This window comes from Equus caballus, chromosome 1 (assembly GCF_041296265.1).
Source record: "Equus caballus isolate H_3958 breed thoroughbred chromosome 1, TB-T2T, whole genome shotgun sequence".
NCBI lineage: Eukaryota > Metazoa > Chordata > Mammalia > Perissodactyla > Equidae > Equus > Equus caballus.
Genome location: NC_091684.1, coordinates 15,035,525 through 15,174,529, shown reverse-complemented (window position 1 = coordinate 15,174,529; position 139,005 = coordinate 15,035,525). Strand labels below are relative to the sequence as shown.

Genomic DNA, 139,005 nt, shown 5'->3' with positions numbered 1-139,005 from the left:
AGAGAACTGTGTAGAAGTGTAGAAAAAGTGCCTCAATGGTATGGCAAATATGTTAAATATATCAGAACAATAAGCATACTACCTTGTAATATGCAAAATGTATACCTGTGAAAGATTTTTTTAAAACAAGAAGTTAGCTCTCTTGAGATGGTAGAGCTGTGGGGCTATATTTTTAATTAGAAAAAAAAGTACTTCTTTAAAGACCACTCCTCCCTTGGCCTCCGCATCTGCACTGGCAGGGAGCTGCTGCCAGAGCCCGCCCCTCCTCCCACGCCAGCATCACAGCCTGGCCACCACTGTCTGCCCTGGAGCCTTCAGGATTAGTCTCCCTGGCCCTTTTGACCTGCTTGCTCATTTGCCACAGGAGCCCAGACTCCCAGGTTTCCCTTTACCACCTAGAACCTCATCTTGCTGGTCCGGCACCTGCCTTGACTGACTTCATCTCCCTGCCGCCCCTCCCCACGCCCCTACTCTTCTGTTGTGCCCCCAGAACTCGCAGTCCGCCATCCTCAGCATCCCTCTGCATCCTCGACGTCTCCCTGAGCACCCTCCACTTTCTTGTTCTGACTGCAACCGGCTCACCCTGAGGACCTGCTCCTCCTGCAGCCTCTCAAATAGAGGCTCCTTCCTCTCCACAACCTACAGACCAGCGGGCCCCAAAACAGCTAGGCGGCAGATGAGTGGTGAGGGTGGGGAAAATTCTCTTCCGATCGCTCCTCTTTTCTCAGCAGGTGAAAGTGAAGAGGGAGGAGCGTGTGTTGGAGGTTTGAGGAGAGGAGAATGTCAGGAGAGGTGTAGATCTCCCCAAATAAACACTCCTTCTGCATACGCATACACATGCCTGGGTACACGCACACGCACACAGAGTTTTGCACAATTTCAGGAAATCCGCGAAGCCCTGATATTCAGGGGTCTCTGAGAACTAAGATTAAGAAGCCCTGACCAGAGGAAAAAACATCAGCTAAGAGAGTTCACATAGCACAAGTTGGAGCAAAAAGAAGCTTCGTGGAAGAAAAACCAAGCACAAACAGGGTGATGGAGGCATCTGATGGTGCAACTCAGATCAGCACGAGTGAGTGTGTTTAGCTTCTGTACGAAAGATAAAGCCTCTGATTTGATTTAAAAAACCTGAATCCAGTTCTCTCCCTTTATGACACATATGCCATCATTTCTCCTCCCCCCGAAAAAACTAAGTATGTTTAAAAATAAAAATAGGAGCAAAAACGTAAGTAGAAGTAAATATAAAATAAAATAAAGCAAGGGTAGAAATTTTAGACTTAGACAAAGTACAATTCAAACCAATAAAGTTAAAGGAGTCAAAAGCGGTCATTCTCTGTCGGCAAAAGTCACGATCCTCAATATGACTTCTGAATTCTATTTTTTTTTCTCCAGACAAGTTTCCTTTACTAGATAGATAAGAAAAATAATATTTCAAAAATAATTTTCAAAATACCTTTGCATTTTGTAAAATGTCTTGAAGGTTTTTTAAAGCTACAGTCCACAATAAAGGTATATCAGTGGTATACCTTTAAATGTTAAAAATTAAAATATAGAGGACAACCTATTAAAAATATAAGAAACTTATAGACTAATTTTTAGATTGGGCGTTTTTAACATGTCACTCTTGGTCCTTGCTAAAGTACATTGAAAATCACTAAATAGAGTGTTTGAATAACGAATAAAGTTGAATCTACAGTTATAAATCTTGTTCCTTAAACATAGAATTTAGTATAATAAAATTTAATTCCAAATATATGCTATTTATGCATAGAAAAAGTGCTGAGAAAATGTACAGCAAAATGTAATAGTTATCATTTCTGAGTAATGTGACTACTGGAGGAAGCATTTTTTAAATTATTTTCTGTGTTTTTCAAGTCTTTTTACAAGTTTTAGGTAACTTTTACAACCAGAAATAAAAACTAAATTAAAAAAAAACAGTTCTAGAGGACATTCTTTAATATCCCTCTTTTCAGTTCAGGAGCCCTCAGTATAAACATTTTTTCTTTCAGCACCAGGAATCATGTGAAAGTTGTATGGAAATTTTTGCCAACACACCTGCACTGGTGGGCTTAAGTTGTTTTCCACTTTGTGGCATGTCCAGTTGTGTTTGCAAAATTCTTCACTTTCGTCTGATGCAGAAATTATTAAAAGATGCCAATTTCATGGGACAGCTCTCTCTTTCTATATCCCGGACAGAATTTTTCAAAACGGTAAACAGCCATCCCAAAGAGGAACACTGTTGTTGAATCATCAAGCAGTTTGCAGGTGGATGCTGAGCTCCAAGTCTGGGGAAAATTCCTGCGGGTGAAGGAGTTCTGCAGGATATCATATGGCATAACCAATAGTGTAAGAAAATTCCAGAGACTGAGGAAATGGTAAGTAGGGGAAAGAACTGAGAATTCTCCTTCTCATACTTGGTTCCTTTGTGGCCAGTCTTTATCAGAAGAAAAGAACAGGTGCAGGGGGAGTGTCCCCTTCGAATATGCTGGTTGTATTCAACCAGCACCAATGAAAGGAACTGGATGCAGGGTGAATTCAAAAGGGGAAAGAAAATAACACGATAGAATATTTCTCAAAAGATTTAAGAACAAAGATCCTCCCGCCACCCTCCTCCCAAGCAGGAACCGTAAATTACAGGTGGATATTCAGAAAGTAATAACTTCTTAATTCAAATTAATTTTTACCAGGTTGGCAAAAAAAATTTAGGAATATTAGTTATTTATCTACAACTGACTTCAGCTAAAAGATACAAAGAAATGTTTCATATTTCTTCACAATCAAGAGTTTTAGTGCCTCTATTGCATTTCGGTTTGAAAGGCAACTCTATACTTAGGTAGATTCTGGAAGAACTGGGAGAACGTGATCAATGAAACGCCCACGTTAATTTCTATGGTGGCAGCAGTACTATGTGGTACAAAGGTGGAGTGCGCATCTCAGTGGACCCCTTCAATACTTGTGAAACATTCGTCTCAGCATCATCAGCTGTAACTGATTCAGGAAATAATTACTTCAGTGGTTCCCAAGCTTCTCAAACACAAAAACACCTCTTTTTTTTTTACTTCAAAAGCATTTTTCAGTATAATATTAGTTATAACTTTAATACAAGTTCTTTGAAAAGAAACATATCAAGAGTAAAAGCCACTATGAGCTCGATAATATTTTGAAATTCAGTACAAACACATCTGTAGCTATTTCAGATAGAATTGCATTTGTGCAATATATAATAATTTGGGGGTCTGTAGACAGTGCTTTTAGCCAGCGTGGATTCATGGACCCCTTGCAGTATTGCTGTGGGCCTGTAGAAATTTGTGGCCTCAGGGAAACTCTGGACTCAATCCTTGCTATTTCCCAAAAACATCTGATTCTCTTCCTCCTGGGTACAGGGTAGGATTGCAACTCCCCAACCTTTGGAGTCATGTAGATCCATGACTTGCTTTGGCCAATCAAACACGAGTGGACGTGATGTGTAATTTCCTAGCAGAAGCCTTTACCGGACAGTATGTGGTTTGCCCCTCCTCTTTTCTTCTGACACTTACTGGCAAAGCTCTGGATGGTAGAGGTTCCATCAACCAGCTTCGGACTGAGAACAACACGGAGAAAAGCCCCCAACTACTCTGGCCAAACTGAGATAATTATGGAGCATTCATTAGAAATAAACCTGTGGTTTTAGAAGTCCTTGAGATGCTGAAGCTGTTTGTTACTGCAGCATAACCTGCCTGATCCTGACTTGCACAGTCTGTTAGATTGGTAAGTTATTTGTCCTTTATGGGTAGATCCTCTAACTCAGTAGCTCAACTACTTATTCCAAAGTAGTGTGTATTATCAGCTGGTCTAAGATCTTCCTTGTAACTTTCTATGGGCTTATAGAAGACTCCCAAATGTATTTCAAGACACAGAACTACCATCTCGTATGGTTCAGGATTTTTTTCCCTTTCGAAATCTTCTATCTTAGGCAGAAAGGCTTTCAGCTGCCAACTTAAGTAAATTTTTCTAGTGGACAGAAAGGATGTGGAGAAGAAATAATTAACAACAGTAATAAAACATGCTGGAGAGGAAAAGAAGAAGAGAATACTCACACAGCTCAGATGAGATGCAGGCAGGATTGAGGGGAGTAGCTTGCTCTCTCAAGACTTTATCAAGAAGGATCTGAGTAACACCAGTCCTTCAAGTTCAGTCAACAGGCCCGTGCAGGGTTATGTTGCTTTTCACTAACTCAGAAAACTGATGTGGAACTTTAATTACATCTAGTAATTCTCTTCACCTTTGCCATCTTCTATGGACTAGAAGCAAGTCATGGGTCCCACCCACACTCAGTGGGAAGGGATTACAGAGGGGCTGGCTCACTGGGGGTCATTTTAGCATGTGTATGCCACATCACTTTTGGAAGTCAATATAATTTTTGCATATTTTCTCAATATAGTGATGGCTCAAACTAGACACTATCATCATCAACATCATCATCACAATCATCATCTTCATCCTTGTCCAAACCATCCTCTGAACAACACAGAAAGTACTATGAAGATAGATTAGTCCCTCCTTCCTGCCACTGGTCTAGTTCCTAGCCCCTTGCATTGGGTTTATGGTCAACAGCTGTACCTTTCTGGCTCATTTTCAGTCTGTTCTCAATTATGACTCCCACCACCCCCCAGTCTTCTGAAAGTTCATATTTAAGATCCATGTGCAAGAATCAAAGTTGTTTCCTCCAACTAAGAAGAACTCGCTTGCCTGATGAGACCCTTATGGACTCCCACATCCAATCAATGTTAGAAATCAGTCTAACTTAAATAACACAGATCCTAAAATGATATTATCTCCTAAAACAACAAAAGGGTGGTGGTAACTACTAGGCAAAGAAGATATTAGTAATTTGCTGTGGGAGGGCCATGGATGAAGATCAGGAAAGATCTCAATGGACAGATTTTAGACCCTGAGCCGTAAGAGGGACATTCTGCCTGATTTCTCTACAGTCCAAGTTTTCCAACTGTTTTCCCACAAAATATAAAGCGAAGGGGCGAAATACGAGATACCGATTATTTATTTGACGCTGCAGTAACAATCATGAAATAGATTGCAGCCACTTCTATGTCCAGTAAATGAGCAGGGAGAGTGAAAATAAAGATGGAGCAGCATGAGAGAGAGATTAGACAGTATGCTAAAAATATTAACACCCGGGGGAATTTTTTTTATAAGTTTCTACTTTTCTGAGATTCAACATTGATATGTTTTTCTCATTTCGGTTCACTAAGTAATGTTTATTATTAATTCAAATTCTCAATATTGAAAGGGAGATATTTCCCATATGGTTGACATGCTGCTCTCTAGGTTCATAAATTTGGAGGAGTTTTGATTAATACTGACAGAAAACTCTTTGAAAACATATGGCTGTATATACATCATGTCATTTCTAATAAGGTGACACATCTTTCTTCTCTTTTCCCTAATAAGATGAGTTCAGTTGTATTGAAGAAATATGATAACACTTTGTTGATTTTCCTTTATGGGAGAGACAAAGTGAGTAAAAATAAACTATTTGTTGTTGCAGCAGACACTGAAAGCAGTGCAGATAGTTTGTGGGAATTTTAAAAAGTGCTATCTCCAAGTACTTTTTATAGACTCAATTAGCATGTTGTAAACTTGGAGTGTTTTTCGACACTCACATTTCCTTGTTTGTGACTCTGGTCCTGCATTCCACCCAGAGGAACTGGGGACCCCTCTTATTCTCACCAGCTTTCGAACTGCTCCCGCAGTCTTTGCTCATCACAGCTTTCGTACCATTTTGGCTCCAAAAACATTCTCATTCTTAGTGGCTTACATTTTCAGATGAACAATTATTTGGACTGATTTGTTTCCATTTCTTCTGAAACCCATGGTAATAAATTCATCTTGAGAACTCTGACATGAGCTATTTGAAGAATATTTTGAAATATAACAAATATGGAAAGCAAATTGGCAACTTGCACCAAGAATCTTAAGGAAAAAAAAGTCTACGCCTTTTGACCCAGTAATTTCCCTTGTAGAAATCCACCATAAGGAAGTAATTTAATATGTGAAGACAAAGTTATTATCAAGGATGTTCATAATAGTATTATTTATTATAACAAAAAATTCAGGAAAAATTTAAATGGCCCCAAAATGGAAGATGGTTAAATAAATGTTGAAGATGCATTACAAATCATTTACAGGATGCAGGAATAATGGAAAATTAAAGCTGAATTGCTGGAGCATATCCGACCCCAGTGCCTAGTGAGATGGACGCAATTAGTTTTTATAAAAGGCTAAAAATTCGTCAACAGCAACTAAACAAGGAAAAGGGTGTAAATTTATGTCATAAGCTACTAGTGGTGGCAGCTAAAGAAGGAAACAAGTGCTTCTGCTGTCCCGGGATCAACCATGCCCCCGCCCAGCACTGAAGAGAGTGAATGAGTGCAATGCTGAGACATCTCTTTAACACCTTTCAAGTTGGAGAGAAGACTGACGGAGGGAGTAGGTGACCTGGAGAAGACCCTAGGAAAACTCTTTTCAAATTCAATCCCCTACACTCCACATGGATGTCAGCAGAGGAGGGAGGGGGTTGTCAAGGCCTACCATTCCCACTGTGTCAATTTGGAAAACAAGCTAGCATATAGGATACTTAACAGGACCTCAGAAGAAAGAGCAGAGCTAAGTTACCCTTAAGAAGAGCTTTCTGCATCTCTTCATTCCACTCCATACTGTTAGGCTAAGAAAAAGAAACACCAGATAGGAATACCCTCAAACTCAGAGGAGAACACAAAGGGGCCCCAGAGAAGCTGGGAAGGCCATAAAGGAGAAATTTCCCCCATCATACTGTGCAAAGAAAGGTCTGGGCAAGTGTGCAAATGTCTTTAAAAAAGAGAAGGTACCAACTTTCAGCTATAGGATGAATAAGGTCTGAGGATCTAATTTAAAACAAGGGACTGTGGTTGATAACACAGCATTATAGAATTGAAATTTGTTAAGAGATTCGAACTTAAACGTTCTCACCAAAAAAAGATAAATATGTGAGATGATGGATGTGTTAATTATTTAGATGGTGGGAATCCTTTTACACTAAAAAAAAAAAAAAGGAAAAGTGAGACAGAGAATGAAACAGAACATAGATGAAAATCCAGTCTGGAAGAAAAACAACCTAAAGAACAAAAGAAATCATTCCAAATGGTTAAGTATTTCCTGCTACAGAAGAACTTCATAAAAAGTCAATGAAACCAAAGAGCAAAATGAGAATAATAAAATAACGGAGTGAGAAGAAAAAGAAGGTTGGAGCGATAATCAAAGCATTGAGAACCAAAACAAAAACATTACAGTAAATTAGAATTAGCGAGAAAAATAACAGATGTAAATAAAAATTAAATTGCTAGAATGGAGAAAATCTTGAGATAATCATAGTGAACACAGAGGAGAAAGCAAAGAGAGTAAAGCAATTCGAAAGAAGATGGAGGCGGAAGATAATCCAACACTAAGATAACTGTCACCCCTGAGGTGACACTTCTAAAGAAGGGGAAAGTTCTCTTGAGACGTAGTAGCGAAAACCAAAAATCTTTGAAAGGAAGAACTCGAACTTATTGAAAGAGCGCACTGTGTTCCAGAACAAACTGACAGATGAGTTCACGTGGAGATGAGTCTTGGGTAAAATAGCAAACTCAAGAATAAAGAATTCCTCAGGCTCTCAGGGAGTGAAAGTCAGCCACCAGCAAAAGGAAACTAGGAGGTTGGTTTCAGACATTAGCTATGAATTTTCAATGCCAAGAGCTGATGGGGAATTTTTACAAGATTCTAAGGAAAAGGAAATGATTTTCTAAAATGTTAAACCAAGACAATCTATTGTTTGAATATAAAGTCCCAGAAAGATATTCTCAAACATAAAAAAAAAATAGTGAAATGTAACATCCATACCCATTTTTTTAAAGATTGGCACCTGAGCTAACAACTCTTGCCAATCTTCTTCTTTTTTTGTTCCTGCTTTTTTCTCTCCAAATCACCCCAGTACATAGTTGTATATTCTAGTTGTGGGTCCCTCTAATTGTGGGATGTGGGACGCCGCCTCAACATGTCCTAACGAGCGGTGCCATGTCCGTGCCCAGGATCCCAACCCCTGGCCGCCAAAGCGGAGTGTGTGAACTTAACCACTTGGCCATAGGGCCGGGCTCCCATACCCGTTTTTTTAAAAGAATTTTCCAACAGAGTTTACCAGTCAAGCAAGAGATGAATCAAATATAGAATTTAGGCATAAAGAAGTTGCAGTTAAAAAAGACTGATGACAAATGATGAATCCAACTAAATACAGTCTAAGATCCAAAGTGAGAATTTAATTGCAGAATAGAACGTGCATATTATCAACCTGGAAGAAGTCTATGAGGCAATATAACCAATGAAATTGGGAGAATTGGGGCGAGAAGGGGGAATTAAAGATCAAAGAAGGATTAAGATTAAAAGAACTAAATTATCTTCACAGTAGATGAATAAAATGTGTAATCAGAAAACATCATGACTCCAATCTCTTAATGTTTTTCATAATATTTATTTTAAAATTTAGAGTGACCAATTATGAAACAATATCTCTTATGGTAAAGAAACATTAATATGTGATTTAGCATCACTGTGTGTTTATTCAATTTCTCTTTCTGTTAAAAATAAGTAAAATTCATCTATGGTATGCTAAATGCAATATGGTATCCTGGATTGGACCACAGAATGTAAAAAAGTACAGTGGTGGGAAAATTAGTAAAATGCAAAGAAAATCTGGAGTTCAGTTAACGGTAGTGTACCAATGTTGATTTCTTAGATGTGACATATGTACCATGGTAACACAAAATGTTAATATTAAGGGGTATACTAGGGTGAGGGCTAGATGGGAACTTTCTATGCTATCTTTGCAACTTTTCAGTAAATCTAAAATAGTTCCAATATAAAATGTTTCTTAAAATTGTTATGCATCACATCCATATATCCTTTTATCTACATCTTTGTGAAGAATAAAGTCTACGATATTGTTTATCAAAATTTAACACTGGCTATTTCTATGAACGTTGGCTTCAGGGAGATTTCTTGCTTTTGTTTTTCTACTTTTGGAATTGTTGGAAGTTAACAATAGACAAATGTTATTTTTTATTACAAATGATAGTATTATTCCAAATTTTTGAAATAAATAAATAAAATTGTATTATAGGTGAATATTAACACGAGGAATGCTTATGATACAGTATTTCATGGAAAAAGCAGAAGACCAAGAATAAATATAATAGTCATGATTTTATTTTTTGAAGTATATTTATGAAAAAACGACTAGAAGGAACTACATTAAATCATGGCCAGTGTTTGCCTCCGGATTAGTAATTTCTATTTTCTTCCTTATACATTTTCTATTTTTATAATGGTTTAAACAATGAATATACATTTATAATAACTGAAAAATAAACATTACAGTTTTACTGTTATCCAGTGAAGCTGGAACTGGCAGTTGGCGAGTCAACTGGAAAAGTTAATTAAAGCAGTGAATCATAAAATGTGATACATACATACCTTAAAGATTTAATTTTAACCTAAAACATATGGATGTTCATTCACTTGCCACTCTTTTGATGTTGCGCCAAGGCCCTTTCTTTGTGTCGGGGTCTGCTGATCTGAGTTCCAAGCAGGCTTTCTTGCAAAACCACCCATAATGCATCATCCAGAAGCTTCAGTTTGGGTTTCTTTAAGGCAGAATGAGACTTTTAAGACACTTATAAAGCAATTTTTCTATGTTTTTACTCTTCTCCCAGTCTTTTATGTTTGTTTTACATACACGTTGTTTGACTGCAATTTATTGTAGCAGCTTGGCATTATCAAATCTTTCATCAGTTCACATAATACTTATATAAATAATAAGCATATAATATTTGCATGAACAGTTGCTAGCACAACTAGAATAAATAGGTTTGGGAACACACATGGCTGACTCTTGGTCATCACAACTGGTGAGAATAGAATTGCGGGACCTTAATGGAGAGCAGCCTGAGCTGTAAGCTCTCTATGTGCTGTGGGCATCAATCCAATGTTCTACCACAGTGGCCTTCTTTATTGGTACTGATTAAATCAGGGTGTGAAAGTGCACAAAAAAGTACTTTAAAAGTTGTCATTTACATTGTTAATGCAGAACAGCTTTGCTCTCATAATATCTGGTATCTCCTTATTTTTCTAAGTCTTAAAATCATCAGCTATACAGAAATCTATGTGAGTGCTATGCCACATACTTCTGTCCTATATATTTAGAATATTTCATCTCCATCTTTCTATTTGGGGCCTGTCCCATGGGAATCCTATTCTCTTTAGGACTAGCCACAATCCAGATGTCCTTAATTTCACAAGCATTATCTGTGGTTCCAACTTACATTCTCAGACTGAAGATGTTCAAGGGCAGTACTTGACCTCTTTGTTAAACACCCTATCAGCTACACAAGATTTTCCTAGATTTGCAGCTCTGATCTCTTCTGCATCACAAGTTTCATCCCTTTACTCTCTTATCAGCTTGTAGAGATTTTCATAGATTTCTTTCTCAACATTATTTCTCCACATTAGTCTTCCTGTTACAGCTGAGGTCCTCCAAGGAGTTGTCTAAATTTGATCTCTATTCCCTCATTTCATCTTCTCTCATTTCTGGCATTTAAAATCACCAATGGCTGCCATTTTCCCCAATCCAATACTTTTCTGTTCTCATCTTGACCTCTTGGGAGCAAGCAGTTGACACATTTGACCACTCCTTCCTTCTTGAAATGCTGTCTTCTCTACAGTTCCAAGGCATCACATTTTCCAGGCTTTCCTCCCACCTCACTGAACCCTGTTTCTCTCTCCTGGTTTGTCTTCTTCTCAGCCTCCAGATGTTGAAGGACTCCAAGGTTCTGTTCTACATCCTAATTTGACCTCAACCAGTCCCCTGGCTTTAAATACTATCTCTATTCTGATGACTTGTGCATTTACTCCTTCCACCCTTTCTTTTCCCCTGAGCTCTAGATAGATATGTCCATCATCCTACTGGGTATCTCCACTTGAGTGTGTAACAGGCATCTCAAATGTAGCATATGCAAAATGAACTCTTGATTACTCCCAGTCAGAATCTACTCACCATACCATGTCTTGCTCAGTGGGTAGATAACATTACAATCCACAAGTTGCTCAAGCAAAAAATCTAGATGACATCCTTGATTTCCCTCTTTTCCTCACCCGCAATCACATTAGTTCATCAGCAAGTTCTATCAGCTCCACCTCTAAAACGTCAACCAAATCCCTGCCTCACCCCATAGCCAGACCTCTCTCTCCAGGGTTCGTCCGGATCATTCTCTCCTCACCTGATGTGGTGTAATGCCTAAAGGTGAGACCCAATATTGTGGGCTGCCTTGACATCTGGTGAAACTAGGAGGGCCTCAGATGGCGTAACAGCAAGTTCCCCTCTCAGCTCTGCTCCTACAGATAAAATCTGTCCAAAAACTTTCCTTATCGACGGGACCAGGAAGTTCCTGTTTATCTCTGAGCAGCAGGTTTCAGTTCCCTGCCAGCCTGTGGAATTATTCAAACAAGCCAATTACATCCTTCTGCAGGAACCAGGGGTCACCCCACCCTCTTGGTACTACAAAGCCTGCCTTCTGTAGCCCCTCGTTGTTTCCTCTGTTCCGAAGTGCAACTTCCACGCAGCCCTGCATGGCATGTGATGTCCTCCTCTCCCGGGTTGTGAGTATACGTGACTATTAAACTTCTATCTCATCTGTCCAGTGTTGGGTATCATATGTCTGGTTATCTTTATAATTCTAGGGTGGGAATCCCTCCCTTGCCAATGGTATAAGGAGGAGGTGATTAAAAAAAACCAGGCTGTCACTGAAATCTCAGTTCAGATGTTTTCTTCTCTGAGGGCTCTCTCTTGACCACTCTCTATCTCATTATCCTCTCTCATTTTCTAGATGGCTCTTGTCACTGTCTGAATTATCTTATTTATTTATTTATTTAGCACATGTTTAGTCTCTGGCACATTCCACTAGAATGTGAGGTCTACATGCAACAGCAGCAAATCCATCAGATCCACTTCTAAATATAGTAGGTACTTCTTCCCACCAACCCGCCTTCATCCGAGCCCAAGCCAGCACCATCTTTCACCTGGACCAGTGCACTCACATCCTCATTGCTCTCCCTGCTTCCATGCTTGCCCCCTACTCTCCTCCCAGTATCTAGAGGGACATTTTAAAAGTATGAGTTAGCACATGTCACTTCTCTGCCCATCAGCTTCTCCCCACTGCCTCATGGCTTCCACCTCGCTCAGAGTCAGTACGTGAGCCCTTGTAACACGCCCGAGGTCTGCTAAGTCCAGCCCTCATGGCCTGCCTGACCTCATCTCCCGCCATTTACCCTTTATCTCTGCGCTCCCAGCACCCTGGTCTGCTTGCTCTCTAGAGCTTTGTACTGTGCTTGTCCTGATCCCCCACCTAGTAAACTCTTCCCCCGATACCCACATGGCAGCTCCCCGGCTTCCTTCTGCTCAAACGTTACCACCTCAGGGAAGCCTACAGTTCCTATTCCCTTCACTCTCTATCCTGTTACCCTACTCTCTCCTTCTGGGCTTTATCACGTGTATTTTTGCTGATTCGTTTCCTCTCTGTCTACCCTGTTGGATTCCAGTAGGGGCTCTCTCCAGCTCACTTTTGCATCCCAAGAGTCTAGGGGCTGGAAGTTAGGGTTAGGGGTTTGAAATATATTGGTTGAATTAATAAGCTTATGTCTTGTTTACCACTGTATCCCCAGAGCCTCAAACAGCATGCAGCACCAGGAACAATAATACCAAAAATAATTTTAAAATTAAAGGCTAAAACTTACGTAGCACTTGCTACGTGCCAGACGCTGTTCTCAGCTCTCGACGCATGCCATGGTTTAGCCGCACAGCAAGTCTGCAGGGTAGGTGCCATTATTATCCCTATTCACACGTCAGGAAAGGGAAGCACAGGGAGGCTGAGTAACTTACTGCAAGGCACGTATATAGTACGTAGAACCATCGGGATTCGAAAACAGCTTTTTCTGACTTCAGAGCATGTGCTATTAGCCGCTATAAATAAATGAATGACTTATAAAATGGTCGGCAACAATCTCTCCTTGCGACAGCATCCTTAGGCCCATCAGTACACAAGGATAAGACAGCTGTTCCTTTGCTCTATTTACTGGTAGAGAGCGGTAGATAACAGTAGGGGAAGGCATTAACCAACATTACATTGTATTAAAGTACTACCTAAAACATCAATAAATATCATGCTAGGACTTGAGAAAAAAATTTAAATAAAGATTATATATTTTAGTTGCTTACTTAACCCTCAGAAGGGTTAAAGCTGCTGATTTTCAAAAAGGAAACTTCTGTGTCCTAATTTATGCCTATCTATCTATCAACTGTCAGTAGGAATGCAGAAGGTCAGCTCCGACTGCACCAATAGGTGTTTCATAAGCTAAATGGTGATAAACAGTTAGATCAGCCAAAAAGCCAACCTAGAATGGAAATGAATATGCACTTTCAGCAGCCGTTGCTCACAGGATATAAATTATAACCACTCCAAGATCTAGTAGGTGTCCACTCAAGTTTCTCGGTGGGTTTTCATAGCCCTTAGACTGTTACGTTTGAAGTAAAAGTTAATAAAAGTCCAGAAACAAATTTGAAAAGGTATTGGTACCAAGAGATTAATTCAAGAGTCTTTAGAGAAAGAACCCTCCACCTTGAATGACTTTGGAATGAGAGCAGAGCGTCATTGCACATGTGGCCTTCGGGAAGACCGTGATGCAGAGCGAAAGCCTCGGCACTCCCAGCCTCACCACCGTCCCCCACAGGGGAAAGAAAGGCTGCGCTCCGTTATTGGCTCACGGCAGCAGGCAAAACACAGCTTAAGTGCCCCTGACACCACCAATGAGGCTCTGCGACCCGCGGTCCATCTGGAAAACCTATTTTTCAAACACAGTCAGGCCTACAAAGGTAAGAGGCAGAAAGCAACTATTTTCACCTAAAGGCCTTAAGAATATCAGCAGGTTTTGTCAACAGAGACCAAATGCAGTGAGGAGTTGGGACAATTGCCAAGATCGCTCCAGCCCAAGACAACAATCCTCCCTGAATCCTGATCAACAACTCCCCCTTCCCCCAAAACAGAAACTTACTTTTGAAGAAAAAAAAAGCACTGACCAGCATAATGGACACTATGGACATCAGTTGACTTCCCCAGAAAATCTAGGGAATAACAGCCTCAGGGACTCCTGGTCCAGGGACCTAAAGGTTACTGGAACGGCAGCGCTGAGTGGTTGGGATAAACCTGGTACAGGCGGCTGAGGCCCCACAGGGAACTTCACTGTGAATAAGGCTGACATTCAAATTGAACCAGGCCCAAAGAGCCACGGTATACCTTGGAGCCAGGCAGGTGACCCCAACTAACAAATGAAGCTTCACGAGAGGCAAAACCCAGCAATTTTCACTTCATTCTTTTCCAACATATAACAAATGTTCCAACCCGATATGACATTTAAACCTTACAGTACAATGTGATGGGAACACAAATGCAGCACAGCAAGGATTTGTCAAAGGGGGCAGCTATGAGGTGGACTTTGGAGTTTTGGAGTCAAGTTGGTTCATACTTACCTAATTATAGAAAGAGCCCCAATGGCAATTCTTTGAGCCCCAAACTTGGCTAGATTCAAGTTGGAGGGAATTCACTGAAGCTCTCAAGGAGCCTAGTGGACAACTAGTAAAGGTCTGTGGAATTTTGCTCACATTTAAAATAGAGTAAAACAAATCCAGAACTCAGTTTATGGGGTGATCTTAAATTTAAAATCTGGGTGACATTCTGCAATTATTACACAAGGGCTCAGAATTTAGATTCTGCTCTAATGAACTTCTGTGAATACCAGCGAGAGGGGGCCTGGCTCAGCTGGCCTTCCCACTGATCCTGAGATCTCTTCCCACCAGGTGTGGTGTGACGGGAGCCACTGCACTGCCATGTGGGCCCTGAGACTGGAGCCAACACTGAGGAAAGCCCAGCTTAGCGGAGGTTTGCGATGAGTTACACCACGTCTCCTCAGCCCACCGGTTTCTAGTGCAGCTGTGGTGGACACTCACACGCCTGTTGCAGTGTCCCAGGTCAAGCGTGCCCTGCAAGGCCACCCAGGCACAAGCAGGCACCATCCAGAAGTATGGGGGACCTAATGTCCCTGGGGAGCAACCCTCAACCAATGGAAGACATGGATGTGTGGATAAATGTCCCAGCCTCCCCTGTCCTCCATTTTGGAAAATGATGTAGAAATTCTGAATTCTATTTGGTTCTGCAGAGGGGTCCCAAGAGGACTGAGGCCTAATTGCCCAGAATTCAGCAGTTAGCTCATTACTGCAATACATGTTGGCTTCTCTCCTTTCTCTGTCTCATTTCCCTCTCTCTCACTTTTACATCCCGGGGTCCGCCCCACAAATAAACTACTTGCACCTCAGTCCTCGTCTCAGGTTCTGCTCTCACGGGAACCCAAATAGGCTATCCACCAAAAGAGGGAAAGCAGGAAAACACACACGCACACGCATGCGTGTGCATACCAGTCCCTGGACCCAGCAGCGTCTCTCCCTGAACATTTCTGTCCTTTGAGCTAACAAATCCTCCTCCCTTTTTCTGTTTTACTTAAGGCAGTTGGCATTAGGTTTTTCATTACTTACGGTCCTGAATGAAACAAGCCCTTGGACATCTCAAACAAATAATGACAACGACACTGTCCCACTAACTCTTCAGTTACATCTTCATGTATCTAGCACTTGGTTAGCACGATGCCTGGCAGACAGTAGGCTCAAAAAGCAGGCATTAAATAAATGAATTGCTTTGGGTGTTTTTACTTCCCTTGTCGAGAAGAGGCAAGAGGAGGGCTTGGTATTTGCATATGTCATTTGGTGAGGGCTCAAGTTTAACTGGCACACTGCTATGGCCATGGTGTAAATAGCCACACCCTTGAGCCCCCAGCACCTCCAGCCACCCCAGCAGCCCCCTGAAGTCCCCAGAGCTCTCCATGATCCAGCAAGTAAAAGGTTAACCCCTGGCACAGCTGGGGTTCCAGGACCGCATCTGTTCTAATCAGTCAGTTCTGGCCTTGCCGATTGTGTAATATTTGGGATATTACCCTTGCATCAGGCCTAATATTTTCACTCCCTGCACTCTTTTAAAATTAATCTTCATAAAGCTCAAAAGTAAGGCTGCTCACACTCTTTAACACAAAGGAAACGTTTTCCTCCAGACCTACCTTCCTGCTAAAAATTCAGAGGAAACAGCTTTCTAGATAGTCTCTGCATGAATATTAATACCGGTACGATCCGCCTGCAGATGTAATCTTGGGCTTTTCATCTGGCCACATGATTCCCTGAGAAATCTACTGATCTGCAGACCGCCCCCTCCCTCCCTCATCCAGCTCCTCCCGTTCACTGCAATGTGTGATTCTTTCAAATTTTCTTTACCCCACAGCTGGTGCTGTTCGATGGAGTTTTTGGCACAAGAGGAACTCCCATCTGTGTCCCAAGTCCAAAATAATCAAGAAGTTTCAGAGTTTATTTTTCTCGTGTATTTTTCTTCCTTAGTCTTCTTTAATTTTCAGAAATGAGGTAGTTCTTCAACTTGAAGAGCCAAGTCTAATTACTGCCTCTTTGGAGCAAGACAGTATATTTTCTCTATAGAGGAGAAGGAAATGTCACGTTTGGGTTCAGAGTCGAGGATCACGCTCAGTCATACCCTGGGTGGAATTCTGCCACAGGTGTGCCTGGGGGTGGAGGAGAGCACACAGAGGACACGTTCTAAGTGCGCCCATAGGAAGCCTCGACAGAGTCCACAGAAAGATGCGCTTGCATCTACCCTTCCACGGACAAGAGAAAGGAAAATGTGGAATAAGAATGGCTGCGTTTTAGACATTTCAGCTAAGGAAAGAACTGGGTCCAGCCATCTAACGCAGATGGACCTGCTGAGAAAAAACCCTGCAAGAGATTTTGCATAAAGTAGGGAAATGGGAGTGGAAGAAAACAGGAAATTGGGGAGGCATTGAAATGGATTTCCATTTCAGAAAAGATGACCCCACAGGCTCACTGGCTCCGTTTCTTCTCTATCTACCAAAGGACGTTCCTCTTTGAAAGAACCCTTTCTTCCCAGGAGCCTCTCTTAGTTTCCTGCGGCTGCTGTAATAAACTGCCACAAACTTGGTGTTTCCAACAACAGAAAGTTACTCTCTCCTGGTTCTGGAGACAGGAAGTCTGAAATCAGTATCATTGGGCCAAAACCAAGGTGTCAGCAGGGCCACACTCCCTTCAGAGGCTCCAGGAAAGAGTCCATTCCTTGCCTCTTCCAGCTTTTGCTGGCTGCCAGCATTCCTTGGCTTGTGGCCACATCACTCCACGCTCTGCCTCTGAGGTCACGCTGCCTTCTCCTCTTTGGTCTGAAATCTCTCTCTGCCTCCCCCTTGAAGGACACTTGGAATTGCATTTAGGTCTCACTCAGATAATCCAGGATAATCTCCCCATTTCAAGAGCTCAATTTAACCACATCTGCAAGGTTTTTGCCATATAACGTAACATTCACAGAGTCCACAGATTAGGACCCAGGCGTTTTTTGGAGGGCTTTATTCAGCCTACCACACTGTAGGGTAGAGGTCCTGGGCTCCCCACCTGTAACCTCAGCACTCACTATTCTAGGAGGTGCCCATGGCATTTGACTGCAAGTGCTCAAGACTCTCCTTCTAGGTGCTCTCCCTCAGCCAGCCCTGCCACCGGGCCAGAAGGACCAGGGTTCAAGCCTCAGAGAGGAACCTTCAGGCAAATCCGCATGGGGGTTGTAGGATAAACACCCCAGCTCCCTAGGCCCTCAGGTGGGACAACTCAGAGGTATTCTAAACTCTCGTTGTTCTCAGTGAGATTAAGAGTGCTAGCCTGCTGGGTAAAGCGCCCTCCACTGGCTTCCGATCTCCCCGTCTCACTTCCCCTCCCCGGGGCCATGCTTCCTAGCATGGCCTCCCACATAAACTCCTTGCAGTCAAAACAGGGTCTGCTGCTGGAGGAAACTAACCGAAGACAGAGCTCCGGTCCTTACCTGGTAGTTCAGCACCATTTCCGGGCAGCATGGGCTGTGCACTCCTGGAAGGCGAGAGTCAGGTTGCATTTCCCTTCCCATTGCCAAGGCCTGCAGAAATGAATGGCACAAAGGGCGAAACCATCTTCACAAATCCTAACTCTGAGAACCAGGCGGTCTGGGGCTCTGGAATCACGTGACTCAGTCCCTGCAAGGCCGACCAGCGTAGAGCTTGCGGGCAGGCGGGGGAATTGTCATATTAAGAATTTAAGAATTCAGGGCGCTCTCCCCCAATTCCTTTCATGTTGGAGGATTTCACTGTTCTCTCTGAAGGCAGACCATGATAGTGTTAATCTCATATAAATAGAAAACAGCCCCAAAATGTATAATAATTGCATACACCCCTCCCTTTGTCAACTTTTTGATTTAGCGCGACTTGCTGCCGAGCTGGGTTTTATTGTATTATGATACGGCAGTAATCTTTTCGGAGACTTTCACTTTATTTTGTTACATTTATCTAGCACGCCAGATTCACACTCCCACAGTAACCATATGGGGAAAAGCCACAAAAGCTGTTAAGTACATTTAATTACTGTTTTGATGAGCTCATATTTTAATTATGTTTATTGATTCTGTGTATATTGAAATCGTTTTAGCATTTCTAGAAAAAAAACCCCGCAATCAATATGCAGCAATTACTGAACATTTCATGATTGTGTGTGTAATTAAAACTTTCATAAACTATTTTTGAAGAACATTTCCCCCTAATCCTACAGTGGTCATTAGGTTTCTTACTGTGCTTAGGTAAGCTCTATTTTTTCTTCCATGTAGAAGGAAAATAGGGTACGGTGCAAAATATGTTTACAGTCAAATATTTCTGACTTAAAATGTCTCCCTTCTGAAACAGCAGAATGCACATATTGTACCTTACACGATTTGCTAAAACACCGCTAACAATGATAAAACACAAATTTAAACTTCTTAACAATTCGATGTTGCCAACTCAAAGATTACTCCAACTGTCAGCCGTACATATGTTGTTGCTAAGTGACAGATTAAAAGAAAGAAAAAAACTCAACCCTACCGTGCCTGCCTCCATTCTTTTCTCATGTTTCGACATTTTTATGATTCCTAGGGAAATTTTACTTGAAAAAAAAATGCATAAACCCCACATTTGTTTAGAGATTGAAATTAGTGCCATTTTCATCTTACACATTTTATTACTCTCAGTCTGTCCTGGAGAAAATAAAGTGAAAATAGGGAGTAGTCTCTTTAAAAGGTGATGGCAGCTGTCTGTCCAGAACAAATATTTCTAGCCAAAACAATTCACCTGGGTCAAAGCTCCATTCCTCCAGCCACCTTGAGTAGCGTCACCTGAAGCCTTTGGAAAGTCACAGAATCTTGGGCCCCACCTCAGGCGTCTGAATCAGTCTCTAGAGAGAGCCAGAGGAATCTGAATTTTAAATACCATTTCCAGGTTCTTCTCATGCACACTAACATTTATGAACCACTGGCCGAAGAGGCTTCCGCTCACCTTAATTCTCTTTCTAAAGTGGACCCTTAACCATCTGCTGCAAAAACAATCCGGGCATCGAACTTCCTGCAGACAGATTGTCCGCCAAGACAGTTGAGCAGGGCAGCTTCCTTCCCCCAACGGGACTCAGCCTGCCCTCCAGCAAATGCACAGAACGTCTTCCCCCAGGAACTCACCTCACCTCAGAAAAGAATTGCTTGCATCCCAACCTTACCAAAAGCCTGATTGAGACAAGTATTTCTTTCCTAGGGGTGCCGTAACGAGTTACACAAATTCTGTGGCTTAAAACATGAGAAATTTGTTCTCACACAGTTCTGGAGGCTGAAAGTCCAACATCAAGATGTCAGCAAGGTTGGTTCCTTCTGGATGTGCCGAGGGCGAGTCTGTTCCCTGCCTCTCTCTGGGTTCCTGGTGGCTGTTAGCAGTCCTTAACTGTAAGATGTATCACTCTGGTCTCTACCTCTGACATCCATGGTGTTCTCCCCGTGTGCCTCTGTGTCCAGGTTTCCCTCTTCTTAAAAGAACACCAGCCAGGGGCCGGCCCCGTGGCCAAGTGGTTAAGTTTGCCCGCTCTGCTGCGGCGGCCCAGGGTTCAGATCCTGAGCGCGGACATGGCACCGCTCGTCAGGCCACGTTGAGGCGGCGTCCCACATCCCACAACTAGAAGGACATGCAACTAAGATATACAACTGTGTACAGGGGGGGTTTGGGGAGATAAAGCAGAAAAAAAAAAAAAGATTGGCAACAGTTGTTAGCCCAGGTGCCAATCCTTAAAAAAAAAAAAAAAGAACACCAGCCATCGGTTAGGGCCCACCCTAATCCGGTATGACCCCATCCTAACCTGATTACATCTGCAAGGACCCTGTTTCCAAATGACATCACAGTCACAGGGACCAGGGTTAGGACTTGAACATATCTTTTCGGAGGCCACTATCCACCCCAGCACAACGAATGATGCTTACGGAGGCTTCTTTGATGAATGTGCCTTCCATCCATTCTTCTTGAGTCTCCGATATTCCATGCTTTGTCTTTAAACCCAGCCAGCCCATCAAAAAGCTGCACGCCCAGATCCTGTTGCTTTGGGCCACACAGAAATGTTTTCCTGAGATGTGTTTTGGTCAGTGTCTTCTGCTCCGTGCTCAAGGGTTCTGGAGCAGAGGGCTTTCTCCTCCTGCAGCCCCTAGACGGGTACCCGTCCTCGCATTGCGTGCTCACTGGTCCCCGAAGATGGGAGTGAGGGGCTGGTCCTTCTCCACAGCCAGTCGAGAAACACTGCTGTATAGGACACTGTCTACATTACTCTGGTCCCCCAGGAACCTCCTGGGAAGAAACATCCTTTACTGTTAAGTGCTAGTTAAATCTTTTCCAGCCGAGGAACTGGTAGGTTTATTTCTCTTCAACAACTGATCAAGTCTACCTTTCCGATCTGACGCTAAGAATCCTAATTAGTGTACTAAGGTAGGCCGGGCAGGTAATTAAATTAAGAGGCCGCATCTGTGGTAATGGTGGTACAGGGTAGGAAGGGTTGGGGGTAGAGCCCATGTCAAACTAGAAAGCATATAACCCATCTCAAGACGGTCATGGTCTAAATTAAAAAAAAAAAAATTCATTATGGAAATTTTCAAACATATACAAAAATGGAGATGTACAATGAACCCTCATACACCCATCATTCAGATTAAAAAATTATCAACCATTCGCTAATCTTATTTACCTATCTCACTCTGCTTTTTGTTTTTGCTTGTGTATTTTAAAGTAAATCTCAGACATCTTGTGGTTTTACTAGTGTGTATACCATTATTATACCTAACATAATTAACTATAATTCCTTAATATTCTCTAATACTTAATCCATATTCAAAATTTCCGAATCCAAAACCAAAGTTGGTTTCATAGTTAAACCAAAGTCCACACATTGCATTTGGCAGTTACAGCTCTGAAATCTCTTGTTTTGTGATAGTCTCACCTCCCATTGATCCGTGAAACAGGCTAAAAAAATTCTTTGAAACATTTCATGGACCAAACAAAATGCAGCTTTATTTCGGTTTGTCCCAGGGGCTGCCATTTTGCAATCTCTGATCTCTTGGGGCCCAGATATTTGCATTCAACTTTTCTCCTGGGTTTGACTTCCTGTTTTAATTTCTACTTTGCCTAGTTCAGATGTTTAGATTTGACTTTGAGGATACGAGTCCATTATACGCGTTTTTGTCGTAACCCCTCAAATCCTTGACAAGATGATTTGGGCTAAAATAAGTTGAATTACATTAATAAATAAGATAAACTCAAGATTTTCCTTCTAAGTGTGTTTGAGATGACCAAGTTCCCTGTAAGCTGAATCTCAGTGTTTAAAATCTAGAGCAGTAACCAGATTCTGGAATTTGGCGCTTACGCAGGAATTTAGCAGTTTGATATAAAATTCTAGTGAATGTAAACGAGTTGGAGTTAGAAGCCAAGATCTTACTGGGTTTTTACAGCAGCATTTATTGAAGATCTTCATATAGTATTAAACATAAAAAATAAAACAATGATATAAAAACAAAACAAAAGCAAAACAAGACTTTTCAGCAAAACTTCTCTGATATTTCTTTTTCTGAGCACTGGGAAACTTCCAAGCCTACTTAGGACACATTTGCTCAAGGGTTAACAGCTGTGGGTGCACAGAGACATTTTCCTTAGAAAAAGATTTCTCGCCTTCTTTCTCCCAGGACTTCCATGTAACATGTACATTACAACAGCTCACGATTCGCTCTTGAGGGAAGAACAATTAACACATGCAGTATTTTGACAACAAGTCTTCATTGGGCTCCCACTGTGCACTCGGCACCATCCTAGGTTTTGTGGGGGATTTGAAAACGTATGAGGTGATCTCTGCTGTCAAGGGATTGACAACCCAGTGGAAGGGTGGAAACTACTCACGGAGGCTGATGAGGTGAGTGGTTAACAAACACCAGAAACGTCACCCCTCCTCTCTCCCTCACAAGGCTCCAGCACTTCCTCCGATGCACGCGTCTCTTTCAGGATAAAATTCAAACTCTTCCACTTGACGTGGAAAGTTCTCCTCAGTTTCATCCTTATTTATCTTTCCATCTTCATCTCTTATTTCCTCCTTTCTGGCCCTAAATCACATAGGTGCACACACACACACAAAGCCCCTCCACATTTCCTGAAATACCTCCTCCAAGAATTCTCGCGCTTTCCCCTTTCTGAATGGAGGACCAATGTCGTATAAGAAATAAAGCAAGCCTTGGACCCAAACAGTCCTGGATTTGAATTTTCACCATTTATGGGCTGTCTGACTTTTGATGATTTATTTAGAGTCTCTCAGCCTCAGTTTACCAATCTGTAGAAAGGGGATAATGTCTACTCTCAGAGTTGGTCAGACAGGACATTTGTAATGTGTCTACTGTGTGGCCACTCGTGGCCCTCAACTCAGTAGCCAATTTGATACTTCCAGACTAATGTTATTGACCCCCCCCCACCCCCCCCCCCCCACCTCTCTGATAGAACCCTCTGGTGGAAAGTTCAGGAGCATAGCTTGCGAAAGTGAGAGGGTCCCAGTCCTAAGGGGACAGAGCGGATGACCAAGTTGGGACTCTGGGAACAAGATGGAAGCCAAGACATCGGACAGGGCTTGGGGTCAGAACCGAGTAACAAGATGCACAACTGAGTGCCACAGCCCCAGCTGCTGGTCTCCCACTTTCCTGGCCTCCTGTCTCCTTCCCTCCGTCATCCTTCTCCCCCAACCCCAGATGGGACCGTTTGATACCCAGAGCAACCTCGCCCAGCAAACCGTGCTCACTCACAACTCCACTTAGGCTGTTGACAGCCACTGACTTTGCCACTTGACTCCATCTCTTTAAAAGTCCGATTTCATAATAGAACGTTGTGATCCCAGGGGCATCTGTGAGGTGCAGCTGCCTGTGCATAATCAGCCACAGACCCTTCCAATGTGCACGTCAGGGATTCTGTTCCAAATTTTCTAAAAGTTTCCTGAACGCCATCAGTCTAAAGAGTCAAAGGCAACAATGCTGTGAGGTTTGAGGGTTGAAATAGAGGTAGGAGATGACAGGAAACTCAATTAAGAAATTGAACACATACTGAATAACTGACTATTCTGTGCTCAGAGACGAATTTCTACCCCTTCCCCCAAAAGACACCTTTGGTTCCTGGATATCACTATGTATCCTAGATACAGCAAACACAGGATAGACTGCTAACCATGCTGGGCAACTCTGTTTCTGTGACCTGGCTCCAAGAATCCTCACTCTGGTAATGGCTAACACACTTATGCTCAGACACCCAGGGCCCCCTTCAGAAAAGATGAAAGCCGTGAGAAATAGAAGTGAGGGCAGCACGGTCACATGACTCTGGTGCCTGAATGTGGACCTGCAGCAGAATTAGTATTTGAGACAGAAGAGAACCACAGATCTCTGTGTAGCTCAGCCTTCTTGCTCCCTTTCTGAAGTCATTTTCATCCCACAGGGGGTCCAGTCAGGGTCAAGTTTGGTCCGAGAACTGGCCAAATTTGTCCCCAACACAAATGGCGAACCTCCCTTCATTCCAATCTATTCTGCTCATCAGAAAGAGACCCAGGACTCAGGGACTGTGTTCCTCTCATTAGTGAGTGTTTTTCTGTAATAAACACAGCAGCTGCCATTTATTAAGCACATAATATATGCCAAGCCCAGTACTAAGAGACTTACATCATTACATTTAAACCTAATATTCAAGCGAGGACTGTTATTATCAACATTTTACAGATGAGAAAGCCCAGTTCATGGAGGCTAAGTAAAGGGCACACAGATGGGAAGAGAAGGAGTTGAGGATTCAAACCGTCAGTTTCCTGGAAGGGGTTAGCGCAAGAACATCCATTCTCTTGCAACCGCCATGAAGCTTGGCTTTACTAGGAACTTCCAAAAGTGGGCATCTGTATGTCCACTAATATGGCACAGTAGGAAGTCTTCAAGCCCACTAGGCCACAGAAGAACTCACTTCCCCAGTAAGTTCCTTGAGTTCCATACGTTCTCAAAAGCAGGTCCCCCATGTTCACCTGCCTGGCCTCCTCGTCCGGCACCTTGCCCCTCCTTCTGCTATTTGTGACATTGTCACTGCTCGTTGGGTATCACTTGCCTCTGCCAGTGGCTGCCCCCAACACCAGCACTGTGGCCCTGGGCAGAGTGTCCTGCTCTTTCCTTCTCTGTTCTATCCCGAGTGTGAACTAGGATGTATTAATTTCTGAGGGCTACTGATTCTAAAGTACGAAAGACTGCGTGGCTTAAACAACGGAAATTTATTTTCTCACAGTTCTGGAGGCTGCAAAATCTGAGATCGAGGTGTGGGCAGGGCTGGTTTCTTCTGAGGCCTCTCTTCTTGTCTTGCGGGTGCCTTGTCTCCTTCCTGTGTCTTCACTCTTCTACGGTCTTCCCTCTGCGTGTGTCTGTGTCATAATTGCCTCTTCTCATAAAGACACCAGTGATAGTGGGTTAGGGCCACCTTAATGACCTCATTTTAACTTAATTGCCTCTTTAAAGACCCTATTTCCAAATAAGGTCATACTCTGTGATACTAGGGGTTAGCACTTCAACATTTGAATTTTGGAAGAGCACAATCCAGCCCACCACTCAGCCCCTTCCTTTAACTTCCATAACAGAGCTGCTACCATTTCACAACTTGTAATATGACTTTACTAATAGTTTGGAGAAAATAGAAGAAAGCACAGCTATAGGGTGCTCTCAAAACTCACAAGTCCAGACCAAATCCCCTAGCTGCTTAAAGGGCATTAGTTTGCTTAACTCCCAACCTGTCTACACTTGGCAGCAGCCTCTCTCTTATACCATTGAAATCAAAATCATATCTGCACCTTAGTCCAGACCCAACAAGGAAAACCAGGGAAGCTCCTCTGTCTCTTTGGTCTGAGGCCATTTCTCTAGTCGTCCCTTCCCCTCCAAGGAGCAGCCTCTTGCAGGGTGACTGAGAGTGTGAATACCTATTACTTGATGGGAAAAACACACACTCCACCCAGAAGAGAGAGATCTTTTCCTGCAGCTCCTAGCTGGTCAGTTTTATTAGGACATAATGGTCCAATATCAATACATTTCCCAGAGTCTGGACTATTGACTCTTAAAAATACATAGTGTACAAAGACAGCTGATTGTCCGCCCAGAGATTTCTGTTCCCCATTCCCTAGCGCAGAGATATGTCCCAACGTCCCTTGTACCTGAGTAAGAAAACGTGACTGATCGTCACCAGTGGAATGTGCGTGGAAATTTACACGTCCCTTTGGGCCTACAGTGGTTAAGGTTAAGAAGCACGTGTCTTCACCGTCTTTCCCCATTGACTGGCCCAACATGTGGTACATGAAGTACAAGTTTCTAGGGAAGGGCAGAGTCACAAGAGGGAAGGAGTCTGGGGCCCTGAATCATCATGCAGGATGTCAGCTGCCAATTTCACAGTTGGTTAATCGACAGGATTGTTATATAATTAAGAAATCAACTTGAGTTAAGCCACTGAAATGCAGGGTTGTGTTAGTTACAGCAGCTATTGTTTACTTGAATGAACATCACCAACAGGGCAACCCAGGTGGAACTTCATCAGGTCAGGTTCAGTTTTTTTTATTGATCCTCCCAACATCACGATGACCAGCCCACATGTCTTTCCTGTAGTTTTGCATGTCTTCAGCCATGATAGCCTGTGAGCTTGCCCAGGATACACGCAGTCCCCAAGAACAAGCAGTAAGTTAAAGGTACACCCATTCTGCAAAAAGAGACATGTCTCAGAGTGGACCACACCAGTCATAGTCAACATTTATTATTTACCTCCGAGGAAAATTAACCTGCTTATAGATTTAAATAATTGCTCTATTTTGTTTTGCTTTTCATTTTTGCTCATCAATGTTTCAAAAACCTTGCCCTGGACTGAATGTTTGTGTCCCCCCAAAATTCATATGTGGACGCCCTAACCCTCAAGGTGGTGGTATTTGAAGATGGGGCCTTTGAGAGGCAATTAGGTTTAGATGAGGTCATGAGATGGGGCCCCCATGATGGGATTAGTGTCCTCATAAGAAGAAGAAGAGATCAGAACTCTTTTTCTCTGCCCTGTGAAGATGTAGCGAGAAGGTGGCCATCTGCAAGCCAGGAGAAGGGCTCTCACCAGGAACTGAATCTGCGGCACCTTGATCTTGGACTTCCCAGCCTCCAGACAGTCTGGACAATAAGAAATAAATGTCTGTTATAACTATGAGAAATAAATGTTTGTTGTTTAAGCCATTCAGTCTATGGTATTGTATTATAGCAACCTGAGCTAAGGCAAATCTCACGATGAAATCTCAGCAGAGCTCTGAATCATCCTGCTCTCAGTGAAGGTCTCATCTTGGCAGCCTTCTCTCTCCACCAGCTTGGTGAATGTACTAGTTTTCTATGGCTGCTGTAAGCAATTATCACAAACTTAGTGGCTTAAACAACCCAAATTTATCATCTTACATTTCTAGAGGTCAGACGCCTACAAGGATCTCACTGGGCTACAACCAAGATGTGGGCAGGGCTGTGTTCCTTCTGGGGCCTCTAGGGGAAAATCCATTTTCTTGCCTTTTCCCCTTTCTAGAGGCCACCTGCATTCCTTGGATCATATCCCCTTCCTCCATATCCAAAGCAAGCAATGTTGGGCCAAGTCCTTCTCAGGCTGCTGCTCTCTAGTGCTCTGCAGCCAGGAAGGTTCTTTGCTTTTTTTTTCCTTCTCCCCAAAGCCCCAGTACATAGTTGTATATTCCAATTGTAGATCCTTCTAGTTCTTCTATATGGGACGCCATCTCAACATGGCTTGATGAGCAGTGCTAGGTCTGCGCCCAGGATCCCAGCCGGCAAATGCCGGGCCGCCAAAGCAGAATGTCCAAACTTAACCACTCGGCCACTGGGCTGGCCCTGGCTCTCTGCTTTTAAGGATGCATAGGGTTAGATTGGGGCAACTGAATAATCCAAAATAATCTCCTCATTTCGAGGTCCTTAACTTTAATCACACCTGCTACGTCCCTCTTGTCACGTAAGGGACCCATTGGCAGGTTATGAGGATCAGGACATGGACATCTTTGGGGTGGAGGTATTATTTTGCCCGTCACGGTGAGGCTCTCACGGTGACACCCTCACACACCTTCCGAAGCCAGTTTGTAAAACAAAACAAAAGCCCCCTACATCTGTCTCAAAAAGTGTATTCCTTCCCTTGAGTCGGTATTTGTGCCTCCATATTCCATGAACCTCTAGTCTCATTTCAATGTTTGAGGCGAACGGAGACAGAATCTATGTCCATCTAACCCCCCTCACAGTCTCTCACGTTTGCATAGAAAGAGTCAGGCTGTGGCTCCAGGAGCAGGGCCTGGTGAGAGGAAAGTAGATCCTGGGAGGTGAGCTTTGGGTTGATGGTGGGGTTTCCTCGTTTGTAAGACTAGGAAGCAAAAGGGTTTACTCAGTCCCTCCAATGCCTCCTTCAGTTTTCACTTCCTCCAGGGTCTGCGATAAGTCCATTTCTGCTCTGTTCTCTTCTTACTACTCTGTTTTCTCTACTACCTCTCCCCCAGTTGCCTGCTGCTATGGAAACGCATCCTCAGGGTCCTGCCTCTATCATTCTATTCTCATCTTTCATTTCTCAACTCTTTCTTAAACTCACCTCCTGCCATAGATTTCAATATCATCCTCCGGATTCATTCCTTGCATTTTTGTTTTCAGAATCACCCCTGGGATTTAGACAGGCACTCATTTCAGGTGCCTGGCTCATTTGAGACCTGATCCCTCTGTAATTGTAATATGCCTGGGCTCGTGCTTTCTGTATGATTATTCAAGTTATGACCTCGGCAATGCAGGCCTGTTCCAAACTTTTATAAGATGCCTGGGAGTTCCAGTGCTATTTGGGGGAAGATATAAATAGGAATTGTTCATTTCAAAGTCCTCCCAGGTGTTGAAAAGCAATCACCCGGTAACACCAAGGTACAGTATTAATATTTTTTCCAGAAAGACTCTATTTCTACTTGCAGATTTGCAGATTTCGTACTTTGCAAAACTGGATGGAAGTCTTCCTATGCACATCAATCAACACTTATCTTTCAAACAGCCTTCTGGACCTGGGTCAGTGGAAAATTAATTTCATAGGAGAACCACAGCTTTCTTCTGGGGAATTTGAGATGTTTGCTCATTGCCAAGAGCACAGGGCTATAAAAGATAGTCCCCCATGTAATAGATCCTACTGCATAAATGTGAGATCAGGGTAATCCTTGAGAGTTTGGGGAAACATTTCCAAAGCGGTGGGCCGATGGGCCACCGGAGTATCTCCTTCTTTGGGTCATTGCCCCAGGTGATGGCATAGCGACTTGACAATGACTCAGCATCAGTAGGTATCCATATTTGGCTCCTCCCATCCATCACCACTTTCCCACGTGAGAGTATTTCTTTCAATATTTGTTGAGCTCATGTGCTCAAGATGGTCAATGTCTTGAGCATTTGGTCAACAGGTCCTGTAGCTTTTACCCAGGAGTGTCCCCATATCTCCCCATATCTCTAGCATCCTACCTGGTCTTCTTGACTCGCACCTTCAATTGCTCTGGCAAATTAAATTAACTAGCTGCCACCTGCCAACAGAGTGATCTCTCCCAATTACTCATGGGATGGAATCAGCCTAAAGCCTGATGTTTCCCCATAACCTGCCTGACAATATCAAGACTCCTGAACACAGCCCCTCCTTCCTACCCATCTGGCCTCACCTGCTCACACCACATATCTTAAGCTCCCTGCTAGAATCCTAGGCTTAACAGTAAGAAAAACTTAGCCTTCCTTCTAGATCATGCACTTTTAAACCTACCTGGCCTTGGTCCATGCCATTTGCCTTAGCTGAGATGCCCTTGCCCTCTTTTCTACCTTCTGTATTCTGGTCATCCTTCAAGACTAAGTTCAAATATTACTTCCTCTGTCCATGTAGAAGAGGAGAAAAGCAGTGGAATGTGAGCCAGAAGCTCTAGCTTCAAGTCCAGCTCTGCCATCCACTGGATAAATTGGGCCTATTTCAATATTTATCAGTTTGGAAAGTTAGATGGAGTGATCTGGCTCCTTTGTAGTTTCGTGTCTACACCTTTGACTATTTTTCAAGACCCCTCAATCTGCCTTCCCAAACCCTCCAGTACCCCATTCCTGGGAAACTATTTCTGTAAATAAAAGGTCCTGTATTCTGATTATGAGATTCTTTGTACACACACACACACACACACACACAGAAGCAAAGTGAGTGCCAATCAGGGCAGAATGGTTGAATGAACAGTAGAACCATGAATATTACACAATCACTAAAAAGAATGAGTTAGATCTATTACAAGTTGATTTGGAGGGATTCCTGGTTTAGATTGTCAAGTGAGGGACAATAAAATCCACACACTCAGAGACAGAGAAATATTAAAAATATCACTACATTACAGGACAGGAATGAGCCTCCCCAGCCCTGGTCCACAGGCTGATGTCGATTATAGGAGCATCGAGAAAGATGTGTGAGGTTGCACATCAGTGTTCGCAACCAGGAGCAGGATGGGCAGAGGGCTGGGAAAAAAGAGAAAGAACCCAAAAGTAAAGGTTTAAACAATGGTTCCTGTTTTTTTCTTAAAAAGAATGTAATATCCATTTACATAAGATTATATTTCTGGGCATGTTTCTCTTCAGTAAGAGATGAGTAAAAGGATGGTCACCAATATAGGAACGATGGTTATCTCAGGGTGGCGGGAGTGCAGGGGATTTTTGCTTTTCAATCTCATCCTTTCTGAACCATTCGCCTTGATTTCAGTGAGTGTGCATCGTAACAAGGATGAATAAGCCTAAGGGGCGTTTCCTCCATGTTCTCGGGGCTTTACATCTGGAGGCACATTTGAGCCTCCCAACCGATACAGTATGACATCAGTGCTACTATTGCCCCCAGCTTTAAAACGAGGGACAGAGGCACAGAAAAGGCCATTAGCTTGCCTGAGTCACACAGCTCGTATGTGGCCATGCCAGTCTGGATCTGGACTTAACCACGAGGTGAAATTGCCTTGCTAAAAAAAGACACTAATGCTGTCTTCACGCTGGGAAAATGAAGGCCCTCCCTGCTCAGTGCTTCCCTGGCCTTGTGCCCTTCGTGATCTGTCACACTGCAGTCCACCTGCCGGACTCCTCTGAGCTGCCAGAAGTCAGGTTCACTAGCGTCTTCATCCTCCCATCCCGGCCCTGGGCGCGGAGCCGGCTCCCAGTGAGAGTTGACTTAAGTAGGATTGCTAATCCTCACTCTCTCTTTCCAACCAAATGATGAAGCTGAGGAAAGAGTTTGAAACAAAATATCTATGGTTGGTGAGAGCTCGTGTGTATGTGGAGTAAAAAAAAAAACAACTGATTTCTAATACGTACCTTATTAAAGTTATTACTGGGTTTTAAATTGCCTGGTGAAGACTGAATCCAAAGACCAGAAAAAGCTATTAAGCCTTTAATATACAGTGGAAGTTGTTATTTTTTTAAGTGCACCTTTTATTTAATATACACCCCAAATTAGACCTGCCAGAGAAATAGACGATTTGACAGTGATCGTTCGGGCTGACTTCAAGGGAAAGCTGACTTACTCAGTTCCTGCCTGCTCAGGGGCAGTGTGGCACACTGCAAACCTTTAGCCATGCTCTTGCAAGTCATAATTAACATTAAAACGAGCCTCAAATTATCACAGTTTATATGGTGGTGAATTAGCAGGAAAACCATGAGCAGCTTCACCACAAACATCTGGTGGAACCATATTCTACATTAGTCACCGAATAATGTGCCCATTAGAAAGACGCTTGGGATAAACCAGAATTTACTATTGTGTGCTCATTGTTTCATGAGTTGCAGCAAACCGAAACAGTCAGGTCAAATTGTAGGTCGAGCCACTTGGGAAGATCTTTGAACACTGTGCTGGGATTTTCAGCAATGGGAGCGTCCAACTTCTCATTTTAATTAAAGGTATTAGTGAAAGCTTTCTTTATCAGCAATGACTGAGACCACAATTGTGGGCTTTGGTACACTTTGGGTCAATTTTATGTGTTTTCTGTCTTTTCTTAAGAACTCCTTGTGTTTCCTACTATTTTTATATTTTGGTTCAAGTAGGACTTACTCCCAGATCATCTCTTTTCTATACCCTTGTGTAGCAGCCAGGGTTCTCCAGAGAAACAGAACCGATAGGATGTGTATGTGTGTGTGTATGTGTGAATACATAAACATATATATATATAATGTATGTATACAGGCACACCTCATTTTATTGCACTTTGCTTTACTGCATTTTGCAGATACTGCTTTTTTACAAGTCGAAAGTTTGGGGCAACTCTGCATTGAGCAAGTCTATTGGCGCAATTTTTCTGACAGCATTTGCTCACTTCGCATCTCTGCGTCACGTGCTGGTAACTGTCTCAATATCTCAAACATTCTCATTATTAGTGACCTGTGACCAGTGATCTTGGATGTTACTATTGTGACTCTTTGGGGACACCATGAACCGGGGCCATGTAAGATGGTGAACTTCATCTATAAATGTTGTATGTGTCCTGAGTGCTCCACCAACCAGCAGGTCCCCCCTCTCTCTCCCACTCCTCAGGCCTCCCTATTCTTTGAGACACAACAATATTAAAATTAGGCCAATTAAGAAACTCACAATGGCTTCTAGGTGTTCAAGTGAAAGGAAGAGTCAGAGGTCTCTCATTTTAAATCAAAAGCTAAAACTGGTTAAGCTTAGTGAGGAAGGCATGTCGAAAGCCAAGATAGGCCAAAGGTAGGCTTCTTGTGCCAAACAATTAGCCAAATTGTGACTGCAAAGTAAAAGTTCTTGGAGGAAATTACAAGTATTACTCCAGTGAACACACAAACGATAAGAAAGCAAAACAGCCTTATTGCTGACATGGAAAAAGTTTTAGGGGTCTGGATAGAGGATTAAGCCAGCCACAACGTTCCCTTAAGCCAAAGCCTAATCCAGAGCAAGGCCCTAGCTCTCTTCAGTTCTATGAAAGCTAAGAGAGGTGAGGAGGCTGCAGAAGAAAAGTTTGAAGCTGGCAGAGGTTGGTTCATGAAGTGTAAGGAAAGAAGCTGTCTGCATAACATAAAAGAGCAAGGGGAGGCAGCAAGTGCTCATGTAGAAGCTGCAGCAAGTTCTCCAGAAGATTTGCTAAGATAACTAATGAAAGCGGCTACACTGAACAACAGATTTTCAATATAGATGAAACAACCTTTTACTGGAAGAAGATGCCAGCTGGGACTTTCATAGATGGAGAGGAGAAGTCAGTGCGTGGCTTCAAAGCTTCAAAGGACAGGCTGACTCTCTTGCTAGGGGCTAATGCAGCTGGTGACTTTAAGTTGAAGCCAATGCTCATTTACTATTCTTTTTTTTTTTTTTTTGAGGAAGTTTAGCCCTGAGCTAACTACTGCCAGTCCTCCTCTTTTTTCTCAGGAGGCCTGGCCCTGAGCTAACATCGTGCCCGTCTTCCTCTACTTTATATGTGGGACGCCTACCACAGCATGGCGTGCCAAGCAGTGCCATGTCCGCACCCGGGATCCGAACCAGAGAAACCTGGGCCACCGAGAAGCGGAACGTGTGAACTTAACCACTATGCCACTGGGCCAGCCCATCATTTACTATTCTTAAAACCGTAGGGCCCTAAGAAGGGTGCTGAATCTGCTCTGCCCGTGCTATACACATGGAACAACAGAGCCTGGACGCAGCACATCTTCCTACAACGTGGTTTACTGACTATTTAAGCCCACTGTTGAGACCCACTGGTCAGAAAAAACAATTTTTTTCAAAATATTACTGCTCATGGACAATGCACCTGGTCACCCAGGAGCTCTGATGGAGATGTACAAGATTAATGCTGTTTTCATGCCTGATAACACAGCATCCATTTTGCAGCCCATGGATCAAAGAGGCATTTCAATCTCCAAGTCTTATTATTTAAGAAATACATTTTGTAAGGCTATAGCTGCCATAGATGGTGATTTCTCTGAGGGTCTGGGCAGCCAATTGAAAACCTTCTGGAAAGGATTCACCATTCTAGGTGCCATTAAGAACATTTGTGATTCATGGAAAGAGTTCAAATAACAACACTAACAGGAGTTTGGAAGAAGCTGATTCCAACCCTCATGGATGACTTTGAGGGTTCAAGGCTTCAGTGGAGGAAGTAACTGCAGATGTGGTAGAAACAGCAAGAGAACTAGCATTAGAAGAGGAGCCTGAAGATGTGACTGAATGGCTGCCATCTCATGATCAAACTTTAACAGGTGAGGAGTTATTTCTTACAAATGAGCAAGGAAAGCGATGTCTTGAGTTGGAAACTACTCCTGGTAAAGACGCTGTGAGAATTGTTGAATTTAAAACAAAGGATTTAGAATACTACATAAACTTAGTTGATAAAGAAGTGGAGGGTTTGAGAGGATTAACTCCGATTTTAAAAGTTCTGCTGTGGGTAAAATGCAATCAAACAGCATTGCATGCTACAGAGAAATCATTCATGAAAGGAAAAGTCAATTGATGCAGCAAACTTCATTGTTGTCTTATTGTAAGAAATTGCCACAGCTACCCCAGCCTTCAGCAACCACCACCCTGATCAGTCAGCAGCCATCGACATTGAGGTCAGACCCTCCACCAGCAAAAAGGTTAGGACTGGCTAAAGGCTCAGATGATGGTCAGTGTTTTTCAGCAATAAGGTATTTTTTAACTAAGGTATATACATTCTTTTTTTTAGACATAATGCTATTGCACACTTCGTAGACTACAGTATAGTGTAAACATAACTTTTATATGCACTAGGAAACCAAAAAATTCATGTGGCTCGCTTTATTTCAATATTTGCTTTATTGCAATATCTCTAAGGTATGCTTGCGTGGACATATGGGTATACATATATATATGGAGAGAGAGAGAGTGAGAGAAATACTGATTTCAAAGAATTCGCTCATGGAATTGTGCAGGCTGGCAAATCCAAAATCTGCAAGGTAGGCCAACAGGCAGGAGACCCAGGGAAGAGTTGCCCTTTGAGTCTGAAAAGCAGTCTGCTGGCAGAATTTTCTTTTCCTTGAGTGATCTCAGTCTTTTTCCTCTTAAGGTCTTCAAGTGATTAGACGATGCCCACCCACATTATGGAAGATAATCTGTTCTACTGATTTAAACGTTAATCTCGTCTAAAAAACATCTCCACAGCAACATGTACACTAGTGTTGGACAAAATATCTGGGTACTGTTGCCTGGATAAATTGACATGTGCAATTAACCATTACACCCTCCATTCTTTCAATCCCAGGTCCTAAATCCTTGGCATCTCTGGGGTCTCTTCCCTCCTTTCAATCCCTTTGTCCAGTCTATCACCCCAGATCATCCTTTCTTCATCACTTTCCTTTCCGTTTTGTTCTCACGGCCACATCCAAAGCCAGGCTCCTCTTCCCTTACACCTGGATCACAGCAGCATCCTCACACCTCCCCCACTGCTGCCCAGCTGCTGGAGGCCTTTTCCTGAGACAGGCTCATCTCCCGACCTTCTGCTCAAGAGTCTACGTTGACTCTACTGATGGCTTCACCAAGGCATCTCCTTGTCCCTTTTAAATGCCCACATCCAGTGGCCTCAAACTGCCCAGTCAATCTTGCCAGCTTCTCTACCCCTTTCTCTAGTCATCTCATCTCCACCAGTGCCCGTTCTGAGCCCAATGCCTTTAATTATTTGGTTTCCATTTACTTGGAATGCCCTCCTGCTTCCCTTCTGCTTTTCCATCTCCTATCCAGCATGACCTAATGGGAAGAATTCGAAATTCGGAGGTGGAAAACTCCAACTCAAGCCTTAGAAACACTACTGTACCAGTTACCTATTGCTACATAACAAAATGCTTCAAAACCTAGTGGCTTACAACAATAGTCATCTTATTAAGTCTCATGGTTTTGTGGGTCAAGACTTGGGGCAGGGCTCAGCTGGGTGATTCTTCTGCTCACCCAGCATTGACTAAAGTTACTTAGCATATTCAGTGGATGGCTAGTCTGGTCTCAGTGTCCACGACAGCTTCAACTCACATATCTGGCGTCCTAGGGGGAAAAGCTAGAAGGCTACACTGAGCTGGGATTGTCAACTGGGGATCTACATGTGGCCTCTTCTGCATGGTGGTCTCAGAGTAGTCAGACCTCTTACATGGGGGCACAAGGCAATCTGTGTTCTAAGAGGCCTGGGCTGAAGCCACAAGGCTTCTTATGACAACTGAGAAGTCTCAGAACATCACTTTAACCATCTTCTAGTGGCCTAAGGCCAGTCCAGACTCAAGGGGAGGAGAATCAGTTTCCATCTCTCCATGGAAGGAGTAGCAAAGAATTTGGGACCATCTTTAATTCACCACAATCACTGGGTATGTGCTGTGGACAAGTCTCAGACACTCTGTAGCTGGGTGTTCTCATGTGTAAAACAGAATAAAAGGATACAGCATTGACCGTGAGCTGCATCTCCATTTCAGAAATGTTAAGATGCAATATATGACTTTGGGTGTTGAGGTTCTTTGGTAAAAATAGCTCATATATATTCAGCGCTGACCACATGTTAGGCCTAGGGAAGCCCATCATCCACGATATGGCATTGACCCCTCAAAATTACCCTCTAGAGTAGGTACAATCATTCTTGCATCCCACAGAGAAGGAAACAGGTTCTGAGAGTTTAAGGAACTTGTCTGAAGTCGCTGTATTAGTGTTTTATTGCTTTGTAACAAATTCCCACAAACTTAGAGGCTTAAAGCAGCATACATTTACTATCTCACAGTTTTCATGGGGCAGGAGCCCAGATATGAGTTTTTTGCTCAAGGTATCATCAGACGGAAATCAAGACGTTGGCCTAGACTGTGATCCCATCTGAGGCTCAGGGTCTTCTTCCAATCTCATTGGTTGTTGGGAGAATTCAGTTTCTTGTGATTTTAGGACTGTTTTCTTGCTGGCTATCAGCCAGGGACCACTCTGAACCCCTCAGCCTCAGGTCCTTGCCACGCGGAGCCCCACATAGGAAGGCCACTACGTGGTTTGCCTCTTCGAGGCCAGCAGAAGAATCTCTCTCACTTCAAATCTCCCTTTGAGAGAAGGGGCTTTTAAAGGGCTCACCTGATTAGGAAAATCTCCTTTTTTAGTAATTCAAAGTTAGCTGATAAAGGACTACAAATGTATCTGCAAAAATCCCTTCACTTTGCCATGTAATGTAAACTCATCATGGGAGTGAAATCCTGTCATATTGCAAGTCCTACCCACACTCAAGGGGAGAGGATCGCACAGGACACGTCCACCAGGAGGCTGGAGTCTTGGGGGACATGTGGAAATTCTACCTACCACAGTCCCCCAGTAGGAAGTGGCATTGCTGTGACATGAAGCCTGACACACTTCACATCAAGGGCTGGGGTTCATAAGCACTCTAGAATGTCTGAGAGATAAAAGGATGGTTATGAAAGCATGCTGCAGGCTGCAAAAGCCGTCAAATTTGTGGTAATCAGTTAGAGGAGCTACAGGAAACTAATATAGTCTGTAAGAGCCTTGAGAGATTTCCTAGAATACTGTGTAGTCATTAAAAATATTCAACAAGACTTTGTAACCACATGAAAAATGTTCACGCTACAATGTTCTCTAAGAAGCAAGGTTAAGAACCAAAGCTGTTGGTATGGTGAGCACAGCTACCTAAAAATACAGAGAAAAGAGACCAAAAAGCACAGAGGTGGTCCTAGAGCAGGGGATGCTGCTTCTTTCTACGCTTCATTTTGAAATCTAGTGAATCCTGGTACTTCCGGTAGCTTTTAAAGTGTTGTCCACTTCTTGGTTATTATGTTGGGCAACATCAAAGATGCTGAAGGTCTGACTTTGAACAATGGACCATGAGTCAGACTGCGACAGGCTCTGACTTGTTCACTGCTGTACCCTCTGTGCTTGGGACAGTGCCTACACATCCCAGGTGCTCAGGCAGTGCACATTTGTTGACTGACAATGAGCAGTTGGACAGGTGTTCAGGGCCCTGAGCACAGCACTAACTTTCTTTGAACAACAGAACTGAGCAGAATGCCTTGCACAGAGCTGGCTTGCATACAGAAGGCACTCAGTGATGGCTGGATTAAACCAAATGGCAGGAAACTATCCTGGAGCGAGTGCATGTGCAAACCTGCAATGAGAGGTAGCTGGGATATTGGCCACGTCCGCCCAGATTGGGAAAGTCAGTGTCGTAGTGTATTCGGGCTGCTATAACAGGATACCACAGACTGGGTGGCTTGTAAACAACAGAAATCTATTTCTCACAGTTCTGGAGGCTGAAAGTCCAAATCAAGGCACACGCGGATTTGGCATCTGGAGAGAGCCAACTTCCCGTTCATAGAGGGTCCTCCCCTGTATCATCACGAGGCAGAAGAGGTGAGGGGGTACCATCACGCTGGGGGGTGGGGTGCAACATATAAACTTTGGGAGGACGTGGGCATTTAGTCCCTAAAGTCAGGGAAAACGACTTTCGTGGGGAGCAGATGGGATCCTTCTCTGACACTTAAAATTCATCCCAGGGCAGGAGGGAAGTGTGTGTGGAAAATATAAGCATCCCTCCTCCTTCCTTCAGCATTCTTTGAAAATCAGAGATGAGGCACCCATGGAGTGATTGGGGAGTAAACTAAGGGACTGGAATTAATGAAGCATAAATGGCCCAAATTCTGAGGAGTTTCATAGAACGCGCAAGGGTAACGAGTGTGACTGCGGCTCCTCCTGTTAGATCCCAGCACCTACCATGACGCCTCGGTCTTGGCAGACACTCGGCAAGTAGTTATTAAGTGAATGAATGAACGGAAGACCAGGCAGTCCCCTGGGCAGTGATGGGAAGGAGTATGCCCCCTGCTCCCCACCAGGGGACAGGCACCAGCACAGCTTGGGGACCCAGAGGCACAAGCAGAGGTAGGGCAGGGGAGCTGCAGACACGGCAGCAGAGGGCTGAGCCCCATGCTTTCCTCTCAACCTCCTCCTCCTAGGGAGGAAAACGCTCTTCTCAAGAGTTCCTGAGCCCAGGGCTCCTGGCATCTAGTGATCCCAGGAAACCATTTAACCTTTTGGCTTCTTGGTTTCCTAGCTCAAGGAGTGAAGTGGGGAAATTAATAGTGACCTCCATTCCCAGCGATTACAGGCATTAACTAAACAAGACTTGCAAGTGCTTTTAAAATTCAATTTTCTGGGCTGAGAAGGCGGGCCTGCCACAGGAGAGGGGACGGGCTTTACTGCCCATGGGCAGTGGGGTCACACCTGGGGCCTTTGCCAATGAGGAAAGTTCCCAACACTGCAGTTTCAAGACAGAATTCAGGAAGTGCCAGACCGAGGACAGATCAAGACAAGAGAAGGAGGAAGCCGTCGAGGGCTGGCCAGAGGAAGGCAAGGACCTGGCGTGGGGCAGTCCCTGAATAATCCCTGCCAGGGGGAGAGGGAGGCAGGACTCCCAGGTCCTAGTCCAGTGGGCGGCCTTGAACCTCAGCCTCCCATGCGGCTGGATTAGAGACGGCTAAGGGCGCTTTCAGATTTGTCAATTCACAGCGTTTCCAGCTTCTGGGGCACATATTTTCCCAAAAGTAAAGGGGAACACAGTTTTAAGCCACACCACACCCTAAACTGATAACTCCATCTCTGACTGGGTAATTCGAGTTTCCCAGAACTAGAATTTGAATATATGAACAGTTGTTTAAAACAAAAACCTGGAATTAATGACATAATCCCCTTCAAACCCATTAAACTTTTCTTCTTATAACAAAATCAAAAACCAACGGAACGAGAACTAATAACGTTAACTCTCTCTTTTTGAACCACGAGCTTGAAGCCTACGTGGATGATGAAGCTTTGCTGAAGCGTTCAAAGATCACCCTTGGGTAGTGTCATGCAGTGGGAAGGGCACGGCTCTGGAGCTGCATCCATGGCCATCGATGAGCTGGGTCACCTGAGCAGGTCACCGAAATTTCCTTCACTTCCTTCCCCTCTGACATATTTGACTATCACACAGATTAGGGCTAATTTAGGTAAAGTGCCTAGCCCAGTATTAACCCGTGGTAAGTACTCAATCCATTAATATTATTATTTTGGTATTTAACAATTAAACATTTGATGTATGTGATTCTCAAAGTATCACAAATGTAAAAGGTAGAAATTCTAGTGTGGATACTTCCAACTCCTAACTCTTCCAACTAGACAAAGGCATTTAAACACACACACACACACACACACACACACACACACACAACCCTGGATGTCCATGCAGAGTTCTGAGCACCTAAAGGGTACATAATGCAAAAGCATTTTTTTCCCAATTTCAGTAGAATTTAGCTTTTTCAAAACTAAAAGCTCACAACAAGGTAGAAAAAGTCTAGGGGCCGGCAAGTGCCTAGGTGTCACCCCCAAAGTGCCAAAATCCGTGAGACCCTTCCACGATGTGTTGGTGCAGAAGAGCTAAATGCCTTCAGTGGTTATTGAGATGCGTCGTGTGTGTGTGTGTGTGTGTGTGTGTGTGTTGCTTTTGCCCCCAGTTAACATCCTATCAACAGAGCTGAAGAACTATTCATATGACCTGGAGGTCATTTCTCCTCCCAAGAAACTGGAAACAGGTCATGGAGGAGAAAGGGAACTCAGAGTGTTCACGACGATTGGGGCAATCAGAGAGGATACACAGTTTCACCGAGCGTGGCCAGCCCAGGGGTCTCAGCTTAGAGGGCAACCTGATAGTCAAGCTAGAATCTCCCTCTGTCGATGCACTAGATTGACAGAAAGGAAAAGAATCCTCCCCAGACACAAAAGTACACTTGTTTTCAGATTAATGCATGCTGAATGTAAGCTTTTCAGCCCTTCTCAGAAGGAGTTAACGCGTGCTTGCTTCAGGCCGAGGCAGAGCCTCAGTGCTATCGTTTCTTAAAGTACTTGCTTGCAGAGGTGACCTGACCGCTTGCTCATTAATGCACTGAAGGACTGCTCTTTCCTAACATCTCATGATACTAATTCACAAGGACACTAAAGAGTTTGCTTAAATTAGTGGCGACAGAGAGACAAGCCACAATGCACGCTGGATGGATGTGACATGTTTCCCCCGACAAAGTCTAAAGTCATCTGTATGGGGTCCTCATTTCCTCCTTCCGCTTGCCGCAGAGCATCTCAGTTACCTGCTGTTAAGCATCTTGGCCTTATCTTTGTGTAACCAATGCCCATTTCTCTTTTCAAAAATGACTAACAGGAATTCAGGGTATTGTGTTGGATTTTAATGGGTTATTCTCTTTCTCATGTGTTGGTTTCCCAAAAGTCCCACAGTGGTTTCCTCTCTCCTGCGTCTTTAAAAATAAGGTTGAGAATCCTCATCTCTGATGATGTTGAGAGTCAGAATCTTTCTAACAGCCAGCAAGGCTCAATGTTATAAGATTTGGGTGTTGGGGGAATCCTACAGGAACCAGTATTTTAGGTTCTCTGAAATTAGGATATGGAATTGGCTTAAAGTCTTAAAGTGAGCAAGGCCAGGGAGTATAGACACGTCCCTTCGGATGTGTGTGTGCGAGTGTCTCTCTCTCAGCAAAAGGCGAGTTCAGCTAGATTGACTTCCCACAAGCAGCAAGATGAATAATTACATACTTCTGCTAAAGCCCTCGCTGTGCATTTGAACACTGGTGGAGCACAGAGTAACAAGGAAACGTATGAGCCCAAGGTTTTTCCTTTCTTTCTTTCCTTTCTTCCCTTTTTTTTTTTTTGAGAAACTAAATTCAGAATTTTGTCTTTAGATTTCAGTAATTTCCCAGATTTCATATCATGAAGATTCTGTACCCAACGGTCTTGGCTTAGGCTGGACTTGGTGTGAGTTCCGCTGAAGTTCCCCTTGGACGTGGTCGCCTTTGCCCAGATCGCCTGGAGGGACTGTGCTCCCTACAGCACACACGTAGCACTCCTTTCCCCCAAACGGAATTTGGTCTCATCCCAAGTATAAACTCCTTCAGTTTTTAGAGAAGCCACATAGTCCTGGTTTTTGAAGCGAAGAGCAGTAGAATTGGCTCTCCCACGTGAAATGTTGAAAGCTTTTACACAGTCAGGATGTACTGTACAATAATGGTCCTAGGTGGTGAGCCAATCTCTTTTTGCATTCGTTGCACATCATTGGGGCTTTTTGTTTTGTTTTTTGGGTTTTTTTGCTAAGTAATCTTTAGCATCATTTTAACATATGCATAATTTTCTTACGTTCAAAACCTTGCTTGGGTAACTCATATTTTGGACAAATACAAGTCTATTTTGAGAAACACATCTTTCATTCGTTCAACAAATAATCATCAGGAGCCTTTAATTCCCAGGCCCTATTTATAATTCTTCCTGTTTCCCATGAAGTCGTATTGAGTCAGTGCTCATCACATACAAGTAGCAAAGTCAGGGGTGCATACCTGGGCTGTTGCAGTAGCCAGAGTTCTCTGCCTTTCCCAGTCCAAGAACCACTTCACTCACTGTGCCGGCTACATTCCCAAGTCAAGAGTCGTAGCTAATCCATCCTCTGACCAAAATTTTTCAATGGATTCCATCTATTCCCAGAAAATTAAGTAGAAAGACCTCTGCTTGGCTTTCAAAGCCTTTGTAACATGCTCCCAAACCACCTTAGTACCATCTTCTCCCTCCCCTTCTACTCTGAAACTGGATGTTTGGTCTTGCCTCAGACATCCACTTTCTCTCTGTAGGTTTCTATTTACCTTGTCCTTTTCACCAGAGGTCCCCTCTCCACTCTCAGCTTCTGCCTGCGGAAGTCCTCCTATGCATTCTTCAGATCCCACTGGTCCATGGAGACGTCCTAATTCTCCTCACAGATGTGACTTTTGCCTATTTTGCCAATATAGGCCTTCCATGATGCCACCCTAATTATAGCCATTTGTTCATTGGAGATGCCACCCCTACTAAATTACACATTTGCAAAAGGCCAAGTCAATGTTATCTTTGCAGCCCAACAATGCTTTGCATTTATTAGGCACCTTCTGTTGCGACGAACTAAAGTCTTAGCGTCATCTTTGAACCCAAAGGCTAGAATCATAGATATTAGCATACGAAAGAGCCTAAGCTGGCCCAATGCTTGATGCTCAAATTGGATTAGGACAGCCTGTGACTTAATGACATAGGATTGGTCAAAGTTCTCTTAGACATGATATCAAAGTCATGGTCCATAAAAGTAAAAATAGATAAATTGGACTTAACCAAAATTTAGAATTTTTCCCCTGCAAAACACCCTCTTGAGAATATAAAATGATAAGCCTTAGACTGGAATAAAATATTTGCACGTCACATATCTGAAAAAGGACTTGTATCCAGAATATATAAAGAACACTCTAAATTCAACAGTAAAAAAGAAACAACTCAATTAGAAAACAGTCAAGAATTGAACAGACACTTCACCAAAGAGGATATTATAGATGGCTAATGACCACATGAAAAGATATTCAACATCATTAGCCATTAAGGTTATGTAAATTAAAGGTATAACAAGATACCACTACACACCTATTAGAATTGCTAAAGCAAAAAGCACTGACAATACCAAGTGCCGATGTGGACGTGAAGCAACCAGATCTCTCATACACTGCTTCCTGGTGGGAACGGAAAATGGTCCAGCCATGCTAGAAAACAGTTTGGAAGTTTCTGATAGATATACACTTACCATACAACCTAACAATCGTACTCCTGAGTGTTTATTCAAGAGAAATGAAAATGTATGTTCACACGAAAGCCTGTACACAAAAGTTATGTGTACAGTATAGTACAATAAAGGCTTTATTTGTAATAGCCCCAAACCAAACAATCCAGATGTCTTTCAACGAGTGAATGGGTACGCAAGTTGTGGTCCATCCATACAAGGAATACTACTCAGTAATAAAATGGATCACATTATTGATAGATGCAAACAACTTTGATGGATCTCTAGAGTGGCTGAGTGTAAAAGGCCATTGTCCAAGGATTACATCCTATATGATTCCATTTATGTAACATTCCCAATGTTGTACAGCTATAGTGATGGAGAACAGGTCTGTGATCGGCAGGGGTTAGAGCCGGGGAAAGAGTGCCGCCATCAGGGGGTAACTGGAGGAAGTTTCTTCGAGGAGCAGGAACAATCCTATATCTTGATAGTGATGATAGTTACTGACTCGAAACTTCATCAAACTACACACACATAATCATCATGTAAAGACTGTTACAATCCTAGCAAGATTTTTACCTGAATTAATAGTATTGTGCCAATGTCAATTTCTGGTTTTGACAATATATTGTGGTTATGTCCGATATTATGATTGAGTTTCTCATCCGGGAAACTAGATGAAGAGCATGCAAGAATTCTCAGTCCTAGTTTTCAAATTCTTATGAGTCTTAACTATTTCGAAATAAAAAGCTATCTTAGAAATAGCACATAAATGCGTATAAAATTACAATTATGTTAAGTGCTACTAAGGAGGCATATATAATGTTACGAAAGCCTGCGATAGAGGGATTGACCTGGTTGTGAAGGTCAGGAAAGGCTTGAAAATGAGCCAAGATCTAAAGGAAGGGTAGAGGTTAATGAGGTGACAAGGGCTGGGAGGTTGAATCCAGCTCCCTTGCTTAGGAAAAGTTCAATAAGGTAGGAAAACAGCTCTTTCCATGAACCTCCAAGTGGAAACACACACACGAAAAGACAGACAAGCAGTGATTGCCTCATCTAAGGCGGGTTGAGAAAGAAGTGCAGGGGGAGGGAAGGAAGAGGGGGTGGGGGCGTAGCCCAACAACCCGGGTCAGGAGCCCTTGGAGCCAGACCCAGAATCACTGCAGGGCTATTGGGGTACGTGCTAACCCCTATGTCCCCAGCAACCACTGGTGACGGGATTTCCCATCCGCAGGGGTTTGTGGCAGGTAGAGCGGAACTGTGAGAGCAGTGCATGCCTGTGAGCTTCTCCTGACTTTGTAGAGTGTTAGGGAAGCAAGAAGAGTAAAAGTCAGACTCCTTCTCTTCTTCATGCACCCCCCGGGAGTCTCAGGAGCTGAATGAGGCCCAGGCTGTTGCTGTCCCATCCAGTAAGTCACTTTACCTCTTTGGACGAAGTCTTCTCTTCCATAAAGTGAACTTGGACCAAATGAACTCTCAGCTGACTGAGCACCTGCATCTGGTGATTCTGGTCTCTGACTTTTTGACACCTGTTTTCAAATTACTCTCATATTGGCCTAACAGCTCAGCTTTAGGAGTATCTAGCTAAAAATTGAGAGAAACTGTCATGTCCACATTATGGAGAGATGCTTCCTTTCAAAATTATCCTTTTGCGTGAGAGTGTTCAGTGGTGACCCGGAAGCTCAGATAGAAGACACAGACTGCATCTGAGGTTCCCTGGAAATTATCATGTTACGTCAGATACAAAGAACTGTTTCACTCACTAAGGGCCCAGAGAAAATGAGAAACTGGATGTACTGTTATATAACCTTCCCACCAAGGGAGAATTTAAATTTTCTCTTAATAGTTATTTGACTGAGCTAATATTTAGACATTTAATAAAAGTTTCAACATTTTAGTTAAAATGCTATTTTTACAGTAGTTCTCTGATCAGGAAGATTTAAATTACATTCATTAGTGATGTCATGTTCAATAACTGAAGCCATAACATTAAACTGAGCCCAACTGACTGGCAGAAATATATTTGCTTTAAAAAAAAAGAGAAAGTGAACAAAGGCAGACACGAATAGGAGGGGATTTCTTTTTCTTGTAAGGCTGACATTTTTCTACTGATATTTCTTCAAAGCAAATTATTACTTACCTTTCCACTCAGTCTGATAAAATAATCACAAATATTTTGGATGACTGCATTGAAAGATGGATTTGGAACATTCAGGGCTCACAATAGTCAGGGCCGGGGGGAGCAGAATGGTTATGTATGGTTTCATTTTAACCCGCAACCAACCAAAACATAGGTGTTTATCTTTAAGCCTGTGGAGCAGAAGCATCTAACTGATCCCACTTGGGAGACAGACGGTGAATAATGGGCCATTATATTTTGACGAGACACACAATTGCCTTGAACTTGTCAGGAGTTCAGGTGTGGAGATCCAGCTACCTGGGGCCGTGGCTGGAATGTGATGGTTTGCGAGCTCCGGCTCACGCATCTGCCTGCTGCACCCCTTGTAGGGCCCGGCTCCATTTCACGGGAATAACTCACCTATTCATGAACAATGAGGTTCAAATTGTACTTTTCTTTAACACAACATTAACTCTCAAAGAGCTGGAAATTCAGCACTCGGTTCCGTGAGCTTAGATTGCAAATCAGTCACTGAGAACATTATATGAGCAGTAATCCCATTAAATATATCATCTTGCAAATATCTAAATCCAGTTAATTAACTTGTATTGCAAAAGAGCTCGGAGATATAGTTTTCAGAGAGCAACCATACATTTTAGGGCCCTAATTATATTTAAAGCAAATTCCAAGCTCTACTTTTTATACAAAATAGGTGGAAAACTGCCTTCTAAGGAAAAAATGGATTGATGGAGGGCTACGTTTATGAGATTTGAACAGAAAAGATATTCAAACATCTCAAAAATTAACTGCTTTCTTACATAAACTTTTTACTTGCATTGTAGGGAGGTTTTTAATAAAAGGATTAAACAAAGACTGCCATTTTAATTAAAATTCATAGCAATACAATGTCATCTTTACAATGGCCGTAGAAATTAACCAGCTCATGGAATTAGGCATCCTTCAGAGTTCATAATAATTTGACCTTAGCATGATACCGAAACCCACAATATGTGTAAACTTTAAAATAATCACAGCAAGGACTTATAAATAACAGTCTCACCTAATGAAAATACCATTAATGAGTTAGAAATACATGATGACAATCGCTTAATATTTTTTCAGTGGTCAATAATTATCTGGGATGTGTATGTAGTTATACCACTGTCTGAGATGCAGTGATATATATGTATGCATATATTTGCATATATGTAGTTTGCATAAAATTTGCATAAAGTGTCGGGGGGGGTCCTCTGATGACACCTACTCCTGTTGGGGCTTGCTTTGTACTAGCCCCACGCCACACACCACGGCAGATCTTCAGTGGTATTTGTCAGTAAAATAAATCCTACCAATATGTGCTTTTCATTACACTTCAGGAAAAATCCACGCCCTCTAAGTGTGAAATTCAAAACTGACTTATTTTGAAATATTTTATATTGTGGTTTCTCTAGACTATTGTTCAATACAAACATATATATGTTTGCTATTATAAAAATGGCATTAAAGTATAAGAATACTTTCAATATAAATTGTGCTTTTCTTCCAAATAGTTCAAATTCTCATCCTACATGTAAATCCATTTATACGTGTGAAGAATATATGAAATAAAATTTTTTTTAAAAATCTCAGTGCCAGTTGAAGGCTGGGGCAGACACAGTTTTTAAAAGATGTCAACAGGATCGGATTTATTCATGCTAAAATCCATGACCTCATTTGGGGCATCATGGTTCATTGTCCTAAAGAAGAAAGTCCTGGAAATAGTCAGAGATTCTTGCCAACATTATCATTCTCACCATCCAAATGTCACCCATATAAAACATACTATCTTATTAGGAAAATGTGTCTTCTTGGGTACTTATACCAAAACAGTTTTGAGGAGCTTGTTCTATTCAAAGCAGACTTAGGAAATAAAGAATTTAGTTCACCAACCAGCCTTCTTCAGGCACTTTGCAACTAGAAGCTGCAGAAAGTGACTTAGCATCTAACCTCAGATCTAGGAGTCAATCGGTGAGCTTCTTTGTTATAGCATGGTGGGTACTTCTGACAGACTGGTGATGTCAGGAAAACACAGACGTGCTTTAGGAAAACTGTTAGAAACCACCACTTCACGCCCGTCTTCTAAGTTTGCTCTGTGTCTTCCAAGTGCTGTTTAGCAATGTACATGAACTGTCATTTATTCCTCCAAACAGCTCTGCAAGGCAGGTCTATTGTTAAACCCCAAGTTACAGATGAGGAAACCGAAGCTCAGAAGCTTGTAACCTACTTCAGGCCAAAGGTGTAGCAAGTTAAGAGGCTGAGATGCAAATCTAGGCCCATCAAACTCTAAAGTCCACAGACTCCCCCGCTAAGCTACACCCTTCCACCGACAGACACCTTGCCCTATACCCTTAATTCTGCAGTGCCCAGTTTTGCTTCTGTAAACACGTGCTAGAATTAGGAGCATCTTGGTTTGGTCGTTTGTTCCCCAGTGTGGGGGAGGTGGTTAGATTGATACATTCCACAGGAAACAACATGTCCATTGGCTGAGCTTGAGTGAAACTGTGAACATGAAGACACAGAAATACCATGTATGATATGGGTGATGGTGGGGGCACCCAGAGTCCCTCCCTGATACATTTTCCCATGGCAACTTAGGTATTGCTTGTTTTGACACATTTATACACAAGGCGGGAAGAATGGTGCAAGGCAAATGAAAAACTCTTGGGTTAGTCTGAGGACTGAAGTTTGGTGTTGATCTAGTGAAAGGGTTAAATGCCTCCCAGGCCTTCTTGCTTTCACTGCCTCCTGGATCATGTTGTCTAAAGCAAGGCTCCCTGCACCACAGCAAACCAAGACTTATCCTAATGACAGGATAATTAGAAGTATCATTGTGGTAATGATTCTTTTCATCTGGAGAACAGGCTGCACAGAAAAGACCTCTCATTCAGCTAATTCCACCTGCCTATGCCTTTGCCTCTCCCCAGCTTTTTCCCTAGGTCAGTAGCGCAGGGTTAATAAAGGTGTTTGACAAGTCCCACAGACTTGGGGCTCATCAAACTAATTAAAGAGAAACACATCCAAATTCTAGTGAATTATTTTACTTTAAAAAATGCCTCCCGTTCATCTGGCTTGGTGGGTTTGATTAATGAAGATGACAAAGGAGCTCTTGTTCCTGCAATCCACAGCCACTTGGTTCGGGTTCAGCGGGCCCAGGGAGAGGCATCCAGGCCTAAATCTGGTCTTTCTTTCCTCCTTAAAAATCCGAAGGGTAGAGAAGTTTCTGATTTTATCAGACTCACCAAGGCAGGAAAGGAAAGACAAGAACATCTTGATCCACTCACTTGACGTGGCCAGAATTTATTTGTTTAACTTAAATCTCCCTTGGAAGACTTTCATTGTGTATTTGCCACGCATAGAATAATCTGAGACATTAGGAAAGCATTAGATTCATCAGAACAATTTAATAGCCCTAAAACTAATAAACCCTAGAAGGATGCCCTACAGAGAAACCTTTGCAGTTTCTCTCCCCAATCCCTCGCCCCCGGCCTCTCCCGTGGCGTCCCCATCGCCGTAAGCAAAGCCCCACTGGTGGTACATGTAACAAACAACGACATAGTAAGATCTGAATTTGGGAGAGGAAAATGAAGTTTTTAATTCTTAACGAGAGTGATTTGTTTTAATCAAAGGATTTTTAATTCTTATGGATAATTAGGCATCCAAAGTACACCTTGGAGAGAGTTGTTTGCTGCATTAGCAAGATACATCTGCATAATTAACTAAGGAAAGCATTTGAAGATAAATTTGAGCATTTAGATTAAATTTAGATTAAAATGCGTATGCTCCTGCCAGGTTAAAAATAAAATCCAACAGACAACTGTACTAATAAATTTAATATATTAAACAAAGCATAGATATTTAAGATATAGCTTTTAATAACGTTAACCAAATTCATCCTGAGATTATGGTTTTAAAATCCATAAGCCATAATAAATACCCTCTTGAAGTCTTCCCACCCTAAAATGCCAAATTATCCAATCCAATATCTACCCATTTGGTATTGAGACATTAAATGACATTTTAGGATTAGCTTTAAAATAATTATTTAGACATTTGAACATCTTTTTTTTTTTTTTTTTTAGGAAGATTAGTCCTGAGCTAACATCCACTGCCAATCCTCTTCTTTTTGCTGAGGAAGACTGGCCTTGAGCTAACATCTGTGCCCATCTTCCTCTACCTTATATGTGGGACACCTGCCACAGCATGGCTTGATAAGCGGTGCGTAGGTCCACACCCGGGGTCCAAACCAGCAAATCTTGAGCCACCAAAGCAGAATGCACGAACTGAACTGCTGCGACACCAGGCCAGCCCCTGAACATCATCTTTAATTCCATCATTTATTTGTACCTAAAATTGAAAAGAGACATTTTCTTTCAGTAAATGTCTCTTAAAATTTTTAATTTATTTTTGAGAACTGAAATGTAATGCTAGTTAAAACTATTTAATTGAAAACGTCTTTCCCCTTCTATTTTTGGGCTGAATGCAAATCCAGTCTTGTCACTACCATCCCAGCTTTGGCTAACAATGAAAATTATTTTGTATCTGAGAAATGAATTCACACCTGTGATGTTCAATTGTTTCCAAATTTAAAGTTTTCATATTTAATCAGTAAATCCATATTCAGGTGATCCCCTTGTTTATCTGAAAAGAAGAGAAACTCAACAAATAGGTTAAATGGAGTAACTCAGGACAATGTTTCCTACTGGGTTTTAAAAAATGCCAACTCTGCAGGATGTTAATAGGTATAATGCAAAAAAAAAAAAGTAAAATTGTTTTGCTTTAACTCGTTATTATAAACATTGAAAACTATACAGAAAAGTTAAAAGAGTAAACAGCTTTAAAAAAAATTCTCCAGGTAAACAAAGTTGAGCAGCTTCCTTCACTACAGGACTTCTCAGGGCCTTTAACGGCCCACTATGCTGAGGCAGTTTCCAAGAGGAGAACAGAAAATGCATCATGCTCCACATACATCTGCAGCGTCTTGCACATTTGGTATCCCCTCTACTATACTTGAGAAATGACGGTTTATGGCCAGTTTAGAGATTCTATGGTTTCCATTTAGAACTCTACCCGAAAAAGCAGGAAAGCTGGTGCCAAACAAGTTTATGAAAAGAAAGATGCTTTGGAAAATCATGGTTCGAAAAATTCATCAACATCTGAAAGGTTCACAGCGTCAAGTTTACAAAAGAGTTTGGAACCAGATAATCTAGCAGTTGATTTAAAGAAGCTACCTTGTTCTAATTTGCTGAACGCTCCTTTCTCAAGTGGACTCATGTTGTTGCAAGAACCAGGCAAGGATTTGAAACTGGCAGTAAAACAATCCACATGAATGCAGGTTCTATTTCTCTCTAATCCTACTATTACCTTATAAAGTTCCTAAAAAAAAAAGTGAAACGTGGCAAGTTAGATGTTTTTTCAATTTAATGTGAACACTGAAAGTAGGATTGTTGATGGTAAGTCAGCTAGAGGCTTTAGAAAAATTTATTCTGGAATTCTCCTTTGATTCTTGCTCCGCAGTAGGGCATCCAGTCAATGCAAAATGTCAGGTCCTGTGTTGCATTTCCCTGCTTCCTCTGGGTGTTAGAGCTTGGATTTCGGAATGCGGGGTTTTTACATGTTAATGTTGAGATCGAATTCATTGGTGAGCCTGTGGTAAGACACAATAAGAAAACCAGAGGCAGTTGCAAAGTTTTAAAAAAAATTTTTTTGTCATTACTTTGTTTCCATTCTTGCTGTAATCCTAACGAGCACAAACTCAACCCCCTTACCCAGCCTCGTAAAGAAATTACTAACGTCTAAAAAACCAAATCTTATCTTTCACTCTTATTTCCCTACCAAAATAGTTCATTATTTTTTTTTTCAGAGTCTTCTTTTGCTACCTAGGGAACAAAATCCCAACTCTGGACTCAAAATGACAGATTTTGTGGGTTTTACTTTTCAGAGATGATGTCATTTGTGGGGGACTGTTGGGTAAACCATACACTCTTTTCAGAAACCTGCAATTACCTCTCTGAATAAAGAGATCAATGTCATGTTTCTAGAAATAATGGCTAATGATATGTCTCCCAAAAGGAAGTGGCATTATTAATTACCTCACTGTGAACACACAGTTTATAGACAGCTACGAGGGCCACTCACCCAATTAAGTATAATGACTAAAGCTTCAGTTAGTCCATCTGTACAGCCTTCCAGATTAACAAGCCTGCAGCTTTACAAGACTTGCACGGCTGATACGCGGTGAGGAGTGCTCAGAGGGCATACCTGGGCTGCCTGGGAGATTGGGTATTATTGCCCAGCAGGAGGGGAAACCCACACTGCTTATTTTTAATCGCCCAGCTTTGTTTCCATGTGAGCTGTGTTGATGTTGATAGTCACTCCCCTCAATTTCCATGCCAAGGTGCATTAATTCATATTATGCATTTAAATAGATATTTCAATATATTTAAAATTTTAATATTATATTTATAATCTTATATTTAATTGTGTAAGTATAAATATATAAAATTTAAATTATATTTATATACTTATGAGTAGACTATTAAAGTATATATAATGTATAGTAGCTTACATATAATCACATCCTACATTTATACATAAATTATAAAGGTAATTATATAACTATATATTTATATACTTATATAAAAATATATTAATACGCATTCACCTATAAGGTGACAAGAATAATCACTTTGTAACAACCCAAGGTGGCCTAGGTTAGAAGTAAGAATTTACCTCCGTCAAGAATAAAGGCCTGAAAACTTTTAAATAATAAATTACAAAAAATATATGCATATATACACATTTATTATTATTAAATGTTTTTGTTCTTTCAAGCAGTACTGTAAGCTGATTACGGAGCCCTTGCCATAAATCTGTGCTTTAAAGTTGTCCAGGTCTTTCAAAGGACGCGCTGTCTCTGTCCGTGACAGCATCAGTATAATTTATCACAACAGTCCTAGCTTGTTTGCTTCCTTGTTTTTTCTAATTAACCACAGGGGCTGCGCGTTGAGCTCTGAGGAATGACATGCAACCCTTAGGGATGGGTTTTCAGGTGCCCAAAGGGTGAGGACACCTGGGCCTGGGATGCAGGCCTCATTTCCAGGCTTCCAATGACCTTGGGTGAGTCCAGAGTCACGCTCTGACCAGGGCTGCAGGTGGACCCTGGCCCACAGTTTGGCTCTCAAGTCCTGAGGATTTCTCAGCTGCATTTGGCTACCCAGCCCCCTGATTTACGACTTCCACAGGGAATCAGCCCCTCCCCCCCACCCTGGAGATAATACCACCTCCTCCCCAGGGCCTGGGCGGATTAGGGATTCCTCTTTATAAGTCTCTTTGAAATCCTGCAGTGAAAAACAGGGGGCCTGGCCGAACGCTTCCTGAGCAAGCACAGAACGGCCAGTGCCATGTCTTTACCCACAGAGGGGAACAGCTGCCCTGCCAGCTGTTGCTTCACTTTAGGTCATTATGAAGGTCAGAAAATGTGATGATTCACCCAAGACAGGTGGCCATGCAGGGCTCCAGTCATCACCCTCGGGAAAGACACCCTGGCAATTTCCAACCTGCTCTTCAGATCTGCTACAAGGATCGGGTCCAGGGTGTAGGGGGCAACTGCAGCTATCAGCCAATTAAAACTGGACACATGGGCCTGCCAGAGTGTTGATTTTGTTGTTTTGTTTTTAAGCACAGTGACCCATTCCATGTCTTTCTTCCTTCACTCACTCACAAATATTTGCAGAGCACCAACCACGAGCCAGGCATTATCACCTATGAGAAGAAATGCTGAGGCAAGATGGGGACACCCCCTTTACCACCTGCTGACAGCGACCTAGAACCAATTTCTCAACCTCTGTGAGCCTCAATTTGCCCACCTGCCAAATGGGGACAGTACTCTCTATGTCAAAGGGTAGCTGTAGAGATTAAATGAGATAACAAAATACTATATGTAGAGTGCCTGACAATTTGCTTAACACAGTTGAGGAACTCAGTAAATGTGCATTCCCTTAGTCCTGCTCCCAAAGGTGGGTCAAAGCACTATGCCTATTTATCGCTAAGGAAGGAGATGTCACACTCTACAGCCTGGACTCCCTGGGCTCCTGTCTGGGCCAAAAGTGACTCTTTCCTTATGGGTGTGTAGGCAGCTGGTGTTGCAGAGGAGGAGTTAGAGATAGTGGATGTCTGTGTGTCAAATGTTTTGTTCACCCCAAATGGATGTCAGGGAACCCCTGAAATTTTCCCTTGGCTGCTTTAAAAACGCCTATGCTTTCATTCTAGAACACATGGATTAAATTATGTTCTCTTATGTTTGAACACGTATAGAATGAACGTGACCCAGATTTCACTCCTAGAGAAACACCTGCATGTGCGCACCGGGAGACATAGAAAAAATGTTCATGGCAGCATTGTTTATGGAGCAAAAATTAGAAACAACTGAAAGCCCAAGAACAGTAAAATTGGTAAATAGTGATACAATTATTCAAAGGAATACTATACAGCAATGAAAAGTAATAGCATGTATTCCTATGAGTAAATCCTAGAAACATAATATTGAGTAAATAAAAGCATGTTACAGAAGAATATATAGGATCTGGCCCCACTTATATACAGGTTAAAACATGCAAAATAAAAATATACATATATGTATATTTTTGAGAATGGATACATGAATGATTCAACTGCAAGTAAAGGGACACCAATCACACAATTCAGGAGAGTGATTGTCTCCGGAGGGAGAGACCAGGACAAGATCAGGAGTCAGGGAGGGGGTTCAGTCAGGGGCAACGGAGAGCTTCACAGGTGTCAGTTCCTAGTTCCTGAGTCAGGTGGTGGAGTCAGAGGGGTTAATTTCATAATTATTCCTTAATCCATACATGTGTTACATATACACTCACGTGTGTGTGCTGTATTTCATAATAAACTATTTAAGTGTTTCCAAATATATTTGATTCTTGGGAACCAAGAATTTCCTAGGAGAAAAAATATGTATATGAAAACATACATTCAAAGATGTTCCTTACAGCATAATTTATAGAAGCAAAAGTGGAAGCAACCAGAATATTCCGATATGAAAATAGTTAAATAAATTATGGCACAATACTTTTTTTTAAGAGTCCTTGGCTACCGGTTTGTAAGATTGAAAAGCTGGAAAGCTAGTAAAGCTGCCACCTTCCAAAATACCACTGGCATGTTGCATAAAGTGAGTGCAGCCTGATGGGGTAGAGGGAGTGAGTGAGGGCCAGGTCACCTGTTCTCCTTCCGTATCGTGTAAGATCTGCTCGCCTAGCACATAGGTCTAAGGACCATGTCAGCCTGCTCCTCCTGTTCTTGCCAGGCGATGTGGGCCAACATCAGAGGACCAGTTCTCTGTTCAGACTCAGAGGGGGCTCCCTGATCAGTCCTTTCCAGGCTGTGCTGCAGAAGGTGCATGCCCGGGCACTCGCTGACTTCCAACCTGATGGAGCCGGCCTCCTGCAGGCCCTGTCAGCACACACCCAGGCCGAGGGCACCCTATAACATTCCAGAAATGTTATTTGGGGAGCTGATGTTAAGGGAAGGTGAGTAGATTGGCAAGTCCCCAAGGTCAGCAATGCCCCAAGCTCCTAAGGGCTCACCATAAATTCCCCCTTACAGGAACTGAGTCATTAGACAGTGTTTAATAATCTCGGGCCATTCAAATAGCCTTGCTCTACATAAAACCCAGAGGAGGCCCAGTACGACTGTTGATCCATCTGGCCAGCTGAGGATTAGATAATTCCGAGATTGCAGAGCTGTGAACTCAGGGAAATGAAGGGGTCTGTCTGGCTCACAGGGCAGATGGAGAAAGCAATGCTTTTCCAATTATACACAGACTCCTGCTTTCTGGGCCTGTGGCTAAAATCCAACAGTCAGCTATGGATGAAGGGCACCCAAAGCTAAAAGTTCTCGCTGAGAAGCTAATAAACGCTTAATGGCAGCTTCAACTTTTCTACCACGTTTTTTCATTGTAAAAAAATGTATGTCATGCCATGAAATCAAATGTAGGAGAAGTTTTTCAACCACGTGTAATTTCACCACCACAACATAAATATTTTCTTCTTTGTATAGTTACTTCTAGTCTCTGCCCTTAAACTTTTTTACACAGTTGCAGTCATATATGCACACACTTGTGCTTTTAAATTTTATATTATACCATAAACACTTTTCCATATTCCTCCCAGCCTTTATAGCTAACATTTTAATAACTACATTATTATATTACCAAGTAAATGCACTGTAATTTATTTAAGCTATGCCTTTCTTTTAGACATTTATATGATTTTAGTGTTTTCCTATTACGGATAACCTTGCAATCGATATTTTCATGCATATAACTTTTTACTTTCAAATTTTGTTGGAAATTCGATATTATCAAATTTCTTAATATATTTGTTCATGCATATGTCACCATCTTGCCCTTTCAACTGTCCGTTATTTTTCTTAGAGACACTTCTAAATGTGAGCAAGGTATTGCGAAGCTGCCTTTTGCTGAAAATTTGTCTCTCGTAATGACTTGTGATGCTAAGGATGCAGATGTTGTTTTGGCACACCTCCCATTCTTATTCACCCGGGACGTCCTGTGCTTTTTCTTTGTGGAGGAGATTTTTGGGCCACAAGTTCTTCTCCAGTCTCAGCTCTTGTAACAACTTTTCCAGTCTTACATCCACCTTCTTACCTTATAGAACTTCAAAGAATGAAGAGCTTGCCCTTCCTTGAGAGGAGAGAGAGTAGGAAGGGGCCTGTCCTTAGACAACAATGACCTGCCACCTGGAAAGAAGCTCTAACTCAGAGAAGAGTGATGCACCATGCAAGTGGGAGTTCCTGCCCAGTTGGTGCCAGCCAGCATCGTGCAGCCCGCACTCACACCTTCTGAGCCTGCTAAGCAGAGCCACCCACCCCTTAGCGGGCTTCAGACAATGATGAGCAAACTTCCTAACTTTTAAATCTGTATTTTACTAAGCCTTAGCCCTTGCAAATAAGTGCACCAACACCAGAAGTATTCTCTTAACAGGGTTGCTTAAGAGAAGGATTTTTCCTGAAGATTTATTTTTCTTTTGAAGGAAAGTTTTAAAAAGGAGGCGGGGAGGAAGTTAAGAGGCAGAAAGTTTCACCTTTGACAATTCTGTCAAGATTACCTAATCCTATTTCCAGCCCTCCTAAACAGATGGGGAAAGAAGTCACAGCTGTGGCAATTTTGATAAATCTAAGGAATGACGTTTCTGTGAATGACTTTTATCAATCTATCCATAACTATCAATGTAGAATTCATGTTACTATAAAATTTAAAAATGCCAAAGAATTCACTTCTTTACTGTCAAATTGAGATTTGATGGAAGAAACAGCCAGGCAATTAATTATATTTAGGAACCATGCATCTTGGCTTTGAAGTTAAATGCATTTCCCTGTGGCTTTATATTGAGAACAGCTTTTATTAAATTCAATTACTTTTCCCTCTGGTCTGCTCCATAAAGGTGCACTCATAGAGAAGGATGGCTCTTAACGGAATTATTTCCACTGGAAAAGATGATGATGGAGTGAGGTTGGTCACTGAAGAGGGTTGGTCCTTTCTAAGCAAAATAGCACATGATAGGGTGTGTTTCTGGTGGTCTTCAAGTTTCACCACTTTCCTATCAGCCAGCAAAACAAGTAAAGAAGAAGAAAAAGTGGAAGGGTCTTCTAATTTTCCATTTTACCTTCTTCTCATCTATATTACCACCTAACGTTTTACCCTTTTGCAGAAGGGATCAACTCACCTCATCTATGAACCCTCGACTGTAAGACTCCTTTTAAGATTCTCCCAGCATTCGAGCTTGTTGGCATCGGAAGAAGCTCAGAACAAGTGGTCTAGAAAGATCTTTGGAATGAAAGTCATCAGTTCTAGACTGCCCTCTGTCTCTAGCCATGTGAGACTTGATTATTTCTGTCCCGTGAACCTGATTTTCTTATCTGACCAGCAGGCCCAATGACTCCTGCCCTCCCCATCCTGTATGGTTGTTATGAGGATCAAACGAGATGGTGAGATGACCAACAAGCGATCACTGTGAAGCGTTGATACAACTGTTAATTTATGAACTAGAAAATTTGTTTCAATGTCAGTTAAAATACATTGTGGCTTTGTTGAATAATTTTCTTGCCCAAGTGTGCTCAGTTACATCTTCTTATACATAAAGAATGATTTTCTCTCCCAAAGCCACACAAGCAAATATGTTTGAAAACCTATCTATTTGGTTAGAAAGTGACTGCAAGCGTTGACCGCATCGTTGGCCAATGAGGCGGCAGCTCCCAACGAGGGCATTTTTCTAACCAAAAGTACAATGTATTTCTGTAATAAAATGGCCAATTTTACAAGTCCCGGGCATTGCTTAAAAAATAGTTGTATTAGGATCAAAAGCTTCAATGCCACCTGGGACCAATAAGTGGTCTGTTTCCTTCAGAAACATCACCTCCTTTAGCCTCAATCTTATAGCTCTGGCTTAGTGAAATTAAGAAGCATGAAAAACACAAGTAAGCCCAAAGAGCTCGTAGAAGAATTATGTAGGTAAAATTCAATATTACAGGTAGGTAATTTTCCCCCAAGTGTGGCACAGAAAGGAACCAAGGTTGCAGCTACAATCAGCGAGCCTTCCACCAGCAACACACTCCCAAAGCTGCATTCAAAACTCAGCAGCAGAATCTACAGGAAGTGGCCTGCCTCTGTGGCCTGGCTAAATGCCACCGACTTTGGTTGTTCAGAGTCATACTGTCCTCCCTCATTTGTCATCCTTGATACTGTCGGGGACATCAGTTCCAAGCAGTGTCAATTTCATCATGCATATCACTACCACCACTTAGGGAAAACCTCCTTAACGACAGAAGATCATTAAACTGTCACATCAGGACTTCAAGTGAATGGAACATATCTTTTGGCACTTTCTTTGGGTACACTGGGCTTGGCTATTTAGTTGGCTTTAAAAGAAATGAAAAAACAAGACATCCAATGTGTTGACAACACAGCACAGAGATTAAACCCCTGAAAAGTTCCACGTGTGGTTTAAACAATGGGATCGAGGTGGGGCATTGGAGATGGTGCTGGGCTTACTGTGCTCGGAATTTAGTATGACCAACATGGAGGATAAGCAGCAACACGAGGTGGGATACCATCATTATCAAACGATTATGTTGATTGTCTACCACGTGCATTGAATTTATCTAGAATCTTGGGGAAAGACATAAGAAATCTGCTGGCTTGTGAGCTGCATTAGGCAAAGACCATTGTTCACATTTATCTGAAGGGAGAAGCGTAGGGCCCGATATATACTAAGTGTTCAATAAATGCTTCATAGATAAAAGAATGAACAGACTATGGATGTTTAAGATGTTAGGGGTAGGCCTCCAGTAAGCTGAGGGAGTAAGTGCAGATATCTAACCACTCCCTCTCAGCACGAATCATCAAAAAATACTCAAAGAGGCAAACTTGCTTCTGGAAACTTAGAAGGTGTCATTCCCTTACCAAACATTTCAAGATCTCTTTCACATAGACCCTACTAATCAGACCGGATTGAAAGAGACAGAAAAGTTTAACCTCCAACTCCAGTTCTTGTGAGAAAGCAGCGTGACCAGAAAGGAATTTGATGGGCCTTACCACGTCCCCATTGACTTCCCCGGTTTGAAGGTCAAGGGCTCATCTTGAGGTCAAAATCATGAGATGCTGGCCCAGCGGGGTTCCTTCAAGGGCAGCAGCCCCAGCAAGCAGGCTGAAGGCTGAGGTCACTCCAGAAAGGCTACTAGGTTGGGGGACATCAACCCCAGAAGCATCTGAGGAAATTGCTGTAATTCATATTAACTGCATGAAACTTGAGAAAATTTCATATTAATGAAGATTCAAGAGGACACAATCTATAAAACGAAAACCCTAATCATCAGTAACAAGCTAAGATAAGGAAAGAGTATAGGGGTGTTTCAAACATGACTGCCACATTTCAAAACTTTGATAGGAGCAATGAACAGTAAACACAATAACATAAGAATTCAAATCAGCAACATAGAATAAAAATTTGAAAAGTTCTACCAGAAGCCAAAGGAAAATCTTAACTTAGGATAGTGATTTAGTTTCTGCTATTGCAAATGAAAGCTTCACAGCAAAGTCACCTACAAAAGGACAACTATTACTGTGGATCTGTCTATTTCTCCTTTTAGATCCGTCAACATTTCCCTTATATATTTTGCAGCTGTTATTGGGTGCATACAAATTAAGGATCATCATGCTTCCTATTGAATTGAATCTTTAGCATTAATAAATGTGCTATTTAAATTTCTAATGTTTTACCTTTGTTATGGACTGAATGTTGTATCTCCTTAGAATTCTTCCACTGAAGCCACAACTCCCAATGTATTTGGAGATGGGGCCTTTGGGAGGTGATGACAGCTAGATGAGGTCATGAGGGTGGGGCCTTCGTGATTGAATTAGTGCCCTTATAAGGAAACACCGGAGAGCTTGCTCCCTCTCTCCAGAGGCACACACTGAGGAAAGGCCATGTGAGTACACAGCAAGAAGGGCGCCATCCACAAGCCAGGAAGAGAGTTCTTACCAGAAAATGAGAAAATGACCATGATCACCAGATTTTCAGCCTTCACAACTGTGAGAAAACAAATTCCTTTTGTTTAAGCCACCCAGTCAACAGTGTTTTGTCATGGCGGCTCAAGCTGACTAAGCCAACCTTGAGTATACTTTGTTTGATAGTAATACAGACACAGTACCTCTTTTTGGTTAGCTTTTTTGGTATGTTTTTCATCCTTTCACTTCCAATCCATCTGTGTCTTCATACTTAAAATGTATTTCTAGTAAACAGCATATAGTTGTTGTGGTGGTGTTTACACCTAGGCTTTCATTTTTATGTTTTAATTGGACTGATTAGTTCATTTACATCGAATGTGGTGACGCCTATAGTTGGACTTTGTTTTCCTGTGTGATCTTTCTACTCTTTGTTCCTTTATTCCCCCTTTCCTGGTTTCCTTTAGATTAACAAGGTTTATTTTATTATTATTGTTCCATAATCTCTCTTATACTAGCTGTTTATTTTCTTATTTATTATGAAAAATTTCAAACAGAGAAATTGAAAGAATGACACAGCGAACACACAAACGCCCGTGACCTAGATTCTATATTAACACTTTATCACGTTTGTTTTCTCATAACCATCCATCTATCCTGCCCTCTATCCATTCATCAATTCACCTTATTTTTAAATGGATTTAAGCTAAGTTGCAAACATCAATACACTTCATCCCAATCACTTAAGGATGTACAAAATTACTAGAATTTAATATTTGTTTATAGTTCTTTTAGATAAAATGTGTATACAATGAAATGGACAAATCTTGAATGTGCCATTCAATGAGTTTTGACAAATGCATGCACCTGTATAACCCAAACCCCTAATAAGAAAGAAAACATTATTATCATCCAGAATGTTCCCTCATGACTCCTACCCTTCTCAGCCAATCCTCACTCTCACCTCCCTAGAGACAAAACATTAGTCTAGTCTTGTTTCTACCATAGATTAGTTTTCTCTATTCTAGAATTCAATATAAATGGAATGATATAATTGTACTCTTTTTTCTTTTTTCTTTTTTTTTGGCTGAGGAAGATTTGCCCTGAGCTAACATCTGCTGCCAATCTTCCTCTTCTGTTTATATGTGAGCCACTGCCACAACAAGGCCACTGACGGATGAGTCGTGTAGGTCTGTGCCCAGAAACTGAACACAGACCACTGAAGCAGAGCCCGCCAAACTTAACCACTGGGTCCCGGGGCTGGCCCACTATGTACTCTCATGTACCAGTCTTTTTCACTCAGTATAATGGCTTCGAGATTCAACTACGTCATTGCTTCTATCATAGTTTGTTACTTTTCATTGCTTAGTAGTACTTCGTTGTAAGACTATGCTCTCTAAGAGCTTTGTAATATGTATACTTATATATATTACATATTCTCTCTATATATACCATTAAAGTAATACTATACGTATTATGTATTATATAACGTGATTATTTTAACGGTTACTTGACATTTTTAAAAATTAACTTTACTTTGAAATAATTATAGATTCACGTGCAGTTTTAAGAAATAATATAGAAAAATATGTTTACCCTCTACCTAGTTTCCCCGGTGGTAACAGCTTGCAAATCTATATTTCACTATAGTTAACATAACCACCAGGATATTCCCACTGATACAGTCAAGATACAGAACATTTCCATCATCGGGAGGATCTTTCATGTTGCACTTTTGTAGTCACGTCCACTTCTCTCTTGCTCCTGACCGCCTCCTTAATCTCTAGCAACTACTAATTTGTTCTCTCATTTCTATCATTTTGTCATTGCAAGAATGTTCTATAAATGCACTCATATAGTATGCAACCCTTCAGGATTGGCTTTTTCCCTAAGCATAACCATCTGGAGATTTGTGCAGGTTGTGTGTATCAGTAATCCGTTCCTCTTTATTGCTGAGTAGTGTTCCATAGTATGGATGTGCCACCATCTGTTTAACCATTCGCCTGTTAAAGGACATCAGGGTTGTTTCCAGTTTGGGAAATTACAGCTAAAGCTGCCGTAAATAGTCATGTACAAATTTTTGTATGAACATAAATTTTATTTCTCTTATTTATTTATCCTAGAAGCTTAAACCAAAGACTTGAGATTAACTCACTGAGCCAGGTCGGGTCACCTGCCTTCCCCAGAAACAGTTACTGGGGAGTAGAAGGAGACGAACACGGATTCTGATCGGCTTAACCTACGTCATGAGCTCCACCTCAGGGCAGGAGACTGGGCTCAGCTTCCCTGGAATCACAGGAAACCCCAGACAGAAATAGGGACCGTCGGGAAGCCTGGGACCCGGAGAGTTTATCAAAGTAACATCGCTCAGCGAGAATTCTGTGCTGCGAGTAGCTCCCTCCCCTGGAGAAGGTCCAGCCTCCACTTAGGCCTTTCCTCCAGACTCCTGAACACGACGTTGAGACCATATGGCAACCAGTCCTCTCTTGTTCTCCTCCTATTCCCTCATGACTATTTCCCTCGGCGCCCCCTAAACTGAACGTCCCTTGATCCTTGGGTCCTGTTCCACGGCTCGTGTTCAATGGTCCATTGGCGTGAATCTGCTTCCCGCCCCTGTCTCCTCCTGCTTTGCACCCTGGATGCTTTATTCTTTTTCACTTGGCATGACTGTACATTCCATCATCTTCAGGGTCAGATTATTCCAGAAGGCGGACAGCTTTTCCTCAGGGATCTCTAGGTAAATTTCACTTTTTTTTCATTTTAGAGAAAGAAGGAGGGAGAAGGAATGGGGAAAACGGGATCACTACCGTTCAAAACTCTGTTGAGTGCCCTGGCACCGGGGAATAGACCCAATCTTCTTGGGGGCAACAGCCCGACCTTAGCTTACTGCTTCGTCTCCGTTCCTCCTGTCTCCCATCAGCCATGTCCCTTCCATAATAGGAGCTAATGTTTACAAAGGCTTGCCATATGTCATGCGCTCTTCTAAGGGTTTCACTTATATTAACTCATTTAATTCTCACAGCTACCAATTACTACTCCATTTGAAAGATGAAGGAACTGAGGCACTAAGAAACTCAGTGACTCTCAAGGCCACACAGCTAGTAAACACCAGAGTCGGGATTGAGATCCAAGCAGCCTGGCTCCAGAGTCCAGGTTCTTAACCACTACGCTCACTTCTCCCTCATTCAGAATTATCACGGCTCATCACTTTCACTCAAATTTTCAGGGATAACCAATTCAATAACTTCCCTCAGTAATGTAATTAATGATAAAAGAAGATAACAAAGGCCAACAGTCATGGGACACCAACTGTGTGCTAGGCTCTATGTTAAGCACAGTCAATATAAACTCGCTCATGTCATACAGAAATACTGTGGAGAAAATGAGACTTAGGGAACTCAGGTAATGAGTTCAAGGTCATGCAACTAGTTAGTGGAGAAGCCTGGACTTGAACCCAGGTCTCTCGACGCCAGATCCCATAACCTTGGCCACTGGCCTGTGGAAAGGCTGCATTTTGGCCCCTTCGTCAGGCATGTGTTGAGGGGACCTCAGAGTTTCTCTCTCAGGAAGCCTTTCATTATCCACAAACCCAGGAGTTCATGACACCAGGGCAGGGGCGCTGAGTGCTCAGCATTTCCCAAAACTGACACCTCACTTAGCTGGTTTCTTTGAGGTCCAATGTGCAGATGGCATCCCCAGACAGGAGGACTGGCTCGATTCTGATCTACGTAAGAGAAAACCGTGACAAACTGGTTTTACAGAAGAAAGAAAACATCCATGTTATATACAGCTTGAAACTAAGATGTCACACTTCACTCAGTGCGCAAACCAATGGGGCCCAAGCAAGATGCCAAGTGAGGAATTTTGGGGGTTCAGGTATAACGTTGCCATTCTAGGGCTATAGGAATTAAATAACACCAATATTAAGGAGGTTCCCTGTCAAATGAAATCCGTAGGCGTGAGGCTTCTGAACCACGAAGCTCTGTGCAGGTTTCAGTGGTGGTAGCACCGAATGTCTCACGGTTGTTAACCCTTCTGATCCTGAACTCTTCATTATCCACCCCTTTCTGCTCACTGTTCCACCCCGGTCTCCCCCATTTCCGAAACGGCTCTACTGTTCACCCAGGTCCTCCATTTAAAAATTATTCATTCTTGATGTTTTCCCTTCTCCCTCACTGCTTTCTGTATCCAATACACGAGTAAGAAATGTCAAGTCTATCTGCAAAATGTGTCTCAGATCTACCTACCTCATCTCCACCTTCATCCAAACAGCTGTCACCTCTCCCTGGATGACAATGTCTGTCTCTCTTTTCTCCTCACTTCCCCTCTGGTCCCCTCCAATCTCTTCTCCATGCCGCAGCCCGGACAATAATTTTAATACCTAAATATGACCTAACCCCCCGCCCCCATTTGCTATGCTTAAAATGCTTCAAAGCCTTTGCAAATAAAATCGACCCTCCTTACCAGGACCTAGAGAGCTCTGCATGATCTGGCCTTGGCCCACATCTCCAGCCCAATCAGGGACCCCTCCCCTGTCAGTTCCTCAAACATGCCCAGCTCTCATGCTTGGGGCCTTCAACTCAACACTCTCTTCTTGGCTCTCTCTTTCTCCTTCAGTTCTCAGATCAAATATCACCTCTTCAGAGAAGTCTTCCTCGACCACCCAGGTTGCCCGAGAAAATTCAGGACACCTAGTTAAATTTGAATTTCAGATAAATAATGAATACTTTTTTAGTATCAGTCAGTCCCAAATATTGCATGGAACATACTTATACCAAAAATGTATTCATTATCTGAAATTTGAATTTAATCGGGCATCCTGTGTTTTTACTTGCTAACTCTTGCAACTCTATCAACCACCCAGTAGTTCCCTGAGTTATTCTCAACCATAGCATCTGCTGCCTCCATTCACTGGGTGCAATCCGAAAGTATATATTGATATGTCTGCCTGCTAATGTCTGTGTCCCCACCTAGACTCTAAGCTCGTTGAGGGCAGGGTCTACATTTATTTTATTCATCAGTTCATACTCAATAATTAGCACAGTGCCTAGCAGCTACTAGCAGCTCAATACATATTCAATGAATGAATAAATGAGTATTATTTTAGCTGAAGAGTCAGCATCTTCTTTTTTTTAACTACTTCCCAGGCAATGTGGCAAGGTTTCACCTTCCTGAAAATACATTTCACAGGCCAAAGCAGTCGAGTATGTAATCAGAATCCATTTAGCTCAGTAATTAGAACTTAATGTGACTAAATTCAGCTGATGGGGCATCGAAGAGCCTAGGTGTTGAGTAATGCTAACACTCCTTTGACACTTTTCTGAATGATGACACCACTGGGAAAAATAAAATAAGAGGAAAGCAAGGATAAAGAGATGCATAAAGGAGAACCATGGAAGCAGAAAGTTCAGGTCAGAAGTTCAAGAGGAAAGAAAAGTAAAGACTGATGCCGGTAAGATAGAAAACACAGAGTAATCCTGGGCAAGGGGGGCTCAGGAAGAAGCTTCAAACTAGGGCCAAAGTAAAGATTGCAGAGAAACTTCGGGAAAGCAAAAGGTCATTTAAAAAAGCAAAAGTCAAATAAATAATAAAACCTGCACCGGGGTCCTGCTAAATGCAACTTGTCACATCCACAGGAAAGGTCAGCAAATGAGGATGCTAAGAGATAGAAAGATAATCTAGGTGAAGAGTTTTGCTTTCAGAATTTTATTTGCTTATTTTTAAAAGGTAGGTGAGCACAGATATTCAATGACATCAATTTCCCAAGAGTGGCTGGAGCTGTTTGCATCCCTACAAATAAAAATAAAGACAACTCGCTAAATTCCTGGCCTATTTTACTGTGGTTTTTAAGATAGGGCAAAAGAAATGCTCTCACTATAGTGGTGGCATGGAATTTACCATCAAATACTTTGAGATTTGTTTTTGAAATGTTCTTACCGCTCACTGATGGATGGGGGGTTGTTGGGGTTGTTTCTGTGGGATAGAGATGGATCCTTGAAACACATGCAGGGGTCTAGCTAATGTACGTTTACAACTTACCTCTAGGAAGGAATTTGCCTCAAGCGCCCTGGCAGGAAGGGTGCATTGTGAAACGTGGTGCCATCTTTCCCCATGCCCCCACACAGTGGGCGCAATCAAATCTCACGTCTTCACTGCTTTTGAGGAGGCTTTTGGGTTACTTGGCTTCATTGAAAAGCAATCAACAACACTGTTTTGTGGTGCCATCTGGAAAAAGAGTCTGTCATTTTTAGAGTGATTTTTTAAAGTAGGGTATTCCCTAGGAAGGCACAGGGCCAAGTCAAACCCCACTGTCAGCTCAAACCACACCTTTTCCCCCTCTCCACTGGCATCACCTGTGAGATCCAGCTACTAGAAGATCAAGAATGACTTTGAGTAATAAATGCCATTACTAAGGGCAACCTAGGCAAGAAAGGTGGTGATACGATCTTCTCCTCTCCAAATGGCTGCCTTTATGAGTCTTTGCCAAATATTATGAATCTCCCTTAACCCATCCAAAGCATTGAGTGAAAAAGATTTGTCAAACTCTTTTCTGTCCTGGAGTCTTTGCACATGCTGCTCCATCTGCCCTTCCCCCATCAATGGGCTGAATCTTCGTGTCTTCAGGACGCCACGTAGAGGTCACCACCTCAGGGAGGCCCTTCTTGACTCCTCGTCTCAAGTAGATGCGCTGACTTCACTGACTCAAAGAGGTCCACTCTTTTTCTTCTCAAACTGACTACAACTTGTAATCATGTCTGATTGTGGGTTCAATGTCAGCCCCTGTGTCCCCTGGACTGGAAATCCCATGACAACAAAGATTTTGTTCTTGTCTTCACCACCAGATCCTCAGAGTCCAGCCACATGCCTCATGCACATAGTGGGCCTAGAGGCATTTGCTTCACAAATATTTGCAAAATCCTAGAAATGGCTCTGCTCACAGATGTATGGGTGACTCAGTGAAGCATTAAAAAGGCTGACAAAGTAAAGTAGCTTTCAATTAAGAAAATCTTAAGATTAAAAATGTAACAAATTTAATTACAAATTTACTCTAAAGAACAAATTTATCAAGAACTTACTATCAGGGATCCATGACAACTCTTTTTTTTTTTTTCTGCTTTATTTACCAAACCCCCCTGCTACATAGTTGTATATCTTATCTGCAGGTCCTTCTAGTTGTCGTGACAACTCTTAGTTTGCTGAGAAGGAAACAAAGATGAAAATTATATTATGCGTTGTATTAGTCATGATTCTCCAAAGAAACAGAACCAATAGAATTTACTTCTTGTTTATTTATTTATTTTAAGGAATTGGCTCAAGTGATTCTGGAGGCTGACAGGACCCCGATCTGCTGTCTGCAAGGTGGAGAACCACAGAGCCAGCAGAGTAGCTCCAGGCCAAGTCTGAAGTCCTGGGAAGCAGGAGACCTGATGGTGTAAGTTCCAATCTGACGGCAGGACCAAAGTTCCAGATCAAACAGGCAAACGAAGTCCTTTGCCACTCAGTCTTTTTGTTCTATTTGGGCCTTCAATGGATTGGGTGATGTCCACCCAAACTGGGGAGGACAGTCTGCTTTACTCAGGCTACTGATTCAAATGTTAATCGCATCCAGAAACACCCTCACAGACACACACATAATAATGTCTGACCAAACACCTGGTCACTGGACACTCCACGGCCCAGTCAAGTTGACACATAAAATTAACCATCTCATTTGCTATGAAGAGTTTACATACATCCAATGCACAAATTTCTCTAATGAAACTACTCTACAGATTTCCAATATTCCCAATTTCATCTGAATTTTCACTAAAATTCCTTATTATCATAGCTATTGATTTTTTTAAATCTTCTAAAAATAGTAATAAAAATAAAAGAGAATGTTATAAATTGCTGCTGTTCCGTTGTTCCCTCCCCAGCTCCACTCCTCTTTGTCCCTCTCAAAAGGCTGTGCCTTATCTACTCATGAAAAACACACTGTATTGTTTTGCATATTCTTTTTCATAATCATAAATATTCTTTTCAGTAGTCATAAATGCTACCATACTACGCATGCCATTCTGCAGCTTGCTTTTTTCACTCAAAGTTATACTTTTGAGATTTATTCAATTGACTGTTGCTCTAGAAAATACATAAAAGTATGCTGCCTGGGAGTTCTCCTAAATTTTCATATTTCATTCATATTCCCCCTCTCAACAGAGATTCACACCTTCTCTCTCTTTTTTTTTTCTGCTTTTTCTCCCCAAACCGCCCCCAGTACATAGTTGTATATTTTAGTTGTGGGTCCCTCGAGTTGTGGCACGTGGGATGCCACCCCAGCATGGCCTGACGAGCGGTGCCATGTCTGTGCCCAGGACCTGAACCAGCAAAACCCTGGGCCCCGAAGCAGAGTGCACAAATTTAACCACTTGGCCATGGGGCTGGCCCCCCCCCCCCCACCTTCTCCTTTTTAATCCTCCTGCTCTTCTCTACTTTGGCACTTTCCTCGGATGCTCTTATCCAGTCTCACAACTTTAAGTACCACGTTCATGTTGATGACGCCCAATCGGCTACCCTCCAAACTTGGCCTCTCCCTAGAACTCCAGACTCGCATAACCGCTGTTAATATTTAAGTTCACCACCTGGATGTCTGAAGGGCATCTGAAATATCTCATGGTAAGAAGGAGAGACTCTTGAATTTCTCCCCAAGCCTCAGCCTGCCCTGGTCTCCTCCATTTCAGCTAAAGGCCCAAACCCACTCGGGTATTTTAACCAAAATTTTAGGGGTTATCCCTGTTCTTCTCTTTCCTTCACTTGGTCTGGTTTAACCAAACCTCTGAGAGGCTGTGGCAGGGGAGAGGATGGGGAGGAAGCTGACCTCTGTGTCCAGCAGCACCAGATCAAGCCCCAGGTAGGAAATAGAACAAAGCAGTCTGGTTTAGCATGTGATGCAAAGGTAAGCAGGAGCTGACCCTCATCCTCTGTCAGGGATGGAGTGTGGACTGTGGTGACCGAGAGTCAGCATCCCTATTTTAGATGAGGCAGCTCCCAGGCACACCCAAGAATTGATGCCTTCAACCACTTGCTGGATTTTCTAAGACTAGCTGAAGACCTGGATTTTATGTTGGCAACTAATTTAAACCATTTTTATGTATTACATGGGCCATACGTCACCACCTTGCAATCTCGTGTGTGTGTGTGTGTTTGTGTGTGTTATATTTAGGGAAGGAACAGTATTTAAAAAACAGAGATTTGAGATCATCATACCCAGGTCATAGCACACTATTATTCCATACACTACTGTTTCACGCGTGGTGGCCCTCTTTTTAGTATTTTTTAATTGTTTATTTATTCCTCATTCCCTACTCCCACCACCCATTCCCACCATATGCAATTGCTCCAGTTGACTGTTGTCTTTTGTTTGCATGTGTTCTTGTAAAATGAATACTGTTTTCCGTGTGTTGTTAATTTACATAAATGGTGCTGTCCTCTTGATTTTATTCTGTTTCTTGCTTTTTTCTCTCAGGACTATTTTTTTTTCAAGTCAGTCCATCTTTCTGTGTAGATGTCTATTCTGCTACTTCCAGTTGCAGCATAGTATCTCTGGTATGCCCCCACCATGTTCTACCTGCCCACTCTCCCCAGTTGCTTCCAAGTCCCACTATGAAAATCAATACTGCAATGAGCGTCCTTGTACCAGTCCTTTAGAGTCTGTATGAGCATCTGCTTGAGGTATACCTTGAAAGGCAGAACTGCTAAGTCATAAGGCACATGTGCTTGCTGAGCAGAGCATCACCTTCCAGTCTCACCGGCAGTGTAGGAAGATGCCTATATTCCTATATTGCCACCAACACTTGGCATCACCCAACTTTCTTCTTCCCCTAATGGAAAGTGATACTTCATTGCTCTATGAGTACTTCCAGAATTAACACGATCATTTTTCTTGGAAACCTCAACAGACTTTAAAAACTCTTTGTGTTCATCCTCAGACCTGGAAGTTAGGTGATTCTCCCCATTTTATAGTTGACTCATTACACACCAAAAGGTAAAGCCAAAATCTTTGAGACTTATACCTCTTAAATTCTGACTTCTTCCTACCAGCAAGGAGGGATGGTACAGGACTGCATTGCTGGCCATTGCATTCCTCCATCTATTCAGCTTGGTATTCTAATCACTGGAATGTACTCCTTGGTTAGGAATAATATGGCATACTTTCTATCGTGATGTTTTGTCAATTTCAAAAAAAAAAAAAAAAAAAGAAAGTTACGTAAGTAGAAGTCCAAAGCATAGTGTGTAAATTGAACCTTTTCAAGTGACTCTTAAAAGAAGAAAATGTCACAGTCCCACTTTGAGATGGAATACACTCTGGACACAGTATGTAAAGTTACCTACTTTAATAAGAGAATAATAATGATGCTCTGGTCCAGAGTCTTGACTGATGTTGAATTGTCATTACAGAAATTATTTTCTTCCTTTTTGGTGTGGCATAATGTAATCCCCCAATACTTAGGTACTTAAAAAATTTTTTCCCTACAGCAGCAGGAGTGATTATCACGAAAGATAAGTAAATTTGTCAGCATTATTGCATCAAAGTAACTTCCATCAATCTACACGGAAACTTGCCTGAAGGATGGAAGGACACTGCTGACACCTGGGCTGTGGGCCCCAGAGAGGGACTTTCGGGTGTGTGGGGTGTTTTGTTTTCCATTTTGACATCGCCAGAATATTATGGGTAATTTAATATTTGCTAAAATATTGAAAATCCTTTTAATTGAATAAATTTACTGAAAAGCTTCATAGATTTAAATGGTCTTATGAGTCATTTACTAGAAAAGATTGATCCATTTAAGAGGATCCAGCTGGAACTTGCCTTGAGCATTGTACAAATTCTTTAGGGGAACTGATGACTTTTTTTCTTGTCAGTCTAGTTGAAAATGATACTCAATAGTTCTATTTATCAGTGGGGAAAACTTGTTTAAACACATTCAGAATGCTGGTCCTGTTTTTATTGAATCTAATCCTTCTGTTTCCTTTGTTAAGAAGGTTTATATATAAACACAATCAAATTTGTTCTACGTGAGCTGTTAAATCTCAACAATAATACAAAGAGTACCAAAATAGCTCTACCAGAATTCATATTAGAAACGCAGCGATATTTATTTATAGGACAGGATGATAACACCCAAAGAGATCAAAGAGTGAGGGAGAACACTGTCCTTAATTAAAACTAATAAAATTGAATTTCATAATCCTAGACTGCAGGTTGCTCAGACAGGGACCAAGTCTTAACCTTCTTTATAAACTCAGTTCCCTGGAATGAACTCGGCTCCCCGTAGGAAAGTATTGACTGGCTGGTGGAATCGCAGTGGCCACAATAAATAACACTACTTTCTTCCCAACCTGAGACACACAGAGGAGTCACAACTGGAGACAAAAATAACAGCTTTATTAGAGATAAGACTAAATTACAGGGCATGGCTGCATCACGCATCCAAAGTGGGCTCCTTAATCCTTCATCCTGTGTTAGATGGAGTTGGCCCCTCAGTCAAGGGCAGCTCTGGCCAACTAGAGGTCCCCCTACAGACGTGGGGCCCCCCCATGAGCTCACTGCATGACTGAGACCCCCCAGAACGTGTGCATCCTGTGGACAGGCTGCCTTGGAGTCAAAGATGCTCAGCTCGCTTCCCAAACCTGTCAACCAAGTAAGACATGCCTCCTCCTGGGGGGGGTGAGGGTGGGGGCGGGGGAGGGGGGGTGGGGGCGGTGGCTGCAGAGAGAAGCTGGAAAGTGTTCCAAATGCTTTTCCCTTCTGGAAGCAGAATGGGAATTGTTGCCTCTCTGTGGAGAAATACAGCTTTGGAAGTGAATGTTTAGTAAAATGAGAGGACAACGTGGTTTTAAAATGATGTTTTATTGTTATTCTATATAGGCTTCCCTAAGGCTAGAATTTTCAACTCTGTCCTTATTGTGGTAACCAGAGTATAACTGTTGGCAAATACTCCTCTAACTTTAAAATTCATGTCATTGTTTAGATCACGTTTTAAATCAGGCTTCTATTTAGATTAAATAATGTTATTGTCAAAGGAATGACTTGGTCATACTTTTGTTTGTAAGCTTGCATTCTCCTCCTGTTCTCCGTCCTGAATTGGGGTATTCGTTTTGTAACCTGTTACTGGGGAAGCTCAGTAATTCTAAGCTTAAGCAATTATTTGAATCGGGACACTGTTCCTTAATGACCTTAATTGGCTGGAAAGAAAATTCCTTGTTACAGGGCTTTCTATTCTGTTTTGGGTTTTAGAATTTCCGGATGTGTGACAAATATTTAACAAACGATCACTTTGATTTGGGGTTTCAGGCTCAGATCAAAGTTCCCATCATCAAACACTTCGGGAGAGGTGATGAAACCGGCGCTGGCTGCGTGGTGTAGAATGCAGACGCGCAGGCATGAGCAACCCGGGGTGCTGGCAGAGTGGCTCCTCTGAGATTCAGATCAAGAAGGAAGAGACTTTGGTGTTGATGCCCCACAGGTGTTCCCCATGCTCTGCTCTTTGATTTGCACACAGTTCGTTTTATATTATCCCAGCCCTGGGTTCAGATCAGGTCTGATTACGCAAATATGAGCTACTAGAATTACGAAAAACACTCAGTGTTTAAAAGGCATTTTCTAAAAAATATAGGGGAAGAATCCAAAACCCCAGACCACTGTATTTTATCATTTTAGTATTTTATATTTTATATTCTATATTCTGTATTTTAGTCATGGAGTCAGGCCTGGGGCAGACTTCAGAGGTCATCAATCTACTGGCCCCCCAACCCACTTCCTCATTTAACAAAATTGGGAAACAGAAGCCAACTAGTTCAGTAACTTGAACAAAATTACAAAAGTCATCAGGACAAGGTCGGGGCTGGAACTCAGTTTTTCAGATCCCCCATCTATCTTTATTAATCTCTGCTTCTCAAATGTTGGAAACTTTAAGGAAGAATGCCCCAAAGTCAAGAGCAGAAGGCAGAGTGAATGCTACCTGGTGACCTGCATTCTGTGTGGAGCGCCACTTGGTTGAAGTATTTCCCTAAGGCCAGCGATAAGCTGCAGGCAGCAGGTTCTAGCCCAGCGCATGACTGTCTCTTGGTTCCACAGTTTTCCAGCTTTCATTTCTCTTATCAATACATTCTATATTATTGTCACTGAACTGATAGTCCAACGCCATTGGACAGATTACAGCTCAAATCTGGGAAATCCAGGTAAGAATCGATTTATGCGTTTGCTTCCTTGCTTGAGTGGACTCAGAACGTAAATCATTAAATTGGCCTCAACTGTTTAAGATTTATTTGTTTTGGGTGTTGTTTGGGGGGTCCTGGGGATTCTGGTGGAATGATAGGAAAGGTTTGGCGTTAAATTTCAAAGGGTGAAAGTGAAAAGGTCAAAACAAGGGTGAGAAGGGGCAGGAGGGCCCCCAGGGAGGGGGAGGCCAAGGCACCCTTCCTGCCACACAGGCTCCTGAGAGGTGGGGAGCAGACCCCGAGTGCCCTTGCAGAGAAAACAGACACCCCGTGGATGATTGAAGACGCCCCAGGGCACCCAGGTTTGGAACCTGGGTCTGGAAAGGCGTGGGGCAGTCTCAACCGGCATTCCTGGTTTCTGAAAAGGCCATCAGCAATTTACATCACAGCTATGCAACTATCAACTGGACTGGACACCTGGGGAAGCCACGGACCCAGCTCCGGGGAAGGAGGGCAGAAAAAGCCAAGGACGCTGACAAGAAACTCATGACAGCCCCAGAGGGGAAAACCCACCCAAAGAGGCCCAGGAAGGAAGACTTTGCCAGGTGGCACCACTTCAGTTTAATTAGACGAAGGCTTGGGGGCTGGGGCAAGGTCTGAAAGCAGGGACACCTGCGGGAGCGAGAGAGAAGGGGGGTCGGGGGCAAAGGTTGAGAAAGAGGAGCCACCTGGAACCCTGATGGAAACACTGCCCGCAGGGATGAGGTGTAAAGGAGGCAGTTCAGGGAGGCTGGCAGAAACGGAGGCCACAGAGGGGCCAGCGCAGGGGGTGGGCACTGCCCATTAGGCAGTCTGCTGTTAGTCAAAAGGGGCCACACGAACTCGGAATGACAGGGATGCCATCAAGAGCATGTCCTCACCTGGGGATAGTAAGGGATAAGCGTCAAAGCAAGAGGGAAGGCAGAAAGTAAAGGAGCCTAACTTAAAAAGGTTTTTTTATTTTTATTTTTTGCTGTATCTGTTTACTGACAGTATGATCCTATGAGAGTCAAATCAGATTTTTCTTTTTTCTTTCTAATTTATTTGGAAGATTAGCCCTGAGCTAACATCCGCTGCCAATTCTCTTTTCTTGCTGTGGAAGATTGGCCCTGAGTTAACATCTGTGCCCATCTTCCTCTAGTTTATATGTGAGACTGCTGTCACAGCATGACTTGATAAGCAGCGTGTAGGTCCGTGCCTGGGATCTGAACTGGCGAACTCTGGGCCGCTGGAGTGTGCAAACTTAACCGATGTGACACGGGGCTGGCCCCTTTTCTCTCTAATTTTTTTGTTTGAAAATTTCAACTTACAGAAGAGTTGAAAGAACAATACACTCTACACCCATATATCCTTCACCTAGATTTACAAATTGGTAACATGTTGCTACATTTGCTTTAGCTTTCTAGCTAGATACTATTTCCCCAGCCATTTTAAAATCAGTTACAAACACTGAATGCTTCACTCCTAAATACTTTCCCATTCACTTCCTAATAATAAAGCCATTCTATGACACAGCCATCAACATACCTGAGAATATGAACATTAATTTTATTTAACATATAGTTTATATTCAATTTTCTCAATTGTCCCTCTAATCTCTTTGTTGTTGTTGCTTTTTTTTTTGGTGAGGAAGATTGGCTCTGAGCTAACATCTGTTGCCAATCTTCCTCTTTTTCTTTTTTTTTTCCCACCCACAGCCCCAGTACATAGTTGTATATTCTAGTTGTAGGTCCTTCTAGTTCTTCTATGTGGGACACTGCCTCAGCATGGCCTGATGAGTGGTTAGGATCCTGCACCCAGGATCCAAACTGGCGAACCCCGGGCTGCAGAAGCAGAGTGCACAAATTTAACCACTACACTACCAGGCTGGCTCCCCCAAATCTTTTTTTCCCCTACTCCAGAATCCGATATTTGTGCGATACATTTGCTATGTCTTATGAGATTATTTTAATTTGGAGCAACCCTTTTTTGTTTATTGTTTGTTTTTCACAGTTGTCTTTTTTAAGACAAGTGACTAGAATGTAGCACATTCTGGATTTGTCTGATTGTTTTCTCATGATTAGATTCAAATTAGATATCTTTGGCAAGAATAGTACACTGGAGACACTGTCTTTCTGAGAAGGAAAGCATACCTTAAATGTTTATGTCTCACCTACGTGACAGAAAAGGTTCTCATTAGAGTGGCATTAAGCCTGTTCATTTCTTTACAATTTACTTTGATGTCATTGTTTCTCCCAAAAAAGATTTACAATAAATGTCTAGGTCACAACCAGATCATTATAATAGTTACTAAACACTCACTTATGTACTAAACACTGAATTTGGTGCTAAGATTCTAGGCAAAGAAAGCAATCTGGTAAAGATTCTAGAACTTCACTGTCCAACTCGTACAGAAAATTAAAAAAGAAATTCCTGGGCTGAATTCTACCGAAAATGTATCCTAAGAAACATGATGGCCACACCTTCCCTGGAGCTCTCCAGCAGAGGCAGCGTCAACCTTCAGGGCGAGTGTGGGTCCCAGAGGCTCCGAGCTCTGACGGGAAGGGCCCCATGTGTTCTGAGCCAGATGTGTGAGTGGCAAAGCTGACAGTTTTGAAAATGGCGGAGCCTGATTCCTGTTCTGGGCCAGACGGTGAACCACCCACCTCAGTGGGGCAGTGGCTTACTGGAGGCTCTCTGTTATTCTACAGATACAGACCCCAGAAAGAGATACAGAGTGGCTAAAGTCTAAAACCAATAATAGTCAAATACTCCTGAAACTGATCAAAAGATGTATCTTATTTAATTCTGGAAATGGCACATCCATATGATGAAATATTAAAACAGACTAAAAGGGGTTTATGAAAAGTTAATCCGTCTCCTAAGCAAATACCCAGTCTTATTCTTCAGAAGTAATCACCGTCTCCAGGAAGGTTCCTGCAAATGCATACATACTCATGTATATTTTAATATGCAAATTACTGGAGGACTTGATCTATACTTTTCTGTTGCCTTTTCCTTCCCCCTTAACAATGTATCTTGGATATTTTGGCATATCAACTTATATACAAATCTTGTGCTTTTTACTTGCTACACAGTATTCCATTAGATACCAAAAATACTTTTACTAGTCTCTGATTTCCAGTTTTTTGTTATTATCAGCAATGCTGCAGTCAACATCCTGGTACGTGTGTGATTACACACATTCTAGAACATTTCCAAGATAAATTCCTAGAATAGAACCGCTGGATCAAAAGCGGTATTTAAGATATGAATAGATATTGTCAAATTGCCCTACAAAGAGCTTGTCTCCAGTTACACTCCAAATGACCTATGAGAGTCCCCATGTCCCCGTCTCCTGGCAAGCCTAGCATTCATACCACTGAGCAATGTGATAGGTGAAACGTGGCATCTTCTTTGTTTTGTCTAATTTGCAGATATTTCTAAGGCTATTTGGATTTCTTCTTCTGCCTGTTTGTCTTCTGAATATTTTCCGAATGGCTCATCTTTTCCTCATGGTATAGGAGGGCTGTTTATATAATAGAAAAATTAGCCATTGTTTGTCAAATGTGTTGCAATCTTTTCTCCATTTTGCTATTTGCCTTTTGACTTTGTTTACAGAATTTTTTTGTTCAAATGTTTTAAAAGTTTTACATAGTCAAATATATCTATCTTTTCCTTTATGGCATTTAGGTTTTGTAACTTGAATAAAGAGGACTTCTCTGTTCTGAGATTATTAAGAAACAAAACAGAACAAGAAGTCCCACATTTTTGGGGGCACTTCTCATATTTTATGTTTAAATATTCAATCCATATAGAATTTCTTTTGGTATAAAGAGTGAGGTATGGATTTGAATTTGTGTTTTTTTCCAGGTGGTATTCAGTTGCCTTAAGTCTACTTATTGATTGACCCATCATTTTCCCATGGCTTTGATGTCTGTTTTTCATCTTTTGAAGGTAATTCTTCTCAATAAAAAGACTAACTCAATCATCATTAGATCCTGGGTATGAAAATTTTCCAGTTAGTTTATTCAATTTAGAAGCTACTGAAAAATTCTTTTTATATACAACTCTTAATCCATTCTGCAGTTTGGTACATATTTTTCTCCAAAGAACTCATGTGTCATAAATGTTGATGACAGTCTCTTAAATAAAATTTACTTTCATTCATCTTTCATTTCTAAATGACAAGGTTGCAACTCCAAGTGGAGAATGACAATGAGTTCTCTGCAATGCACAAGAGGACAATAGTCCATTTGACTCGCTACCTTTAATTATTCAAGAATTGTCCCTATACTAGAGATAACTCAGTGGTTTTTCTTTTTTCAATATTGCTTAGAAACATCTCCCAAGTTTCAATTATATTTTTTCAAAATTAAACTCATGGATTAATTAAGAGAGTCATGGAAAACCTGCCTTTGAGCTTATCATTAGTTCTTTATACTACTGGATACATCTATCATTAACTCATTGTCTATGATCAGTATTGGTCAAATGACCAAGTTCTACTCTCATAAGAAGCTAACACTCAAGTGCCATCAGCTGGTGCTGTGATGTTTCACTCAAGAGTACTTAACTGATTACTTCAACTGGAGAAGGCCTTAAAGATTCAAAAATGCTCCTTAAAAAATGGCGGGGGGGGGGGGGGGGGTGTGGCTGGCCCCGTGGCCGAGTGGTTAAGTTCGCACGCTCCGCTACAGGCGGCCCAGTGCTTCGTTGGTTCAAATCCTGGGTGCGGACATGGCAGTGCTCATCAAACCACGCTGAGGTGGCGCCCCACATGTCATAACTAGAAGGACCCACAACGAAGAATATACAACTATGTACCAGGGGGCTTTGGGGAGAAAAAGGACAAAAATAAAACCTTTAAAAAAACAAAATGGCAGTGGGCAGGATGGACTTCATGAGCCCTTGGAAGACATCACTGATTGATCATGGCACTCCTTCCGTTTGTCCATCTTGTTCAACTCTATTGTTAGTGTTTAGAGCAGTGCTTTGCGCATATCAGGTACTCAATTTGTTGAGTGGGAGGAAGGATGGATGGATGCTGACTGGATCAATGGCTGGACAGGAGAGCCCAAATGAGTCTTCACCAACTTCCTCGTCACAGCAGCAACTGTTGATTGATCAATTAACACTCAAGATGAGATCTATTTACCATGTTGCCCTGAGGTTTTATTCTGGACTCATTCTTGCTGATTATTCAATGAAAGACATGAAATACAGCACTTCAATCAGAAAAGCCTATCTTGCTTAGTGTTCTAATCAAAATGATTTCATTTTTACATCATGATATAATTAAGAAAACTGTTTTATATCTAGAGTTTCCAGAAGACTCCTAAACAAAAGTGGATCGATGCACTCTCTGTTTCAATTAGGGACCACTCAAGGTTTCTTTCTTTCTCATTAATTACAAATACAAGTCAAATTAGAATGGGAGCTCCTCCCTTCAGCAAGGACAATGAGAAGTGTTTTTATAATAACCATGGTTGCAATATTTTAAAGTGCATATAATTAAAATCTCAGCATGCTGCCATCCAAATCACGTGCAACAAAAAGTAAAACCTTCTTACACTGGATTTCAAAGAACCAGCCGCTAAACTCCTCCCTCCCCTCCTTCCTCTCACATGCATTTACTGAGGACCTGGAATGTGACATGTGACCTGTAAGTGGTAGGGAAGTGAAGGGGAGCAGGTAGTATGCTACAGGTAGTATGCTACAGATGAGCAAGGCAGGTAGACAAGTTACCCAATATCTACAGTGGGGTGTGACAAGCCCTCACTAAAATAAAAGAATGAATGAAGACATTGAGTAAGGAAGCTTATTATATTTTAGTAAACTGACTATAATTTAAGCTAAATATTTATTTCTACCTGTTCCCACTTTTCCCTGGTAATGTTGTCTTTTTTGTTGAGGTAGATTAGCCCTGAGCTAACATCCATGCCCACCCATCTTCCTCTATCCTTATATGTGGGATGCCTGCCACAGCATGGCTTGACAGGTGGTGCATAGGTCCGCCAGGGATCCGAACCCCAGGCTGCCTAAGTGGAGTGCACGAATTTACTGCTCTGCCACAGGGTCGGCCCCTCCCTGGCAATGTTCTGATAGCAATCATTTCTTTTCTAGATCCAGCTCCCACTGCCTGTTAAAAACTCTTATTTTTATTCATTTCAAAGGAGACTCCCTTATAAGATAATATGACTGTTTATAATCGATATTCATAACAACCACATGGATCCTAATAAAAATAATTTGATCACTCATTCAACAAATATTTACTGAGCACCAACTATGTACCAAGCACCATGCTAGGTGTCAATATTAGGGCTACAATGATTAGAGGCCCAAACTCTTTGCCAAGAATTCTTTGTATATTTTTATAAAATAACTATTTGATCCAAAAACAAGGACAAACAAATGTCCAAGATGGGGGTTTCCTGGAGGTCAGCAAAGATCAGCTGGGGTACTTTGTATGGAGTGGAATGAGCAGGATTGGAAGAAATGCCAGATAAAAAAATTTATTCATAGGATGCCCCATCCCACAAAAGATTAGAGGTGATTTACAAAGATACAATTCAAAATGATGAAATAAAGGAGTCAGGACAAAGATAAACATGGATATAAGAATAAAAAAGTAGGAATCAAATTACCATTTAGAAATGCATGCTGAAATTCACTTTGTTACTAGGGAATGCCAAACACTAGTGATGGCCAAACAGAAAAGTAACTTAGGCGACACCTGTTCAACACATCCAGTCACAACACAAACAGGAAGAACTCAGTGCAGAGATAACTGAAAGGCATTTGCAAAATGATTGGCCAGTCCGTGGGATCAACAGAAGATGCAGTCCCAAATTACTTTAGGTGGATAATAATAAATACCTCGGGAGTCTGTAATAATGTTGAAAGAATAAGGATCAGACAAAATGTTGAAATAATATGCTAATATCCTAAAATAGCGAGATATATGCAATAGCCAATCGGAAATTAAGATGTGGTACATTGCAATAGCCAATCGGAAATTAAGATGTGGTACATTGCAATAGCCAATCGGAAATTAAGATGTGGTACACTGCAATAGCCAATCGGAAATTAAGATGTGGTACATTGCAATAGCCAATCGGAAATTAAGATGTGGTACACTGCAATAGCCAATCGGAAATTAAGATGTGGTACACTGCAATAGCCAATCGGAAATTAAGATGTGGTACATTGCAATAGCCAATCGGAAATTAAGATGTGGTACACTGCAATAGCCAATCGGAAATTAAGATGTGGTACACTGCAATAGCCAATCGGAAATTAAGATGTGGTACATTGCAATAGCCAATCGGAAATTAAGATGTGGTACACTGCAATAGCCAATCGGAAATTAAGATGTGGTACACTGCAATAGCCAATCGGAAATTAAGATGTGGTACACTGCAATAGCCAATCGGAAATTAAGATGTGGTACATTGCAATAGCCAATCGGAAATTAAGATGTGGTACATTGCAATAGCCAATCGGAAATTAAGATGTGGTACACTGCTGTGCTCTTATTACGACTTTTGACAGGAGATGTGCTTTGAGAGTTGAGGGACACCTGTGAGTGAGGTCACTCCTGCTCCTGTGAGACCAGTAAGTAACAGACACTAAAAAAGTAGAAGGTTTAACTCCAAGGAAGTTTGATTTAGGCATCAAAACACAAAAGTTGAAAGCAGTCTGAGAAGACATTGCTCAAAGACTGAACACCAGGATTAAGACTCACCATTGGCCAGACATTCCCTTGGTCTGGTGAGAACCAAATTTTGTCGTGTGAATATGCCATCTAGCATGTCCTTAGAGGAGGCACCATGACAGGTCACAAGTGGTGCGACCCTGAAGCAACAGCAAGGCTCCTTAGAATCACTCCTGGCTGAGGGGTGGGTGGTCTGAGAATCCAGATGTCTACACACAGCCAAGTGACTCAGGGAGCCTCAGTTTTCAACCTTTCACAACAAGGTCCCTCGCTCTGAGGGATCCATGCATGGTGCCAACCTGCCCCCATCCTCCACCAATTCAGAGGAAAGAAAGAAAGAAAGAGCCTCAACTATCAACGGGACTGAAGGATCCTTCAAGGCCTAGGATTCCACACCTGAGTCACTGCACCCAGCTCCGTGTTTCCAAGACTACCTACCGTATTAAACTTGATGCTCCCCCCAAACCCCTCCTCCAGGGATGACCCAGAGACACCCAAGTTGTCCTAGTCACTGCCTCCCTCTTTGGGCTGCTTCACAAAACAGTACACTTACCCTGGTCCCCACACAACTGCTGCAGTTACCCGGAAATAACTTCGCACCCTGAATGAAGAGCTCTTAGAAGCACAATTCTAATTAGTGATCAGTCCAACATTTTTATTTAAAATCTATTCACTTAAAGTCAAAATGACATCTTAATGCCACTCAGCACATCAATTTGTCCAGAATAAGGAGAAAGTTTCATTTTTGGAAAGATTTACTGCTACATTTCAGACCACATTTTTTTTTTAATTAAAATACATGGATTGTCTCCACAAACTCTTCCTGAATATTTCATGTGTTTTGTGCTGTATTTGCTGTACATATCTTCACAGCGTGCATATTATTCAAATATTCCTAACAGATGGCCTCAAGTGCTACATATTATATAGCATTAAGTGAATAGCTTGGTAAACAAATGAGTCAAGGATTAAAATATTTTACAGCTTATAAATCATGAAAGATGTTCAGTAATAATACATTAATAAAAAAATCTCTAAATGTAAACATAAAAACATTAAGTGCCACTTGGATCAGTCAACTGTTTATGACAAATGAAGTATTTCTTAAAGGAGGTGCTCGTCCTGTACGGTCTGATTATAACCTAAATTACTGTGAGGGTGCCCACGAGCTCGCCTGGGAACCTGCCTACTGTTGCCTTCTCCACCAACTCCCATGGCTTTCTCTGCCATTTTCCCCTATTAATGCCTCCTTCATAACAAGGAAAGGAAAGGCAATTCATAAGCCAATTCTGTTACCATCTTTAGCAAAGTTTTGCTGAAAGAGATTGAAACTACAGGTTCAAGTTGAAGACTCGGAATCAGGTGTGGTTTTAGCGATCTGTGCTCTCTGGCTCCCTTTCTATGACGGGGAACTTTCTAATGTAATGTTTGACATTCGCTTTTCCATTGAGGGATTGCATGAGGTTTAAAACAACCAAAAACAAACAAACAAAAACCCAAGCTCAACAGCTTTTGCCCGTGTTCAGATGTCTTTGAATCCATTTTGCAGCGTGAATGTTGGAGGCATTATTCCACTGAGGAATAAAAACTAAAACACTGTCCTTTTGGATGATCTCTCTCATACCACCTTATTTTAAATTATGTTATTTAACCTAATGCATAATGGCCTTTTCCTAGTCATTTAGTGTTTCTAATTTTTGATGCAAGATCTGACAAGACTTTTAAATTTCATTCCAGATTTCCCTAGAAATGAGAACTTGACTTGGGTTTTTTGTTTTTTTTTTTAAAGATTGGCACCTGAGCTAACAACTGTTGCCAATCTTTTTTTTTTCTGCTTTATCTCCCCCAATCCCCCCGGTACATAGTTGTATATCTTAGTTGCAGGTCCTAGTTGTGGCATGTGGGACACCGCCTCAATGTGGCCTGACAAGCGGTGCCATGTCTGCACCCAGGATCCAAACCAGCGAAACCCTAGGCCGCTGCAGCGGAGAGCGCGAACTTTACCACTCTCCATGGGGCCGGGCCCCCTTGACCTGGTTTTGATTGTGAAAAGAATGTAAGCTTTTTATGAACTATTTGACAAAATGATTAACTAGCAAAGTTACCAAGTACTTGTTAAATAAAACCTCACACCTAAAGTCACAAGTTGGCTTCATTTGTTATATTAAGGTTCATTATCCAATTTCACACATATATGCAAAACTTCATTCTACCACATTCCATTCTCTTTCCTTTTCTACACTAATATCTTTTACCTCAGGTGAAAGCCTCTGTGAGACCCAGAAAGATGCCCTCCTTAATCAAACTTGGCATAGCTAAGTCAGAACAAAAGCGAGATTTTTCAGTTAAGCCCACGAGCATTTTTGCCTTCTCAGCCACAGTACCAAATCTTACTTTACAAAAGCACAGTACACCACTGAACCAACAGTATTTACGACACAGATACCCTGCTCAATGCATTGTGCTTATCTGATGAACATTCTACCTACATGAAGTTTCATCATCCTTGAAGATTCTTTAAAATACAAAATATTCATTTTATCAAAAACACTTAAACAGGTTCATAAATAAATTCAAGATGGCAAGGAAAGTTACATTAAGTCAAAAAAAGGGATTCTCTCAACTACATCAAGCTCAGAAAAAAAGGGGGGCCTCTATCCCAGTGGTTCTCAAATTTGAATGTGCATTCGAAGCACCGGGAGGGCCTGTTAAAAGAGCTTTTGGGGTCCTACCCTCTGAGTTTCTGACTCAGTAGGTCTGGAACAGGGTCTGAGAATTTGCATTCTAACAAGTTCCCCGGTGATGCTGACATTGCTGCTGTGGGGACAACACTTTGAGAACTAAACTGGCCACCTTTCCTGATCTGCTGGGGTCAAAAAGTATGGTAGAATTTTAAATGGCTGATATACGAAATCAAACAAACTGTGAAATCAATGGTCATCATATTTTAACTGAAATGTGTATTTTATACCCTAAAAAAATCACATGAAAACACATTGACTTTATACTACTGGAAACTGTCATACTCCATATGTGATTTGACTTTAACACAGCACAGTCTTATGTGCTAAACTGGTCTTTGGGACACTAACAGTTTTTATACAATTTTTACTAAAAGGCAAGACTATAATAAATAAGTCTTAAAAATCATAATTACCACAAAAAGGGTATGTAACAGATCCCCGGACAACATGCTGAAATATTCTCAGCACTAGAGCATTGGCCCTCAGCCTGTAACTCAGATTACCTGTACCATTAAAATCACCTGCACAGTCAGGCTGAGGGACAGGCATGCCAGAGAAAGTCCTTTTTTTTTTAATTGAGGTCATATTGGCTTATAAAATTATGTAACATTTAGGTGGACATTAAATTTCAGTTTCTGTATAGACTGCATCGTGTCCACCACGTTTAGTTTTTATCCATCACCATACATATGTGACCCTTTATCCCTTTTGCCCTCCCCCGACTCCTTTCTCCTCTGGTAACCACTAATCTGTTCTCCTTATCTATGTGTTTACCTTCCACCTATGAGTGAAATTATATCGTATCTGCCTTTCTCTGACTTACTTCACTTAACATGGTACCCTCAAGGTCCATCCATGCTGTTGCAAATGGCACTATTTTGTCTTTTTTACGCCTGAGTAGTATTCCATTGTGTATATATATCTTCTTTAGCCTTTCATCAGTCAATGGGCACTTGGGTTGCTTCCACGTCTTGGGTACTGTGACTAATGCTGTGATGAACACAGGGGTGCACAAATCTCTTTGAACTGTTGATTTCATGTTCTTTGGATAAATACCCAGTAGTGGGATAGCTGGGTCATACGGTATTTCTATTTTTAACTTTTTGAGAGATCTTCATACTGTTTTCCGTAGACGCTGCACCAGTTTGGAATGTCGTTTCTTTATTGTAGTAAGAACATTTAACATGAGATCTACCCTCTTAACCAATTTTTAAGTGTACAGTATTGTTAACCATAGGCCTGATGTCGTACAGCAGATCTCTAGAACTTACTCATCTTGCACAACTGAAACTTTATACCCACTGATAGTTACTCCCTATGCTCTCTGCCCTTCCAAATTCTTGAGCTGTGCTTCTGTCTTACATAGCGTACACACCCCACACACCCCTTGGCCAACCCAGTTTTTGATTAAACACAAAATCATTTGTGGGAGACGTAAACAACAACCATCCTCTGAACTGTTCTGATGACGATGACTATGACTGATGGTATGTCAGAACTAGTGTCTCACTAAGGAAGAGACTGCACACTGGTGGCCCTCAGTTTTTGTGTTTAAAAAAAATGAATTAGTTGCTAACATTTGGAAATCATTATTTCACATAAAAATCTGTATTTTCAGTTTTTCTAAAAAGATCCGGATTAGCAACCCTGGCCTTGTATTCATTTCCATACGGCCACAATGAGCTGGAGCTAAACGGCTGTCAGTGGGGGAAATGGGCTCTCCAGATCGCTACTGTCCCCAGCAATCCCTACTCTTCTACACCTGGCTGCCTTATTATCCAGTGTACCTAAGTGGCTGTGTAAACATGAGTTTGCCATCCCTGTCCCTAGGTTGTAGGGCTGGTCTGCAGTCTCAGCCTCATACCCTTTGCTCATACACATTCACCAGAACATGAACATGTAAGTAACACTATAATAGCAATAATCTTTACTCTGTTCTAATTTAGTAGAAATAAATAAATCATTTGCAAACTTTGGTACAAATATTAGTAACAAATTGGACCATATCTTACATTTGACCACAACACAAAGTAATTGAAAACCTCTGATAGAGAAATTTGATTTCATGCTTCCCAGCACAAATTCTGGCTTCTGAGTTGGCCTAACAAATGAGGAAACCACTGAAAACCTAATAATCAAATTATAGGGTGCAAGGAGTTTAAGAATGGAATCAAGCTTTCCTAGTTCATGTAATTATACGCATACAAAAATGCTGCTTGTAAGTATTAACTCTGGACAATCACAAACATGTGAAAGTATGACATTTGTGTAATCATCTAAAATTATTTGGGGAAAAATGCAGAATGCCAGGCATCCAGGTCACAAGCTCATTACTTTGAAAACCTTAGCAGAAACATTTCTGAGACAGGCAGTGCATTAAAACAAAGGCTATGTGAAAAAGGGCCACTTTAATAACTCTCTACTTCCAAACTACCCCAAATATCTTTGTCTCAGTAGACTAAGGAAAAATAAATGTGTGCACTGGGGATAGGCAGACAGGGAAAGAATCTAGAGATATTCTGGGGCAAGTGAAGGGATACGTTAAATGGGCCCTCAAAAACTGAAAGCACGTAGACTAGGAAGGCGCCTTGTTCCAAATGTGTATGATTTATGGCCAAGACTACCACATATGGATCCCGTCCCATAACCTAGAATAACACAACTGCCTAACACACTGCCAGATACACACCCACACCCACACCCTGGGCCCTTAGATTCCCATTTCCCTCAGACAGCATCTCGGAGGGACAGGTGTATACTCGGACTTCTAGGCTGAGAAGGCTGGAAGTGGTGACCAGTTAGCGATTTTTGCTATGAGCTGGATAAAATGCCATGGGTTTACCAACCTTTACTAAGGTCCACAAATAGATATTCATAAGTTGTCTTAAATTTCCTCTGAAGCTTGTACAGCCCTTTCCTTCCAGGGTTGTTATGAGGAATAAGTGAAATAATGTATAACAGAAAGCCCCTGGTGTAGGCCTTAGTCTCTACGTAAATACTCAAACATCATTTTCTACCAAACCACGCTCCGCCCCTCTGAGGGGACGTCTCATACATAGAGGGCATTCGCATATTTGTTGAAGAATGTCCACTCTAAAGTACTTAAAACTACTCTCGGAATGACTTTTCAGAACTCTGTTCATAGTAAAGTGAGTGTGTAGGTCTCACAGAGTACCTGCTGCAGAACACCACCCAGGAGGCAGCCTAAGCATTTCTAAAGGCCAAGGAGGACGCATGTACCAATGCGTATTCACGGTGTTTCATCTGCAAAAAGAAATTGCGACAACTGATTTAGGATTAATACTTTAATCAACTATAATAAATCAATATCATACATTATATAAAAATTCTGATTCATGCATCAGATTACATAAATTATACAACTGTCACATTATGCAATGCTTACACACTTTTGAGTTTGTACCTGCAAAAAAGTATACGAGTTACTACGGCATTTTACCTACTAAGTGTAATACTCCTCAGTTATAAATAATGTTTCTATCATTCAAATACCTGCTAAATATATACATTTCTAGATCTGCAGCATTTTTTTGTACCTCAAAAGACAGACCACCTGGAAGCTTTGAAGATTAATAGGCCCAATGTATCATTTGTTGCAGACTTCAATTCCATTGTAAGAGTGGATCTTTCTGGCGTAGAAAATAAATGAAACAAAACGTCAACTCTAGTTTAATGCTCGAGGAGCATCTACACTTCTTATTAAATACATCAGAAAACCCTTCATATGCAGATTAATTAGTTAAGGTGCTACCTACTGCATATTAAATACTTCCACTGATTATTAAAGTTATAAATCTGTGAAAATGGGGGCTTTCACTGTGTGCTGACAGACCTTACATCTCCCATCATGAACCCGCAGCGCTGTGATCCTTTACCTCTTACTTCAAAGAGATCGGGCGAAGGAGCATGCTTTGTACTTCACTTTACACACACAAGGGACACCTACTGTATCTATGACATATGAGTACACGGACATCAAAAAGTTTCAGCTTGATTTACAAATCCAAGGTAGGCTGCTTTTCCTAAAAAGCCACACAGGGAAATAAAAGCTCTAGTCTATCAATTACTAGATATACTAAAGACTGTTTCCCTGTTTTTGTGGTTTTTTTTGTTTTAAGATTCTCCTTGCTAAAGCATAAGCACCCTTCTGGGGGTGATGGGTGGGGGGTGTGAGGGTGGAGAAGCTGGTGAAGGAAGGATGTGAGGAAAGCAAGTCTGTCACTAACGGGCTGAGTTTTACTTAGGTTTCCATTCATGAAACCCTTTTAAACACAAGGCAACATTTTCACAGCTGGAAAATTACAACAAAATCTTCATTTACTGCCAAAAGCAAGAGATGTAGTTATGTATAATCTATGGATAATACTACATTCATGGGAGGACGGCAAAACTGGGCTCAAGGAAGAATATAGCAGCAAAAAGCAATACTTGAACATTTTGCATGAATGAGTGACACATCATTTTACATACAGTTCTAAGATAGGACCCTGGTATTCAGTAAATGAAACCTGAAGCCTAAGTGGGAGGACAGCATGTTCAATACCTTCAAGGCTGAATCTGAGAACCGGGAGAGGAACTGGCTGTAAAACAATACTGTTTTAAATATAATAGCAGAAATATTTTAAGCATCTAACAGAAGTAGGTTAGCTTAAGACACATTTGAGATAAATATCAATCCTGTGGTTTTTAAAAAATCCTCTTATTAGTGGAAATATTTTTGAGCATGCATTTTTTTAAGCATGAAAGCAAAAGTAAAATCTATTTATAAGTCAACTGTGCTGTGCATTATTTATCGAGTTACATACATTTTATTTCCATTTCTAAGCTACTAACAAAATATACCATTAGAAACACTCAAAAGTTACATTTTCAAAAAATAAACAAAGATGTGATTTTTGACCTTTCTCTGCAATGCTAGATATTAAAACTACTCGGTTTGCGCTTCGCCCAAACACAGGCAACACTGATATATTTCCTTGGGACTTGTTTTTACTTTTTGGTTATTTTATTACATTGATCACTTATGAAATATAGAATCAGTTTTACTCTAGTCACAAGTGGGAGTTCACCAACATTGAAACAGAACATTCTCAGGCAGTGATAAATGCAGATGCAGTTTCCAATACAACTCTTGTCTCATTTTTAAAGATAAAAATATTGATTCCATTATAACCAGATCACTCACGGATGGAGAAGTCTAATCCTTAACAGTTTTTTTTACAGGCAAAGAATCTCACCTTAAAAATGAATTTTGTCATAAAAAGAATAGTAGTACCTGAACCACACTTTTTAACGAACTCTATTTACATAAAACATGTCCCCTAATACAAAACTTACATCTCGGTTCATTCTATAAACAGTAAATTAGGCCTAAGCATATTAAAGGATCTACAGATAATGTCATAATACTGAAAACACATGGATTTGGGTATTTTAAAAAGTGTAAGAAGAGTTTCAATTATACTAACAGAAAAGACAAATGCTAAGAATTTTGTACTATTTAATAAATGTTAACTAAAAATGGCACCATGTTAAAAAATAATAATTACCAAGACCTCAAATGGGAAAATAAAATTCCACACCAGATTTTGAGGTTTATTACAGAAAGTTAGAATGGAGGGAAAAGTTGGTAAAAGCTACTTTTGCTTCTACAGTTCTTCATCTTAAAAATGATTTAATTTTTTATATTTGGGAAAAATTTTCAGAATTTCAAAATGTATACTCTCAGAAGGAAACTAAAGAAACTCAGAAAATACAAATAACAAGGAATTTTGGCTCATGAATCTAAGCCTGGCCAAGATCATCTGATTCCAAATATTAAAACGAACAAAACTATTACTACGTCTGCTTTGTATTTAACTTTCAATGAAGTCTTAGTAGAGATAAATATTAGACTAAAATGCAGCTCATTAAAAGATTGGGGACTATAGTCCCCATGTACAGGTGAATTTTTCATTTTAAATTCAGAAGACGTAGATTCAATGTTTCATGGTAACCATTTTAGATTTTTAAGGTAAAACATAAGCAGTACATGGTTACTAATATTTTTATACCAACTTGAAATTTCAGACTAATTTTGTCCAAATACGTAAAGATAATTCACGAAAGTAATCAACATTTTTGGGGAGCAGACTTAAAAAAAAAGCCAACATATAATTTTGTGATAAATCAGTTCTTAAAGGGTTGATGTAAATAGTGTATAAAGTCATGCTAGTAAAGATCTGTTTTAAAAACTCACTCCTCCTTTAGAAACTCTTATTTCGTTTCAAGACCCAAATGCAACCATCTGTTCTATTATTTAAGTAACTTGAAACCAAGCCTAATTCTTCATTCCTAGAATTTGCCCATTGCTTTGGGTTATCAGGCATCAGATGATCACCTACATTTCTTCCCCCCAAATTATCTTCAGATATAACTTTCTAATATTTTCTTTGCTAGTGATTTAAAGGCTTTCAGAATCTCAACAAATTACATTAGCTTATCTTCTGCTTATAGCTTAAATAAAATTCAAACGTTAAGATAAAAAGTTAATTCAAGAAATTCATGCTGTTGTGGTTGTTAAAGTTTCCTAAAATATGTCACTCTTTGGATCATTACTTTCAGAAAAAGAGCACAAATTTGAATCTGGAATAATACGTAGTAGCAGCTTACTCTGAAACCAAGGTTCACACGGCCAAGAGTGATCTGAAGCAGCTTCTCTGTTACACAAACCACAAGAGTAGCAACGATGATTTGTTTTGCATCGATAGAGCACACATATGTTTTCAAATTAAGAAACTGGGGCCCTAATTTTGGAGGCAACCAGTTGTTTTTAAATGTTCTAAAAACACATACATATATGTATATGAGGTATATGCATGTATTTTATATACAAAGATACATGAACATACATTCATGTATACATTTGCATATAAAACATGAACTTTTTTAAATAGTGTTTATAATGAGTATTCCTGCGGCTAAATGTGTCTACAAATTGACTTCTGAGAAACCAACCACAGTACCGATTCTGCTTTATGAGAAATCTATTCCTGAGGAATAAGTCATATACTTCTGAAGATGTTTCTAGGCCTCTGGCAGATTAGTGGGCCGGCACCAGCACCTAAGTGAACCCTAAGGAACTGCTTATTCATCGAGGATCTGGCCATTTTCACTTTAAAACTTTAAATTATTTAGCTCACTTCAAAGGTCACTCTTGAGAGTCCCTGCTAATATTTACAGCTAAAACAACTTTTCACAATGAAGAAGAGTATGTAATGAAACCTGATAGTGTAGTCTCTTTGAGAAACAAGTTTTCCTTCTTTCCTTCTCTCTCTTCCTTTCTTTTTTTCCCCAATTATAAATGCAGTACAGTTGGCTCATTAACTATTGGAGAATTTGCCAGCTTTCCTGGACGGTTCGTAGGGCACTCTGAGAATACTGGGTGTTTCCTCCATGACCCTTACGAGGAGGTTGTCAATGTAGTCCTCCAGTTCCCGGATGTGCGTGTCTTTCCTCCTGAGGAGCTCCTTGTGTTTCACCAGCTCCTGGAGCACCTCCTCGTAGGTCAGGCCACGGTACCCTGCAGTGGCATCAAAAGGGTTGCTGTCCTAGAACAGGATAAAGACTGTCACTTCAGCAGATACAATCATCAGGGACAAATTAAGAATTATTTTGAATTTTAACTTCCAGTTTTTCAAACCCTGCCCAAGTTTTTCTCTATCTTCGGCCAGAACCAATTGTGACAGCTCACTGAGTTGCGAGCCAGTGCCAGGGCAGATGCACCAGAGCCTTGATCGTAATTCTAAATTCTTCTAAAATCCTTTTTTACATTGTGGACAGTGTCCTACTATAAGAAATTGACCATATAATTTAAATTAAGAGATAAAATGTTCCATAATAAATATAACTAACACAGATAAAAATTAAAGATCTCTAGGAATTAACTTGGAGGAACTGCAAGAAGCTACTGAAAACAATACATGTGGGCACCAGTCCTCATGAAATGCTTCCACTGAACTGGGATTTCACGTCATGCCTTTGGCTTTTTATTGAAGACGATTACAGGAGGCAGGAAAATCAAATCTGCTTCTCCAATTTGCTGTGAAATGTTGAAGGCATTCAGAATAAATCAACGAGCACCCTTACAAGAAGCCCCATGGGAGCAAGTTCTGTTTTAATTTAGAGGCAGACAGCTCTGCTTCTCCCCGAGTAACTAGTCTATTTCCTCCTCCTAGTACTACCACCTATATATTTTATCTTATTTCACTTTTTGCTCTGGTTATCAGGAAACTCAGAGTTCAAAGTTAACTACGATCATTAAACACTTTGCATTAGTATATCTGCATTCTCTCCCATTTCACCATTTATTTATTTTGTTAACCTTATTCTATTGATGAAAATTCTTTTTACACAAAAGTATAAATATAAACCAAAAAAAGGCATTAATTTAATTCATTTTTATTACAAAGCATTATAATATCAAAAGAAAAATATTCCTCAGGAATTTAATCAAAACGGCACTGTGACATCATCTTCTATTTACAGTGTATAGTATTTAGATTTTTCATTCGTAAAATGCCCAAATATAAAGTGCAATTTTTATGCCTTTTTATACATAGTTCTGTCACTAAACAACTTAAAATAGTTTTCATCACTTTCTTTCAAAACATTTCCATTGGCTTTAAGGAAAATAAACTAAAATATTGAGGAATTGGTCTTGCTCTTACAGACTAATAGCATTTAATCCACTCAGTGGAAAAGGGAGAATGGGGACTGGTGAATGGAGAAAGGCCTTTTTTCTTAGAAATTAAATTTGTCTTTACTCATTTTCAGGATCTACTTTAATTTGCTATGTGTCTAGGAGTTTTCATCAGCCAAGCCAAAGTGTAACTTTGTATCCCGTCCTCCCCCAGGCACCAGAGAAGCAAGCTAGAGAACAGACAGCAATTTGATGCTTGGGTTACAGACCCATACTCCCTTCGCCAGAGTAAAGGAAAAAACTCAGGACTGAGAACTTCTCCAATTCCACAGAATCTCTCAGGTTTCGTGGAGAAGATATGGCTTGCACTAGGCCTTCAAAGATTTTGCGAGGCAGAAATGTGTAATGGGCATCTCAAGCAGTGGGGACTGCTTGTTCAAAGGAGGAAACAAGGTTCAAGCTAGAGAATCAGCAACACGCAATCAGCGGAGGACGGCTGGAAAATAAGGCTCAGGACAGGGAGCAGCAAGAGGCTGAAATGGCAGGGTCCAAACAGACCATCAGGGATGTTGAATACTATTACTCCTTAGTAGTACTCCTTTTAGACTTCTTGCTACAGGAAATAGGAAGCCATTGAAGGTTTCTACACAGAGGAAAGATATGATTAATGCTAAATTAATGATTATTGAAAACTGAATGGCAGCAGTGGGTAAGATCATTTGGAGGGGCTGAGATTAGTTATAAAGTTATTGAAATATTAAAGAGTTAATAAGAGCCTCTACTAGATTAAGAAAATAAATAGAGAGGATGCTAAAGGGAAGTGAGTTTTAATTCTGTAAGATATATTTAAAACAACTTATTTATTTTAGCATTAGACACTGGGAACAGACACAACTTTATGAGTTGTATTACCTTTGTCCCTAAAAACAATTCAGAATATTGCTCTGCAAAAATTAAAGGACAACTTTGGAGACAAATTTCGATTTACTTTCTTTTCTCTTTTCTCTCAGATCAATTAATCTTTCATAAGATTAAGTCTACACACACACACACTCTCTCTCATGTATTTACTGGTTTATTTAATTGGTTATCAGTCCTTCAGAGATATTAAACATTATAATTTCCTAACCACATTCTTATTAAACAATTATTATATTAAGCAGGTCTCTATGGAAAAGATAAGACATACTAGAGAGGTAAGTATATTTTAAAAACTTATTAAAAATGAGCTAAAGTTTCTTACTTTAACCTAAGTAATTCTGCACAGATTTGACACAGAAACCAACCTAGGTCTCACTTTCCTTATCCGATAAATGAGATGTTCTCCAAGGCCCCTTTCAACTCTAAAATTTCCTGGTCTACAAAGTGATTTTTCCAAACTGAGTTTTAAAAAAGTAGTAACATCCCACTAATGTGATTTTATTTTTTTAATAAAATATTTACTCAAAAATAGGAGTTCTTGTGAGAATTGGAGGGATTAATGAAATTAAGCTAAATGGCATTCATTGCTGATTAGCTGACTTTTATGTTCTTTTCTTAATTTAATGCAAGAATAGCATCAATTGAATCTCTCTAATCTTAATCAAATTATACATACATAAACTGACTTCTTCAAACTAATTAAGTGATGATATACAGTTAGAAAATCACTTATATTGTTATATTTTACACTACACCAGTACTACCAGATAATGCAGTTAACAAAAAAATTTTTTTAAACATTTCCCTAAAGACAATGAAGATAAAGACATGTCAAAAATTCTTATTTTGACCTAAGTAGTTTAAATTAATGCCATGGTATAAATCAATCTAACAATTTAATCTCAAAATAATCAACTATTATCCTGGAATATTGTTCAACATGTTACAGCCATAATCTAGAATATACAGATCCATTATTTGGCTTATTTTTCCCTCACAGCTATCTAATACTTATGCATAGATGGATTTTCTGGAAATACATTTCTGACCTTTTCAATAAATTTTCCTTTTGTCTTTTTATGTGAAAATTTTACCCCAAATTTCTGCATCAAGTTTCTAGGCAGGAAAACATCTTAGAAACACATGTATTATAAACTGTATTCTGGAAAAGAATATAAAATAATTAAAAACAGTTTTATGCTTAGTTCCAGATTTTATCCCATATTTGAAAATCATGTTAACTTTCTAATTTTAGGCATAAGATTCTTAAATTGATATACTCAATATATACATATATATCCTTCTGTTTGTTGATAGAATTCCAAATAAAAGAATAAAGATTAACATTAACTAATATACACAATAAGAAATTAAAATATTTTTTTGGTTACAAAAATCATTTTGCTTAAAGAGGAAAACTCTCAGGCAAATATAAAAATTATTTTTTAAAAAAATACTTTTAATACTATTCTCAGAAAAACTTCTAAAATTGAGAAATCTCCACACTGGCAAAGATTCAAACAACCTACAATGGGACTCCTACGTACTCAATATTTTTTCCTCCAGCACTCCATATAGATAGCACATGTTTTTAAGATGTCTTCTTATATTGAAATTTAATGTAAATTTTTCCTGTCTCTTTTCCTTTCACAACCAATCCTTTTTCATCCCTGCCCAACCTCTGCTAAAAATTTCCACATGCAGATATAAGAAAATAGAGATTGGGTGAGAGAATAATGCAATTATTATATAAAGTTTTCTAATGGGAATTTTAAATAATATAGTTGATCAAAAGACTTGGAGAATTACTAGTGATTATTTTTACTTTACAGAGTCTAGCCTTTTAAACTAGGAAATGTATATTTTTTTACAATATTTAAATTTAAACAAAAGCAAATTATCAGGACTCAAAATAACTGAAGATTTAAAGAAAGGTTGTCCTGGTAACCAAATATTGGTGGGGTACTAGCTGACGTCCAAGGCAACTGGAGGGGAGAGAGAGAGATAAGATGAAGGCTTGGCATTCTCTGATCATCTCATTATTGTTCTAATGAGGAACTTTGCTCTGGGAATATCATCTCAGCTACTTTCACATCTTTTGTCCTACTCCCTTCATCTCCCTTTCAGTTCTTAATTAGGCCTTAAAGAGCTCACACTGCCCTTTCAACTGGCTACTGCTCCTGTTTAAACACTGTGCTTTCACAGACAGGTGTTGGCACTAGCATATAAGACATACAAACTTAATTACAAAATACTATGTCCAGAAGGGGAAAAAATAACTTGGTGGATGGCTATTATTGGAGAACTTAATGTAAATTACTTCAAACATCTTATAATCTTCAACACAAAAATCGTTCAAACACTTTTCCTCAATAATGATCGGCATGAGGATGAGCTTTCTCCTCTTCATTGTATCCTGCAGTAAATTAACAACACCTAGTAATCCTTTAACTGTCATTTAGAAGAGTTAGCATTCCAGAGAAAAATAATCACACATCAAGGATTCTTTTATCACCTTTAAATCCTTTAACTAAAACAATTTTCACATTTTATTTCTTTAAAGAATTCTAACTATGCTTTTACAGCAATAAATTACAAGATTTGGAAAAGTACATTTACAAGCACACAGAAATTGTAATTAACGTTACTTAATAAACAATAGCTGCACATTAAATCGATTTTTTGATGTTGCATTTTGTTTGAGATTAAGTAACTGCCTGATAGAATTCATTTTACTATCTGATCAAAGGCTGACTTCATATATTCTGACATTTCTCGCCAGACTGCCATATTATAAAGACTTGAGTATTTCTGAAACATCAAAACTTATGAATCATTTACATAAAACAGCAAAAACACAGTACAAAGTCCTCTGCTTCTATAATGTTGTCTACGATTTTAAAGACAAATAACTGCATTTAGAACGGGTTATACACCACCATGGTTTTTTCTAGGCATATCACATCATAGAAAATTGTGATATGTCATTGCTTTAAAAAATTCTTATTATACATCTGGATCACACACATTAAGGACAGATGGTTCAAACAGTAACCACCAGCCCCTTGGAATAATGGCTCTATTTCTGCTATTCAGTGAGAATTTAGTTTTCTACCAAGAACACGTGCCCATATTTTTGTAAAGAACCTTGTTCTCCAGGTTTAATATATTTAGAATTGACTGAAGACGGAATGGAACTCTGAGAGCCAAAACTGGACTTCAAATAACAATAAAATGAAGTTAAGATACCTAAATAATCCTTGCAAAATATGTGAGTTAATTCACCTGGTCGTTACCAAGCCTGTTAATTAATACCTTTGGATTTGTTCTGACCAGGAAGGTAAGCGTCCTAAAGGTCCCTTCAAATACTTTCCTGCTTAACTGGATTCCTTGCCAGGGTGCTCTTCCTACCGGTGAATTTTAACAAGCAGTTTTATTCTTTCTTCAATCTTTGTCAAAATAACAACAAAAAATGTTATTTTTCTTCACGTGCTCTTATTTCATAACTCTAATGTTGACCTTGACATACAGCTTTCATAGTAATTTTAAAACAGTGTGCAAACAAAACATGAGGATTCTAAATTGGCTTCAATTATAACTATAAAGTTTGCTTGAACTTCCACAGATTGTAAGAAGTTACACCCTATCATATATTAAAGACAAACTTTGAATTTTGCTTTTCTTCTTTCTCCCCAAATCACCACATGAAGCCATAATTCGTAGGTAACTGGGGGACTCGAGGAACCGGAGTCATTTTAGAAACGTGTGCCAGACAGAAGGCTGGCTGTGGCTGGTTCTTTGGTAATTCTCTAACCCCACAGCAACTTACCGGGATTTTCCTGAGGTCTTCATTGCTTGTCGGATTCATATGAAAACTGCGTAATAAAAGACAAACATAAATGTTAAAAGTGTGTCATGGTCCACGTGGGAGGAAACATAAAAACAGAACATTTTTAACCAACATTTCCATAACAACTTCTAAAGTTCTAAATTACACAGATCAGTGAAATTTAATCCAGGATGTAGAAGAAAAACAATATTTACTCAACATTCTAAAGCATCTACAACTTTCAACTTTGAAGGAAAAATCCTTCAGTTATTATCAGAACTGAAGAACTGTACCTTTAATTATGTAGTTACTACACATCTTTAAACATAAGTGATTTTACCCAGTGAGATATTTTATAAAACTATATTTTATAACATATTATTCATTCTATATGCACACATTCACTCACCTTACGTCTTCTGATATAAAACTACAGATAATTAAATAAATTTAGTTTGGCAAGATTGTAGAATAAAAGAGTTAAAGCAATCTTTTAAAAAAAATTCTATAAGTATCAGAAAAATTAACTTTTAAACATTATCCTATCAATGAGAACAAACTCACAGTTGCATGAACCATTTCTGTCATTAATGTGGTTTCTAAGCTGCTCTTCAAAATTTAAATACCCAAATGGACCAAAACAAAATGGATTTCTCCCATGCAGAGTAAGAACACATCACAGCTGAATGCTATAATCATTTTCTTCTTTGAAACATCCATTAGGAAGGAGACTGCAACCAGAAAGAAGCTAAACTTCAAAGCCATCTGATGAGTAAATATTTCATCATTGCTATTCAAGTTTAATTTTTACCCAGCACTTAAGAGTATTAGCCTTCAGAACCTCTACAAAGCATTGTTGTCCTAGGACCCTTTTTATCACCCGCCCCCCCAAAAGACTTAAAATATATTTTTTTCATTATCTGTGCTCTATCAGCTAAATAACTGGAATCCTTTGAAAAAACTCACTTTTTAAAACTTTTGATGGTGAGTACAAAAAGTCTGGACACTGGATGTAATGTGTGGAAGATATCTATTATTACAGGTACCCATCCCAAGCCATAAATCCACAGGGCACACATGCATGTACAGCCACCTCAAGAGAATTTCTCATACATCCAAGGTTTCATTTGTGACTGCTAAGATTTGTAGTACCAGCTTCCAGAACTGGTTGCTGAACTTTTCTAGCCAGAACTCCTGTGGATAAATTCAGTATTTCCGTAGAGCTGGGTGACATGGTAAAGAAAGCTGAAACACGATTTAAATACCTACAATGCACCATTTATAGGCCGACACGGCTGACTCCTTCCCCGTGTCTCACCGTCTTTGTGGTGTTCTGTATGGTCCCAGACCAGAGTCACTGCACCAGCAAAGCCTCAAGAGACTGACAAAAGAGTGGCTTAAAAGAAAACAACAAAAACAAAATCCGCAAAGACATTATCCTATAGTCCACCAAGGCCTAGAGTGACGCAGTAGCAGCTGCCAACACATGCGGTTCCCATCCTCTCCGATTTTCAGTCCGAGGCGGTCAGGGTCAGCAGAGGGTCCAGTGGGACTAATCTCTCACAGCACGTTGTTTTCTAACAGGTCAAGAAATGCATTCTGGGCATCCCTCTCCATCTGACTGTGATCGTCTCAAGGACAAAGTCAGGCTGACAGTACTCCACGGGGGTTTCGAGAAGAGGAGGGGTTGAGGGCCTTGGAGCCAGGTGCTGTGAATTCAAATCCTGCTTCTACTCTATACTTGCTGTGGGACCTTGGGCAAGTTACTTAACTTTGACTGTCTGGGTTCCCTCATCTATAAAACAGGGATGGCAACAGTAGCCACCACATAAGACTACTGTGAAGATTAAACGAGGTAACAGCACGTAACATGCTTAGCAGTGACTAGCAGACAGAACATGTTCAATGTATTATTTCATTTAATAAACATTTACACCGTCTGTGCCAGACACTATGCTAAGCACTTTCCCACTATTAACTCATTTAATCTTCATAACCCTTAAGGTAGGTATGATCTTCATTTTCAAAACAAGGAAACAAGTCACAGAAAGGTCAGGTAACTCGCACGCGGTCATAGAGTTGGCAGGTGGCAGAGGTGTGTGGCTCTAGCATCTCTCCTTCTGTGACACACAGCCCTAGCCCCAATCTCTGCACACAGACGGACTTAGTGAGCCCTGGTTGCACTGCTGCAGCCCTGAACATCCAGGACACATATGTTAATCAGAAGGTAAACCTAACCTCATTTTGAGGAGGCAGAGGGTAGAGCAGCATATGGAGGGTGGGGGTGGGGGGAGGCGGGGATTTTTGAGAGTTAAATTTTTAGATCATGCAGAGGAAAGAAATGCTTTATCAGAGCAATTAGTCAAGGAAGGCTTAAGTCAAGGAAAAAGTAGGATTTAAAACCACACAAAGGATAGGCGTGGTAGGCCAGAGAAAAGAGGACTCTGAGGATATATGGCATGGCCTGGAGCTGCAGACAGCAGTGCCATTACAGGGCATGGAAGAGACTGGAACACAAGGCAACAGCACAGGAAGGAGCCCTTGAAGGGTCCTGATGCAGAAGATGAGGCTCCTAGACGCAATCCGTAAATCAACAGACAATTTTTTGAAATTTTAATCTTCTTTCATGACTGTCATTTAAACATTTCATGTTTGGAAGCATAATCCATCCCATTACATCCTTGAAGAATAAACAATATTGTGACTGTATAAATTTTAGTATACGTCTCAGGAAGGAACCACTGAACTAAGAAACAGAAATACTGTTATTCTATTTATTGTAATAAGGGTTTTTAAGGAACAGACATTTAGGACAAAGATTTTATCAAAATCACAAAACTAACAATATGTAATATCCAACGGCTTTAGCTTATGGAACTAAACTGAAACTCAGTGACAACCTGAAAAATGTGACACTTCTCAAGAATAATTAGATGGACCAGGTCTAAACTGTAAGGAAAAAGGGTGTGGAGTGCCACAAGACCCAGCCATTTCCCGTGACCCCCGGGCGCAGTGGCAGACCTCTTCCGCTCTCACTCGCAGAGCGCAGGGCAGACCGAGCACAGGGCCTCCTGTCTGGGGCATTGTCTGAAATCTACAGGCGGGGCCCCTCCCTCCTGGTCCGCTTTATACTCACACACGGACGTGTCAAACACATGACAAACCCAGTCATTCATGGCTGCCTTTTTTGATCTGTCCGTAAGGGGGAAAATGAGTTAACTGAACTGGACTGAATTAGCTTGCTGAAAAATAAAATGTCTCTATTTATCGAAGTGTGGCACCAATTTGTGTTATCTTTCTCTTCGGACTGCTGTCCTCAGGTCAGACAAGATACTGAATAATGCAGTCTGACTGCTCAACTGAGCTGCTGACAGGTTAAGGGAAATGGTGTTTTTAATCAGGTATCAAATAAACTTGGACACGCTCATGTTGAAAAAGTCGCTACAAATTCAAACTTCAGAATTAAAAAAATGTATTTTAGAAATCCGAACTGAAGGAGTTTGGGGGGTGGCGGAGGATTTTAAATTAACTTTTAAACTGATAAAAATATTTTCAAGTCAAATTTTTAAAAATATTTTAAACTAATCAACTGTTTTATCTTAACATTCTAAAGTTTTTAGGTAAAAGCTTATTTTTTTACCTTGTGATATTTCCAAATTTTAAAGAATTTTTCCAAATGACCTCTAATTTTAAATTTTGAAATTAACAGTACTCAAATATATAAAAGGAATCATTAGCATCTCTTCTATAACATCACTTAGTAATTTACTTTGAAGTTAGAATAAATCTTGAGTAAAGAAATAAGTAAACTGGTGAGAACTTGAAAGTGTCCTTCCATCTCTGCTGGGGCCTGGTCTCCCACACAGGCCAGAACAGCAAGCCCGTCTTTATAAAGCCATCAAATTGACCACTGCAGAAATCACTACGGCATTTGGCAGTGGTCTGAGTTTTTCCTTGTCCTTCCTTTTTTTTAATAACATAAATACATTCTTTAGGAGCAAGAATACCTAAGAAAGGGAAGAGACTACTGAGAGTGAAAAGTATAAAGCGCTTGTCAAGACAAAACATCTCCACAGAAGAACAAAGATCTATTAAAACTGATTAACTAGCTGTCTTGTGAGTATAAGGCAATGCGCACGATGTAAATTCCTCGCTCTAGGATTTTAAATCTTTCAATGAGAAGTCACGTAACAACACCTGAAGCTCTTTCAAAGGCATTTAAAAACAAGTGTTATTACATCTTCCACAAAGTCTTTTTCCAAGCCCCAATACTGCTGAAATTATAAGGTTCAGTCTATTTTGGCCTATAACTTGACCCATTTTGTATTTAGTAAATGAATTCAAGTTATTTGCAAAATCCAGGAGCTGTCTCACCTGGCTGGGGTGGCGCAGAGACGGGAAGAGGGAGCACAGGAGTAACTTTCTCAAACACCACCCGGTTCCTTCTGGTGTATAGGAAATAAGCACAACTTTAAACTGTCACAGACGAACTTCTGACGGTAATTATTTTCAAAGGAGAGCATCCTATTGATTTTGTTTAACTGAGGGAGTGGGCTCCAGAGACCTGGGGCTTCGCTTTGGTGACAAATATAGCGGAGAAGGAGAGGTATAAATGGACAGCTGTAACATAACATAAAATCTTTAATAAGTCTGAAAAACAGGAAAAAGAAAAATGCCCCATTTACAGTGAAGCAAGGGCAAAGGATAATGACACCAAGCCGAACAACCAACTGATATTTACCAGATTTTAACCATGGCACCAGAAACCTTTCTGAGTGGTTTACATGTTTCCTCACTCACTCCTGCTAACAATCCTATGAAGTGAGTGCTACTTTTATTTCCGTTTACAGCAGAGGAAAAAGGCACATAGAAGTTAAGAAGCTTTCCTAACATAACACAGTTATTGGGTGGCAGAGTCAGGATACAAAGAAAGGCAGCCAAACTCCACAGTTCAAGATCTTTAGCCAAAAATTGGACTACTTCCACACAGTGCTCTGAACTGCTCCGACGCCTGTGAGCTCAGAGATGCCTGGTTTCAGGGAGTCCAAAACACTTTCCTGAGGAGACTTCCAATCAGAAGTGACCAAGAAAAGTCCAACACTTAGACCATCTTAAGGAGACAGAACAAAGGCTGAAAGGCAACAGGTTTTGAACTACCTGTGCCCCTTCCTGCACCCCAGGAGACTGACCTCTGGAGAGCACACCACTTGCAAAGTCCCCTTGCCCATCGACTTCCAGTTACGCTCTGCCACTGGGAGGTCCCTGCATGCGGCTGGAGGGCAGAAAGAAGGGGATTCCCAGCCCGACCCCATCACAGCCCCTCTGAGGTCCCTCCCTGCTGCGCGGTAGTTGCAGCAGCATCTCCTCTACGGCCACAGCTGCAGCTAGGTCCCTCATCCCCAGGCACGGCAGGCCCTTCCAGACACTGCTGGTCCCTGGTGCTCTGTTTTCCCTCCTTGGTGTCCTTAACCCTACATCCCTCTGTTAATGGTCTCCTAAACTGTCTTCAGTTATGCGTTTGAGTGCGTCACTTGTTTCCTGCTGGGACCCTAAGTGACAAAAGAATATCCAGTAAGTGCCATATGTTATTCACTTAATAACTTGAAATGGTTAAGGACAAAGGTTTGTTCTATTTATCTATTAGAAAAAAAGAGAAGAGAACCAAAAAAACCCAATATATCACAATTATTCACATGAATTATCTACACTTCCCTTTTCCCTTCAATTTCTGGCTCATGCTTGATAACTATTAACACCATTTTTTTTTCTTCTCAAAATATAGTCTCCTAATTTGTAAATGAGAATTCACTGCTAGCAATAAAAAAAATTCCTGGCCTTCACTTAACACTTTTCATTTACAGAGCCAGACTACTTTATGTTCAAAGTTACTTTCAATTTAGGATTACATTATTAAGGATTGATTGCTCCTGCAGTTTTGAAACGATATAATTGCTTTAGGTGAGTTGGATTTGAATATCACCTCATTCATATACTGCCTTACAATTTATAACACATTTGCACAAACAGAACTTCTCTAAACGTGTTTCCGAAGGAAGTAATCAATCAGGTGGGATTCAGTTAGCCACGGTAAGACCTCATACAATCAAAATCCCATCTCATCGCTCTCACCTTCTGACTTTCTCACGCCCTCACTCCCATGGGACATGCTTTGTGGCCCTCCACTATCACCCGCATTGTCTCCTGATCCATTTGTATCGGCTCATCTCTCACCAGAGCATAGTTACAGCCCGCTGTCCCTCAGACATCCCACCATTTTTATTTTGCCAGCCTCTCATCCCTCGCAAGTAACTCCCGCTGACTTTGTTCCTTTACTCACTCACCTCCTATAATCTGACACACATACCTGACCACCAATGCTCATTGCTTCTTTTATGAAGGGCACCAACAAACTACTTTCACCTAAGGCAATACCCTCACTCTCCTTAACCTCGCAGCTCCATTGGATACCAATGACTGTTCTTCTTGAGACTCTCTTCTGTGATCTCCTGTAGCCTAAATTTTCTCTCATGTTTCCAATTCTCTTTTTCCTTGTCATCTTCCTCTTTTCACCCCTAAATGGAAAACATTGGCTATTTCTTAAGGTTCCGTTTTCAGATCTCTTTTTCTTCTCTACCTTGGTGATTTCATATTTTCCAACTACCACCACCAGAACATTGATGACTGCTAAATCTTTTATATTCAACCACAATCACTGTATCCTTTCTAATACCACCTTTACAAATGTCTACTTAGTCAATGCTTGGATATCCTACCTGTACCTCAAAGTTAACATGTCTCCAACCAATCAGCATCTTGTCTTCTATATCAGCTCTGATCTTCCTCCTTCTGGTACAACCAGTCTCCTGGTCACCGAAGGTAAAGCCTCAGAGACACTCTCGACTCCAGCCTTCAGCTTGCATGCCTCATAAAAGCTGCCAGATTCTCCCCACCCAGCTTCCAGACATGGATCGCTCATTGTTTCCTTGATACTCATTTTCACTGCTACCTTTCTGATCACAGGACCACATTACCTCCAGCCTAGACTATTCCACAGCCTCTTCATAGTCTGCCAATCCTCCCTGTCCACTCCAGCCCATGCAACAAGGCAGGGTAGGGAGTGTCAAAGCTCAGGTCTAACCTCATTACTCATCTGTCAAAAAACTTGTGGCCTGCAACTTCCTCCTGAATAATAACAAAATTCCTTAGCCTGGCTTTCCAAGCCTATTGGATTTGACTCAATTTATCCTTCCAAACTTGTTGGCCACCACCTGGCATACAGGTACAACCTATTAACTGCTCTAAATTGATATTTTACTTTTAGTTAAGAAATAGAAATACCACCAACTATTTCAAAGAATTAAGACTAAAACAAGGTTAAAAGAAATGAATATGAAATGTTTTGTATGACAAAGTGCTATTCAAATATAAGGTATATGAACCTAGATACAGACCTTAAAGCCTCTATAAAAATTAACTCAAAATTGACACCACACCTAAATGTAAAACACAAAACTACAGAACTCCTAGATGATACCATAGGAGAAAATCTAGACGACCTTGGGGATGGTAATAATTTTTTAGATATAACACCAAAGGCATGATCCATGAAAAAAAAAAACTGATAAGCTGGACTTTCATTAAAGTTAAAAATTTCTGCTCTGTGAAAGACACTGTTAAGAAAATGAAAAGATAAGCCACAGACTGGGAGAAAATATATGCAAAGGATACATCTGATAAAGAACTGTTGTCCAAAATATACAAAGAACTCTTAAAACTCAACAAGAAAACAAAAACCACAATTTAAAAATGGGCCAAAGATCTCAACAGACACCTCAACGAAGAAGACATACAGATATAGATGGCAAAAAGGATATGAAAAGATGCCCCACACCATGTCACCAGGGAAATACAAATTAAAACAACGAGATACCACTATACACAAACTAGAATGGACAAAATCCAGAACACTGACAACACCAAATGCTGGCAGAGATGTGGAGCAGCAGGAACTCGCATCCATCGCTGGCGGGAGTGCAAAATGGTACAGCCACTTTGGAAGACAGTTTGGCGGTTTCTTTCAAAACCACACATATTCTTACCATGCAATCCAGCAACTGTACTCCACGGTATTTTCCCAAAGGAGTTGAAAACTATGTCCACACAAATGTTTATAGAAGCTTTATTTATAACTGTCAAAACTTGGACGTAACCATGATGTTCTTCAGCAGGTAAATGGATAAATAAACTGGTATATCCAGGCAATGGAATATTATTCAGTGCTAAAAACGAAATGAGCTATCAAACCATGAAAAGACATGGAGGAACCTTAATGCATGTTACTAAGTAAAGAAGCCAATCTGAAAAGGCTGTATGATTCCAGCTATATGACATTCTGGAAAAAGCAAAAGCTATGGAGACAGGACAATGAAAATACTCTGTATGATATTATAAAGGTGGACACATGTCCTCATACATCTGTCAAAACCCGTAGAATATACAACACAAAGAATGAACCCTAATGTAAACTACGGACTTTGTATAATTGTGATGTGTGGATGTGGGTCCATCAATTGTCACAAATGAATCACTCTGGTGGGGGATGTGGATAATGGGAGAAGCGATGCTTGGGGGTAGGGAGCATATGGGAAATCTCTGTACCTTCCGCTCAATTTTGCTATGACCTAAAACTGCTCTAAAAAGTAAATTATTATTTTTTTAAGTTTGCCTTTTGTATATCTATCAAATTCCACACCCCTTTCTACTATAAACTACCTGAAGGGAGGAAGGATATCTCACTAATCTTTTCAGTCCTTGCATCTGACACAGTGCCGAGGGCATGCCAGATGCTTAACAAATGTATGTTGAATAAATGAATAGCCAGCGCTTAATAAAGACTTGTAAAAACTGGGCTAATAGTTGACTGAGTAAATCAACGGTAGGTCAATGTAAGTTTCAACAAGATATCAAGTCCCCAAAGAGCATAAAGAATTGTTCTTCTAACAACAAAAATTACTTATATCTAGACCTGATAGTATACCAGTGGAATGTTTTTCAGTTCTTTTTAAGAGAGGAAGAATTATCCCAACTTATAACTGCCAATATCAATTGAAATAAGTTTCAAATTGGTGACTTCCAACGAGAGCAATTCAACTACCGAGTTTATCCAGTTTACCAACCAGGTCTACCAGTTTATGTATTTGAGCACAGTACAGATTGATTTGAGATTTTTCTAAATCCTGAAAACAGTTATTTATTCCATAAAGGTTCAATGTTAAAGCAGTTTAAGAAAATCTTCTTTAATGATCCTCTTTACAAAAGCCCTAAAAAATGAAGTGTCCAAAAACAGATTCCACTAGTCAACAGAACCTTTAGCGCATTTCAATTATGTTTATTACGCATGTAAATACAACTTAAGAGGCAAGGTACAACTCATATTGTTTTCTTTCTTTTCAGAAAAAAAAGAACTCAATACCAAATCTAATTAATGATATTATAGATTAAACTATTACATTATCTCTCCTGGGACTGGGCATGAACACTAAATTCCTGGATGGCAAAATAGAACCGAATACATAAATGTCTATGGGGATTAACAGTAATTTACTTATTAATAGTCTCACAGGATACCTTTATGAGATCTCACAGGCAAGACAATTAAAAATTGTGGTCAGTGACACCAAGATCATGGACAGCAAATTCAGACCTAGCTGCTTTTCTATCACGATTAGTAAGGAAAATGTTGAAGGACTCTCAAAACTTCAGGATTTAGAGGTATCTATGAAATTAAGGGATATTTCATCAAGAATATAATATTCCACCAAGTTTAACCTACTACTGTCTTCCAGTGAAGAAAAGAAATAATTATTTTAAATATAGTCAATCAGACAATTAACAAATTTCCAAACATCTGCCATATGGACTCCAAAAGTTCTCCATTCCTTCGAATGCTTCTCAAAATTTTTCTCTTTAGTACTCCTAATACATGAGAAGAAATCCAGCAACAGGCATAAAATTTCCTTGACATCTCAAATTTAATAAAAATTCAGGTGGATTTTTGTACTTTACTCATACCATAATCATGTTTCTCTTGATACAAAAAGAATCTTTTCTCCCTCAATCTTTAGGAAAACTGTCAATCTGGAGGCTTGTTGTATTTACCCTGTTGCTCTGGGTAGGCCCTGGTCCACTGCCTGCCATAGAGCCACTGGAGTCTATTTAGGGGTTGGAGGAGGATCAAGTTCTGTTTATTTTAGAAGCAGAACAGTGAAACTGGAAAGGAGTGATGAGAACAAGGCACCAGGGCCCCTGACGGGGCCAGACCCAGCACAGGCTCTATCTGTCCTGTGATCAAGCTGACTCAGCACCCTCCACCAGCCTTTTCCTGTGAGGGGAGGTTAAGGACAAACTGGGCAGAGGCAACTCTTCCACGAAGGTGGGGGCGAGACATGTTGGCACTAGGCCCCTCTGGACTAGGCAAAAAAGGCCTTTGGCCAAGAGTATCCCAAGCTGCGCTGTCTGTGCCTGGAACAAAGCCAAGTTCTGGAGAGGAAACCTGGTACCCTCTGGTCACCAGGAAGGCCTCAGGTGTTCAAGAACACCCTGTAATAAGGGCCCCGGCCAGAAGGCACCTTCTTCCCCAAACTCAGTCATCACTGGGCGGCCTTCAAGAAGGGATACGTAAGGCAGCCAAACCTTCCGGGGCCCCTCCATTGGGTGACACAGGCCCCAGACTCCTGTGCATACTCCTCGGGAGCAGAGCTGTTGCGGTGACTCGGGGATTTCTGGCCACTCCATACCCCAAGCTGGGAAGTCTTAAAACTTTCTAGGCTATCAAGAGCTTATTTAACAGGGCTACGAAATTGCAAAATTATGCTGGAAAAGAATATGTTGTTTTGTATAAAAATACACTCAGCAGTGCTCCCCCCAAAATAATGAATACGATGATCTTATTGGAAATTGTACATTATACTATCTACCTCTCAGCCAGCATCTTCTGAATACTTCTGTATTACAAAAAAAACTATTCAAGAACATTTAAAACACAAGTATTCACTGATTTTAAAAGTGTACCTTATAGTATTTGCAAATTTCTGATGCCACAAAAATTTCCTCCTTGTCCTGTTCCTATAAGCTATCTAATTAAAATGACTTTTCACTGCAGAATGTTTTTGTTCTGAATCTAAAACCACACTTAGAAATGTGGTCTTGGGCTGGCCTGGAGGCACAGTGGTTAAGTTTGCATGTTCTGCTTTGGCTGCCCGGGATTCACTGGTTCAGATCCTGGGTGTGGACATGGCACCACTTGTCAAGTCATGCTCTGGCAGGCATCCCACATAAAATAGAGGAAAATGGGCATGGATGTTAGCTCAGGGCCAGTCTTCCTCAACAAAAAGAGGAGGATTGGCAGCAGATGTTAGCTCAGGGCTAATCTTCCTCAAAAAAAAAAGAAAGAAAGAAATGTGGTCTCACGGGCATCTTTCTTCGATTTCCTGTGTGTGTATTCCTGTCCAGGTCCATATCATATATGTAAGAGCAATGTCACTGTTCTCTGAGTTTTTCTAAAATTGTATTTCTATCACATCACTCATTCACCGAAAAGTCTTTATATTAACTATGCAATTAAGTGCAAATTCTTCATTTTGGTAAGCTCTTAGTAATAAGGTCCCATCTCCACTACTATCTACAATCTCAACAGTTCTAGGTAGGCTGGGTCCATGAGAGCCACTTAAGAAACTCATTTTTACCTCATTGCCTTTTCTCATTTTAATCTCCATTCATAAAAGCCATCCCTTATTTTGAAGTTCTAAAACAAACATCTTTATTTTAGAATGTCACCTTAATATATACTGCCTAGTATACTGTCTAAAGATGGAAGGCACAAGGGGAAGACACTATAAGATCCCACCCATCCCTGTCAGTGCAAGAGATATTATTCCATAAAATAAACTGCTGACAATCCAAAAATACCTTACACTCAAATTTTGGCTACCTATCTTTTTCTATTAAATGAAGAATATTCATTCTTTAAAACTAGAGTGAGAAAACATTAAAGATACAATTAATATTATTTCAGGCATATTAAAGAACCTTGAGTCCAGATACTTGAGTAGAATCTTATACTCTTGGTGAAAAACAAAAGAAAAGAGGGCACTTTCATTGACAAAGGAATGAAAGCGCCACCCTCCAGATCTTGGTTAGAAGGCATACGCTAGCGCCCGTGTGAGTTCCCTAGGGCAGGGACTCTTCTCCCAAAGGGGACTCTGAACTGGTCTGGAGTTTTCCATAAGCAGTATTTATCCTTCCTACTGTACTAGTTTGAACTGCCTTCTTTAACAATTTAATCTGAGTTCAGGAGTCTGAGTTTAGGAAATACTTATTGTGGTTTAAGGAAAGCCCAAGCTTCCACACCTACCCTGTACTGCCATTATTGGTGCTAGGCAAGAATTTCTGAACACTGATTCTACAGCAATATTGATTATTATACTTTGCCTTGTAATAAAATAGATTTTCTACCTAATACTCGGAATATAGTTTTACTTAATTTCAATGTGATTTATTTCACCAAAGATTATTATTGAACATACAGCTTAACAGAAACCAGAAAAACTAGCAAGTTTATTGTTTTCTGCCAAATGTATGTCCTTTATCAGTCAGTGAAAAACATGAGCTCCTGAATTCTACTTTAAGATTTTTTAAGTTGAGAATATATTATTACTTGGAATAATTTCATTTAACTTATTTAAAGCAATTGTTATATATTCTTAGACGCTGCACAATAAGATCATAGCAAGAGCTCTCATTTCTAGGTCCACCATGTGGCAAATGCTCCCCTCGGCACTTTGTGTGCATTACATTATTTAACCTCTTCTCCAACAGCAAAGTTGTTATCCCCATTTCACAGCTAGCAAAAATGAGGCTTAGAAAGGTTAAGCAAGGTCACAGGGCTGTTCAACACACTGTAATTCAGATCTGAATCCTAAACCTGAACTTTTAATACCTATCTTATTCTCCCTTCATAATATTGTACTATTACTAAATTTATATTTTCATGTTACACCGTAAAAGCTTCAGGTGGAAGAAGTTAATCAAATATATCTTCTGAATCAAATATTTAATTATGTTCAGTATGATTTCCATTTTTAATTAATTTGGGGCATTTAATTTCTTTGAAAACAAAAAAATCTATATGAAACAAATACACTGTACACCTCAACAGCTGATTAAGCTGAACACCCATTCCCACCCCAGGCTCCAGAACAAAGAGGTCACGTTAAGGCAGAGCTGCTGCAGGCGCTTGCTAATTGGCTCCCTGGTAGCCTAAAGCAGCAAGCGCACTTCCTGGGGAACCCACCAGGCAGGGAATGACAGACATAGAGCACAGCTCCAGGCTCCAACTAGAAGAGAAACACTAAAATCACTAGTAGTTAGGAGAGAGCTAATGATGTAATAGTATACAGTCACTATTTACAAAATATTCCTTCAAAATGCATTTCACAATTTTTTTAATGAGCTTTCCTGCTATTTACTAAAACAATTGTCTACCCACTCATTCCCCAACTTACGAAATCACGTTCAATGGTCAAGAACAAGCTCAAAGGCCTGTTCCATGAAGAGGCATTTCCTGATTTCCAGTGGACTGCTCTACCTTTCCACAGCAAACTCCACGCTCAACACAGCCACTCTGCTAGGATGACAGGTCATGGCTTCCATCTCTCTCTCCTAGCAGCCACTAGGACTTTAGTCCTCTATGAATCAACACCACCACCCCCAGCCCTAATAGAGCTTTACATACATAGTTGTTAAAACAATTTTAAAAACTGGCAATTTGAATTAAGTTTTACTCTTAGAAGGCCAAGCTGATTTGTGTAATTGCTATTTAAGTGGTAACAGCACTTTTGTCAGAAAGATTTATAAGCTTAAAATATATAAAATACACTTTTTTATTTGATGTATATTATATTTAATATAATAAATATTTATATAGCACATTTTAAGATTTATTTATAATTATGTTATAAAATATAATACTATATTATATTGAGTGCATTAAGTCAAAGAACAACAGTTTATCCTTAAAATACAAGTTCAAGGAGACATTTTATATGTCTGGATCCTAATATTCTTAGAAACTAGTTAAATGACTATAAGGAAAATCATTTCATAATCAAGTTAATTGCTTTATTTAGCTATTTAAAAACACCCTGGCCACAGGTAACACTATCACCGTATATTAAATATATAGAAACAGCACTTGTATTTCAAAAGTTAAAGCTTTCTTCTTATGAAAAAAAACTAACCACAGGTGATGAGGTCATAGTGGCCCAAGTGGAAATGCACTAAACACAGACTCAGGGGGCCTGGAAGAAGTGGTGTACACAGAAGGAAAGGCTAAGTACACAAGACCCAGAAGTTATCCTCTCAGTGAAAAGGGGTCCTACAGGGACAAGATGTGCTAAAGCCAAAACCGCTGGAGAGGAGTATGTGTAGTAATCACAGTGCTAAGGTGAACACAGTTTCAATGCATAAATCCATAAGGAGTCACAGAAATTTGCCTTCTTATGTTCAAAGAAGGCAAAGTGTGTTTCAGTGATCAAAACCAAACTCTCAAGAACTGTTACTGTTTTGATACTAACCTGCTGGCCTTCAACAACTTACACCTAATCCCTATTCTCCAAAACAAAAATCTAAAACAAACAGGACAGCACCTCATTACAAACAAAAAAGAAAAAACTCAAGACTCTCCATCAAGACTAAAATGCCAAGTTGGATTCAAAGACTACAGATATGTTGCTGTAACACGTAGTTTTACAATGCTGTGTTGCATCAGATTTAAGATACTGCTTGAAGACACATCCTTGGAATAATCCTGTTTTTTCTCCCTTAGCCAACATCCCCCCTCCACATACACACACCAAAACAGAATGGTTAAGTCCTGTCTGTTTTAGCCCAGAAATATTTCTCAGAGACGCTCCCTTCTTTTTCATCCTCAGTGCAAAGTGACCTCCAACAACTCTCACTTCAACAACTCAATAACTTCCTAACTAGTTTTCCTCCCCTTCCCCACTCCTGGCCCCAGCAGATCCCCTATGCCCTAGGGCTATCTAAGACATTACTTTGATCAAGTCACAATCCAACTTAAAAATCTTTCATGTTTCCCCAATGCCTATACAATGTCCAGTCTCTAGCATGGAATTCAGATCTAATCTTTACATGCCTGTTTCTATGAGCTCTAAGAGCAGGATCTGTATCTTAATAACCTCTGATTTCCTTGTATATATTAAATATTCCAAAAATAATGAAAATGAAAATATCATTTGATGATCAGATCTGAAATTCAGAAAAAATCACTTGATGGACTGGAGTAGCCACACTGAGGAGACAACGGAACGAATCAGGAGACCCGGAAGGGCTTTCTTTGTATTCTTAATCTTCAGAGTAGAACACGTTCATAACAAAGATTTGCTGAGTGTGAGAGCTTTCAGAACCAAAACTCAATTCAAACCTTAACAATTTCAGATTTATACAAGAAATAACTGGACCAAATATTTGCAGTTAGGAACGCCAGTCTCAGAAGCCTGGAAGGTAGCACAGGCACATGACGGGAGGGACCTGCATACATTACGTAAAATTCAAACCGGTCAAGGAGAGTCCTCTCCAGCATAGACCCTGACAGTTCTAAAGTGGATCAGAAGAGCAAGGTCAATCTGGAATAGGCGATTTTAGCTGATAGGCCATAGGTGAAAAATAAACAGAACAATAAATCTCTAAAACAATTTAGAATCATATAAATTATGTGTTTCCAATGTATTTTTCTCAAAATACACATGTTCGTTAATGGCAATTAACAAATATTATTAATCTAAATGTAACAAGCTTCTCTGCTTCTTGGTTTTACAGAAAAATAATCCTCTCAAATTCTATCTTAAAAGTTAAACCAAAAAATTTACATATTGATTTACAAAAATGACTGCACTGGGGTCAGTGGAATATAATCTTAATACTTTCCTATCAGAAACCTCAAGAGGACTTACATACTATATCTTGCATTTGATCATATCATAACAACCTGTTCTCTTTAACTACTGGACTCGTTATGTGTTATCCTATGTCCAGTGCCTAAGAGCTCGTTAATTACCTAAACTATATCTCCATAGGTCTTGTTAATTACCCGTCTCCTGTCTCAGAGGACCTTGTTAATAACTTGTACAGTCTCTCTAAAGAGGTCCTAACAACACATTAAAATTAAAGATGCTTTTCTTTTAGCACCTGTCAAGTGCTGTAAATTGAGAAATTTTCACATCAGTTTATTAGCCTACAGTAGTTTTTGTGGATTTTTTGGGCTTGTTTTCTTCTCTCTCACAGAATCTCTCTCTACTCCAATCTCTCAGCTCAAAAATAATAATAACTTAGCAAAGTCTGTCTTTTTTTGTTACGCAGCTTTTTTTGTTTTCAATTTTGACGTCTATAAATATCAATTTCCATTACTGAGTTAGCAAAAGGATGGCATGGTTGGTATCTGCAAATTAACCCATTGGGAGATGTACCAATTAATAAGAGCTATTATAATAAGTATTAGGATGACAAAGGGTAGAAAAGTTTCAAGTAATGTCTGGGGAGTTAAGCATAAAAGTTCTAGTTAGTGTTAAGGGAACTAATCACATTGCATACTTCAAGTTCCCAGTCATTGTTCCACCGGATACATTCTGTAAATCCCTGGGCACTAATGGATTAATGGGTCTAAAAATCATCTCAAAAGTTTTTGTTTTCTGTCACAAATGAGGCTACAAATTTTCAGCTGTGTAAAAGATTTAGAGACTGCCATGAATAATAGGCAAATTATCTTTATTAGACAAATATGAACAAAAAATAAATACTGCTTTTAAAATGAACCTTATGCATGTTAAGGTTTATTAAGCCAAAGACTGAGCTTTAAACTTATACAGGGAAAAAAATGTCCATGAGGGGTGTTGTAAACTGAAGGTTTTATAACAACGAATAGGATCTTTTCTTTAGGATCATTTATTTACTACAACTTTTTAAAATCAAAATGTAAGCCTACAGTAAACAGTCTATCATTTTTTATGGACATGTTACGTAATTTCATAATGGTGACATGTTTATAAGCCTATAGTGATTTTTGATTTGTGAAAATTACAAACACATTTACATACACACTCTAGGTAACCAATTTTTTGTAGCTTCTAAGAGAGGTATGATACAACCACAGAGGGGGATTGACTAGTTAAGGAAGGAGGGAGAGACGGAGGGAAAGAGGAAAGTAGGTGAACCTGATCCCAAAAGTAAAAGGCATACTGTCATGAAAAATAACAAAATATTAGTCATAAATATGAGGTTTTGACCTTAGACACTATTACCATACTGCCCTAAAAAATAACTTTTTGGTCTAAGATCATCAGCTCAGAATTAGACAGGTTCTTCCCCAGCAAGTACTGCAAATGGAAATATACGTATATATGCTCTAATAAAATCAGTAATACTAGGAATAATATTATAAAACATACCATAAAGTTATCACAGAGCAACTAAGAGTCTGCTACATGGTATTCACAAGCACAGTACAGCAGAAAATAATAAAGGGAAAGCACGTTCTCTGGCCAAGTCACAAATAGAAGGATGTTCCCAAAACAAAATTCTCTGATAAAAATACCTCCCGTAAGTTCTTGCTCTCCCCTGAGTTGCCCTCTAACATCAAACAACTTTAGCTCCTCATACAGAGTATGCTTATATTACTGACTCTATTTTTTTTAAATTTCAGAATAAGACATACACAACCAATTTTCTCCTTATATTAATGAATTTCCTTGACCAGGTGGAGTTCTTCAGTCCTGAACTTTTTCATGGAGCCTTAGAAGAACATACATTACAGAGTTTCTCTTCAATTTATGATAGGTAGCATACAAATATAAGCATATTTTTTAAGTGTCATTCATCAGTACTGACGCCTAGATTTCACCTAAATCCTGAGAAACAATTCATCCACAGATGCCATAAATATTTACAAGGCAGACATTTCTGTCTGGTCTTCAATGCCTACTATGATTTAGATGTTTCTTACGTATTCTGCCAAATCCCACACTCCTCTCCACGTCCCTGGGTTAGTCAAACCGATCTTCTTACTGTGCCCTCTACCTTAGTCAGGGGCCTATCAACTAGGAGTCTGCCAGCACAACTCCTGATTCCTAGTCATAATTACATACTTACTGAACTCTTATGAAATAGATGATATAATTTAGATCAACAATTTTTAAACCTGAGTGAGAATCAGTGGGAAGTTTTAAGAATGCTGATTTTTATTTCAGGGCCCACTCACTAAAAATTCTAATTCAGTCTGAGCTAGGACCTAACACACTGTAGTTTAAAAAGAAATCCCCAGACACCCTTGATGATCAGCACCGAGGACACACACTGACCTAGGTGCTGTGGGGCACCCACAGAAGAAGATTCAGCACAAACATTAAGAAGCTTATATAGCTTGCTTGGAAGACTAAAACCTAGACACACTAAATATCATATAGCAATTACGTTCTATATCACCAGAAATCCAAAGAAGGGAACACCACGTTATCAATCAAAAAAGAATTAAAGAGTTTTTAGCACCAAAGACAGCTAGGATCAGGACCCTCAGACATAAGTTAACTGTGCCTTCCACGATCCAGCCAAGGATTAGAGACAGCAAGGCTTACAAGGACCTCAGTGTGGAGTGGTGCGTAGGGAAGTTAACTCACCTGGAACAAAAAAAAGCCTAAAATACAAGAATCCTTGGGAGTTAGAAAGAACAATTTAGATTTGGTGTTTCAAACCTGTGGTTCTTAAACTTTTCTGAACTAGGCTTTCTTAAACAGAACAAAGGGTACTACGGCCCCTGTGCCCTACATGCTAAATAATAATAATGCTAAGTGCTATACTAAACATATGCAAAAAGTGCAGTAACAATGTTCTGAGAATTATCACTCAGTTTCTTCAATCAGTTATTCTTGGTTAGGAGGCCTTCCACATGCATTCAGGGACTCAAAATGCATGAGTTTTTATCTTATGGCTCTGCTCTTCTCAAAGATCTGCATTCAGCTAGTGCAGGGTGTAGCAAACTATTTCCGTAAAAGGCCAAATAAATATTTTTGACTTTGCAGGCCATATAGTCTCTGTCATAACTACTCAACCCTCCCACTGTAGCACAAAAGCAGCCATAAACAAATGGGCGGGCTGTGTTGCAATAAAACGTTATTTACAAAAACAGGCAGCAAGCCAGATTTCGCCCACAAGCCTGGTGTGCCAATCCTTGGTGCAGGGTATGGAGGAGGAGAGGTGACACGGAGGACTGCCCAGGAGGTTTTCACAGACAGACCTGACAGTGGAATGCATCTCTTCCACTAACTCTTCAGTAAGCCAGAGCTTGGTCACATGTCCCCACCTAACCAAACGGTCCAGCTGTGTCTCTGCAAAAAAAAGCAAATCTGGTTTGGTGAATAGACCCACCTATTTCCACTTTCTAGTGGAAAAATAGCCTAGTGTTAAAGATAAACTGGTTGTGAGTAAATTATTGAAAATGGTATAACAAACGTGCAGGTAGTTTTTTTTGAAAATAATATACTGCTGATGCAAAAAAGCATTACTTCACAAATTGTGAGGTTAACTACACAACAAATTAGTGGATACTGACGATGCTAAACTACCTGTGATTTATAATTAAAAAGCAAGAGTAGCAGCAATTCTAAAATGCAAACAACTCAACACCAATAATAAAGTGATAAAATATTTTCCTGAAAGTTACAAGAACTCCAACTAATTTTCACGTACACCTGTAATAGGAGTTTTGCAGCATGCCAAGTGTTAGATAGTATCCTAACTTCTCCGAACTAGCACGGATGGCACACATAGTACTGTGTACTTACCACACTCAATTCAGTTTCCTCTAGATCCACAGTTAAACCATATTTCTTAAGTGGCGGCACTGAGGTTAGGACATAACTGAGCTCTGGCCAATGGGGCGTACGTGGAAGCAACACACACCACTGCCAGGCGTGGCCACTTGTGATCCTCCACTCTCTTTCCCTGCTGCATGACCTTGGAAGCCACGTGTCAAACGGAGCATCACAAGACGGAAGAAGCCTGGTTTCTGAGCAGCTGTGCAAGGCACCCACTTCTCCCATCCCCATCCCAGTGAACTACACTGTGACAAAGAGCAATGGACTTTTACTGTGACAAGCCACTGAGATCTGGGGCTGTTGATTACACTTGATAACCTAGCCTAACTAATACAGAGTTCTTTAATAAACTCTAGAAATGTGCTATTTAGGGTATGAATATCAAATTTTACTAGTCTTTAAAACTCACTTAGATTTCTAATAATGCTTAGCTGTACATAAAAATGCACATATTTGCCTTTATGGACCTGTTGTCAGTATCAGAAAGACCTTCACTTCACGGCCTCCACTGGGCTGGAAGCAGGAGACTAGGGAACGAAAGCATTTCAGGAAACTGACCTGCTATACTGTGTCCATTCATTCAAAAAACCCTCCTCTAACACCAACCACCTACCAAACAAATTTAGGGCAGATGAATGAATGAAAGGCAGGCCCTGCCCTCGAGTTGTTCACGGTGGTGGGAGGGGAAAAAGTGACTGGTCTGTTAGTGAACAATGGGATACCCACATAAAGTAAGACCACGTAAGAAAATGCTGCAGCACAGGACGTGTAAGAGGAGGGAGGGTCTCAGAGAAGAGCGGGCATGCAAGAGGAAAGAGGCGGAGATTCAGTAACTGCGGGGGAAAGGTTTCAAAGAGCCCTGCTCTTTGTTGAAATAACCCAGCAAAAAGCCTAACTCATTTCCTCTATCAGTTTTATGCAAGGCTACAGGATCTACTCCAAGAACAGAAGCAAAATGCACTATTTTTTGTGATTTACAAGGTAGTTTCTTCAGGTGGACTTACACTAAGAAACAAAAACTCAAACTTTTAAGGAAGCGTTCCTTAGTACTTTAAAATTTTCGGCATAAAGAAAATTCTCCAGTTTTAATCATCCACATTATTCACCTGGAGGGTAACAATATGATTCCCATGCACCTGCAACCACAGGTGAGCCAGTTCACTCACAAAGAACAAAATCCAGTTCCACAGGTATGTATTTTACCCTTAACTTTGTTCATCATTCTCACAAACATCGGTCAAGAGTCCAGGACATTCTGTAAATAGATCTACTTAGCACAACTGGAAAAAAAGGAATTCACAGCACGTGTCCCAGCAATGTGAGTCTATAGCTTCAAAAGCACACTTGGTTATTAATGTGAGAAATCTAAAATGTCCCATACAACTGAGGGACGATACTGGGAGGGTAAATAGGAATACACCGTTACATAAAGACAAAACTACCTCGACTATATCCTCCCAATTTCCACTCAAGATAAAGCTGCTTTCCAAAAATTTAAACTGTACTCTCTTCCTGAATCTATTTATATTCAATCCTTCTTTCTTATACTATTAATTAAAGAGCTACTCCTTTATTACAAATGTTTTACATTTACCACAAAGATGGTTTGTGACACCAAAAGGAAGAGTAACTTCCCAGGAATCTATAAACGTTTCTGTCCTCATATCTGGCATCTCACAGAACACGAAGATGAAAGAATATGAAGAAGAGAAAGTCTTAAACTTAAAAATCTATTGTTTTTTACATATTTGCAATCATTTTATATATATATGATGAAATAGCTCTAATTTTGATAGACAGCATTAGTATTGAAGTACCCCAAAACAAAACCTTAATCTGGCAAAATGCCACACTCTTAAAACCTGTGGCCGTCATGTAAATAGCCCAAGTACAGGGCAATTAACGATTTGAGGGTACTTATTTTTCCATAGGCTCCCCAAATTTAAAAACATTATTTTCCTCCCATTTCCCATTTTTCTTGCTTTTCTTTTACTCTAAAAATCATATAAATTATCCAATCTCTAAGTTATCTCAGATAGTTGTTTTCAACAATCGTCTTCAAAAAAAGTTCAGCACGGATGGCAAAAGAGCAAATATATATATATATTTTCCCCTTTAATTTAGGACTTAATGCAACATGTGGAGTACACTATGTAAAATATCAACATAAAATATCTGAGAATCAAAACTATGGGCTCCTTAAGAAAATATTAATACCATATGATAAAGCATATTTGTTTGGAGTATAGTCTATAAAGAAAACTGAACAATATTTTCTAAAGCCATAGTAAATAACCATTTATTGCTAAAAGAAAACAACAGAAATACATACTCCCCTTTGAAAATTTTAAATGCATGTTTTAATGTCATTAGAAGATTAGAGAGGTGAGAGCAGTCTAAAAGGTTTACTGTTAACACTATATTTTCTGTTTCTAGTGGGACAAAATAAAGCACTGTTTTTGAATAAAATACGACATGACAGTATATAAAACATAATAGCAGTTACCATTTTCAAGTTCCCTATTTGGGGCCTGGCATTGTACCATATACTTTCTCATTATCATCACCCAATCCTACCAAGTAGGTATTATTTTCCTTGTTTCAAAGATGGAGATGCTAAGGTTTATTGAGGTGACAGAGCTATTAAGCCAGGAGTCCCACTCAGGTCTGTATACCACACACTGTTGCCTAAAAGACAGACTTCTATGTCACATGGCAAACATTCTGCCACACTCTTTTATGGTAATTGCTTAAGATTCCAATAAATTCATCTTATTCTTTGCTTGAGGTTTCCTTAATCCACTATTTCACCATCACTTCTGCAAAATCCATAATCTTATTTAAACGCATACAGTTCCAACTGGTACTAAAGAATAAGTACCATTAATACATAACTGAGAACTCAGATTTTGAAAATCTAACCTTTATCATGATAGGGATTATTTCCAGGACTATAAATCATCATACAGATACTCTTTGATGTAACTATAGTATCCACAAGGGTCACTGAATTCCCATAAACATTCGCAAATAAAAACCACCTCTAAATAGCCATTTAATAAGGATAGTTAACACCTATTAAGAAAACCATTAATACTTAACTTAAGCCACTATTTCTTAAAGGCCAGCCCATGGGCTGCTATTGGTCCACTAATCCTCTTCAGATATCCCATGAACTAATCCCTGGAAAATAATATCTAGAAACACAACATATCACCTAAAGTTCTGGCTAGAATTAACACCCACTGGTGATTCACTCTCCCCATGTCTCATCAAAAGCTATGCCGTTCTCTCCATAAATTTTGGTGAGTTTCTGGCTCATATAAGTAGAAATAGACTAGGGTAGGGATTAAGAATCTTTTATCCTTCTAAGATAAAAAGTGAAGTTCCAAAGATGTATGCAATGCTGCCTGGCTCCATAATTAATGACAAAAATATAAGAATTTTTTTCAAATAAAAGGAATTTAAAATATTCAAGTATTTAAAAGGGATATTTGGTACTTTCAAGTACAATATTTTTCAAAATAGCACAACTAAGCTTACCTTGAAGATGGCATTATATTTGAAGCCCTGAATTTGGTTGTAAACGGATTAGTTGACTCATAATCAAAATAGTCCTGGCGATTTTCACTAAATGCATTAGGTGATTTCAAGTCACAAGGGCTATCGGATCCCCCATTGTTAAGTTTATCAGATCTTCTGCTGTCTTTTTTTCCAGTCACTCTTTCAAATAGGCTAACTTTCTCCCTTTTCTCTCTTTTATTTTCTTTTCTTACTTCAATTGATTTTGAAAATAAATTCATGCTGCTGTCCCATGACTCAGTGCTTTCTTCAAATGGATTTTTCTTCCTTGGCAGTGTTGCAAATTTTTGGGGTAATGAAGCCGTCACATTTGTAAATGGGTCATTTTGTCTTCCGAAAGACGATTCACCTTCATCCACACTGCTGTCAGGTTGGTTCATTTTAGAAGTATCAAAGCTTAATGTTCTTCTGTGTGGAGATTTGAGACTTCCTGCAAACAGTTTCGTAGTTAGAACATAATCAGTGACACATTACATACTATTTGACACATTCTGTGTGCACACTGCTGCTTTTAGAATGACAGCAATTAGCTATTTAAAGATATGAACCTTTAAAATAATCAAGGAAAACAATCTTAAAATGCTAAGGTATGACAGTCTGAAGTATGTGGGGTAATGACAATTACTATATTTCTAGACCATCAGGAATGTACTCAGCTCAGAAAGAAACGAGCACACAAACAAACAATAATGTCAAAACAGAGGGTCTACTTGGCGTGATAGTGCCATAAATTCTCAAAGACTTTTTTTCATCATTAGCATTAAATTTACTTCCTTACTTCTGAACATAAAAGGCTTTTTTCTAAGAACTTTCTGATTAAATGGAATATTCATTTATGCTGCAGGCTTTTGAGATAGGAGAAAATAGCAGTACAAAAAGAAGCCAGGCCATGAAAAGCGACTGGGACTCCTTTTTATTATCATCTAATCATACAAATACAATACTGAATGTAGACAAGCTCTGCCTTTAATAAACATCAATTTTGAGTACAGTAGGTACTCAATAAATATTTGATGACTAAATTTAGAAAATACTACGAAGAAACTGTAATTTTTATTTTCTAATTTTAGAAGTTAAACTTTAAAAGTTAAAAGGGTAGTTCAGACCACTGAGAATACAATTAGAAAGAATGTGTCACTCACCACTTTCCGGAACCACTCCAAAAGACTCTATCTGGCGTCCAAGAAGATGTGTGTGACCAACAGCGCCAGACTTGAGTTTCTCAGAAGACGTGTGGGTCCCGGTTAAATCAGACATTGAATGTGCTGAAGAGAGTCGCTGAGGACCCAAAAGGAAAGGCTTTTTTGGTTTGGATTTCATTGGTATTTCACCACTTGAAAATTCAGTACTGGCATCAGGCATGTGAGAACTTGGAATGATTGCAGAAGACGTATCAGAAAATGTCCCATCATTTTTTCTCCCTTTCATCTTATCTTTTAATTTTGCAAAAGGAGATCTTGTTTTGTCCTTCATTGATAAGTCAAACATACTTGCTGTCATATTGTTCCTCATGAATTGAATATTGACCTTTATCTCACCCCTGTTTTTGACTCTTTTTCCTTGTTTGGATTCTAATCTAAACCACCTTAAAGAGAAGGAAAAACTGGGCTGTAACACGTAATGAAAAGAGGATATCGAACTCTGTTACATACAAATAGTTTTTCAGGTAAAGCTACTATACATCGAGGCACTCTAAGCGTTGGACGAGAATCTGTCAGCCAGAGCACTTCTGGTTTTACTCATTGTTCAATTTTAAAAAACTGATCACTGGTTCTGTGAGGCGACAGATTCCGAAGGAATAGGGCTTCAGTAAGTTTGAAAGGTTTTTAGATACTTTTTCTTTCATGATTCAAAAACATTCAGCATCAAAAATTCTTACCAACAATAGTTATTATGTTTCCATCTGGGATAAGTGTTGCTAACCGCCTAAGAACATATCTTAACTTTAAAAGACACTAAAGTAGAGAATGAAAGGATTCATCAATACAAACTATTTTTCAGCACTATAAAATGATGACTACATTTTTAATAAAATAATAAATAGTCCCTATTCCAAAATATTTCTTCTGTAAAAACTATTAAAGAATTTTGTTAATATTTGAGACTATTACATATATTGTGCTAATCATGAAAATTGCATATGATGTAATTTAGATTCATATAAAATGGATTAAAAGCCCTTTCCTGAATAAAATATGAAATAAAATATGCAATAAATAAAATGAAGAATAAAATGAAGGAAGTGACAAATAGCAATAAACCTTGTAAAGAGTTTTTGAAGAAAAAGGAAAGCTTAAATGCTTCCTATTAGAATCTATTGGCTTCATTTACTATTTCTACTACTACCATACTGAATAAAAAGTATTTTAATTGGAGGCAAATCTTATGCTTTTAGTCACTTCAATGAATTAAAATGCCCATTTTTAAATAATGTATAAGAAGCAAAGTTTATTTTGGTTTTGTTTATAGTATTTTTATCCATGAGAAATTCCCCAGTTGTCAGAGTCACAAGTGGTCATTCTACAGGGCAAACAGCCAAAAAACTGCAAAACCAAACCTAGAAGAGAGTTTCTACAGTGTTTTCACATTACTTAACAATGAAGCATAATATCCACTCCTGCAGACAGGTTATTACTTAAATACACCTCTAATCAAGTGTAACAAATTTCCTCAGCTACAAAAGAACTAAGATCTAATTTTACATTAGTTCTTTCTCTCTCTCATTGTTACCAACAGGATATGCTGGAAAAAGCTTACATTTACCATACATCAAGTGGAAGACTGGCTCACAGGTCTTTCCGGGCAGGAGAGAAAACTGGCACATAATATATATACCAGCTACATCTTAGCAAGTAATACGCAAGAGAAATCTTTTCCTAACTAATTTGGAGCAATTCAATCAATTAAGATCTAATTGCATCAAAATAAGCAATTTTTAAAAAACAAAATATTTTACAATATAAAGCATTAACCTGAGACCTTAAACTGAGAAAAGTTCTTATCTGAGGCAAACAGTGAAATCTGAAGACCCAGTGACTAGCAATAAGATGATGACAGCAATAAACTCCATGGAATAGAGAGCACTGAACACAAAACTGAGCACTCGAAAAGCCTAAAAATAAAACAAGGTTATATACCCAGTTATTAACTCACAGTCTTGGAAAAGAGAGTCATTTTCAATGGGGGAGAAATACTTCAGATGGATGGTACATGAGAAATACTCTAACTTCTCAGGTTTTATAGAAAAGAGGTGAATGAATATACTTTGCAAGAAATGTACCAAAAATGAAACAAAAAAATCCAAGCATGCAGGATTTCCAACTATATAACAAATCAAAGCCAATCTGAGAAAAAAATAAATCAATAACCAAATAAATGGAAGGGGGTGAAGGTAATCAAAATTCATAGAATTTTAGAAATAAGACCAAATAAATCATCTACTTTAACATCCTTATTTCATAGATGAGGAAACCGAGGCACAGAGAATGATAAGTAACTTTCCAATGTCAGATTAAAGTCAATAAGGAAAATATCCAAAGTTAACAAATAATATCTGCACAGAAACAGAAATTCTTTCATTCGTATCTGATGAACCACATATGTTAATAAGGTTAACCACACAGCTGGTCCTATATCACAGGACACGGTATTCCATCGCAGACATGAGAGCCAAAGAGGAAGGCAATGGAGGTTTTCTCCTGCTGGAGCGCAAGCTCCTTGAAGGAGGTTTGCCTTGCACCAAATAAACATTTATTGAATTTTTATTTCTAAAATTGTACTCTTAAAACAACCAAGCTACACCTCTGTGTGTGTTGCATTATTTTGTTTTTTTGGTAGGGAATGCTAAAGACTTAGGTAAACTTCAAAGAATAAAGCAAGTCAGTGTTTAAATACAAACTATAAACACAGAATATTTTCCATCCTCTCCCCTCCAAAAAAAAAGAACTGCAAAGAACCTTAAAAAATATACTAATTTAAAATTTGGGCATGACAGATAACTTCAGCCTCTTTAACAGCAAGTGATAGAATAGGGAAGTCTTAATGAGACCTTCAAGAATCATTCCAGAGATAGCACTTGTTTTCCCAGGCTTGGAAAAGATAAAATGAAGACATAGCATTTGGGGCTTAGTGGATTAATGCTGATTTTTTTTTCACCTCTGGAGTGCTGGATTTAAACTGTATATGGCCTCTGTTCAATTTTTAGTGGGCACAGGTCCATGTTCAAAACCATCACACATGTGGGAACTATTCCCAAGCAATTGGTGCTGTGTGGTCAGAAATGGGACAAGATTGGCAGTGAGGGTGCCAGAGGCCAGGACGCAGGTGCACTGCAGAGACGCACACGAAAGTCCTAAAACCTGCATGTGTTTCAGTCATTCCTAACTCCAGGGACTCTGTTATTACTTTTCATGAGCACTAAAAAAAAAAGCAACATCACCCACTTTTGTTGTAAAAAAATCAATAGATATTACCTAACAGCATGAACGATTTTACCATTCTATTATTAAACACTGTATTATTTCCTTAAATCTCCTGCCAGAACCAACCCAGACACCCATTAAAGTGAGAGATACAAAAGTTCTCTTTCCATGCCCACTCAAAGTTTTTCCTCTCTCCTTAAAAGAAAAAAAAAAGCGGGGAATTAATTTCAAGGTATAAAAGTAAGTAAAATAATATTTTAGCTGTCACACTTCTTTGTCTATCATGACACAACTGGAAGACGAGCTATAAAAACTTGTCTTCAGTGTCAAGAGTAAAGTGTCACACCCAGCAGTTTCATGGGACTTCTAAGTCAGCTGGTAGCCTTCATCACTCATACAGCTTACTAAAAAGCACTTGGGAATATGCTGACAAGGTTCAGCAATGTGGAGAATATCAAATATCTTTCTTGCAATACACCGGTGGCTCAAGCCTGTCTCTTACTGTGCCACATGTACAGCTGTGCTGGAAAAGGAAGCTATTAAATATATTAAAAAACTAGGAATATTACCAATAAAGATATCTCATCAAATATGTGGTCCCCATTTATCCACAAAGAAAGAAAATGTTACGGATTTAATAACATATGAAAATCACTTTGAATACAATAAAAGCTCCGTTGATAACATTTAAAAGATTTTCCCCCAAAAAGTTCTAATCAATTTTATATAGTAGCCAAAAGAGAATTTCTGTAGGGAGACTACGATATTAGAGTATTGCTTACAGCCAAATTTACCGTAATTGTGATGCGACCAAAGATAAGGAGTAAAACAAGAAGAAACACTAAAAACTTATTTATCTCATGCTCAGAATTTTGGGGTTCACAGTTGGGCCTACTTTCACTTGGAAAATCTCTATTTTAGAGAAGTCTTCTCTATATCAGTCACTAACATTAAAAGTACTGTAAATGCAGTAAGAAATTTGAAGTTACAATATACTTAGACAATTACATTCAAAACACTCTAAATACTATATAGGAAGTGTCATCCAAAATTGGCGATTTGAAACAAATTATTTGGTAATTATCCATTTTTCATCTTAAATTTGATGAAGAGCTCTTCAGAGGAAACCGAATGCCACTTTGTAGGTATCAAACAGATTTATTAAAATCATTCATATATACTCAACTTTACACTTTTAAAACCTTTTTCTTTTTTAAAAAATTATTTTCATCTCCTCAGTTACTTTAAAAATTTATTTTTCCTCTTGCATTCCTTGTATTTCTTATCTTTCTACCGTTTTATCCTGTCTATATTAAATCTTCAGTAAAGACCTGACTTAAAAATTTTTTTTTAATAAAAATAAAAACTCCTATGAAGTGAATCTTGCAGGAAGCTATGTGTAGAAAAGAAGAAGAGATGGTCGTTCTAAAACCTAAGAAATTAAGATCAACTTCAAGAAAGTTATCATTATGAAAAAGTTTTTAAAAGGGTAACGAAATTTTAGTTATGACTGAAAGAAATAACGAAGCTATTTTGGAAATTTAAAGTCCTCTTATAAATTCAACCCACATTTTTCTCTCATTAATTTCATCAATCTTAACGTTCTCTCAGACTAGAAAAATTATAAGTTTAAGGAAAGGGTGAATATGCCTATCTCTGAAAACACACTATTTTTCAATTTAAGAAATCATATCCTAGTGTTAATTTACATTATGGTTTTTTAAATGAGGAAATAGCTATCCTAAGCTTGAAGTCACATTAAAAAGGCCATGTGTTCACTGAAGATGTTATTAAATCATTTCATGACAAGAAATTAATCATTATCTCCAATCTGACAGCATTTAATATGGTCTAAACACATTTGCTTTGCGGACCTAATTCTGAAGTAATACAGTAGCTCCAAAATATTGTGAATTCAAAGGAAAATGTTAGTGTTCAAGGTTGAGAATGTTTGTGCATACTTTTAAAACTTTCTTTTACCAGCTTTAGACTCCATCAAGATGTACTGACCCTGACAAATGGCTGAGCTACAATAAAAGCCAACTGTGTTTATAAGGGTGAGATGAAATATTGAGTGCTAAATTTGGTAATTTATCTTTTGACAGCTTCAGAGTTCAACATATAGATATGACGTTATATTGGCAGATTTAATTTTCTGATGTTCCATTTCCTGGAAAATTGTAATGTTTAAAGATCATAATTTACACGTATGCTGTTTTCGTTGGGCAACACTGTGATCCAGTCCTCTTGTAAGTAATGAAACAATGGTAATTTACTTAAAATTCAGAGCAAAAATTCAATTATTTAAGATGTTTACTTCCAACAAATGAGAGAATGGATCATTAACGACTCCACTTCTAAAATGTTTCTTCACAAGGGCTATTTTTACTTTCAGATTAATGCAAATATGGTGCTTAAAACTGGGTCATATTTCAGTCCAAAAACCAAAGCCCCAGGTATACAAATAATTTCCAAAAACAGAAAATCCGTAAGTAAGATATAGTTAAGCTCCCCAAATTCAAAATAAATTACATAACTTACTCTGTTTTCCTTCTTTGTTTGTCCTCAAAGATGTCATTGAGATTGATTGCCACCTGCCCTAAAAACTTATCCAGACCCACCAGGGACCTGTGCATAACTATGAGGAAAAGAATGTACTTCTCTGGATTGCCCTGCATTAGCAACCCAGGTAGCTCGAAAGAGGCCTCCTCCTTCCAGACTGGCTCCAGGGTTTTCTCAGCCACAGAGGTGGAGTACTTTTCCTTGCCCAGCTGAATTATAGTGTACGTGTCATTGGTGCCACTTTTGCCTTTTGGCTTAAGATCTTTGGCTTGGAGCACTGTGACCTGCACGTGGGTTGGAAACCACTTTTGGGCTTGCTCGGACAGCATCATTCTGTCCCGGTTCTCCGCACCGAGTGCACCAGCGCAGGCAGTGCCCCTCCCGGGGGGAGCGCCTAATTCCTGAAGCCCTGCATCCTAAGGGCACTTAACAGGGACCGGCAAACTCACAGCTGCCCACCTCCCCTAGGGCTGACTGATGTCCAAACGCCTCACTGGGGCAGCCCGGGGGCACGGCTGCTCTGGGGGTCCCCTCTCCTCGGGAGAAGCACAGGGGCCCAGCATCACCTGGCCGCGCCGTCCAGGCCTCCGCGCGGAGCCCGCGCCCCGCGTCCCCACCTTCACGCGCTGCGGCCCCGGGGCCCGGCCCTCGGCGGCGGCGGCGGCTCCCGGGCCTCGAGCAGGGGAAGCCTGGCCTCCAGGGCCGGGCGGGCGGAGGGCGGCGGCGGCGGCGGCGGGGGGCGCCCCCGCCCTGCAGCCCAGAGCTCGCCCGCCCGGAGCCGCAGCCCCGGCCTCCTGCCCGCCTCCCGCGGCCGGGCCGCCCCCGCCGCCGCCCTCCGCCCGCCGCGCGCCGCTCCGCGGGCCCGGCCCGGCTCCTCCTCCCGACCCCGGTAATACGAACCGCCGGCGGCTCGCGCGGCCTCGCTCCCTCTCGCCAACCTCTCCCTCCTCCTCCTCCCCTGCGCCTCGGCTCCTCCTCTCGGGCGGGGGCGGTCGCCTGGGGGCGGAGTGGGACGGGGCGGGGGACGCGGCCGCCCCGGCGCCGGCGAGCCGCGGGGCGGGCCGCGGGCTGCAGGGCGGCGGGCACAGGGCTCGGCCTCGCCGGGCCGGCGGTTCCTAGCACCGGGCGGGCGGCGGCAGCGGCACTTCCGGGTTGGCCTTCTCCATGTTGTTCTCGGGAACGCGGCGGGGCGGGGCCGGGCGGGGCCGTGGGGTCAGGGGTCAGCACCTCCCTGGTTGCCGTGGCGACCGAGGGCGCGCGGCGGGAGCTCCCCGCCCAGCGCTTGCTGCTCCTGAGGTCGGTTCGCGCCAGCTGCTCCGGCCAGGCGCGGCGCCGGACTCGGGACGTGGGGCCTGCACAGGCCGGCAGCGGGGCTCCGGGGAGAGCGGGGAACCGCGCCCGAGAGGAGGCAGTCAAGGCCCGGGGCCTGCCCGCTCTGGGAGAGACCCGGTTTCAATCTTCGGAAGCTGCCTTTGCTGCGTCCTGGATGCCCAGTGCCTGGCACGGAACGGGCGTTCGATGAAGGGTGGTGGAATGAATCAGTCCCCTTCACTGACCGAAAACACACTTTCCCCAACCCCTTATCCACTCTTCTCTTTTTGAAGACAGGGAAGGCTGTTAAGTGGCTGGGATGACTCCCCGACTCAGGCGAAGGGAGAGAGGGAAGCCGATAAAAGGTTCCAAAACGAGCACAGGGATTAATAAAGATCGCAGGTGGCACTGGACTGGAGCCAGAAGACCTGGTTCCGACCCCACGTCTGCCACGAGGTTTGCGTGACCTTGTTCAAGTCATTTCCCCTCCTTGAGCTGCAGTTTCTTCACAGGTAAAACAGGTCTCCAGCGTGGCTAAGACCCCATTGAGACTGATGGGCTCAACGTCGGAAGGACCCCAGGGGCACTCACAGTCTGGTAGACAACCCAGCTTCGGAAGCGAGCCCCAGAGATGACTCTGGTCGTATTCTGTCGAGTAAAAAAAGCAAACAGCCTCCTTCCCAAGGGCGACAGCCATCTGTCCTACGTGCACCTGAGGTCAAGGCCCCATGGACACCAGCGCTGCTCTAACGGAAGAGGCATTTTTAAGAGAGGAAAGTGGGCATATGTTAATACTCGACTTTCTCCTGAAGTAGCGTGATCTAGTGGGAAAAGTATGGGTAATGAATGGCTGGTGAGACAGGAACCTTGCTTGGTGTCCTGGCTCTGCCTCAGCTTCAGTGCAAAGCTCGTGATGGGCACTTAGCTCCGTGAGGCAAGAAACTTAGATTCTGGGAGCCTTGATTTCCTTCCATAAATTCTAGATAAAATAGCTATTATAGAGTTGGGAGTAGTAGTATGAGAAATACATGTACATTTCCTAACGTGGTGTGGCACAAAATCTTAAGTCTCCCTTTGCCCTTCTATCTCTCATTCTCCTCTATTGTATTTATTTCAGTTCCTGTCTTATCTTCCCGTGGAAATTCTAAGTTCTTTGGACTGCCTTGTGTATTATGAATCGTCCCTTCACAGTGCCTAGCATGCAGTCGGCGCTCAATTGACCGAGTGACTTAACGTCTTCTCCCCCTTTATGAGACTGATTTTGAGAGTAAAACAGTACGATAGATGTGCATACACTTTTCTAACATAAAATAGCCATAAAAGTGTAAGGTATTGTGTTTATTACTTTTAAGCAAAGTTTAAAACTCTTTCATTCGAGTAACACGTTGTGTTCTCCACGTTTTCTCGGTGCCCCTGTGTTTACAGGATACAAGCTGCAGCGCTTAAAACCCTAAAAAACAGGGTCTTTTCCCAATATATTGAGGGCCCAGTATATTTGTGTCAGAAGAGCAACCACTAAAGATGAAGAACCTGGGCCGGCTCCGTGGCCGCCGAGTGGTTAAGTTCGCCGCGCTCTGCTGCCCTGGCCCAGGGTTCGGATCCTGGGCGCGGACATGGCAGCGCTCGTCAGGCCACGTTGAGGCGGTGTCCCACATCCCACAACTAGAAGGACATGCAACTGAGATATACAACTGTGTACAGGGGGGGTTTGGGGAGATAAAGCAGAAAAAAAAAAAAAAAGATTGGCAACAGTTGTTAGCCCAGGTGCCAATCCTTAAAAAGAAAAAAAAGATGAAAAACCTTAGTGGAGAGAAGCGATAACATTATACATTATTTTAATCTTCTGGAAGCGAGGTGCTTTCCTGCCTCTAGAGGACAATACCACAAGCCTCAAAGACCACCCCGATTCCAGCACATTTTTTCAGGACCCACTAACACTTGCTAGTGTCCATAGATTTCCTTTCGTTTTTTAGAAACCCTAATGTTTTTTAGTGCTGCTTACACACAGTGGCTAGTGTGAATTCTGCATGAAGTAGACATTTCAAAAAAAGACATTGGATTAAGTTACCACCAACATCTTCAGGGAGCCAAACTACAGGTGAATCTTAAATAACGCTGAGCGAGATACCATCTAGAATGAGAAGACTTGGTTTTGGGTCACTCTAATGAAAGTTTACTATAAAGTGTAAAACAGGGGCTGGCCCCGTGGCTGAGTGGTTAAAGCTCCCTGTGTTCTGCTTGGGCAGCCTGGGTTCGCAGGTTCAGATCCCAGCGAGGACCTGCTCCACTCATCAGCCATGCTGTGGAAGCATCCCACATACAAATAGAGAAAAATTGGCACAGATACTAGCTCAGGGCTGATGTTCCTCAAACGAAAAAAAAAGGAAGTTGTCAATGGATGATAGCGCAGGGCGAATCTTCCTCACCAAAAAAAAAAAAGTCAAAGAGGTGAAATTTTCCATCTCTGAGAGACAGTGTATGAAAAGGCCACATGCGGAAAACAGAACAAAATCATTGAACTGTGAATATAGCATCTGGATCCCAGAGTGGGCAGTTGTCAACTTTAAAGAAAAATATTCTTAGGGATTTTTCAAGAGTACGTTGGAATAGTCAATGGTGGAATTTCACCAGGATCTCCGGGGAGAAATACTTTAACACCTGAAACTCACAAAAACAAAACAAGCATCATGAGAACAAATTTAATTAAGTTTAGAATTTTTACAAATTACATTTTTTTAAAGTCTTCATGTCTCTATTAAAGATTGTAATTAAATAAACAATAGGCAATTAATTATAACAGTGGATGTGTGTTTCTAAAGAGCTTAAATTGTTTGGTAAGCTTTATTAATGATTATAAACTTGTTTACAAGTATCATTTCACTCATCTCTGAAATATAGCCATCTCTAGGGTGGAAATTGGCAGCAATAGTTCGCAGCAACGCAATAACATACTCCAACACAACTCAGGGAATCCTCTAAAGGCAAGAACTGAACAACTGAAATGACTAATATCTCTTCCTGTAGCACCTAAATTTCTTACAAGTTTTCCCAAAGCCTGGCTAGAGCCAAAATTGTTTAGTTTTACTATCTGGCAAGATCCAAAGTTATGACTTAATGTTAGTAAGCCAGAATAAGAAAATAGCATATTTTTGCCCTGAGGAAGCAAGTAAACAAATTTTAAAAATGAGCTAAATAGAATCTGGATTTGCATTGTAAAAGTGAAGTCATTCCTATAAGAAAGTGTTCTTCTCTTTTTTTGATTATTTGTATTAAGAGAGTAAAAACATATTAGTTGGGTCAAATATGTGGTTGGCTCATGGTGAAAAATAATGGCAATTACATAAGATCTGGGATCAAAGTGCTTCTGGAAAAATGTTTATTGTCTTAAAGTTTTAAAAATTCTTTTGACTAATTCTAAGATATAAATGGAAAGTAATTTAAAATGGGAAGGAGAATTGCATACATAAGGACAACATACCAGAATTGAAGAGAGTCACTTTTTTTGTTATCCTATGACTAATGATTTTTTCAGAAATGTGTGGTATAATTCTAAAATCAAGGGCTTGGAAAAATAGTAGGTCTTAAGGAGGAAAATGCTGAAATTTCTAATTTTAAACTGTTACAATGCCTGCTGCAGTGAATAATTTGATGATTTGACTAGGGTGAACAATTTGTCCAAAAAGTGAAAATAGTCAATATTTATTGTCCAATAGTGGAAGAGCGCATGGATGAAAATATTTAGTAAGTGCTGCACCTTTAAGTAAAGTCCCATAAGAAGACTCATTCAAGCATCCTGAATGATTTTTTCCTATTGGGCATCAGCATCTCTAAAATTACAACTTGCAAATCTGTTGTAAGATAATTATAGTGCTCTTAGTGTTTACATAGCCCACTGGATCAAGAGGGTTAGTGCTCCCATATACCTGTGTAACAGATTAATTAGTTACCTGATAGAGGGTCAGAGACATAAGGGCAACAAGAAGCTTTCCCAAAGTATCATTGCAATCTTCAGGCTTCAGATACACACACACACATGCTTCAAATATATGGACAACTGAAATGTATATAAAATGTGTACATGTATACACGCATCAAAACTCCAGAGTTATGTTGGAGATATGTACATAGATAGAATCTCCCCATAACCAGTAAAAAAGTAAAATATTTGGCAAGTTGATTGAAATTACGATAGCAGTAAACTAGTGATTGGGGATTTTTGATGATTGTTTTGTTTCCATCACTGAGCTGATTAATTTGTCTTCTGGGATTGGCAGTGTGTGGACACAGTTGTGATGCCCAAAGCCGTGTAGTTCGCAGTGTAGAGAGCTCTAGTCAGCAGCCAGGGTCTTAATCCCAGGCTGCCCACTACTAGCTATGTATCTTTAGGGAAGTAATTTTTCTCCTTTGGACCACTATCTCTTCATCTGTAAAATAAGCGTCTACAGTAGGAAGGACTAAAGCATTCTCTAACATTTAATGATTCTAGGTACCACATCCACAACACAAAGAAGCAAACTGCATTATAATTATCTAATTGAGTGTGGTCAATTTACTAAAGCAGATTCTTTTTATATAATTTATTAATGAAGGATCCTCTAATTCAGGAGAAAAAAATCTTCAAGATGACCTGAGAGCTCTATCTCCCAAATGAAAATGATCATCACAGAAAGGAAGTAAATATAACTTTTATTAATAGGCCCTGCATGAGGAAAGTGACACTAATAGCTCAAGATTAGGAAGAAATTATACCTGAGTGCAAGTGGTTTTGAAAAGCCTTAAACTTTTCACTTGTAGTAATAAACATGACTTCTATTCATATTATTTGTAGCTTTTTCAGACTGTGAAGACATGCTGAGGGGGGTAAGAATTTATGGAGCAGAATATGTATTTAGACATAAGAATGTTTTTTGTAGATGTCTTTTAATTTCCTCTTCATGGCCTCATGCTGTTCTGTTGTGCAATTTTTGTTCCCCTAACAGAATCAGTGCATGTTGATGCACAGAATGTGAACTGATTTACTTTAACTGATACGGTATTGGGGCAGATGAATAAGCCTCATTTGATCTTTTCTCCTTTCATAGGACGTTGACATTGTTTCCAATTTTTCACTCTCATGAACAATGCTGCAGAGATATCTACATATGTCTCCTATGCTTGTTTGCAAGGAATTTTTTTTTTTTTGGTATTCTTGCCTCTTTTTGACAACAATGAAATTATTGGGAGTTTGTGAATGATAGTGGGAAAACTCATGGGCCTCAGCATCAGAAGACCCGAGTGCTAACCTTGGCTCTGCAATGAAGAACTTGTAGACGTGATGAGTCAGGTCTGACCTGACAGTCTTTCTCTGCCTCTGAGGCCCCTTCCACCTCTAGAATTCTTGAAGTCATTTATATATATATGTTATATTGTGTATAGTATATGTTATCTATTACATATATAATAAACATCATATAGACAATATAATAGTATATTATAAATTAATATATTAATAAACATGTATATTATAATATATAATGTATATTAATTCATATAGCTATGGATTGTTTCTATATAAATATATATATAATAAAATAAATTTATACAATTGCTGAAAAGCAGAGATTATTATTATTGGAGAAAGGTTTTGTGAATCCTTAGGTATTTGTCTTCAAGTTTTAATTGTCTCATCAGCATGAGTCTTTCTGAAATCTTCCAGAACATTGGAGATTAACAAGGACTGTAAATTTTTGATTATTGCTGAAAGAAATGTTTATCAGAGTTACATAAACCTCATCCTTGTACTTTGTAAATATCTGTTAATATTTTTTCATAGTCAGTTAAAATACAAGACGGAAGATTTTATTAACAAATAATAAGGAACTAGATTTATAATATTTCTGGAACTAATATATATGTTCATTTGGAGAACATTAAACAAGTGAGCAGCTGGCAAAAACATTTGGTGGCAGTGTTTTTTCCCCCTACATAAGATCTAGTGTTCTCTCCCTTTTACTTATTTAATCCATGCTAAACAAAATTAATGACTTTAAAAGTATTTGTTATGTTTTGTGTGTTTGATATAAAGCCCGGGGGGGAAACACATTTTGAAGGATAGATCCAACTCTTCTCGTTCCAGGGTCAGTCAGATTTTAAAGCACTTCTGCTAAGCAGTTTTCAACTAGCCTGAACAATGTTTTAGTCCATCTGAATATCTGATAATAAAAATATTTTTGGCTTAGAACTGGGTGCTTATCTTTCACACAGTCTGGATTAGGTCACCTTCAGAGCAGTTTCAGGTTATGATATCGGGAATGTGTTGCGATTCTGTATTGCAACCATTTTCTAGTTATTGGAGTGAAGACTGATGATCCACACAGCCAAAAAGAAGCACAGGACTTAGCTTGGCAACGTAGACCTAAAAGAAATACCTGCTTCCAGGAAGTTAGGTAGCATAGTGGATGGAGCATTGAACTGAGAGAAATCACCTGGCTCAACCAACTGGTTGTGTATGCCCAGTTGTGTATGACCTTGGTGTGTATGACCTTGAGCAAAGTGAATTCTTCTTCGGTAAAACAGCAACTTCTAAATTTCTTCTGTCTCCAAACTTGGATCTCAGGTTATCCAGGATGCCTTCCCAAGAGACTCACATCAATGAGCAGCTGTGTTTTACTGTGGTTGTTTATCAGGCTTATGCAGGAGGAGAAGGGACAGATTCTGTAATTTGTGCCTGTCACTGTGCTCTAGTAACCTGAGGTCTTAAGAAAAATTAAGGAAGTTTTTCAAAAACTCCTGTCCGAAGTATGAAACGCCATTGTATGAACTCAGTTGGAGTTTTGCCTAAATTGCCTTTGAAATTTTGAGGGTTTTTGTTCTCCTTTTCTACATACACTTGGACATTGGAAAGGAATGGAGCAAACTAGCTTTGTAAAAGTGGAGTCTGATGCATTAGGCACCTCAGGAATCAAGGGCTTGCCACAAGATTTTCTCCAAAGTTCCTCAGATAGAGACGCTCACTGGACTGTCGTTGAGCGCCCATCCCAGGATAGGTTTTGCCCCTTGGGCTCTACCTACCACTGTGGCCTTGCGTAAATTATGTGCACTCTCTAAAGCTAAGTTTGCTCATCTGCAAAATGGGTTGTTGAGAGAATGAAATGAAGGGTCAGGTAAAGTGCAGGGAGGGCCAGCACATAGGAAGTGCTCGAAAGATGTTTGTTTCTCTTGGGTTAATGGTGCAATTCCACTTCTCTTTGCAACTGCTTTCTTCATATCTGAAGGCAAAGGCTGGGCAAGACGGTTATTCTGGGTTGTTCTTTGCTGACTTATTAAGGATCTGGGGCTGCAGTAGATGCCTCTCTAGCCCAGCAGAGGAAAGCCAGCAAATTGAAACCCTGAGTTATTTTTGTTTCAAGCTGAACTCAGGATTATTAGACTCTTTTTCTAAACAAAACTTAAAATTAAAATAACCCCTTAATAATATTTCAAACCTTCCTTTAAAATTTGATAATGGTTTTTTAAAATATTATTTTAACAACTCCCTAAGAATTAATCTGATTCTTGAGTTGCAGAAAAATAATGAATACACGTAGCTGAATTCGAAACTTAAGTAATAGATCATATACCAGATAATATTTTGATATACTAGATTTTCACTTAGGAGGGAATTGTGATGCATTTTAAAACAAAAGTATGAATCCTTTGGCATACCTAGTAACATAAACATTTGGTGAGTAATCTTTTTTCTGACTCCCATGTACCACTCTAATTTTAAGCATGTTGTTTCTATTTTAATAATAATAATAGCTAACATTTGCTGATTGCTAACCCGATGCTAAATTCTTTAACATCATAATTTCATTTAATTTGAATGAACTAAAGCTCCACTCAACAGCAAAAACATTGCCATTGTTTTTTTTTTCTAACCATCACAAAGAATGAAGCAAGGTTGTGTGGTGGACCCCGCTCTTTAGGCATTGCTCACACGAGGCTGAGGCAGGAAACTTGGAAACCAAATCTTTCGTATCCTCTGAACAACTCTTGTACTTCAATTGGCTTTAAGCGTTATCGTCGCATCCTTGACACAATCCCAGAGCCTAACACTGCTTTAGTGAAAGTGCAGAGACAAGCAAAAGACAATTGATCTATTTCGCAACTCAGCAGCTGGTGCTGTGGTGTTGGCATCCACAAACTGCAGAGGAATTGAAATGTATTAGTGAACCCCATATACTGAAAAAGTCACCGTTGACATCACTGAATTATTCTGCTTTCATAATCAAAGGGCAAAATGCTTATAGTCTGTCTCTTGTGGAAAAATGGTGGGTTTTCCGTCAAAAGACTAAGGTTCACACACCACCTCAACCTTCATTAGACATTTGCTAGAGAGGAAGACACAATAATGTATGTAAAAGCGTTGGGTAAACTGCAGAGAATTTTGCAAATATGAAATATTATAGTTTTTAGGCTTGCATCTATTAAATAGTTACCTATTAGCAAATTCACACTTTTTCTTCTAGCATCAATTGTTACTTAAAATTGTAAGAGTTGAACAGATTTAAAAGCAGGAAAATTTACCAAACTATGTTAAATCCAATTCAAGGTTACAAGATAATGAATATATAAAGGATAAATAAGAACTTGGTAGCTGAGTAGATAAATATATATGATAGGTGAAAACTGATTGACTATTGCAGAACAGACAGGGTATACTCTATTAAGACAGACAAAATTTCAATTTATTGTGGACTGAAAAACCCAGTGCCTTCTTGGAAAAATATGCCTTCACAAGCTCATGTGGTTGTAAGGTTGATAAAATGCTGATAATAACTTTTGTGTTTCTCATTCCTAGTAATCTCTGGTCCCTTGTGACTTTCCTCCTGGTTTCAGGCAGCAGCTAGGAGAGCCAGACTTACCGCTCCAGGATCCGTTCTCAGCTTTGCCATTTCAAAGCAGACAGTAGGAGAAGAGGAAAAAAACCCCAAAGTTTATGCAGGAAATAAAGAATTTTGGAAGAAGGCAATTGATGAAAGAGCTAGACTTCACAAAGATTTCACTGCTTAGGGAGAAGGAAAAAAAAGGGGGACTGGTGGAGAAGACCAAGTTTGTTGGATATTTTTGAATGTCCCCAAGACCTTTCTATTCTCTTCCTCTCTTGCTGAGCATGGGAATTGGGCAAATTGTTGATAGAGCTTCCAGACCAATTTGGGCATCCCAAAGTGGTTATCACTTGTATCTTGTTTCCCAGGAGGGTCCTTGAAAGTGAGCAAGGTCCTAGAGCTCCATGGTCCCTTGCATCATGCTGGCTTGGAGCAGTAACAGTAGCTGTAAAAGAGCAGGACAGGGAGGCTCTAGGCAAAGAAGGTCTAAGGTATCTCCCTGAGCCTCCTGTCACCAGAAAAGCTTTGAGAATTCCATCTTCCCCAGAAAGGTGTGAAAATGATTAAAAAAGCACTGGTAGACCTAAATGATCCTCCAATTCAGGATTGGGAAGATTTGGAGTACATGGGTCGAGGACCAGGGACTACATGATGGGACCTACACATATTTCTGTGCACAAGGAGATGCTAGTAGGAATAGATGTTATCAGCCATGGACTCGCCCTGGTTTCTCCCCAGGCCCTCAACTTCAGTTCAGCCTTTAGAACTTCAGCTCTGTCCCAGGGAGAAGGCTAAGGGGGCAGAAATTCTTATCTGAGTTGAAAATATGAAATGACTAAATTTATCCAATTATGATGTTTTCTGGACGAGTTTTGACAGGAGTAGAAATGGGGAAATCAAAAGAGAGATTAAGTTGAGGAATGAGAAAATAGTTACATTTCTTGCATATCACCTGAGTATGTGGCCCGAAATACTATACTTGCTACAAGGGATAATACATTGTAAGCAAAGTGGGATGATTGCCAGAGCCCAGGGATTTAAGGGGCCCCTCCAAGATGTTATGAGATGGTGTTAGACCTCCTGTTTTATCAGTTTATGGTGGTACATTAGGCCTGAATGTTAAAATGTATTTACATATGGAACATATATTATAAATGTATTAACCTGAAGTGATGTCTCTAGTGAACTTGGTCTTGAAAATCACCTGCGTGTGGATTGGATGACCTACCAACAGCAT

At 40.4% G+C, this 139,005-nt stretch overlaps 1 protein-coding gene and 1 long non-coding RNA gene across 3 annotated transcripts; both read right to left on the bottom strand.

The window, feature by feature from the left end:
* Window positions 1-50,831: 50,831 nt before the first annotated feature.
* LOC138923159 (uncharacterized) lies at window positions 50,832-86,920 on the bottom strand. Its single transcript, XR_011436389.1, has 2 exons — window positions 86,825-86,920; window positions 50,832-51,075 (listed from the first exon to the last, which is right to left on the bottom strand). It is a non-coding gene; the product is annotated as an uncharacterized lncRNA (long non-coding RNA).
* A 19-nt stretch (window positions 86,921-86,939) lies between these two features.
* On the bottom strand, window positions 86,940-128,330 carry RAB11FIP2 (RAB11 family interacting protein 2). Of its 2 annotated transcripts, XR_002807219.2 has the most exons (6): window positions 127,588-128,330; window positions 121,768-122,210; window positions 120,587-121,055; window positions 116,464-116,554; window positions 97,101-97,146; window positions 91,190-91,259 (listed from the first exon to the last, which is right to left on the bottom strand). XR_002807219.2 is itself a non-coding variant. In XM_001494244.6 (5 exons), exons 1-5 carry the CDS (start codon window positions 127,938-127,940, stop codon window positions 91,032-91,034), a joined length of 1,539 nt encoding a protein of 512 aa, XP_001494294.1. In that variant the 5' UTR covers window positions 127,941-128,330; the 3' UTR covers window positions 86,940-91,031. The 2 variants fall into 2 exon arrangements, 1 of the variants encoding a protein (XP_001494294.1); XM_001494244.6 differs by lacking the exon at window positions 116,464-116,554 and having other exon boundaries at window positions 86,940-91,259.
* Window positions 128,331-139,005: the final 10,675 nt, after the last annotated feature.

What these genes read in the sequence shown, in the direction of transcription:
- RAB11FIP2 (XM_001494244.6), bottom strand. Translation starts at nt 127,940, where the DNA reads ATGATGCTGTCCGAGCAAGCCCAAAAGTGGTTTCCAACCCACGTGCAG. An exon ending in AAACAAAGAAGGAAAACAGA is followed by an intron (nt 122,211 to 127,587) that starts GTAAGTTATGTA and finishes CTTCTCTTTAAG; the next exon opens with GTGGTTTAGATTAGAATCCA. An exon ending in AAGACCTCAGGAAAATCCCG is followed by an intron (nt 91,260 to 97,100) that starts GTAAGTTGCTGT and finishes ATCCTGTTCTAG; the next exon opens with GACAGCAACCCTTTTGATGC.